At 26.5% G+C, this 144179-nt stretch overlaps 6 protein-coding genes across 8 annotated transcripts; 2 read left to right on the plus strand and 4 right to left on the minus strand.

The window, feature by feature from the left end:
- The first annotated feature begins 20233 nt into the window (after window positions 1-20233).
- LOC112598740 (polycystin-2-like) lies at window positions 20234-30040 on the plus strand. The gene is made up of 12 exons (XM_025345324.1): window positions 20234-20310; window positions 20460-20576; window positions 22490-22614; window positions 23038-23262; window positions 23815-24043; window positions 24435-24680; window positions 25851-25940; window positions 26535-26687; window positions 27491-27714; window positions 28628-28755; window positions 29446-29494; window positions 29553-30040. Exons 1-12 carry the CDS (start codon window positions 20293-20295, stop codon window positions 29695-29697), a joined length of 1749 nt encoding a protein of 582 aa, XP_025201109.1. The 5' UTR covers window positions 20234-20292; the 3' UTR covers window positions 29698-30040.
- A 10-nt stretch (window positions 30041-30050) lies between these two features.
- Window positions 30051-47858, minus strand: LOC112598741 (alanine--glyoxylate aminotransferase 2-like). The gene is made up of 8 exons (XM_025345325.1): window positions 47651-47858; window positions 46810-46928; window positions 41727-41961; window positions 35534-35627; window positions 34783-34997; window positions 33892-34117; window positions 31005-31252; window positions 30051-30335 (listed from the first exon to the last, which is right to left on the minus strand). Exons 1-8 carry the CDS (start codon window positions 47707-47709, stop codon window positions 30179-30181), a joined length of 1353 nt encoding a protein of 450 aa, XP_025201110.1. The 5' UTR covers window positions 47710-47858; the 3' UTR covers window positions 30051-30178.
- Window positions 47859-49737: 1879 nt separating this feature from the next.
- Window positions 49738-68601, minus strand: LOC112599110 (sorting nexin-27). Its single transcript, XM_025345859.1, has 11 exons — window positions 68548-68601; window positions 54458-54693; window positions 54216-54318; window positions 52648-52776; window positions 51972-52105; window positions 51787-51916; window positions 51546-51723; window positions 51172-51425; window positions 50901-51050; window positions 50017-50145; window positions 49738-49907 (listed from the first exon to the last, which is right to left on the minus strand). Exons 2-11 carry the CDS (start codon window positions 54670-54672, stop codon window positions 49842-49844), a joined length of 1488 nt encoding a protein of 495 aa, XP_025201644.1. The 5' UTR covers window positions 54673-54693; window positions 68548-68601; the 3' UTR covers window positions 49738-49841.
- A 5013-nt stretch (window positions 68602-73614) lies between these two features.
- Window positions 73615-81353, plus strand: LOC112598994 (protein pygopus-like). 3 transcript variants are annotated; one of them, XM_025345687.1, is made up of 7 exons: window positions 73615-74556; window positions 74637-74734; window positions 74834-74950; window positions 76243-76412; window positions 79184-80109; window positions 80192-80337; window positions 81032-81353. In XM_025345687.1, the coding sequence occupies exons 2-7, from the start codon at window positions 74697-74699 to the stop codon at window positions 81150-81152; spliced, it is 1518 nt and encodes a 505-aa protein (XP_025201472.1). In that variant the 5' UTR covers window positions 73615-74556; window positions 74637-74696; the 3' UTR covers window positions 81153-81353. The 3 variants fall into 3 exon arrangements, with proteins under 3 accessions (XP_025201472.1, XP_025201473.1, XP_025201471.1); XM_025345688.1 differs by having other exon boundaries at window positions 73615-74403; XM_025345686.1 differs by having other exon boundaries at window positions 73616-74323.
- Window positions 81354-83137: 1784 nt separating this feature from the next.
- Window positions 83138-84969, minus strand: LOC112598940 (syntaxin-18). Its single transcript, XM_025345608.1, has 2 exons — window positions 83969-84969; window positions 83138-83469 (listed from the first exon to the last, which is right to left on the minus strand). Exons 1-2 carry the CDS (start codon window positions 84707-84709, stop codon window positions 83218-83220), a joined length of 993 nt encoding a protein of 330 aa, XP_025201393.1. The 5' UTR covers window positions 84710-84969; the 3' UTR covers window positions 83138-83217.
- Window positions 84970-99564: 14595 nt separating this feature from the next.
- LOC112599024 lies at window positions 99565-101859 on the minus strand. The gene is made up of 2 exons (XM_025345726.1): window positions 99790-101859; window positions 99565-99722 (listed from the first exon to the last, which is right to left on the minus strand). Exons 1-2 carry the CDS (start codon window positions 101822-101824, stop codon window positions 99565-99567), a joined length of 2193 nt encoding a protein of 730 aa, XP_025201511.1. The 5' UTR covers window positions 101825-101859.
- Between the last annotated feature and the right edge of the window lie 42320 nt (window positions 101860-144179).

A 144179-nucleotide genomic window follows, 5' to 3' on the forward strand; every position in this document is an offset into this window, starting at 1 on the left:
TTTTTTATGAAAAAAATCAGTTAATCAGCTTGACCAATATATTGATACCTATATATTATAATTTATACTAAAAATACATGATTATTGCCGATTATACGTATTATTTAGATGTCGATCTGGCACTCTGGCTCTACAAATCTTATAATTCATTTTAAATTTAATATAACAAATCATAATATAGAATGTTATGCTTTTAAATATGAGTAAGTAATACATTATTTTTATAAAATGTATGATATATGTATATTGTGTAGGTATATGCAAAAGCAAATTTAGTGATTATTAAAAGAAAGAGGGGGATTGGATTTTACAAAAAAATTATCTTTTTACTTATTAAACTTTTAACTTAGCGTCAATGAACATAATTCCTATTTCTATAATTAGGTACTTCTATTGAATTCTATAACTATGGAGAGGCATATTTTATAAATTATAAATTCAAATGTGTATAATTTTAATACCGAATGAGAAATTTAATTCTCATTTAATTATTAATGCAAATTTAAAACTGCTAATAATGGATAAATAACTACAAATTAAATCAATACATTTTTTTATATTTGATAAGTCTATCAGTTATTGAATTCGCGTCCAAATCTAATACAATATATCCTTATTCCGTATATATATGTGAAAGCGTTGAATCAGATAAACATCTTCTCCAATTCCAAATCTTAGCCAAAATCATAACTGTATATAGTTAGGAATAATAACTTATGAAGAACCTCTTATTCAATTTTGAATTTAAAGAGTATCCATATATATAAAATATAGATATAGGTATATTTTTAAAGGGCTCAATAAAAAACCTAGCTTAACCTCTCTCCTCCTGATAAGTTCAAATTTACCTCTAAAAACCAACCTTATAATGTTTGAAATTATAATAAATATTCTGCTTATGTAAAACTTGATGACAGAAAAAAAAAACAAAGTAAGAATTAGGTATAGGTATAATATTATAATGTAGTTGGGACATACCAAAACAGTATTTTTTTAAATCAAAAAAAAAAATTGTATATCAAAGCTAAAATTATTTGGACATTAATTAACCAAATGAAATGGTTTTACGCATTTTATTAGCAATTTTAAAACAAACCTTAGTTTCAAATTAGTTTCGGGTAAACTTTAGACGCATTTAGAACAGAATTAATTCCCAAATAGACCAGCCTTTTAGGAAAATGTTCAACGATCTAAATATTTAACCTCCCTCTTTAACCTACCATAAATTTGTATTTATAGAACTTTCAGGTGAACCATTCAGGATACTCCCTAATATTGTTTATAGACCGGAAAATTATAATTTTATACATAAATTAACATATATACACACATTTATTTTAATTAAATATAATATTATTTTCGTTTCATACAATTCGCATAATATATCTAATATTAATACACGTAAAATATACCTTGATGTACCTACATGCCTCATATTATTACTCGAAAAATATATAGTCTCTCGTCTTACGTCAACTTCTGTAAAGTAATCTTGAAACAGTAATATCTAAAAAAAAATAGCAATTCACTTTGTTTATTATTGTACATTTATTAATCACTATAGCTTTAAATGGAGACAAAAATAGAAAGTTTTAGTTAATTGCCTTTCCGCCTCTTGTTGCGTTCATTAATATACTATGAGAGTAACTGCGTGGTGTGCACAATGCGTCGAAGGCGAGGGGCGCGAGTTGAATGAATATTACGTTTCACATTTTGTAGCTTCTCATAAAGGAATTAATGAGAGTTGTATTTGTCGTTCGTTCACAAAAAGGTCGTGGATGCCAACCATTGAACTATTAAAACCAGTAAATCCACAACCAGATGTACTTAATATGAGTTATTTATTACTATTATTATATTATTTTTTTACTTTCTTGATATAAGTATGTGTACAATCGACCCTTGAATATTTTTAGATTTTACGAGAAAAATAATGACTTCCAGAAACTGTGATTTAAGCGTTTTTCAAATATATCAGAACATTTACGACCATACATATTACTAATATTACTATACATTATTATATACATTGATACATTTTCAGAAAATAAAAAGCGAATAGTTAAATTATATATTTGTATATATAACTATTTGACTACCTATAACTCTATTAAGAAACAACCAATCTATGACTAAATTAGAAATACGAGACAAATTAGTGTTTCAAATTTAAAATATCTTGCCCTATTTTGAAAAAAAAATATATTTTTAACTTAATATTAAAAATTATTGATTAATAATATGTTATTGCAGTGTCGTTTAACCTATAAACCTCATACGTTGATTCTTTAGGTGAAAACACATCAAATAAACAAATATATCATAGTTTTAAAATTTAAAATTATAATTTTTTAAGAGTATATAATACAAAGAATTACACACTATAAGAAATTATTAAATAATGATTCTCATTAAAATTACATCTAATTATTTTCTATTAGACATTAGAGGTTTAAAATTAAGATTTGTTTAAAATTATTAAAATTATTAAAATTATTTTTTTTATAATAGATTATAAAAAAAAAAAAAATGATAGATGGTTCCTATTTTTAATAACTTTTTAATAATTAGAAAATAACATATTAACCAATCCAAAAAAATAAATGTTTATGTAATATATAAATTATACCTATAAATATTAAGTAGGTACCTACCTACATAAAAATGTTGTTTCTATACGTTTGTACGTTGGTAATTATAATCCTAACCTATTAGAGTAAATTTTGTACTTGTATTTTTTTTTTTTTTTTAAACTAATGACAATAAAATATGTAAATACAATAAAAGAAAAATACTACTGACAATATTTACTACGGATTCATCGACTTTTTGTTTATATATATATATATGGGTATTTAATTTCTGTTATCTTTATAGGGTTAATTGAGTATTAACCGTTTCGTTCCTACTGGATATTAGTATCTACGCAGATTCTTATTGAAAAAAAAAATATAGGTATATAATTAAAAGATATATTTTGAAATTTAGTCAATACGTATAAGTACGAGTATATGATATAATAATAACCACAGTTATAAAACCCAATAACCGTATCATTAGCTTAAACTAAAATATTTTAAAATATTTAATATATGTATATATAGTATAGTGATAATAATTTATTTTAATGTTATAACTACATAAACACTTAGGTATTTGCAATTTTACAATTATGTATAAATATATTATTTTTATTATAGTAGGTACTCTATAATATTGAAAATTATGTTTATATTTTAATGTTATTTCTAAGTAAATACATTTCCTACAAACATAATATAGCCATAAAGGAAAAAATGTTGCGTTAAGTATTTGAACAATTTAATATAGATACACTTTAACATAAAAAATATTTTATGATTTTATAGTACTAATCGATACCTTTAGTAAATACTTGTATTATTCATCTTTACATTATACATTAAGCTTCATCATCTTGAACAATTTGATCCAAATTTCGTGTAGAATTTTAAGAAGTAAATAAGTACCATTGTAAATAATTATTAAGCCATATAAAAACTATATACATTTGCTGGATGTAAAATATTAAAGCTCGTCACCTAATCGTATTTTTATTGATTTGACGTTTCCCTTATTTTGTACTCACTTGTGTTTCTGCGCTCTTTTGTGCAATGTACGCCTGCAGTATAATATGTCAATATCGATTATATTTTTTATCGCCAAAGAAAAAAATCATTTTAAAGTAATTAGTCATATAACTTTATTGTGTACGCCATGCGGCTGCAGTAATTTATTCATAGTCGTAAAGTAAAAAAAAAAAAATTAAAAAAATCATTGCCAAACAACATAGGGGTTAGCTCCCTCACGCCGCGGTATACGTGTACGCAAGGACAAAAGAAAATGTCATATGTTCCCTATTCCCGGGGACCTGTCACGAAGTTTGGGCGGGGGCAGACCTAAAAAATAATTTGTACAACACTTAATGGCTCATCGGTTTTGCATAATACACAACGACACCCCGATGTATAATATAATGGATTTGAAGAATATAGATACTATATATGTAAGCGAAAAGCGATAGTATATATAATAAACATATATATATATATGCATTATTCACTAATGATATATTTTATGTCTATAATAACTAATGAGGAGAACGCATTTCATATAAAATTGTATTATAAGACAATGTGTATGTGTGAATACATAGTTACATTATACATAAACTGTACACATTATAATTTTAACGTCAATACAGTACTGTGAAATTTAATCTTAAATATCATATTTTAATCGGAAATTTATATTTTTTATAAAGGAAACTCATAGGATTTTTTCGTGTAAAGAATTGCTAATTGTTTTTATAATTTATTATAGTACAAAAATCGCATCTACATAAAAGTGCAGCTTATAGGCAACATATGTAAGTATTATTGACACAAATTTTATTATGAAAGCCTCTACAGTGTAAGTCTACATGGTAAATTGTAAAGTGTCAAATAAACTTTATATTACATCAATATTTAAAATGTATTAACAAAAACAAAATCCAACATAAACACTATGATATCATGAATGCGCGATTTTATATCTACCTATTCAAATTATAAACACTACAACTACGTCAAAATTATTAAATCAACGATATAAAAATAGAAACAACCTTCATTATAATATAGTCTCTGTCTGAAATAAATGAGAAAATCCCAATTCATTCTGGCCGCTGACAAAAAGATTAACAATATTACAGAAAGTAAGGATAGTTATATATCCATACCTGATATACTACCTACTACCTATTCGGTTTTGCTTATTCATTTTTGTACCATTAATCACGTATTATCGGTCACTTTCTTAATATCTATATTCTATAGTGATAAAAGTATAAATCAATAAGCCCCCTAAAAATAATAAATATAATATTCATAAATACCTACCAAAATTAAAATGATAACATCTTAACCTAATGGTAAATTGGCCATAAATATCATTAAAATATTAGGTAAATTAAAGTTATAGTATCTATGTGGGCATGGCCAGTTTCCGCCAAAAAAAACTTTGGAAACCAATGGATTTAATTTTTAAGCAATATATGTTGTGGTTGATATATAAAATATCAAAATATCTGATATGCGATTGTTTAATATTATTTAAAAACTCTAGTTTAATTGTGCCTATATTCAACTAATGTATTATTATCATCTACTTGTATTAAAATTTATATTTTTAAAGCAGTATAATTATTACTTGTATTATAATTTGAGTTATCGAAATATTTAAATACAATAGATATGTGATATGAAATTGTATAATTGTAAACGTAGTTTTAGTTAAATGTTGTGCGTCATTACGGTAAAATACAGAACATGGAACTTACTCAAGGTTTTGCATTTTAATCGAATCTGGTGTCGGGTCTTGTGTTTCCTGTTATTTTGGTTGAATTGCTCATTAAAATAAGATATACAAATATGCAAAACTACAAAAGTCATTACATTCCTATAATCCTATCCTTAATAATAGTTATGTTGAAACTTAAAAGCAATATATGAGTAGTCGTTGGGTAATTTGGCTAAAATAATTTGAATTTTTGTTAACTTAAATAATAACACAGTAATATATTGAAAATTATTCAAAAATTTTTTTTTAGTTATTTATAAACAATTGTAAAAAAATTAAAAATATGTCATACGGCATAAAAATAATTTAAAAATAACTACACCAATTTGTTTATTACTTTTTTTATTTTAGTTGTTCGTCAAATATACCTTACTCCTAAATGTAGTGTTTTTCATTTTCACACTACTTTTCTTCGACCCTCTAAATATTACTATATATTAATGTGTTTACATTTAAGTTTTTAACTATTAAATCATGAAAAAAAACAAACGAAACTACAAGTATATGGTATAACTTGTTTTAACTAGACCATTGAAGTGCAATAACATCGCAGACCACTGCTCAAAATGTGTAGTTATACAGTATATCGTTATTACTATAAGTCACAAAACTGCTGTGTAATTAAATCGACGAAGCGACCAAAAAATGATGGATTAGATGGCAACGAAGTATCTGTTAAACGATGATATTATGATTAAAGTGTAATGTATATATAATATATATATGTATATTACATATACATTTACAGGCTATTTTACCAAGCATGCTCATCCATTATCAACTAAATCATTCACAGTAAAAAAGGGAGCTCTCGTTTAAAAAAGAAAACAAAAGTTTGTATCCCCACAAGACACACACTCTTTTTAAGTAGACAAGTACATAGTAAAAAAATCTTGAAAAACTGAAAATATGGTCTTTGGGTGTATTTAAAAATTCCAAAAGTCAGTATTTAAGTTAATTAAAAAATAGAGGTGAACATGCCTGATGAATCACTCTAAATATATATATATATATATGTGTATTATGATTAATAATAGGTAAGTAATAACATTATAATATTCTTTGATTATTTCTTTAACGATAAACAGCCAATAAATAGCATTAATGTTAAAATATACATACCTATTTTCTTCTATTAAATCCAATAGAGCTTACCTTGTCTATTACTCCAATCACTAAAAAACTCTACATTACACATGCAAGATCGTGCACTAAAAAATCAATCGGAGCTATGACCAGCCAGACCAAGGGTAGATTTAACAATTTTTTGCCCTATGCCCATTGAAATTTGCCACAAAATGAATTAACTTACCAATTTTTTTTTTTTTTATATTAAAACCTACTTAACTTTTATCTGTTCATATTTAATATATTATGTAAAATTAAAATAAATATTAAATTATATTTTAGTATATATTCTATAATATCAATATATGCTCACTAAAAACGTGTTTACACCACTGTCGTCACTCATCACTCAAAATAATTCACATGTTCATAATTCAATTATAAACAGATGAACTTGTATCAATACCACCCTAATAGATCAAACGTTTATATAGCGTATAGTATTGTATCTTAGTACCTATATATCATCTATATTCTATAAAAAAAATTAAATAAATTGCAATAAAACATAATTATTTTCGTCATCGACAACTTCTTGAGAAAAATAGTAATACTTTACTAAAAAATAAATTAATACAAACAAAATACACCGTTCAAAATTTTAAAATATTAAAATAAATCGAAAAATTTATGTAATTGTATTACATAAAAACAAAAGAAATATTTAACACAATTTTGTCACCCTGTGGGGCCGCATAATTCACACAGCCTTAAATCCGCTTCTGACTATGACTTTGAAGTGTTGACTATCTGCGCCCACATTACTTGTTAGCGTTTTCAAAAAAATTATAGTCATATTTTTAACATTCATGAACATAATTTTCATTTTGTATCTGTCTCTTGCACATTTTACTTAATTGCTGACAAGTTTTCTGTAATATATTGGAACAAACCTGAAAATGTGTGGTTGGTAACTAAGGAGATTTAAAGATTTAAAATTCACAAAAGAAAAGTATAGCGTTCATAGAACTGCAGAAGCCTCTTGGATAAATATCCTGATATTTTGGTGTACAAGGTTTTAATATATTTATTTATAGATACTATATTACAATTTGCAACATTGTGCTCCTCCAAATTAGATTCAAACAGGGAAAAGGCTTTGGGTTTCAATCGACGTGACTTATTTTTTTACAATTTTTTTCTCCTCAAGTATGCGCGTGTGCTCGAACGTCTTTATCCTGTCGTCCGCGTCATCGACTATCCCCAATATTAACCCAAATCGGGAACGTGATTTCCCGCGTATTCGCGTTAATCCCTCGTCGGCGACGTGTCCAAGCGCGCAAATACGCGCGCACCGCTGTTTATACATACAGCGAGGCGGTGGCTAATTGTAATTCTATTGGTAAACACTCGTTTCGTGTGGAAAACTCGCGATAGGGTAGTCAGCGTATATACATAAACATTATAACGATGTTATGTGCCAGTGTTTGTGTGTGTGCAAAGTACGCGGCAACGTGATCACACAACATATGTGACATGACGTATACAGGGTGTATGTACACGAAAACTGTTTTCAAAATATTTACGGTTGTTTTTGAAAACCAAAATCACATATTTCTGTATGTCCGCAATAGTATATCGTTGACTGGTTTTTGGTCAAAAGCTCACAAACTCCACGTAGGTATACCTTGTATATAAAAGCGGCCGGATTTATGAAATATACGATCGCGTATACTTGCTACGCGCGATGCTTTTCGACGGAACCGTTTTCATAGCTTGATTCCGTATGTTAAATTATTTATTAAATATTAAAAATTGAATAAATTTGTGTTTAAAATTTGTAAGTGATAAAAAGTAAGGAGTAGCAATTTCACCATAAAACCCATAAAGAGGTTTAAATTCTTTAATTTCTCTACAACCATATCTAACAAATTTAATTTAAGGAGATCAGCAATGAATGCATAGAAAATATCTAATAAAAAATTAACGAAACGATGGAGAAATCTATTTTCAACTCTTCTATCAAGCCAACATTATAAGCAGTATGCATAATACCCTAAGTAGTAAAATATGTGATAGTATTAATAATAATAAAAATCTAATAGTTAAAAGAATGATTAATATGCGTTTAATCTAAAAAGGTAATCATAAAAAGATGACAATATAATTAAAAATACAATCAAACTTCAATTAAAGTTTATAATTATTTGTTCATCAAATATACTCAATCATGTTCATAAAAAGTTAAATCATATACGTAATCAGGTTCTAAACCCGAATTAAGGGTCACGGATGAACAGGGTTTCGCGCTTCACATGTTAACGTTTTGAATGAAAGCAAAAGTGTCTGTAACGAAAAAAACAGTGAGATCAATAAAAAAAATAACAGAAGAATCATAAAACTTCCAAAATTATAACTTTTGCATATTTTTTCTATGCTTAAGTGGTTTGTGGAATCAATTTATACTTCGCAAATCCTTGTGCTAAAAGTAGCAAACATTACACATAGTAGATATACAAAAGTATATAACTATATAGCCATCGGTGTAAGGTATTCTGTAATTTTTGTAATCTACAACTCGAAGTGGTGAAGCCAACGCGAAGTTGGCACTATCGAGAGCAATGTTTTTGCACGAATTTTTTTTTTTTTTATGAAAATTCTAGTAAAATATTTGACGGAGGTTTGAACTATTTAAAGTCTGCTACTGTAACATAAATATATAGAGATTGTGCGCGCCCACGCACGTTCGGTAGACAGACTTGTTTATTATATTATAAATAATAAATTGTGCGAGAGGACTTCTGCAAACATGGTGATACATCCTGTATAACATATGACGAGTATAAATTATTATACAGTGTACTGCACCCATCGCCCTCGCACGCGTCCGTCCACCGTCAGTCGTTTTATTTTTTTTTTACTCTTTTCATCCATGGCGGTAGCGGTGGCATCATCCGCCGGTGGTATCCGGTTAGGTCACGTGTGCAGCTAGTACGTGCATGTGTGTCTATGTGTGTACGAATCGTGCGATGCGTATCGTATTATGTCATTACTATGCACGACATTGGCCGGTCGCGTGTCCGGAAAAAAAAAATAAACCAAAGAGAGAAAGAGACAACGACGATGTTTACGCGTCGTTTTTCCGCGTCGACGCGCACCGCGACTCCGTTATTAAGGGCGCACGTGTAGAGCTCATCTATATATTATGTGTGTGTGTGTAATGTGTACGTTGTATATGCGCATTATATACACTTATGTGGATATTAGATATTATTTGTGTATATATAGTGTTTTCTTCTTTGGAAATACTTTTTTATAAAATAAATCTCAAAATGTATTCCGTCGTGGCGATTGGTGGACACGTTTTCGACGTTCGATATTTCGATAATGTGAAAAAGTATGTTGAAGTTTACTGCGTTATTCGAAATGTTGAAACTAGTCTGCGGCATAATATATTGTTATACGATATACTGCCAGTAATCCAGATATTATATGGTATAATATAAAGTGATTTACCTAATAAATTCATAGCTAAATTTCCATCAGTTAAATGAAAATAATTGTTAAAATGTAATGGTGTAACGTAAAATTCATTGTAATGTAGCGTGAAGGTGAAGGTGTTCGAGATTCAACGATTGTGATGTATTGGTATATACACTATATACATCATCTAAAAATACATAAATTCATTTATTTCGTTACCTACTGTTTTTCTTGACCAGAGATCCTAAAATGTAATCAACACTTTTGCTGTTGTTTTTGCAGGTAAATGTGCAAATTACGGATTTTTAAAACAGAAATTCTAGTGTGAATATATTATATTATTTATAATATACTATTTGGTTCCCAATTTTTCAGTCAACCATTTATGTTAAGATTTTACAAGAAAATGTTTACATCTTACCAAAGGAAAATCGTTTACATCATTCTCATTTTACTGCGAAACAAACATATTTAATTTACTAGTAAAAAGTTTGGTTAAATTTCGCCTCATAATGAGATCAAATTATTATTATTATTGGTATAGGTTTAATATACATAGATAGAAACAATATTATATTAACTAAAATCAAACTAAATTCGGATTTATACGACCACTTTCAGTTGTAGATAAAAACAACACGTTCTTTTTTATAAAAAAAATCTATATCTCTAACATCACTTTCAAGTAATTAAGTTAAACGCGAGGTTTGCTATGAATAAATTTTCTCCAGTACGTCTAATTTCGTGAAGAGCTTGTCAAAAGTTTTCATTTTATAATAACTTTGACGGGAAAAAAATCGCGTTATTTACTATATAGTACATTATTATGTATGATATATATTTATAGGTACCTAAACTCGTTATTCATCTACCGTTGCACCCTCATCCGTTGAGTCGCGCGCGCACAACGACGATGACACTATAGTTTCGCATTGTGACCGAATTGCATTATTCATCAAATGTCCGTTTTTTGGCCGTGCGCAAAAAAAAAGTGGTAAAAAAGTATATATATATTAAAGGCAGACAGGTCGCTCAAAGGCAATAATTCATGAGCTGCTGCTGCTCCCGCGAACACAGTGTCAGAATAAACAAACAAAACACCGACGGCGGCACATCCTTCGCTATCCTTCTCCCTGCGACCGACGCAGATCTCTACTATATATATATAAAATTATGTTACGTATACTATTATTATTATAATAGTCATCGCTTCGTCGTCATATTTCGCCGGGGCGGGCTTATGCGCGATCGTCATTATACGAGCGGACCGTTGTTTTATATATATACGCGAGACCACCACCAAAGGTCCCTCGTCTCTCTATTGATATGGTAATATATAGCAAAATCCTCCCCCCGCGTACATTTATATATTATATGTTGTATTATGTGTGTGTGTGTGTGCATTATATTTATATATAGGTATATGATATACGCCGTTTTATAATGCAACATCAGGCTACACTATACGCGTATATAATGTGTATCTACTATACATGATATTATGTAAACTTATATATATATATATATATATATTACATTATTACAAACACGCCTACTCGATATACCGCGGTCACGCACATAATAAACAACGTATGGTAACTTGTGCTGTAAACAACACTGATGCGCAATTGTTTGAAATATTTTTTTGTACATTATATCGAATATAAAAAAGTGCCTACGTATTATTATTGCTGAGACTCTCAATGGCGATTATAAAATTAAAAGTGTGATATTTTTGTAAAAATGTCAACGCCAAAAGTCTTGAAGTAACACCTCAAAAAAAAAATATAACATAATATGTGAACAATTTTTGTTTTATGTAAATATAGAAAGATACCTGAAAATTAGAGATTACTACCTAAAATTTTCAAATAGACAGACATTTTAGCAGAATAATATACATATGTGCTTAAGAAACTCACAAATGTTTACGTATATATTGTTTATTCTATTAAGTATTTAGATTATGTTTTTGCAACTGAAAACCACTACGAATATATTTAAAATATATTTATACAAAATAATCCGACATTAGGTACTTTATTTATAAAAAAAATTAATATTGAGTTCATGTTTTTTTTTCTAACAATTAATCGTTAATCTGTACCTGCAGTAAACTCATTTCGTATGCATTTATTATATACGACTCATAAATAAACCATTAATAAACGTACTGAATTTTAATCACGTGTAATAATAACCATCATAAATGTGCATAAATTAGGTTAAGTTCCGATAATATTATCTAAAAATAATTAGTAAATAGAGGTTATGTGTTAAATTATTAAATTGAATTAAAAATTTGTATTTTTAAATAATTAATTTAATGTTTATTTTTTAATAACACTTAAAATACTTTAGAAACAACCGAAACTATTCTAACATACATAAGTATTAATAAATTAGCAATTTTTTTGTATAATTAAGTATTTATTATTTTTGAATAACGTTTTGATTTATCTTACTCATGTTACTTATAATAAAATTGAACATCTATAAACTATAACTATAATATTATTTTGAATTTTATCAATATATTTTAAATCAAAACTTTTTTTCAAATCTAATGATTTAAGGCTATATTTTTCATGCGATAATTTATCGATTAATTTTTTGCACAGTCTAAATATTATCCGAAACCATTATAGAACCAAATCAATTATTGTGCAAACGTCATCACAAAAGGGATGAAAATCCATTAAGCTCCCGGTATAACCCATTTGTTTTGTACTATTATTATTATTTCTAGTAACAACTATTTTGTAGATCGTCAGTGACTGAATCGATTAAATTCGACTTTGTCATAATCAAACGATCGTTATTAACAAAGCTCGTTTACATAATAATAGCTTAGTGTATATAGCAACCAAATGGCAGTTTACACTAAACAAAAAAAAGATAACCAACTTAAAAATTGAAAATTGATTTTTTAAATTCAGGAAGGATGTTTTTAATTATAACAAAAACTTTAATGTAAATTTACATAATTTTAACCATATACAAAATAAAAAAGTAGTCAAATGTTCGAAATTTATTTAATTATATTTTTCATAAAATGTTTTAAATATTAATGTAAATATTATTCCCAAGTTTTTATTAAGCAATAGATATTATACAATATTAAATAACCAAATAATAAATTTGTTTTAATATGAAAAAAATAATAAGCCATCACTAACTTTTTTTAAATAATAGTGTTATTTTTGAAAATAAACCAATAACCAAGAACTTCTATAGTAAACAATGTAAATATTTTTGATATTATTATGGAAGATAACCAAAACTAATTAATCTATTAAGAACATTAGTAAGATTAAGTATGCAATACTCATATTTTTGACTCTTAAATATTTTTCTTTTAATTGTGTATATTACACACCAAATTATAAACTCGTATAGTATAACGTAGAAGTAGTTATATTAAATGTTATTTTACATAGTTTTGCATTTTTATTAATTTAAATTTAACTGTGAATACATTTTATTATTTTTCATCACATTTTTTTTTCATAAAACTTTCATATTGTAGATAATTTTAATCTTAAATTTTAGATTTAAAATAATTTAATATTCATAATTTTCTCTTGAGTGAAAATTAAATTATATAGTATTATAAACAATTTTGTTATTGAAACTAAAAATTAAAATAATGATTGAAAATTAAAAATTATTATGTTAATATATTTATTAAAAATGATGAGTTATTTTTAATTTTTACTAAAAACCATATCGTATATTATAATTCGAATTAATAATAACTAGGTATCTAATGAATTAGCTAGGCGAATTTATTAATATCATATTTGATTTTTTAAAGTGATCCTTAAATATTCTTGGGTATATTTTCATGTATTTCTTAATGATTTAAAATTATATTCAACCTAATCCTAGTCTTATATTTCTCATCTATTACAAATATATGGAAGATAATAAATATTAAATAATACTCTGATATATCGAAATCTAATACATAACTATTTTAACAAAATGATATTGTTTTTACTTAAAACAATCCTATAAATATTTCGACAGCTCAATCTATTTTTGTATATAATTTTCCTTTAAACCATTTTTTTTTAGATGTTTTAAAATCAATAAAACTGATAGATTTATTCAACTATATATTATTTAGTGTATTGAATGATAAAACATCTTTTAAGTTTTAACAAATTAAAATAGTTAAAGCTTAACATAATAGTTGTACATGTTTACACCATACGATCATTAACTAAAAAGTAATGTTTTGTTTGAAATGTTCTACCAACGAAAAACGGCAGTCAGAATCAAATATATAAATATACATAATACCAATAAGGAATTTAGCGATTTAACTTATAGAATGTATAAATAACTTGTCAATATCAAACTAATACGGTTTTTAAAATTAAAAAAAAACTTCAAAGGTTAGGTTTGGTTAGATTAGATAAAATATCCTCTATAGTCTATAAGGTATTAAATTCTTCTATTATTGCTTTCAATTGAATTTCATAAATCATCAATCACACAATTCGTAAAACATACAGGAAATAACGAACTTATATGATATTATGAGCTTACTTAAATCTATTTAAATTTATGGTGACACTCATGTTCATATTTTTTTGTTAAATAGTTAAAAAAAAACTGATAGATTAGTGGCTAACCAATTCTTAAGTTTGAACTAATTAATTGCAATTATAGTGAATTTTCAAAAATGTTACAATTTTTTTTTATAATATAACGTTATAATTGAGCATAAACACGAATTTAAAACGTGTCACTTATTAACCAGCTACTCCGATGATTACATCAATATATCAATGACCTATATTTTGAAATACAATACTCTATGGCTAGATAAATACGCAAGAAACCAAGTAGGTAGAAACTTAATAATAATTTTATATTATAATAAATTATTACTGATAATCTTAATAAGACACGGTCACACTCGTCTGTGTAGTCTCTGTCTTACAACAAGTGTACAAAATAGACAATTTGCGTTCAGCGGGATAAATTTTTTGTTTCATTAATTCAAATATAAAAATGGATTCACCTAACATAAAATTTAAAGATAAATATGTACATATTATCTGTGTTCGTGCGTCAATTTAATACGATATTTCAATTTTTAAGCAAATTATGAGTGTAAAATTGTTGTTGATTTTTTACCGTAAAAAAATAATATTTATAAGACATACTCGTAAAAATTCATATTTTGAATAGGTGGATCCATCTGTATGATGATATACATGTAGTATACATATAATATTATACACACCGTGCTTGTAGCCGCAACGATAAATATCAAAAAGGTCGTCTCATCGGAATCGATAACGGGCAATTGACTTTTAACGAGAAATCGGAGCTCATAAATCGTGGAAGAGGGTCGTATAATAATATACATTGCAGATGCGATTATACACTGCAGTGCATACGCAACTAAATATATATTATTGTGTATACAGAGTAGACCGTTCTAAACGATACATTATTATATAGGTAGGCGTTTTCGCAATCGACTTCCTTTCACCCGGGGATCAGGACGAGGTTTCAGACGTGACTATGAAACTTGCATAGCGTATATACATTACGACGTATAACAAGCGCATAATATTATATTATACTTACATGTATCGCAAAAGAAACAAGCGAGATCGAAATGCAAAACTGGCCGTCGACGGGGTCTTATATAAACGCTCGTAATTATTGCTCATAATAATAATAATATGTATGTTAATGCGGCGGCCTGGCGGTCGTAAAACCGCGCGAGAAATGACAATGTATATATATTATTATTGTTATTATTATTATTATTATTATTATTATAACGCGGGTATATGGGGTGTTTCTCTATTGTCACCAAGGGTCCAAAAGGCATAAATAATGGCTAGAACTCCCGCACCCCACCACGCTCCACCCGCAGCAAACCCGTCCCGAAAAGTCTATTAGGACTCGGATGTGTGCGTGCACCAAGGGGACCAGAATATATGAATTATAGATCTTATTAAATCGGTAACGACCTTTTTCCCCGCCACCGTTTCACTGGTGTCCGAGAGACGAGCCCGTTGGCGTATGTTGTGGTTAAACAAACAAATAGCTTATATTATTATTATGTAGGTCCCAGGAAAAATGTGAAAAAAAAAAATACTGGTATAATGTAAACATTAAACATCTGATTATACGATACGTCGCGAGCGACGGCAGCGTGACAACAATACGCGGGGTCCGGATAAACTGTACGTTATAATATTGTTATTATTATATTTTCGACGGTGATTATTCAGCGATATGTGTATACGCATATCATCGTTATTATATTATTATTCCGATTTTTTTTGTATCGATGTCCTTACAATAATATCGTATCATGTCGGCCAGTAGTTCGTTCACGGCAATCGACGATCCGGGACAACCGTCAGATCCGATCGTACGACCCAAAGGTAGGTGGTATATATTGTGTTACCAGTACCCCGGTCGGATTCGGTACCTAGATATAATTTCGACTGTTAAAAGTTACGATTTAAATAACAAGTACCTATACAGTTATAAGTTACAACAGTCAATTAACTTCTATAATATAACGTACTAACTCTTAAAATCCGTCCAAATAGCATCCTTAACACAGGGTTTTTGGTTTAATCATCATGATGAACTTTACACAATGCACATGTCACATTTTTTAATTATTTCATTTCTTGTATTAGACTTATTAGTTAAGATATAATAAAAATTATGAATTCTTGTTAACATTTCAAAAAAAAAAAATTAAAATAGAAACGCATTATTTTTATGGGCTAGTTTAATTAGTACACATACATAAAACCTACCATAAGGCATCATTGAAAAATATTTATACAACTAATGTTATTTATTATATTGTATAGGTAGTTTGAAATCGGGAAAAAAAATATTCTAACAGTATTTATCTATCAATCAACTATTATCATTTATTATATTATACTATTTATATAAATAAATATATTTTTATTCAACTGTAAATTTCAATTCTACAAAATCATTGCTATGTTAAACATATGTGAAATATTTCACACACACACCAAAAAAAAGTATTTCGTTTTATACACATAATCTTTACCTTGTTAAATTATACATTTGAGTACGTGAAATATTTAATTTATTTGTGAATAATAACATATATTCAATAACACGCGTTGTCCGCACGACTTTTTATAATAATTTTATTGCCTATTAAAATACATAAATATCAGAGTTATAAAAATATACTATCGCAATTGGTGATAATTATTAAAGTTTAACTACATAAGAAATGAAAATATAATGGTTTGTAAATAACTTTATCATCACATCATTAATAAAAATTAATGTATATTACAATATTTTTGTATATTAATGTACATTTCACATTCACATTGAAACTGTATTTTATTTATACGTCAAATAAAAAGCTGGCAAAAATATGCAATATTTAACCAATTTTATTTGGTAGGTATGTAATTTTTGAAAAAAATATTACAATATACCATGGTTATATAATTATCATAAATTTCTAAACAAGAACTCGTGTATATTATAATATTATATTTACGACTTCGTGGTGACACAATTCACTCTAGTTTACAGCTCTAATTTAATAAACACAGTGTATTATTACTGTTTATTTGTTTTTTTTTTTTAAACTACCTACACGGCTTTTGTATTTCATTATAAATCTAAAGTTATGGAAATTAATAACTCTGTCACTTTCGTAAGTTACTTATTTTATTATTAATTTATGAATATTAGTTGAAGAGTTACATTTTAATTGATCGTATACATTTCATTAAATAATAAATAAAATGCATACCTAAATTATTTAAATTAGATTTAAAAATAATAAAAAAAGTTTTTCTTAACAATAAATATAAAAAATACATTCAAAGATTTTTTTTATGCAAGGGTAACTTTTTTCTCAATGAGTAATAAATATTATACCGACATTTGAGTGAATATAGCAACATTATATAAGTTACTTTTTTTTTTACTTAACTTTAGCTACTTAAATCAAAAATATAATTAAACCTTATATCTCAGAATAAATACCTAACTTTTACTCCAATTAAATTTAAATAAAAAATAAAAAGCTATAATATAGTAAAATTATGAATTAAGTATATAAACTATTTTTAAATTAAATTATATTTATTTGAAACCATTCGTCATTCCTTATTTAAATTAAATATTTGTATTATTTATTTATTTTATGTATTTTTCCGCTTGTTCGACAGTAATACATGCTACATGTACATTATACATAATAGAAATAACGCTATATGCTTCAAAAAGGTAGCAAACAGAGTATTATATAGCACTCATCTATGTCCCGCATATTAATGTAATTTTTGATTTATGACTTATGAAGGACTTCGATTTATCTTTAATTTACTTTTGGTGTTAAAGATTACACGTTTAATGGGAAAACTTGGCTTTTTAATTTTACGACGTTCAAATGTTTATCTGCACTAACTCTTCTAATATATTATCCACCGATAAGAATAAACTTATTTAAATAATACAAGTACACAATATACAGAAGTTACTTTGTCTGTTTGCACATCATTTCGTATAATACCACCAAATCTACAAAGTTATAAATTCTTTATTAGAGTAAATATTATATATTATATAATATCTCACATAAAATTGTTTCAGTTAAAAAATATTGATTTAGACAACATTTATTAATCATGTTTATTCTTTACGAAATTTTCGAATTGTTAACAACAATAAAAAAAAGTAAAAATATAATTTACATTCAAAAATGTTATTTTGTAACGACTTAAAATATTATGAAAACAATTTTTTTTTACTGTAAAAATTTATTGATTTTGAATGAGTTTAAAATTTTTAAAGATCAATAAAATTAATAAATTACATTTCATTATTAAAATTTTTATAACTGTAGGTATAGACTGTTGGAAAATGCGATAAATATACACATGTATAAATCAAAACCTTTTAAATTTAAACCCTTATAATCTGTTTATATTTAAGATAAAAATATATTAACTTAAAAATATTTTTTCATAAATGTAATTCAAATTCAAACTCAAGGGTGAATTAAAATTTCCATTAACATTTTTTTTTACTGCACAAACACCAAAATAAGAAGTTAAACGGTAATGTAATAATAATTAATACGTTCTTTATACAGTGAAAAAACACGAATCAAATTCAGTCATGCATTCAAAATATTTATCATGCTACCTTTATCTTTATACACACTATATAGCATAAAATATTAAAATAATTAGAAGTAGAGTTATGACTTGCGACAATAATCCGGCACAACTCTCTACTATCTATAAGTACACTTTCCAGCTCGCTTGACTTTTAAGACAAGTCAAATTTGAATACAGACGTGTGTCATGCAAACATAATATTCCTAATATAATTTAATTAAACAGTGGATGGGGAGAGTTCTCAGTGGAATTAGACCTGCTCACTGAGACTCTATATTATTATAAGATATAATAGTTATAATAATAATATCTCATATTATGATATATTCAAATGAATGTCTATCCCGTCAAGATGCTTATTGATATAAGTAACAACCATCATATTACAATGTAATACATCAGAAATAATTATATAACTATATACTATAAACTATATTATAACTATTCAAGATTATACATTTACACACATTTTAATTAGCAAATTTAGAACGAAAATAAATTATGATATATCGAATCTAACGCGCATTTCGATTTGCAGTCATATGGAAGACCCGCCAAATCGCTCTGGATCAAAACGATCGTGAATTGTACATCAAACTTACAATCAAAGAACTAGTAATTTACGCTGTGTTTTTTGTAATTTTCTTCACATGTAAGCATAGATCGAGAGCCGCATATAAATAATACTACAAAAAACTCACCTATGGTCGATAGTTGTAGATATATGTATTATAAGACAGTAGCGTATTTGAGCGAGCGTTCAATTATGGATCATCCCTCTTCTGCAGAAGATTTCGTCCTTAAGGTTGTTTTTTTTTTATGTTTAATAATTAAATTTTTAAATTTTCGAATTACCACTTAATTAAATAAAAAATAATATAATTGTTAAAAAAAAAGAAATTTTCAAAAAGTTATTCGAAAAAATTATTAACCCACTACTACCTCCTCCTCACATCACACACACGCACACAACACGATGGAGCTTCAGATACGTCACTGCAGTGTTTATTTATCAATAATAATAACAGTAAATTATTATTAACAATTGATACACCGCGATACAGCATGTTCCAGTCTGTACTCATACGAGACGTTCGTGATCAACAAGGAAATATCGTCGTTATTCATGGAACCTACTTTCTCGACGTACTCGGACGACGATTACGACGTGTCCATCAAATTCAACGACATCATCACTATGTCGCACTTTTGGCAGGTATAACACGTAATCTCAATCCACTCATCGAGAAAACCCCAAACTGCCAAGTGCAGTGTTATACCCAACACCACGTCATTATATATTATATTTGTGCGGTACATACTGACGAAAACATACCTATAATACGACATTTCATTTTTGTACAGTACTTTCACAGCGTGTTGTGCGACAAATTGTATGAAATTCCCACAGGCGTCGAAAAGGAAAACGGTACCGAGTTACTGTACGAAAACAAATTTCTGTTCAGACCCAGAGTGAGACAGGTATTTTAATATTTAACGTTCCTAAATTATTATAATTTATATAAGTATATTGTACAGCGTTGGGAAGTAACTTAACTTACTTAACACAAGTTATAAGTTAGTGTAAAAAAAATAACTTTTTAAGTAGTTTTATGGCAATTTAATTACATTTTATAAGTAATTTCAGCTACTTTTTGCAATAAAATTACTTAATTACTCATTATTTATTCATTTTTTTTTTTAATACATTTTAAGAATTAATTGATAATAAAATGTAAATATATCATATAAATAGAATTTTATGACAGTGTATACATTGTTTTCATTATTATTTGACAAAAAAAAAAAAATATTACTTTTGGAATGGAATCCCAAAAAAAAATTGTATTAGAGCAAAATTAATGTCTGTTAATAATACCATATTATTGATTGTCATCATTACATAATTATTGAATTATTGACAATAATTATTAAGCTCCAATTATGATATTTTTGAAAAAAATAAATAAAAAGTAATGCAACTTGACCAAATAAAAAAAAGTAATTTAATAATTTTGAATTTAATTACAATTTTGAAAGGTAATTCGTAACTTAATTTAATTACCACAATAAAAGATAACTACCCCAACACATAATATGGCACGGGTGCATACACGACTGCCACGACGTTCGTCGCACCTATAAGTAAGGTATTTTTACCATAGGTACCTTCCTGTTTTTCTTCTATAACATTTACACAATAAACACGCGCGGTTAACAATTATCATTTATTATTACAAGCACATGAATCTCATCAGAAGCACATATGTGTATATAAATATATGTATTTACCGCGATGTATCGTGTACAGCAATGAGTATACAGAATGATTCACCAAGCATGCTCACCCCCATTTTTTCATCTGATTATGAATTAGTTCAAGTTTTAATTTTTGAAATTTTTAAATATATACTTAAAGACTATATTTTCAAATTCTTGAGATTCTTTGCACTACTTCAGTGTCTTGTGATAATATCAAACTCATTTTGTTACTGTAGGTTATTTAGTGGATAATTTTTTTTTTTTTTAATTTTGATGTAGGTACCTAATTTAAAATTCAAACGATTAATTTTTAATTTATTAAAATGCTTAAACAAAGAATAAATACTCTTAAAATAAATACTGATAATTTAATATAAATTAATAAAATTTTCGAATAACCATATTATCTACGCTCATTATTGTGAATTTATTATCCTTAATGCACAAACTTAAATAACTCAAAAAGTACTTAGGTTGTTATTTGACAAACAGAAGCCTACATCTCCGCGAGACACAAAATATCTTAAGATATCGAAAATATGGTCTTTGAATATATTTAAAAAATTAAAAAATCGTGTTTTGAATAACTGTGTTATTGAAGATGATAAACGGTGTAAGAATTTTGGACACTCTGTATAATATAATAAGTGGTACGGCGCGTTGGTAGATACCTATGTCTATTTCCAAAACAAAAAAAAAGTATCTACATCCATTATTATCTAACACGGTATTACGCATGGTCTTAAGGAGTACCTATGTTATAAGCCCGTCGGGATTTATGGACGCACGCGTCGGTGCGTATAGAGGATTAGGTACGCGGTAGGTCCTACGCAAGATTCCCATTATATAAATATACGACTGCTCACATCTCGCGTTATATGACCGTACCGGCGGCGTCTCATTTAGTGTTTGTTTTTCGATGACTTCTCAACAATATTATCACGTCGTAGTTACCTAAAACCATACCCATAATTGTGGCTGCTTGTATTATACGCGATGATCGGTCGTTGTTTCTTATTAAAAAAAAAAATAATAATTTAAAACGGTACTACGAACCGAACCAATATAACTGTACGCAGAAATATATCCGAAAAATAAAACAATAGGTAAAAATATTTGTTGTATTACTATAGGTCAGGGTCGAAGAAGGACACTGTGCAATCAGAAACCAATTCAAAGGATTGTTCCAGGACTGCTATGTACCATACGACATTAAATATGAAGACAAAACGAGTTTTGGACCAAAAAAAGGAACACAGTAAGTTGTATCGTCTACTACTACTATTGATTCATTGATATTAAAATATCCTGTGGAGAATTATTTCGGAAAGTTTTATGCTCTGATCGCTTGTTAGCTTAACTTTTTGATATTCCTTAGTTCTTCGTTTTTTTGCGGGAAAAAGTTTTAGAAAAAAAAGAATAAAAATTTTGAATAGTTTTCTCCTTTTAAAAATACTAAAATAATTTACTTGATCCTGTTATGATGGATAATAAAAGTTGAATAATTTCCCTGTATCTGCAATTATAAGTTAAACGATGGTAAATTTTATGAGTACAGCAGACGTGGCTCTCCGATCACATCTCGATATTATTTAGAATAACAAAATTGTAAAACATAAATAAGTACTTATACTTAAATGAATGATACTGATTGACTACATCATTTAATTTTTGCGTATAGATGGGTTTATTCTGACGGCTCGAAGACTCAAGGCGTGTTCTACCAAGGCGAAATTGCGTCCTACGGAACCGGCGGGTTTTATTTCGATTTTCCAAAAAACAAAATTGATGCGAAAACGATAATCAGTGACCTCGAACACGACACGTGGTTGAATCGCGGCACCAGAGTCGTTTTCGTGGATTTCGCTATTTACAACTGCAACATAAACGTGGTTTGTGCTGTCAAGTACGGACTTATTTTTAATTTATTTCCCGCCCACCTATACGTGTAGAACAGAACAAAACGTGTATACGCGCATCAGGTATTAGTTATTACCGTACTGTAATTTATAATTACTGTATATACGTTCATATATACTTAACCTGTGGTCGTTGAGCATTTTTATACGGCCCATTAGTCCATTTACATGGCAATAATTGACTCAACATAAAAAGCACACTAATTTAAAAATTATATTCAATTACCATAATAGGTGCAATAAAATATTAAATGTTAAACAATTACATAGGTATTTATTTTTATCATTTCAGGACCCCTTACCCTTTACGTACACGGTACACCCTAATTACCATTTGTCGATATCTGCGTAACGTAATACAAATATGTATATGTAGCCCAAATATAAAAAAAGCTACAGCTATACATTGCACTATTGACCCGCTGCACTATCCACCATTGTCCAAGTCATTCCACTCGATAAACCTCTGTTATATTAATATTATTGATGTGTTATTCGGTTGTCATTAATTCAATTTTAACGTTCCGACGTACCCACAGACTAGTGTTTGAATTTCCGGCGTCCGGCGGTATCGTTTCATCGTCTTCATTTCGGACCGTCAAACTTTACAGATACGCTGTGGCCGATTCGGTGTCGACGTTGATCGGCATGCTTGCCGTCGTCGGGTTCATCGTTTATTTCACGGTGGAAGAAATATTTGAAATTATGTACTTTAGAATGGATTATGCCTCTATATTCTGGAACTACGTCGATTTCAGCATCGTGGCCGTAAGTCTTTACATTTTTTCCATAAACAGGTGATTGATTATATTTATATTTAACGTAGCTACGCGCTATACTATTATTAATATATATATTTGTATCTCATCGTACTTGAAACAAACCATTAACTTGTGAGTGCAAAAAACAAAACAAAAAATGTATTCGAAACATGGGTGTACGAAAACAATACACGGCTAGTACACCCTTCAAATGACAAAGTATCTTGAATAAATTACGTCATATTCATACATAATTATTAAATATAGCCGTGTTTTTTTTTTTTTTACTTTGTAATAAAAGTTGCCATCATCTTTATTTTTTTGTTTATCATTAATTATATTATATTTTGTACAAACAATAATAATTAAAACATGATAATTGTAAAACGCTGCTCCAGTTAGGATGGTGGGCCATCGAAGTGGCGTCGATGATCATATACAAGGAGAGGTCTTCATCGGGCAGCAGTCCGGAGAACGCGATCGCGAAAACCGTAAGAAATCGTATGTCAGTAGAATACCTGATAGCAAGGCATGAAATCCTTGTACAACTGACAGCTTATTTGTTCTTCCTTGTGTGTGTTAAAGTCATTAAGTACACTGACCTGAACAGGTCGATGACCATCGTATACTTAAGCGTGGGCAGGGTAAATAATATTACATTTTAAATTATCGTATTATTACATATCATACAAATAACCAGCGATCGATTTAATATCATATTCAGTGGAATATCTCATTTAGTGGGGCCAAGAGGGGTTGTCTATAACCAACAGGTTATTTCATTCTGTTATAGTATAATATTTCTCATATCTAATGTACATATGTCCAATGAGATTAACCCTTCAACTTTATTCATACACTTCATAAATTATGCCTCAAGTTTACAAATAAATACACATAAAAGTGAAAATTCTTAATTACTATAAATATAATGATGCCGTTAATTCGGTGATTGATGTATGAAATAAATCAATATTACATAGAAAATTACCAACTGACATTAGTTTATTAGTAAGAGAGTACATTTTATATATATTAGAAAGCATGTTAAGGATAGATAACAGGTTTATTTCTAAAATTAAAAGAATTAATTTTTTTTTAAATTTAAACATTTAATAAATTCAGGACAAATAATAATATGACTATGAACTAATTTAAATAAAAATTTTAAGTCCAGTAATCCTATTGTTTAATGATATTATTTTAAAATAACAATTTAAATCATCATATCCTATAGAGGAATTCTTTGAAAACTACGTTTATACCATAAATATCTTCAAAAATTGTTTTGAATAGATGTTAAACATTAATTTTTTAGTCTCACAGAATACTATCTATATGCTAAATTAAGGATAAATGTTCAAATTTAGACCGAACAAGAGAATAGTATAACATTTTTAAACCTGAATCATCGTTAAAATCTGTACACATACGTTTCATTAAACCTCATTTCATAAATTATTTGTTTTTTTAATAATCAACATGATTTTTAAATGAAAGTTTAGAATCAAAATTAACTCCCAAGTCATTAACGATGTAAGGTATCACTGTATCAGTGTATCACTTTTTTATTCCATTACTTTTTATTTTTTGGTTTCGAATTTTGAAAAATTTCATTATGAACAATCTTGATCTCAAACATTTTTAGGTTGCTTATTTAACTCAATAATCGATTAATAAATCCACCACCACCACTAGTTATAAGTTATCTACAATACAGATCTGTTATAAATTATTCAAACGCTACTAAAAAGTATAATAATATTCACATTAAATGTAGTTTATAATACAATAAATTGTTGTTTTCATTTCAGTGCCTCAAAATCGTCGCGGGATACCTGGTGATGATGGTTTTTGTTGTGAGCTCATTCGCAACTCTCGGTTATTTTGCATATGGATCACAGGTAATTAGGACCCGGTTAGGATTCTAAGCAAATATACTTTTTTTCTATATCTCATGTTACTTATTTGTGTAACAAGTTTCAGTAGTATGGCTTCCAACCTGATAATCCTTATTACTATCATAAAAATACAAATTATAAGTGTTAAAAAATGATTATATATCTAAGTATTTTTTATATAAATTAAATGATAAACAAGAAAATAACTGCATCCAAGTTGGGTCCAAAAGTAATTACAGTTTTAAATTTATCTGAATTGCGTCTGTACATATAAAATTAAATGTATTCGAATTAGGACCGTATAAAATAATAATTATTTATCTTATCGTATTATTATGCATAATACAAGAGTTACTGTCTTAAATTTAAGGTTAAGTAACGTTTATAAAAATAAAATCAGTTATTATCTAAAATGTTTTTTTTTTACTAATAAGGATATTACAATATTTAAATGACGTTAACAAACTCATAAATTTATACCTTCTCAAATTCACATAATATTTATATATATATATATATAATATACATAATTAAATACATAGACACTGTCATTTATTTCTTTGTTTTTTCTCTAATATACTCTCACTTATTAAACAGGTAAAAGGATTCTCGACCATGTATGATTCTGTTCTTTCGTCGCTCAGAATACTGATGAGAGACTTCGACTACCAGACACTCCAAGACGCAGATGCTTGGTTCACCACATTTTTCTTCGTATTTTTCACGTGTGTGGTGGTATTCGTTCTCTTGGTAATTATATAATTATTATAAATACGTACACACTATATTTTATACCTTTTTCAGGATAATGCTCTCTCCCCTGCGAGTCTACAATTAATTAAAACATCGAAATACGTACTAATAATTTATAAAAATATATCAATCAAATTAACATCATTAAAAATTCAATAAAAAAAATAAAAATGTTAAAAAATTAAAAAACTATAAAAACATTTTAGGATCTAAAAATATTGATATACTCGTATAATAAAAATATATTATATATTGTTTTTATGATATAAAAACAAGCATTATTAATTCTTCACGATAGATTTCTTTCATGTCACTTTGAAAATCTTAGAATTTTGAATCATCTGATGGATGTACATACCTCCGCATCATTCTTCTTTCAACTGTTTTTCATCCATAAGGAGAACAACATTATACCACATTTTTATTTTGTAATAAACCATAAACATTCAATATGTTTAGTACTGGTCCCGGTTTGTTGATTTACAAAATTTTCACTAAGACTATCAGTTTTTTGAACAAATTCAATTATTCAATTGGTAGTTAATTCAAAGTTAATAATACTTTTCATTTATCAGTTTTGGATGGCAGTCTTTACATTAGTTCTATACTTATTTTTTTCTATTAAATCGTTACCAGCGTGGTATACCTGATCACGTGGTTGTTGTAGTTAAAAAAACATTTTCGCTCATCACACCCGTACCTATACCAGTTATACGATTATCCTTGTGTGTTAAATAATAATATCACTCCGTGTCTGTTTACGCAGTGATATTATTATTTCACTCGCTCTTGTTTTCCAGACGATGCTTGTGGCGATCGTGTTTCACGCGTATTTCGACGTGGACGTCGAACAGTCATTGGAAGGCCGACAACTGTACGTGAGTGACAAGATATCGGCGTTCGTAGACCGCGTGCTCGCCAAGATAGGTTTCGATAAATGGGCGGCACAACGTCGCTTTGACCGGCTGAAAGACGAACTGGATCGCCGTATTACCTATCAGAACGTTTACAAGACACTGAAACGGTAGAATATGGTATTATGATGTGTATATAGGAATAAGGTGTGTGTTTATGTGGATTTAAAAGGGTAGACAAAGTAGGCATTTGTACAAGTCTTATTACTCGTACTTTCAACCCCCTACTATGCATATGGGGCATATTCGTGATATTACTAAGCGGTTCTCTTAAATCCCAACTATATTTTACCGGGTACCTAATCTATTTAACATAATACAATCATTAATTAAAAAAAAAAAATTTAATACATATACGTCATAATTTTAACTCTTTTTATCGTTATTAATTTTTAAATTTTTTAAACGTATGTTAAATTTTTCATTCCAAAGCAGAATATTTTTTTTTGAGTATTTCGATAAATGAAAATCGAATTTTGGACTAGTATAGTTAATGAGTTATAACTTATGATTTATTAGCATTTAAAGTTTTGATGAGCAGAGTGGATTGGACATGGGGTACCCCGCAAATGTTGATCCACTACTCTATTTGTAAAAATGTTAAATACTATTATAACCAATATACCATATATCCAAAACATGATTTTCATGGATCAAAATACTCCGAATAATATTTTGCTTCAGAACATAAAATTAAATCAATGTATGATGACATTTAAAAGAACAAAAAAACTTTAAAAAAAAGAAACGATAAAAACAGTGAATTTTTTTTATTTTTGATGACTTACAATAATGTTATATCAATATTTTTAAAAACATTACTTTTTTCTAAAAAAATTATAACAGTTAGTGTCGCAAGTTGAATGGATCACCATGTATAACTATATTAACTATGCTTGACTACCAGCTATACCACGCTATACCTAAGAATAATGACAACTAATTTCAAAGATCAATTGCATAGATGATTAATTAACGCTATAAGCTATAACGTAAAATGTTTAACCTAACCTTGTTTTGCAGCTGTGGTTTTACGGACTCTGAAGTAGAAAATACTCTCACTAGATACGGGATCGAACCACAAAAGACAGTACACGAAGACGAAGCTAGACAGATGTTCCGGGACGTATTGAAAAACGTACCAGAATCAAGTACACATTTTATTATTATTATTTTATTTTTTAAACTGTATTTTCGATCATAACAGTCTATTGCCATTTTTTTGATAATAGGTAACTACTATGCCTATTACTGGCTATTACTAATAGTTCACTTTTTTATATGTTAACAACACTTGACGTTTTGGCCGGTTTTCTGTCTAAATTAAGTTTATAATCAGTCCATCTTGGCACTCAGAAACCGTTACGATTTTTAAAAAAAAACTTTGTTCGAAAACAACTTAGTGTATTATATTGAAAAAATAATATTTTTAAAACCATATATATTTTTTTTAATTGTAACAGTTGGTAAATGCGAAAATGAACTGAACAGATTAAGCATACGTATTTATTAGAATATATATTAAATTAAGATTTATCATTTTAAACAAAATAATGGTTTACATTCTATTTCCCGAGAAAAGTTAACGCCATGTTACACAAAAAACTTTTAATTTTAAAATTAATAACTTCAACAACTTAAAGTAGTTTACAAATTACCCATCTATTACTTGAAACTGATGAAATGATTTTGCTTTGTTTTTCAACTTCTATAAATAACTATGGTTGTATTCGAAAATCGCACACTATTATTAAGTCGAGTTATCCATCTAGTACTTAATAAATTATATACGGTTTTTTATAAAATATATATTTAAAAATAATATATGAATTGGTTTTTAGATAATAAAGATCCCGAAGATAAGACTTTTGATGAATCAGATACCAAATGGCAAGTACATTATCTAAATTATTTTTACCGAGCTGTTTTATAAATAATAAGGTTTCAGGTTGATCAAGAGAGTAGATCTACTTGAAAATGCATTAGACGACGTTCATAAGAAATGCGATATTGTCATAGCACGTCTCGATGCAATACGAATTCAATTACCATCCAATTATGCAGAACAAAATCTGAGAGATAACCCTTCTTAAATTTGCAATTATTATAAGAACTTTTTCTTTGCAATAAATGTTAGCATACTGTTTCCTTAAAATACCTACTTTATTGTAACAAAAAAAGTCTAAGAAACGTTAATAATTAAATCAATTATTATGTATTTGTACGGTTCAGGGCTTATCAATGTCAACTAACGAATCGTGCAATTTTTTTCGAAATTACATAAAATTATCCCGCATTGACTTGTCAACTAATAAACCAATTAAAACAAATTACACAAACAAACATCAATAAACGTACTTCTATACATATAAACAATAATCAGTTTTAAAATTAAAAATTAAAATCAGTATTTAAATTCTCGTCATATTATATTTGTAGTTATACACGTCATATATATGTACATATTTATAAATAAGCATAAGATACCCTAGCTATCTAAAAAATAAAATTATTACAAATTCATCGAACTACGTAAACATTAAGCAAATAGCAATAAAAAATAAATCACAGCCTTTAAAACCGCTGTGTCCTGATTTCTGATATCATTGCCTCAAGTGGCTTAAGTAATTGGTCGGCATTGGCTCTGGTGAACACCATTGGTGGTTTAAGTTTGATGACATTTGAATCAGGTCCATCACAGCTAATCAATACTCTTTCAACGCTTTTCATTCTGAAACACGATTTGTGCGTTAAAAAATTATGTTCTACTAAATATTTCAAGAACCGTTTGACAAAAAACTATGGTTTTAATTAATATTATGTTCCCGTAATATTTTATCATATCACACGTATATAAAATCTTTAGGACGGCATGTGCTCTTTATTTTCACAGCAAAAACATTTCACTACCTAAGATATATGTGTATTTTACTCACTTCACCGTTCACCGGTAATGTATACTTGGAAAAATGCATAGGTACTTGTTAAAAATACTTTAAATATTTTGAATATCTACCAACTTATATCTACTTTATAAGTTTCCAATGGATATTTTAAAATTAATATGAAAAATTATTTAAATAAAATTCCCAATGAGCTTTTAAATACAAATACAACATAAATACATTTAATTATTTAAATAATATTTTAAAATATACATATTAGTCTACGAGGTGAAAGTTTTTCAGGACTGGAATTTGACTCTGTGAATTATGTTTATATAGATTATAAATAGGTTTGTACAATGATTATTATTATGAGTAATTTAGCTACGTTTATAATTTTGTTTAAAATTCGTGAATTCAAACAAGACCATAATATTTCCTAACAAAAAAATAAATAATATCAAAGCTCCGGGGGTGACCTACTCACAATAAACAACATTAGCTGCTCTTATTACCTGTCAACGATCTCTCGGGTTTCTGCCGTGGCCGGAGCCTTAGTTTTCGGATCCTTTATCAGTTCAATACCAACGAACAGTCCGAAACCGCGGACATCACCGATCACGTCCGGAAACTTCCGTTGCATATTTTTGAGTTTAGATAACAGATACCCGCCCACGTCTTTGGCATTTTCCATCAAATTTTCGTCGTCAATGGCTTTCATGACAGCGATTGCTATGGCGCACGATACAGGATTCCCACCATACTAAAAACCACACAAGTATTTTTTTACCCTTAACTTAGAATAGATTAGCAGAGCTATATAAATAATCTGTTATTGATATATACATGAACATTTTATTAAAAAAATACATAATAATAAAATAATAGGATTATTCAATTAATATGTTTTTATAAATAATAAGTAATGAATTATTGTATATAAACGTGTTGATACGATTATCGTGAATCTGAAATTAATACGGATTATATACTATCTAACTTTTGATATCGTATATAATATTTTATCAGGAATTGAGCCACAATTAACCTTTTTTCAAAGAGGTATACGGTAATTAGGTCACTTCTATTTTACATGTATAATAGGTAGACCCAATGATTGGACCACTATTTTCAACAATTTTTATTATTGTATCCGGTAATCGGGCCACTATTAAATTTTAAATTAAAATAAAATAATATTTAATTTAATACGTCACATATAAATTACTACAATATCTAACATTTCAGTACACACAAAACTTTATTCGAAGCGACCGCATGCATTATCAAAAGGTAATAAAGTATCCAATATTAAATGATATAGAATTAGTAAAGGCCGCCACCAAATAAAATGGATAAAAATAGCCAAAAGCGTAATTCACAAAAATTGTAAAACATCATGATCGTTAAGTTTATTGCCAACTATACTATCCACATTTAGTATTATATTATAATTCAGTTAATTAACGACACTTTTAGATTATATTTTTGACACTTACATTTGTGACAATGTTATTTTCCCTCTGCATATATGAGAGTTACGGTTTGAATCTATAATTCGAACTACAAATGCCGTTTGAATTTAAAAAATTATTTTTATAAGTCACATCCAACTATTCATAATTTTTTAAATATTTTATTGGGAGTTTAATCGAAAGTTTATATTAAAACTAAAATAACGTAAGAACAATAAAAACCAAAAAATGAACTTTAATTCAAAAAAATTGTATTCTCATTGAAATTAAAAATACGAAGAAGGAAAAAACCGAGATTTGAATTTGTAAAATCTGTGTTATATTACTCATATTATTTAAAATAAATAATTGTATTTTTATGTATTAGGAAAAAAATATTTACAATTATTTGATAGATTTTATGTACCTTATTTTATATAAAATTAGTAAAATCTGAATGGTATTATTTAAAAACATTGTATTTTTATGTATTAAAAAAAAAATTAGTTAATAAAGTTATATACTCGTATATTCCTGTATTATACATTTGTGATCCAATCTCCGGGTAGTAAAAAGTAAATAAATAATTTTTTTCGGGTAGATAAAAAGTTTCCCAATTACCGACCGCTCCTATATACTTATAGTATAGACATTTTAAAAACTAGTCAATATACAATGCGTTGTAGGTACACAACGTTAAAATTATCATTAATGGTCCGCGGAAATTTTGTACAATGACCAATATCTAGCAAATAATAAACTAGTAAAATATGAAATAATATTTTTAATTGTAAATGGTTATTGAAACATAACTAAAACTAACAAAAAAGTTATTAATTATAAAAAATATTATAATAATATTTAAATAACATTTTATTTCGCACATATCATGAAATTTCATCAATGGATAGATTCTTCATTTTAATCTAAATAACTATCTACTCTCACATCACTTTCGTTTGTTATAAAAATGTGCACTTACAGGTTATTAAATGCTGTTATGATTAATAAAAAAAAAACATATTTTTTCAAAAAATGAGATATTTTATTATTATTTATTGAAACATAGATAACTTCCATGCTACTTTGAGATACAAAGTTGTCTAATAGCTTAACGCTTCATTTATAATGCTTAGAAATTCTTCATTTCATATATAAATACATAATAATCAATATTTAACTAAAATTTCTTCAAACAAGAGATTTCACATCAGATTACGCAGAATATGTTATTAACTACTATCTTAGTAATATGTGTTTTAGTTTTTTTCATCATTTTATGAGTAAAAAAAAATAAAAATAATATCAAATACAATATGTAGATAACTTAAACAAAAGTAACTAACCAGCAATTTATATTTTGAAAATTCAGAAGTATTAAGATCGTGAAAATAAAGATATCTATACTAGAATTATTATCGAGGATATAATTATAATCATCTAAAATATAAGACATTTAACACAAATTCATTAAGTTTCAAAAGTTTTTAAATGTTTGCATGACTCAAAAAAAAAAAACTGATACACAAATACCAAAAATACCTAAAATATATTGTATAAATATATTTTTAAAAATCCATATTTCCCATGGAAAATAGGTCATTCTTTAATAAATTTTCATTCAAAATTTAATTGGTCATTTATAATTTCCAAAAACACCCAGATAATACATAAAATTGTCAGATATTCTACAATTGACCTACAGTAACACATACCTATAGAGATGCTAACAAACTCATGTACCAACTAAATATTGTGGACGTTTCATTAAAAAACACTAATATAAGTAAGATTTTTATTTTTAAAATTCAGCTTTTCACTGAACAATGTTGACCAATAAATAATCGTTAAAATTATAGGATTTCTGTAAACTTAACATGAATTCAATAAAAGTTGATTGTTACTCAATTCACAACTTATACCCAAACAAATACGCATTTTTACTCACCGTATTGAAATATGCAATGCCAGTAGCTTCAAAGCTACGGGCTACTGCTTCTGTAGTGATAACGGCTGCAACTGGATGTCCATTGCCCATGGGCTTGCCCATAGTCACGATATCGGGTATAATGTCCGCTCCGTCGATCTGGAACGCCCAATAATGCGAACCCGATCGACCAAATCCTACTTGAACTTCATCAGCAATGCACACACCGCCGGCTTCTCTTACATATCTAAAATCAAAATTTATACTCTTTAATTACACTGCCCATTGATCCCTTAAGTAACATTATAAAGTATTTACATTCCCACATATAGTTTAATTTAAAATGTCATTTTATCAAACACGATTAAAAAAAAAAAACTGATATCGCCAAACGATGAATTTTTTAATTTAACTTTAAGGAGGTCTTTAATCAACATTAGATATTTTTAGTAATCACAGTTACATTACATTATTTTAATACATTTTAATATTGTTAAATAATATTCTATTGGCATAGTGTATATACAACTTATGGTTCACTATTGAAATCAAAATATTCTACAATTATAAGAAATCATGATAATGCTAACTATGTGTCTATTTGATAGTGCATACACAATGACAATTAATTGACAAATTACTACATTTAACCTTGGATTCATATAAAAACATTAAAATCATTTTAAATGATTATAATATTATCCAAGTTTTAATTAACTCAATATGTTTTAAATATTTAATAGTATCATGTTAGTCTATATTATACGTAAACAAAAAAATAAAAATATTATTGTTATTTATGTTTTGTCTTTGATTATGTTAATAATAAATTAATATAATCAAAACCAATAACGTGTAACTATTTAATATTTATATTGTCTTTCAAACCCTATTTAGATTAAAATCGCTTACTTGTAAACATTTCGTAGATAATTATGTGGTAATATAATTTGGCCACCACAACTTTGTAAGCTTTCTGCTATAAAAGCACATACTTTTTGACCACGTTGTTCGATCACATTTTGATCAATAATCTTTTTAACTTCCAATGCATACAACTTTCCTATATCCTCATCGGGATGATCGTCAGCTCTAATTTTACCTCTATATACATCCGGAACAGGAGCCTATAAAATAATAAAAATATATCGATTAAAAATATGTATAAATGTGTGTATGTTTATATATTATATACAATACAAACTTTAAAATCATTTTAGTGGTTAATGGTTAGATCAAAATTATATGAATGACTTTGAATTAAAATTCTACATTTTATATTGTTGTTTCATATTGTTATTTTTGAACATTTTTCAATGATTAAAATTTAAACTGTTAAGAAAGAAAATTTCAAGGTATTTTTTAAATTTTAATCAGGCTAACACAGGCGAATAACCTTAAATACAAAATGTAAGATTTTTTTTAATTAAAACTGTTAATATTATATTTAAAAAAAAAGTCAAAAAACTATACAAACAAATTTTACTATATAATAAAAGGGCAAAGCTTAATAAAAGATAATTAAAATATTTGTTTTAAATAAATATTAATATACATTCTTTCTTCGTAGATAATAAATCTAAAACTAACTAAAAAGACGTCAAAATCATTTATCATAATTTATAAGTAATATTATGGAATGTTTTATTTTTTAAATACATACTATGTGCACGTAATCTGGTTTTTTTGGTGCTCCTGGCAAATTTAGTTTATATGGTGAAATATCAATTAGTGAATTCAAATGACCATGGTACGCACTAAAACATATTTAAATATTTTATTTAAGTCTAAGATATAACTGTATACGTATTTTGTAAAATAAATAGTTTTTTATTCATCAAACTTCCAATTTTCTAACCATATAAACTCAATAGTTAACAATTTACATAAATAATGTATTTGTATTTAATATGTATAATGTATATGCATAATTATAATAAATTAGGGACAGATTATACCTCGTTTATTATGTCATCATGAACTTTGAAGCCATAAATCAATACAGGTACAAGACAGATTTTATTAGAGCAATGATTTTTAATCATATTAAAGTAATGAACTAAACATCCATAAACATATGTATAGAGTGATTTATTTGATAGCAAACACTAAATTATACCAAAAAATATTAACTTTAAAAAAAAAAAAAACATTAATGTTTTCAATGTTCTGAAGCCGCTTATTTTTTCTAAAAATTATTATAATTATTAAAATTTAAAACCAAAACCTAACCTTTAAACAAATAGTTAATTAGTCCTTAAAAATCAGATAAAAAACAGAGTAATTAATCACACATTTTAAGAATCTTGTGCTTTTAAACTTTAATTACTTTAACTCGTTTAAAATTAATATTTCATTTAATTAAATATTAAAAATAATATTCTGCTTTAAAATACGAAATTAAAATTTTTGATGTAATTCAAATAGTAAAAACTCGAAAATTATAACCATGGCTGGGATTTTAATACCTTAAAAAGATGCAAAAAATAAAAACTATATTAAAATTATTAAAATATGAACTATAAATATGAGTTAAAAATTATTGTTTTCTTATAATTTAAAAAAAAATATTTAATAGAATCACATTATTCTTACAACAATGGATTTTTTTTTTAGTAGACGTTTTAAATTTTAAAATACTAAATTACGTTCTGTTCAAAACTTAACTATAAAAAAGTTCTAAAACTTAATAAAACACCCTAAAAAATCTTTTTATATATCAATAAATTAATCAACTATACATAAAAAAAATAATTCACTTATGAAGCTATAATCTTTTAAAAAACTAGAAATATAACATTTTATTAAAACTCCAACCATAATTACAAAATATAACACAATAAAGAATTTATAAAACCAAATACAGTTTAGTAATGTCTTTGAATTATATAAAAAATAAATATCAAACAATGTTATTATCTGTTGAGTTAATGAATGTTTACTATTAAAAGAATAACCCAGTGACCAGTATATTATAATTAATATAAAATATAAAATTGTAGTTTAATTGACTAATATCAGTGATTATTATAATGTGTCTACAACCGCAATTTTGGTGACTGAAAACTGAACCGTATTATAAATCAAAGTTTAATTACTACACAGATAAACACTGAAAAAATAAGACATAAACAATCTTATCTGTGCGAAGTATTATCGTATGTAACTATATTATAAGGACATGACTTCTGTTGTTGAATACTATTTGTGAGCCATAATATTCCTATAAAACTGCAACTAAGAGTCAAATCTTGATTACTATATTACAACTTATATCAAAGAAAACAACAACACATAATATACCATTAAACACATCAAGACTCAACAATTTTTTTAATTATATACATTTAATTCATTAAACTCATTACGATATATTTTTTCGATAATAATGATTAATTATACGTAATTTATCATATCAATAGATTAGTAGCTAGATATTATAATTTTAACCTTTCACACCTTAAACATAAAAAATAGGTAATATTGTTATACATAGAATAGTCCTATCACTCTTATTTTTATGCATACAAAGATAGCATACCTAAATACAATGTTTGCAGTAATGTAATTTAAATACTCACATCGAACTTAATCAGTATAGCACAATAAAATATGATGAACTGTGTAATATTTAAAAAAAAATTAATTTGTACTATTAAATAAAATATTGTTTAACAATAATAAAATTTATCAGATGATATGTTTTTCTATTTATTATTGATTTGTTGAACCTCATAAAAAATTAAAACTAAAATCAGAAATAAGTTTATATGGTAATTTTTATATTAAACAATTAACAATAAGAATAAAATTAAATAAAACTATTCACTAGTAAAAAACTAAATTATAATAATAGTATAACATTCAATATACCTACCAATTTAATTATTTGTAAAAGTTTAATATTTCTACAGGTAAATATTATTTTACTTAATTCATATACCTAGTTAAATTCTCAATCGAAGTACTACACAGAATTAGGCAAAAGATTATCAAAGGACAAAGGTAAAATTATTTTATTGAATCAAATATAAATATATCCTATAAATAAAATAGACGAATCATAATATTATCATAGAACGATTTTACTTTTAATAATAAATTTTCATTATCTCAACCAATCTTATTTTTATATTGTTTGAATTAGGTTACTCACTTAAAAAAAATAACTATCTAGTGGAAATTTTGTCATTTATTAAATGATAAACTACAAGATGCTTTACCGAACATTTGGATCGCTTTTAAAATCATGATGACAATTCTAGTAACGACTGCAAGCTGAGAGAGAAGTTTTAATAAGTTAAGGTTAATAAAAACGTACTTAAGATTTACAATGACAAAATAATGTTATAACAATTCTTCATTAATTAGTATTGAAAATGATATAGTTACTAAATTATATTTTAAGAAATAATACAAATTTTACAGATTTTAAATCAAAGGAAAAATTTTAAAAATAATGATACATTCATTGAAAATTGTATAAAGCAATAAAAATGTTTATAGTACTCTATATGATTAACTAACATGATAGACATTAACATAAAATAAATATTATAAAAACATGTACCTACCTACCTACCTATTATAATAACTATATAGTAAATTATTGTATTAAATAAATAATTATAACATATTTATTGATATTTGTGGACAAATTATTGAAACCTACACTTTATACATATATAAATATAAGTAATTTTAAACAAAAAATGTTAAATAAAATTAAATATTTAATATAATAATATGTAAAGAATATTTTGAAAGGCACTTTTTTAAACACTTGTTTAAATTTTCCAACGACGCCATAATATCTCAGGCCGACCCTAATAAGGTAATTTATCTATTACTTATCAGCTGTCATGTGGATAACATTTTTGAACAATTTATATTCCACCAGAATTTACAACAAAAAAAAGTTTTAAAAACTAATTAATTTCAAAATGTTATCAATAATGTCTTCATTTAATACCTCATTTTACGAAATTTTAATCTTATAACCGAATTTTAGATTCTGAACGGAGTGATGAATGTATTGATTTTACAATGATGTGTGTGTTTTTTTTTTGTGTGTCTGTGTACAGCATAAGTAGTCGAAATAATGCTTCAATTCCAAACTTCGGGGGTGGTTTCCGATGGCAAAGTGAATATCCTTGGTGCATTATATAGAAGTAAAAAGTAAACATTTTCCAACAGTCTTCAAAAAAATTGAGAAAAACAAAAAAAAAAAATGACGAAAAAATGGGAATTTTTACATATAACCAGTTTTCGACTAAATCGATTTTTTTATATGATTGTAATTCATAAACTAATCACTATAAATACTTGAAATGTTGACCTAATGTTTATGTTAGTGTTATCTATATACAGTTTAATTTTCAAAAAATTTGACATTTTTTGAGTTATTTATAAACTACTGAAATTATTGATTTTTATGAGAATTTTTTTTTGAAATGTCTATAAAAAAATGTTGGATGACCAAAAAATTTTGAAAATTTAATACAAGTTTTCTTATGAGTTGTTCTTATTGTAACTAAAAAAAAATTAAAAATCGTTAGTCATAATTTTTTTTTATAAACGTTTATAGTTCAAATATTTACGAAATCTATCGAAAACGCGAAAATTTGTAAGTAATTTTGAAGCTGAAAAATCATAAAATTGTTTGTATTTATAACTAAGGATTAAAAATACTACACTATGTTTTCCCTAAGTTTTCCTTCAAGTAGCTTTAGTAAAAACTCGAAGCATCATTATAGGAAAAATTTTAAGTGCGTTTGAATTTTAAATTTTACGAAATAGCGTAACAATAACGATTTATCTTCAAACGATTTTAAATATTTGTTGATATTCAAAAAGTATAAGTCGTAGATACTTGAAAATTTTACCAGTTATTTAAATTGGCATTTTCTTTGCGTGATTTAATTTTCAAAATATTTTGACTTTTTTTGAGCAATTTATAAACAACTGAAATTTTCAATTTTTCTGAAAATTTTTTTTTGAAGTGTCGATAAAATTTTTTTGGCCCAATCAAAATACTTGAAAATTTAATAAAAATTTCCTCATAAGTTATTCTTATAGTGATCAAAAATTTTAAGAATACATAGGCACAATTTTTTTTTATTAGCATTTGAAGTTCAAATATTGACAAAAATTCGTCCAAACCATAAATATTTGCAAACTATTTTGTAGGTAGGTATAATTCATAAAAATTTTTTTATAAGTAGCTAAGAGTTAAAATTTAATACAAAATTTTCCATAAATTTAGCTTACAATAATTATAAAAGAATTAAATTTTAGTGTATTCAAGCGATTAAAACATAAACCACGGAAATTTAAAAATTTTAAATTTTCACTTTAATTGTACCACAGATTATAATATATATATAATAATCCTACAGTAAAATAATAAAATGTATATACCTATATGTATTATACGAGATGATTATTGTGGTTACGAAATGTTTTCATATATATTAGAGAATATCTATGAATGTTGACAAATCATCTCCGTTCAGAATCGTTTTTCGTATACAAATACAATGATACCTATCATTGCATTCAAATTTAATCTATCCTAGTCCGAGGTTCACCCCCACCCCCTAATGTACAGCAGAGTGGTACCCACTTGCCACTTTTTTTTAATTTATTTGGTTACGTGGTTACGTCCGGACCGTTCCAGACCATTTTCGGAGCTATTGAATTGGCTCCCTAACTCAGGTAATCATCATTTTTACGTATTTAATTGGCTCCTAAGATTTATGCATTGAGTTGGCTCCCTACACATATATTTTATAAATCCATTGGTTATCAAAATTGTTTGAAAATAAATTCAACTATACGTACGTCTATACGTTAAAAATATAAAAGTTGAAAAAGTACACGACTGTAATATTTTAGTGACACAGTGTCGGTTATAGTCTTGAAATTATCAATTCATTAATCCGATAACGGTCACAACTATTGACGTATTTATACAACCTATATAGGTATAATACAGTATTTCACTGATATCATTAAATGCAGTAATTGCAGTATTCGCAGTTCGTATCCGTCGCAGTTCGTTGCAATTTTTTGTAATTCGTACCTATACATAGAATATAAAATTAATTTGGTTGAAATAATGACAAGTGAAAAGGAAGAATTAATTTTAATAGCTAATAAATTTAAATTCAGCTACCATAAGCTTCTCCAAAATGGATTTAAACGATTCAAATGTACTAAACGAGGATGCAAAGCTTATTTGAGAATTAGTAACCAAGAAAATGTTGTATGGGAATCGTCTAATCTTAACCACAACTTTTATATTTTGAGAACCACTTTTTAAAAATTATATTGGGAGCCAATTCAATATTGCCTGTCTCGGGAGCCAATTCAATGGTCACCAAGACTTACGGATATAAAATTTAGTCTCTTCTTAGACTCGAAATCGTGGTCTTATAAGCAGTGTCAACAGAACAAACACAGAATTCACATCAAATGGCCTACTATTCTACAGTTTATTATGACCGTATAAGTACACACAATTTCAATAGTAATGTTATCTATAGAATAAAAGTTAGATATATTTTTAACAGTTAATTCGTGTTCTTTAATGAATTTTTATTTGATAATTTGGTTTAATTATTTTTATTATACGTAGTTTTCATAATCTTTAATCACCAATAAAAAAAATGTGCTAATAATAAATAATCAATTATAGATATGTATTTTAATTTTGTGGTAGTTAACCTGCTATACAAATGCCTAAATATTATGTCCACTTATAAACAACGGAGGCAATGAGACGTGAACTTTTATAATTATTAATTGTAAATTATATCATAAAGCATTACAACAAATACTTATTAGGTACTTACTGATCCAGAGTGATTATGTCAGTGTTTCCGGAGTGTTGCCGAGCCAATCTCAATGCCAAGTCATTTGCTTCGGAACCAGAATTGACGAAAAAACAAACTGATAATTGTTCTGGCATTTTCGATACAAGCTTCTTCGCACACAACACCAGATTATCATGCAGAAACCTGCTGTTGACATTCAACTGTTGCATTTGCTCCACACCCGCTCTCACCACGTCTGGATGACAGTGACCAACTGTAAATAAAACATAATAGACGTTAGACATAACTACGAATATGAACTTTTTTTACGGAAAATTGTGTTAAAATGGCCACACGTAACAATTGCACAATGCCTCGCCATGCAAGGCGGCTCACTTCACTTAAGAACCACAAAAATTATTCTCTTTTGTACGTATTTTTTACCAGATCAAAAACTTAAAAGAAAATTATTTATTTTTGTATGAAAAACAATTAAAAATAAATTTTTATTTCCAAATAAAAAATTTCGAACAACTTTATTTATATAGACTATTCTAATTTATTTTTTCAAATAAAATTCATAAAAAAACACAGCACCTCCCTAGGTATTTGGTTTTACCAACATCTAAAATCTTAAGAAAAGTTTCTATGTCTCATAGAACTAGCTACAGTCTACACCAGAGTGTGAGTTTGTTTATTCAAAACAATACAAAAATTAAGATTAAAAATTAAACATCATACTATAAATATAATATTATTATACATAACATTATTTACAAACTATACATAAATGTAAATACAAATTTGTATTATAGTTTTAGAGAGTTAATGTGTCATTTACCAAAAAATATTAATACAAAAGTTATATCTACTATACGCACATTTGGGCTGACAAATATTATTGCCAATAAAACACTTATATGTATATATAACCCTTTAAATCATATAATAATACGTAGCAAAACATTAATTGTTAATTCTAATTTACAAATCATATTATAATAAATGTTTTGGCTTTTTCTTTACTATCATAATATAACGATCGTTATCAGTTTAAACATAAGTTGAATTTGGCAAATCCAAACAGTACCAAATTATATACCTACCCAATATGTGTTTACTAATGGCATGAATACTATTCCTGCAATCTTTAGTTCGCATAAAGGTATATCATAGGTAGGTACTTTAGGTAAAGATTAAAGTATTCTAAACGTAAATACAAATAATATCTATGATACATAAATATTAAGAATAATTGTATAATTCATAATCTTTTAATGTTCTTTATCGTAGCTCGATAATATTAGGTACAAATAAATTATAATAATGAACAATAACACTTTTATTCAGATAAGGAAACAATAAACATTGAAGTATAATATAGATATTAATAATTATCAGAATTAAAAATTAATATAGGTATTTATCGGATTTCCTTCTAGCACTCTTCAGTATTTAAATTTTCAGATATATCATAATGTGGTGTTTTAATTTTTAATACGTCAAACTTTAGGAATCTATTGAAGGTACTCCATTTTTTAAACCTAATTAGTAAAGCTCGAATGTTTATAACTATGCATATTTTTTAGAGTAACCAAAATTATACCCGAGTACGATATATATTTGATTCGTAAAGTCTAGATTACAAACTTATTTTGAATAATTGACATGTTTGAGCATATAAATGCATATATTTTATAAATTATAAGCATAATATTAAAAATTTTCCATTTAATTTTAATCATCGTTGTTAATTATGTTTAAAAGTAAGACCCGAAAAAAATTTGGAAATTAAATATTTATTTACAACACAAGATTACGACGAGATCATGGCACATTTAATATTGAATATTGTTTTTGATGATTTTCATTTATTCGTTGTTTGCTGCAGTTCACATTTTGTATGCTCCATTTAAAAAATTTTTCTAATTCGCATTTAAAAAAATATATGCCTTTTGTTAGTATATACTAACAAAAAGCCAAAAAATGTGTAGTTTTGTGAAAGAGTTTAAGGAATATTTAGTTCTAATGATAAAATATTATTTTGCAAATCCAATGAAGTTAAAATATCTACAACTAAACAGTTTTTAGTAACACAACACAACTTCAAAGCATGAGCATACATTAAATCAAAGAAAAAGACGCCAACATTAAATAATCCTAATACTTAAAGTGCCTTACCTATGAAAAATTTAACTTAAATAGGTACTCGTAGATCGAAAACTAATTAATACTTTTTTTCATATTTAATAGTTGTGTATTTTTTAATAGAGTACTTAATTTTAAATACACATCCAATAAAGTATATAATTTTTTATGAATTAATATTAACCCTTTTTTGAAAAAATTTGATCAAGAAAATAAATATGTTTAATATATTTTATCGCATATAAATACATATTTTGATATTTTTTAATGCGTGTTTTAATAAAATTTCGGTCATTAACATCCAAGCTCTATTAATTAGAATAAAATTAAAAATTTAAAAATTTTTATGATTTTGATGATTTCGTCAAAATTTAAACATCAAACACTTCTAAAAAATAATCTATGTATTTTCTATACATTTTATTTGCATAAGAAAAACCTTTAAAGAACCGTTTCTAAGTTGTATAAATGAAAAATATGTACACATCAACATAATATAGGTATCAAGAAAAACTAACAAAATTTAAATAAAACACATAACTGTAAAATCAATACACTAATTGCTTCAATCTAAAATAATACAATTCAAAAAAACGATTTTTATAAAATTAAAATGGCAAAATTATTAATAAAAGTAATTTGCCAATGACGTCATGAACATACTTTTATAAAGCAATTGCCTTAAATACTTTTAAATAGGTAAGTAATTTTGTTGAAGTGTAAAAATATTTTTATACTTAACTATCATTATATTTAATAAATAATATTTTTATTTTTATTTAATGTGATAAATAACCATTATACAATAGATATATTTTAATTTAAGCGTCAGCACATAGGTAATAAAATGTATGCTATGTTGTTGTATGTGTAATGTAATAGGGAAACTATAGGTAAATTATATTACATTTTATATTGTGTATTTGTGTGCAAAGGGTATTTATTAGTGGAAATCCAGCGTTTTCAAAACAAAGTCAATAATTTAACAGACAATTATAACCTACGTCAGAATTGTAAGAACCAAAGATACAATACTTTAGAAACGATATGACTATACTATTTAGCTGTAGTATAAGGAAGTTTTCGTGCATTATATTATTATTTAATATAGATACTTATGCAAGATAAATATATAATGCACATTCACAAATTAACACACAGCGATAAATAATATTGTTTTCTTTGAACTTTGAATTAATTAATAGGTAGGTACATATTATATAATTTAGATAAAATCGTAAACACAATAATCGTTGGTAAGATAATATAAAAAAAATCCCTATAAAACTGTAACATTGAAACTTTATAAGTACCTACGGTCTACGTGACTAGATATATTTTAAACATTGACGTAGTAACTTTTGTTTGATTCACTATATGCAAAGATTTTTAGGTCATACAACTAAAAATACTGGTGAAAGGTCCTTAAAAGTTACACGTGTTGTCTATAATATAAATCTAAAATATAGGCAAGTATAGAATTGGTCATAATAACTTTTATGATAATTCAAGTATTTGAATTTCCGATATAAACCTTTAAAAGTTTACAGAGTTTACCTACCTATTTCTTCCACTATGGCAGTTATTGAAAAGTTATACAAAGTTTAACATATCAAATCACCTTAAACTATGATTATAATTAAAATTATTTACACCTACTTATTTAATTTTAGTTGAATTTATCAATAATTTCTTAGTTAAATATCATATTTTAATATACCTAGCCTATAAATAATAAATCTAAAATATAGAAATCTTTATAGCAATTTACAGCTATAGTAAATAATATAGTACCTACAAACATTAATAATTCATTACGGGTTATAGTAAATTTTAAATTATAAATTATAATAAATATATTTTATGTGTATTAATATACCTATATTGTATATAAGGTATAGGATATAGGTACCGAATATAGACAACAGAAATAGTCAAAAAATGTTAAACTTGTATGCAAATATTAACTAAGACATATACCTACTGCATGATAGTTTGTAAAATTATAAAATGTAAGTATTACATTTATATTGGATTCTTTCATTTTTAAGATTTATAAACTATGATCTGTGGCCTGGTTTAATGCGATGGTTGGCCTCTGTCAGTATAGTGTCCTCAGCTCAAGCATCGGCCGGTGTCGCTAACACTCTCAGATGGATGACCACCCGGTTTCTTACCAACAAATCCATGGCACACACAGACACACGCGCAGAACCGGCCTTAGAGTGAAGCGAGGCCTGAGGGAAATTTTTTTAGTTAAGGCCTATAGTAAAGACCTTTTTGTAAAGTATAAAATAATGTACAATTTCATTAACACGAGGCCCGGAATGTCATACAAAAGCATGAGGTAGAAGCAGGGGACCCGCTGACCTCTACCTAAGACTAACTCTACACACACGTAAATAATAACCCCATAAATCCTACACAATCTAAAAACCTACCGTACCTTCACAAAGCCAGCTAATAATTTTAGTTGCTGGGCTCAAGATCAATTAAAAAAAAAAAAATTATGATCATTTCCATTCGATAAAAATTAAGACAACATTCAATTCAGACACGTAAAAATGAGCGTTGTCCAATAATAAGTAGACATAGAAAATACACAATATAAGAATAATAAAGCATGCGTGTGACGCTTCCTTCTGATAAAAAAACTTTTCAAATTACAAAACCAATAATTTCTCAACCGGAATCTATAATGTCTGCGATAATATGATAAAATTTTCCAATCAATATTTGCACAAAAAAAATTAATAAAGACATTGCACCTGCAAAGGTTTACTTAAGAGAATGAACGTGAGCTTGTACCCCATTTCCCATTCAGTTTATTTTATACGTAATTAATTAAACAATTAATAATTATCTACGAATTATTCTATTATTTTAATGCAAATATTTTGTTAGTATCCACTTCATTCATTTATCATAAATATGATTGTGGCCTAAATTCTACTAATGCTTATTAAAGTCATACCATGGATAACGTTATTGATGCAATCCAAATATTCTTTTCCATCTTGATCGTACAAATATTGTGCATGACCACGAACGATTTTCAAAGGGCTCTTCTTATAATACAATTCGCAAGATTTCCTAAAAAAAATATATTTATAAACAAACTTATTTATATGTATAAGAAACAAAGAATATTTTTGTATCAATCAAAAATTAATTAGATTGATAAATTTAAAAAAAAACTCGTACGATTTTATTATTTTATTATAATTGGTGTACATGTCTATATTTATTTTGTTAATTTAAATCAAGTAAAAATTATAAAGTTGATGAAAACCTAATCCAAAATAAATATTTCAAAAAATGTATTTTAAAATTTTTTCACTTTTAGGAAATATATTCATTAATTTTTATTAATATGAAGGTTCTAGTAATTCAAAAATTCAAAAAAATTCACTTAACGGATTATTATTTATTCCCTACTTGACGTATACAGGTTTATAATACATTTGATGTTGTAACAAGTTTAAAAGAAGAAATATTTAATTAAAAAATAACTTAATCAAACAAAATCTTATTATTTATTAGCCGAAAATTTTAAATTAACCTATGAAGACATAGTTACAAGACAGTCAAGAATTCTTGAGGTTTAGCTTAAAAAACCACAGAAAAAATAACGATAGTTGTAACTTGTTACCAACGTATTAACTTTTAAATACACAAATTAAATTTTAATAATTTCGAATACCCGGTAGGTATGCGCACGACGGTCATATGATGTTAAAAAATACGACAAAAACATTGGACAATTGTCAAAAAAAAAAAACAAATTAACTCTACATTTTAAAAATAGCACTTACCCGATATATTTATTACGTAGATCGATAGTTTCGGCAAGTGTGAAGTTTTTATTTTCCATTGTCAATTTATTCAATAGAATATTCCTAAGTATTAAGAATTTATCTAGTTAAACTGATTAATACCAATAATGCATACAGCTCTGTCCACAAGCGTTTTAATACTGCACGTTGATAAATTAACTACATACTCATAGATCTATGAAATGGTAACTGAGTGGATGACCTTCAAAACAAGTTATCATACACAACAATAATATATGTATAACTACATAATAATATTAATCTATTGTAAATGGTAATATTGAATATTTATTTTATTATGTATTTAAAAAAATATATATGTTGTTTAATATTACAACCTTCGTGGTTATATAGACTCAATAATAGTAATAATAATAACCATAATTGTAAAAAAAAAATTCTAGAACATATATAATACTGAGTGGCTGACAAAGTTATGAAAAATAAAATAATCAAAAGTCAAATGGAGTATAAGTTTTCAAAAACATCACTTTCAAAAAAATATATTTTATTAAGTTTCATGTACCTAGTTACATATGTATAACTCATCATAATTAGTAATTACTGACAACAGCAGGGCATTAACGGAATATTTATGTTAACTTACTACTCCACTTAACTATTAAAAAAATAGGGCATATTTGTACAGCTTAATTTAGATCATAACACCTACTTGATGATCACTTGTTAACTTAAATCTTCAATTTACATAAAATAATTCATGGTTACAATAAAGAAAATTGAAAAATAATTTATGATAATAGTGTCATACTTCATAACAAATCTTGATATAAAATTAAATTATTATACAGTGTTAAATAAAATATATAATATTGCAGATACAATTTTATCATTATGGTATATAAAACAAAAAAATATATATTTCAAAACAAGATTACACAATGATTAAATAATGTAAACATATTCATATGATCACTTGTTAAACACTCAGTATAATACAATTAATGGAATAAAAGTTATTATGTGCCTATTACAAAATAATTTTTTAAAAAAATGTCTTTCAATCATTACAAAGTATAACATAACATATTGCAATAATAATATAAAATAATATAATAAATAATTATTAAAACAAAGTATTATTGTTTAAAAAGTTTTAAGATATAAACAATTGAAAATAAAACCGAAGCTTTATGAATGGCCTAAATTACAATCCTGGCACTATAATTGTATTTGATGGAAAAAAATATAATATAATTATATTCATATTATACATAAGCTATTGAATATGTATAATGTAAATAAAACGTATGTCAATAAGACAATTAATCAGAATACAATTTTATATAAATACAATACAAAGAAATAAAAGTAGATCGAAAGAAGAATCACAGGAAAACTAGTAAGGAATACATTTAAATGGTGGAAAATATGATTCCATACATTAAAACTCTAATCATGCTTGGGAATGTTTAACAAGAACTAGATTTTACAAATATTCAACAAATTATTAGTTAAAAACAAATCTTTTAATTTGTTACATTATAATTAATTTAAATGATTTTATAATTCTTAATTTTCTCTAATTTATTATGATAATTTGTTTTTATTTAATAATTATAAAAACTAATTTCAAATGAAAATGTATTTTAGCTTTAGATTTAAGATTTTTTTTAATCAGATTACATATTATATTCTATTTAATAAAATAAAACTTCAACATTTTCCCACTTACAAATTATAATGAAATAAAATCATACTAAATGGTAAAACAAAATTAAAAGTAAATTTAAATTGAACATAGTAAAAAAATAAATTTCAAGATTTTAATCTTAAAAATATACTTCATAATAAATTGTTTTTTTTTTTTTAGATAATTACTATTATTTTTTTTAAAGGGGAAATTAATTAGTTAATAAATAGAAACCTAAACAATAGACTTTAATGAGATTCAAAATAATAAACAATTTAAAAAGTGCCTATTGTTACTATCACATTTTCTTTATTCTTTGTTTAAAGTTGAACTTGAAATAATTGAGGATCATAAAATGGAAAATAGAATATTATTCATCAATCAAAGCTTATACCAAAAAAATAAATATATATATATTGCAATAATACTATTTAGGTATTTTATTTCATATAATCATAAAATATCATTAAATATTTCATACACACGCAAGATGTATACTACTTTGAATTTATTGTTTTATGGTGTTTTAATTTTCCATGATTCCTCTTGTATTCGATTAAAGCAGTCTGCTAGGAATGTAAACTGTATATATAAACAGTGCATATAAAATTAGATATAAATAAATTAGTATGATATAACAATAATATAAAAAAAAAAATATTTTGTTATTCACAAAATATAAAATACTCACATAAGGAGTATGTAATTTAACACTTTTAGGGCTTTTTTCTTCACGTTGAAACTGAAAACTAAATAATCCATTAGTTTCATCAACCTCCCAGCATTTGATAGTTTTCCATGTAAATTCAACAATTTGATTCTGTAACAAGCAATGACTAATGTACTTGCTAGTATTATTTTAATTATTGTTCTATTTAATATTTATTTTAGTTACTTAATTATAAATATTGAAAAAATATAATTGTATACTTTAAAATAAATAATATCAAGATTTTGACTAAAAATATAAATTATTTTAAATGTTCACAAACATGCTAAATTTTGTAGCTAAATGCAACCATTTTAATATCTCCCACTAGTTATTCTCAGTCAAGATATTCTTAATTCTATATTACTATACACTTACATTTTTTTAAATGTATGTATCAAATTATCAAAATGTAAAATAAGAATGCCAATCAATACCCAAAATATACTTTTTATTACACGATATTTTCTATTTTAACTTTAATTTTGGTATAATTATAGGAGTCACCAACTGAATTAATATTTAAATTACTATATTTTTATAATACTTGTTTTTAATTTATAAAATTAAAAATGTATAAACAAAATACAGCAATGTATTACTAATAAACAACCTATTTATTAAAATTATCCAGCACTTAAATTAAAATATTTTACTAAAAGAGAATATGTATATTTTGAGATTAAACAATATGTTTAGCAATTTAATATATTTTAGTAATGCAATTCTATTATTTTTTTTTTTTATATTATACTTTATTTATTCAATGAAACATTATTTCTCATTAATAAAATATTTAAGCATATTTGTATACATTTTTTTCATAAATATCTATTCTATGGTAATTATCAATTAATTAATATTACCTCAAGAGTACCATCTTCAGTACATGCTATAAGTCTAAGACCTAAATAACCAACAGCTGCCATTACATGACCAGTCTTTCGAGAGTCGCACGGACAATGTGGAAATATTACTTCGCCATAACCAGGTAATTCTTTAGCCATTTTTAAATACTATAAAAATACACATTTAAATTTTTACTTAATATTTCACATTACAACAAAAACTTTATAAATTAACTCAAAAAATATCATCTAGCATTAATTGATAAAATAAAATAATAAAAATAATTACATCTAATTTTTTGGAAGAATCTTGCAAAGCTTTTAATTCATATAAACGGTCTCCTACAATGATATGATTACGATCAACTTCGTCTATAGTACTCCAAAAAATAAATGTAGCAGCTAAATTATCTGATTCTATAAGTCGAATTTCAATGGCAGGGTTAAATAGCCATCGTTTTATACATAAACAACTAGCACTAGCTGTACGGTAGTTTTGAACATAAAGTTGATGAGCAACTTCATTTGGTTGAATTTTTCTTTCTAATAAAATATAATGAATTAGTGTTACAAGTAAATTATGTATAAAACACAAATTTTGAATGTTTTGAAATAATGATAAAAATATATTATGTGATTGCATTAAAACATTTTGATACTCACCAAAGTTATACTCAACAATTTCAAATAGGTAAAAATAATCTGCTACATTTTCAGCCATTTGTATTTTATCGACAACACTGTTGTAAACACTATCAGCTGTTGCATTTTTTTTAGTTCTAATAACTACTATTTCTCGGTCAGGTAAAATTATTTTTAAATCCACTATGGAGTCAATATTCTGTAAACAAAAATTAAATGAAAATATTAAATATATTAAAGTCTAACAGATTAATATAATTACCTGTATGTTGCCGGAATCAGCTAGAAAATCTTGCATAATTTCACACTCAGCTATCACACGAACAGCACATACTTTTTCCAAATATAACTCTAAACCTCTTCTTCTTGAATCAAGTTGTTGTTCACTTAACCTATTTAAAAAAAATGCATTATTTATTGTATATAAGTGTTTTATTTAGAACTTACGTAAATGGCCACTTTCCTGGAAGCTTAGGAAAACTATATCCAATAAACTCTCTTTTGAGGTTAGCATGTAAATTAGCAAATTCACTGTATCGTTTTGAACATAAGTGACGACCAGCCATGTATATATTAAACACCTAAATAGTAGTTATGTTAGTAAAAATTTTTTTACTTTTTTTCCAAATGACTACAATTAAAATGGATAAAATAAATGTTAAATATGGTTTAATCAAAATGAAAAAAAAAATGTAAGTAAAAGATTTTGATACAAAACAATATAACTATATCAAGAGAAAACTAATTATATTTCAAATTCAAAACTATTTTTTATATTTTTAAGAAACTTAGAACACTAATAAATCATATTTTACAAAATATACATTTTGGATATTTAGGTGAATAAAAAAATTTGTTTTTAAAATTAAAATTTGCTTAATAAAAATAACTCAATTTTATTTTAAAAAATACATGATAATATGAAATCTTAATATTTTCTTTTTGAGTGCCAAATATTTTATAATTCTGATATAAAATTCCACTTTTTGATTTATTTTTACGTTTTAAAGACGTGAAAGTATGATAATTAATGAATAACATAATAATTAGTCTTAATCATTACTCATTAACCATTAAGATACATGATATATTATAAAAAGTTAAAAGCATATTAATATCTTACCACATATTTGTCTCCATCTTTATCAACTGTGTGATAATCTGGGACAGATATTGGTAATGATCTTTTATCGCTGTAATCTATATAATTGTAAGTAGACTGATCTTCACTTGGTTCAAGTCTTTCAGCTTCCTAAAATATAATAACATACATTCAATACATAATATTTATTAAAGTAATATAAAATGTATACAAAAATGTTTTATTTTTTTAAGTCATATTTCTACCTTTAAAAATTCTTCTTTATTACTATAAATTTAGTTTACAAGAAACAAAAACACCTTAACTTAATTTCTAAGCTATTTTAAATCAAGCTTTAATTATGACTATCAATATTTTATAAAAGTAGATTGATATTATATAAAATCTTTTATTTTTATTTTTTTATTAAAACGCAATAAATAATATAAAATCACTACTCAACATTTTGGCTGAAGTTTTGTGAATCTATTACACTCATGTCATATCTAAAATGGAAACAAAAAGATGTGACAACCACAACACTAGTAACCAAAATAAGTGATGATTAAGATTATCATTAAAGTATATTAGTTAATGACTGAAAAAAGTCACATACCACCGTGTTCTTTATTATGAGCTACTATGCACAACATTTTTAAAAATCTTCCAGTTTTATATATTTTTAATTTTCTTACAGTTTTAAGCAGTTATTAAGAATCTACTTTACACAAATTATTGTTTTAATTTATTATTTTTTAACAATTACTTATCTAAATAAGAATGTTTAATTCTGATAAATTGTTTACCTAGATTATAAGATAAAGATACAAACTTAGGACACCAATATTTAAAAGTAAAACTAATGTTGATGTATCTGCAAGAGAATATTTTAGTATTAAACCACCATATATTTTTTCAATTTAAAAATACACAATATACTTAATATTAAAATATACATTCAGAATAATTCACTGAACTCTACTATTTAAATATTAAATAATCTATCATCAAATTTAAAAGTAAAACTATTTTCTAGGTCATACCAGGTTTTATTTTACATTTTAAATACAACAGCAATTTTAAACTATATAAGTTTTTAAAAAATTTAAAATGCTTATAACTTGTTTCAAAACTAAAATATTATAAAAAGCCTAAGTGGGGCTCTAGATAATATACTTACCTTTAAATTTAATTTTAAGTCAAATCACTATAATTTTAAAAATAAAAGTAAAATTTATAATTCTAAACAAAAAATTTGGTATGTTATATATTGAAAACAGACATAATGAAGATTTAATGTAATCAGGTCATAACTGATTGTTTGAAAAAAATCAGTAAAAATTTAACTATTACTATTTATTGATTATAGAATACTAACTTTGCATTAATTTATTTTTTAATAATAAGTTATAAATATTGTATTTATACAGCTGTTCTATAATTAAATTCTGTTAACCAATATTAAATTCAAGAAAAACTTGAAGTCAAAATTTCTATCTGTTATTGACCATAAAATTTTATCAATAATTTTAAAAAACAGCTTAGCATATTTCAAATGTGTTTGGTTAATATCTATCTAAGAACATAATATAATAAAAATATTAACATACTTGAGGTGTGACAGAAATTACAGTCAATGTCAACACATCACCGCCCGATTTAATCAGATCCACGACTTGTTTATGTGTTGATCCTTCAACATTCACATTGTTTCTAAGCACCAAATACAACATTATGAAGTTTTAATATTTTTTACACCTCAAATTAATATTAATAGGAATTCAAATTTCATAAATGATTTAATGGCTCAAAAAAATACGAAAAGAAACACCCAAAATAGCTTAAGCCTTACACTTCGAGGATCCTGTCTCCTTTTCGAATCCCTGCGTCATACGCTGCTCCTCCTTCAAGTACAGCACTGACATGCTGTAAAGGAGCGTAGAGTTGACCATTTATACTTTTAAGTTGACCACCTTCGCTAACTTGACCACGAACATTAAATCCGAAGCCGGTGACGCTCTTCGTTATCGTGACTTCACGGGGGCCCGTCGGTACTTTCGACGACATTGTCCATTAACACTCCATTACCTAAATGAGCAATAAAATCATGTGATCATCGACGGGTAAAGACGAAATTAGTGTTCATTTATTTTAAAAATCACTGATGGGTCACGAACATTATCATCCGACATTCCGATAACACAGTCACTATCAATAATATCAGTACAATATAAATTGTAAATATTACGAATTAAATTTATCAACAAGAGAGACATCTACATTATTTAAAAATATTTTATTTATTCATTGGTTTGTTCGTACGATAATAATTAGAACAATGATTTATTTATCTTCAAATTGGTCGAAAGTTCGAAACACTTGAAACTATATCATAAATTTTGTATTAAAATATTGTATTATCAAATAATAAAGCTTACTTATACGAAAAATGTAAACAATTATTATGTAAATGGAGGGAAATTTTAAAATAACTAAACGACAAAATAATCGTTGGTACTTTATGTCTTATTATTGTTTTAAAATTAAAATATATTATACCTAGGATAACCAGATTAAGTTTTAAGAAGTCCGGGACATTAAAATTATAAATTATATTAATAAATGGAAAATAATTTTGCAACTGCTCTTCAAAATTATGATATTTAAAGCGGCATAGGTAGTCACTACATAAAAAAATGAAGTAAAATTACGACACTTTCAAGTGCAAATTACGTGCGAGACAATCCGTAGATTTCATATACACTACGACTTGCATTGTCGACAAATAAATGGTTACTGATGACTGATGTAGTGAATAGTGTGATATGTGTATAAACTATAATCACAAACTAATGAACTACACATTATAATTTTATATTAAATACATATTAAATATTATCTTTCGTCATCTTAATTCTTGAAATTAAAAAATCATGATATGGTTTTCCCGACTGTAAAATTAATGTAATCAGAAGCCAAAGACAGTAGGCTGACTAAATTTAGAAAGCGTCATACGTGCCAACCGCCAACGTTCGTTATCAAATATTATTTTAATAACTAATATTTATTATTTATGATTAGGCTTTGCTTAAAATAAAACCGATAACCAAGTAATAGAATTATGAAAACAACTTCAAATTCTGGGACGTTACTACTTACTATACAATAGTTCAAACTTCAAAACCAATGCAAATTGGTGTCCAAGAAACTTTGTCCGAAACACGAAGACATAAGCCGGTAACGTCTCGGGAAATCCGGGACGAATAACCACCCTTATATCATACCTAATTAACCTACTAATTAATAAATTTTTTAAATATATTTAATTATTTGTATTCTAATTTTACACAATTTCGACCATTAATTAATTAACTAGCATTAAAATAGGATAAAATAAGAATTTTACAATACAAATATAGGTTAACACTTATCATCGTAAACAACTCAGGACTTAATATTACGTTGTATCAATTTAGTAACTAAAATACCAAACTATTTTATGTTAAATACCTATTGATCAGAAGGGTGTTAATAATACTGTAATATCATACACCTAACTGTGTACTGTGTAGTAATTTCGGTAAATTATAATTGTTTACAATATTTTACAATTTTATTTTCACTGTTAAAAAAAATATACAAAATATAAATCGGTGAAAATCGTATTAAATATAATTATTAATATTAGCCCGTATCGCTTTTGTCATAGACCGTTTTACCCTGCGCCAAATAATAAATATTTTTAATATTTAACTATTTCAAAATAAAAATAGCAAACAGTAAATACGTCAGAATGGTGAACGTCACGACAAGTCACGATCAAAATTAAAAACCAGTAATACCTGGCTACCTGCACGTCCTGCACCAACTGCACCCCGTTCCATCATAGTTACAGGCGTTACGGCGGTTGGAATGAAATACGAATTTAATATTTATTAGTATTGTTGGCTCTTATCGCCATCTACCGAGAATTATATGTACGTCGCCGTAAAACCGCCCAGTGAGTACTGAGCACTGAGCACTGAGCAGTACGTAATGTTTATAATCAATGGTAAAACAATATTAACAATATCATAACATTAATATGTATGTTGACCACTCGTAACGCTAGTAGTACAGTTGAATGGCGTCAACTGTCTTCTATAATAAATTATGACCTGTGCAATTGTAAAGAACAACGAACGTGACCACTACTATTTGCGGTAACCAGATCGCGCCACCGCGTATATTTTTGTATTTTATTTTAAAATTTCCTGTTTTTGTAGTTTCATAATATATATTTACCATTTAAAATAAATATGATTTATTTCTATTTATTTATTTAGAATATTATACGAGCAATAATTATAAATTTAAAATAATGCAAATCGTTAAATATTTTACCAGTGTATCAAGTGTCAAGTTGTGGTACCCATATAAAAGTATACGTTTTAAAATATAAAACCTATTGGTTAAATATTTTTTTTCTAAACATTAAGCTTAGGGAATAGCTTAGTATATTCTGATATTTCTAATACTCTGTTCAATGTTATGTTTTGTTTAAAGACATTTTTTATTGTTACCCACCTATCTAAGTATAGATTCAACAAAGTATATAGTTTCTGAGTTGTTAAACGTCATGTACTTGTGTATGCTTAGCCACTATAAAGGAAGTAAGGATATAAGTGATATAACAGGTATGTTTAAAAAACAGAAGTAGTTTGGTTAATAAGTCAAGTAAAATAAAATAATAATAATAATAAAAAAAAAAAACATTAAATATTGGTAATACATGTAATCTTATCTGAGTATTTAAATTTAACTATGTATGTAGATAGGTACCAAGTATATTATTAGTTATTAATTATTACTTTCCAAATAACCTATCAAATGTTGTTGATTAATATTTTAAAATCTAACCAGAATTATTTTGCAATGAGACACTCATTAAATGTAACTTGGTATTTACCTATTTGAAAATATGATATATTCAAAAATTTTAAAAATCAATTTAATAAATTTAAAATTAAAGAATGGAATAGGGATGGCAATATTTGATGAATGACTATTATAAGTAGGTACATATACATAAATATATACCTACCTAATGGTGGCTAACACAATAATACTTATAATTATGTAAGAGATGATGCATGACGACTATGTACCTACCTTTTATGACTATTATGAGATATGAAATAACAAACAAATAAACAATACAAACCATTTAAGATTTATAATCAATAATTTATCTATAAGTATTGACAGTATTGTAAATAATATAACATTTTAATTATTAATCATATTTATTTTTCTTTATTGATTTAGCTATAGTTTTTACAGTAATAACTTAGATAGTTAACTAATGAAACCAAACAATAAATAAAAAAATAGTATTAAAATTTTAATGAAATCTACAATGATTATAAGCTATTAAACTACTGCAACAGGTACTGCTTAACAATCTCAAATACTTTGATTAATTTTGTACTTAAACTAGTTTACCTAGGTATTGATTTCGATAATGTGAGGAATAAAAAATAGCTACAAATTATAGGATAATACAAGAATGATTTCAAATTTGGGTATCACTATTAAACATAAGGTCAGATTTAGAATTTTTATGTCCCTAAGCTCATCTAGTGTATAGCCGTATAGGTGAAAATAATGCAAATTTGTTATTGAAAGTTTCTTTTTTTTTAAGTGTATGATGTATAGTGAGAGCTCTGGTGCAGTTTAATATGTAGCCTGTGTGCAAATCCCTCCCTGATTAAATATGATACAATAAAAACGTTTTATCAAATTAATTAAAAAATGAAGATATGATTACATATTTAGAACTGAAGACAGGGCAATTTCTTAATATAGACACTAGTTATTTATTACTAAATATAGTTAATTAATATAATTATTATTAGGTATTAGAAATATTGTATCATATCTACCTAAAATTTGTATAATTTAAATAATCCCAAAATATAAGGTCTAGTATTCTAGTTAGTAGTTGCAGCTAATATTACGTTTATAATTTAAAAAAATGCACAATTAAGTGTCTTATTACTTATGTTTATAAACTATCTATAGGACAGATTAGAGATGTACATTTTAAAACCCAAATCTGAAATCGAGTTTATCTAATACTCCTAATCAGTAAATAAACAAATAACTATATACGGCCTACAATTATCTAATTTTTTTTTTAATATTATACCTACATTAAAATTTAGACCGCATCTTCTCACTTATTTTTAAATAGTTATTATTTATTAGGCATATTGAGCGAGTAGAAAAATTGCCGACGCCCATTGTCTCTGATTCAGACCTCGATCACAGATGAGCATCTTTCACTAACTCGCAGGTTGCGATTGTCTAGAGCAGGGGTCGGCAACCCGCGGCCCGCAGAGCAATTTTTGATGGCCCGCACAAAGGTGGTTAATTTTTATGTTTTACTTTTGTTCAATAACATTTTTCATATAATTTTCAATATTATATAATTCTTTTTCCTTTATAAATAAAATCTAATCTAACCGTTTCATAATAGCAATACAATTATAAGTATTATATCATAATATGTCATTTTTTTTTTTTAATGTGGCCCTTGATGAACAATTGAAAAAAAAAATGGCCCGTGTGGTTAAAAAGGTTGCCGACCCCTGGTCTAGAGTGTTAAGAGAGTAGAATCACTGTCATTTCTCTGTAATGGAGGTAACCACTTCGGAATAAAAATACTAAGAGTTCCTCAGTATATAACAATCCAAACATCCAACAAACCGTTGTTCAACTAACCTTACAGTATTACTTCAAAAATTGAACGCTGCAGAGCAGGTTCTCAGTACAAATCGATACTATACCTAATAATACTAATCTAATATTATATTTAATATGTAGTTTTATTTTTGTCAAGTTTCTTTATTTAATACTTTATTTTCTTCTTTAAATGCCCATCTCTGTAATTTTATGAACCATGGCATCTTGCCATTTACAATACCCTATTTTTATTTCTTTGCATATTATACTATATTATGGTTTTTTTTTTAATTTTATATTGGCAATACATATATTGAAGAAATGCCAAGTTTGTTTTAAGCGTTTCAATTATAAATTAAAACTATAGAACCTAAAATATTATTGCTGTTAATAGTGTTATTACTATTACTATTATGTATTAGATTTTAATCATAGTACGTAATTATACATTAATATTAATACACTAAGCTTGAAAATCATTAGTTTATTACATAACGATTAACAATGTTAAAATGTATAATACAATAATACGGGTGTCAAGTATAAACCTAGTATAATTTAGTCTTATGAATGATAAATATTAGATTTAGTAATTAGTAAACGACAGCGATAAAAATCGCGAAAATTAATAAATTATTTTATAGTTAGAAATTCAAAAAAATGTTTTCATACCTAAAATTTGAAAATTTAATATAAGGTTCTTTTTATGTATTTCAATCTATTATTTAAAGTTAGAAGTTTTACGAAATTCATCAAAATGCAAATTTCAAATTATTTTGTAGCTAAAAATTCATAAAAAAATTTTTTTTGTATCTTAGTTCTGAAAATTTAATACAAGATTTTTCATAAGTGTTTTCATACTGAAATCATAAAATCTAAATAATGTGTAAGATAATTATTTTTTATAAACATTTTAAGTTCCAGTCAAGACGATATTACCTACTTATTTAAACGATAAATAACAACATGTTAATTATTTTGTTAAAATTTACAAATATCAGTCGTGAAAACTTAAAATTTATGTATTTTATATTATGAATTTTATTACAAGCAATGACATTTTTAATTTATTTTAAATGAATATCTACTATCTATATAATATATAAGTACTATGCATTTATTTTTACTGTTTCGTGTTATTTACAAAAATATGTTGAGTTAAATAAGTTTAATAATATATTTAATCTGGTATAGATTTTTTATGATAATAACTAAATATTAATAATAATTAATATTATGATAATGTTATGAATGTAATATTTTGAGAAAAAATTATATTATTCTACTATAAAAATGAAAGTCAAATAAGTAACTTTAATAGCTATATTTAATAAAAAATATCACTTGGTGATACAGGCTGACATAATTTCCACTCTGAATCGTTTTTTATATACAATGGTGTATTGATAAATGATGTATTATAGAATTCAAAATTAACACACACAAATAATGATTCATTCGTCACCTATATTGTACAGTAGAGCGGTATATCACTTGCGTACCTCATATTTTTTATGTATTTTTTATTTTAAAATTCCTAAATTAAACAATTATTTTATGATAAAAAATCTGAAGATTTTACATGACGTATTTATCAAATGTTGATTTTAAGCTTTTACTTCTTGAAAACTTCATTGTATTCAAATAATTTTCGGTGACACATTCGAAACATTAAATATTTCACTTTATATAATATATAGGTAACATATAAAATATATAATAATAATAAGTACTAAGTAATATAAATATAACGTGATCTATCACATACTTAATACTAAACATTACAATGATTGTAATAGACTGTAATGTTCATATTCAACAATATTTATTATATCTAACCATTAAACGGATATACTCAATTTATATTAATTTAATTTATTTGTTTGTCAATAAATTGTTTCTTGTTCAAATAATCATATTATAATTCACAATAAAAATTATTTTCGTGAATGATGTGAATAGGTACTTTACAAATAACATAATATAATTATTGTGCTTAGCATTTTAAAACACAAATGTATTTTCATGAACACTCCATTAATATATTTATCCCACATCCCTAGTTTTAATTATAAAATGTATTGAAATTGTGTTGTAAAAAATAATACTTATAATACATTTACTAAACGCAGATCGTTGTGTAGATATTAACAAAATATTCTGAATAGTGGATAAATTTTTGATTCATTGATCTCAAATTCCCAGAGCAATCATATTGAATTATTTAAAGCCTTCTAAATATATTATTTTTAGTTTTTACATTTAATCGCTTTTTGTAGATTTTTAATGTGTCTTATAAGGAAATAAAGAAAAATTAAAATAACCTTATTTAAGTATAGCTATATATGAAAGTCTGAATTCATTATCACCAATATTTCAATAGATTGATGAGCTACAAAATTCGGATCATTTTTTTTGCTTTCTCACGATTTATAATTTATACATAGGTATGACTATTAACTACATGTACCGACAACATAAAATTTAAGATGAAACTACTAAAATAAAACAAATAAAAAGTTTTTAATAATGCAATTGTTGCAATTTATTAATAACATATATAGTTTACATATAATATATATTAAAATATTTCATACTATATGGCGTAATTACGAGATGGCAAATATAAGCATTTACCTTATAGGTATACATTTATTAGAGACATCTAATTATTGTTACCCCTCACATATTTTACTTTACAAATTTTTTAATTTTCTGTAATTTAACTAGTATCTACTAACAATATATATATATATATATTATAGCATTAGTCTCACATAGTTGCATGATTAAAAATATCATTTATAATCATATTTATTGTATATGGTTGAATTTTATGAGCAGTTCGATAAGTTTTCTACTTTTTGGTTTGTAAATTTAATTTTGTATTAAACTATAAGCATTTTCTCTTAAAGAAAAAAAATTCCCAACAAAATATAATATACAATATAACACTTTGAATGTACTATAATATTTAATATAGTATGCGGTGACCGTTAGTCTTGGATAAGTTAAAATGCTATTTTTTTACATGGCTTTTTTTTCATAAATAAGCTATTAAGGATTTTGCTTTTATAATTATTTTATATTAAGCTATTAAGTTTTAAATTAAATCCTACTTACTAGCTCAAAAGAAAGTATTAAAGAGACTTGCTAAGTTAAAATAATATAACATGTCGAGTTCTATCACTGGATAGTCTCACTTCAGATAATTTTTCATTCTTATAAATTATAATGTTATCATATTTGCTTTTTGTGCCGATCTAGTACAAATTTTAAATATTTTCATAAAATAAAAAAAAAGAAGTTTTAGATTGTATGTTTGTGTTATGATAAGTATTATTCTGTTATGGAATTTTTACATCTATGATCTGCTTAAAATATAAATCAAGTTTTTTCTTCTTTTTTGAACGTCGTTGTTGAAAATGCATTAATTTTTTTCCATCCATTTCTCCACAATTACACTTTTGTTGAACACATTTTCATCCAAAAATTATATATTTCGATCATTATTCATTGGAAAAATTTTAAAAACCTAACATCTCTTAAGATATCAGTAATTAATAAATTAATAAGGTTGGTATAGCAGATGTTTGATATACCTATCATATCAAGTATCATTGAATACAACAATATAAATATTATTTACAGCAAATAAAAATAATAGTAATAATAATTATAACAATTATAATGATAATTGGCGAAGGCATTATACTAACAGTTAAAAATATTAATTACCATAAACGGCATAAACAGTAGATATGTATATAATAATATAATATATAATTATAATCTCGATGGTGACCATAAACAATTTGGTGTTAATAAATCGGCTGAATAATGATAATTAATTACTGATAAGGTATTGGTAAGATTTGTTTACGCACTTTTAAAATTTATTATCTATTCATTGATAGTACCTATTCAGTATTTAATAATATTACTTAGTCATAACTCTTAATCATAAACGTAATATCAACATTATCAACAATAATGTATCATATAATAACAATGCACAATATTAACATTACAAGTTATAACTTATAAATATAATTTATTGTTAATTTGAAAATATTATTTCAAAACAAAACATTACATACAGGTTCTCAAAAACAACATGGGCAATCTTCGTTTAAATTTTTTTGTATTTAAATGTTTACTATTTTTCTGTTATTTTTCGACTAAGTATAGATAATAAGGAAGAGCTTGTCACTACGACTAAATTATTGTATAATGATTGTCACTAGTTATTGCTTACTGAATTAATAATAAATTAAAACATGCGTAATCAAATCGAATGAGCAAATAGGAAAGTTGCAGACTGCAGATATTATAAAAATTGTAATTAATTAAGAAAATCACTGATTTGGTAACAAATAAATATCATTATTTCAGCCAAATAAGAATAACAAGATCGACATGACGACATATTTCTATGATTGAATTTGGCAATGGAATCGCAGACATATATTCCATTGATAATTATTGATAGGTAGGTGCTTTGAAATGAAGCTGAACAATAAGCTATAAAACGAATGAAACGTCATATTATTGTAAATTAGTCTGACGTTGTCACAACCATAGGCATTTTTGATTAGCAAAAATGCATTTTATAAAATAAACTTACCGAGGTTAGATAATATATTGTATATTTATTGATGTAAAAAAATAATTTAAACTGTGTATAGTAATCATCACTCATTCATATGTAGCGTATTATAATTTTATAATCTTATTTTATTTATTATTTAACATTTAAATCTGTATTACTGATTACTGTTAGTTATTTTATAAACATTTGATATCAAATAGGTAAGTTACTTGACAACAATTTGATAACTCACAATGTTTTTATTTTTGATTAAAACACCGTTCTCACGGCAACACTGTAATTTGTAAATGTAAACGCATTTTCGAAACCCCTTTTGGCTTTTTGTATAAGTATTTACTACTTTGAAAGTTTCGACTTTTAAGTATTAAATGTTTATGCCATGGGTTCGACTACCGAACAGCAGGCTACTGTTCGATAATAAGTGGTTTAAAATAACTTAATAAATTGATTTATTTTCAAATAGTATAGTACTATAAAGTATATCGTCATAGACACTGAATAGTCTCTGTAAATTGTAATAGACATTAAATTTTACTAAATATTAAATATAAATTATCAATGGCCTATAATAAGTAAAATAACAGAAGCACTGTGTACTTCCCACTGGGTAAAAAGTGGTCATGGAGAATAATGTACCTATGTCAATTATTGTCAATAGACGGTTAACATTTTAAAAATGATGCAGCTTTATCAAATGGTATGATATTAATTTTATTATTATTTTAAATATGATAAATAGGGAATCAGGATTATATTATTACCTAGACCCTGGTCTCCAATTTAGCAAAGTTTATCCTATAAATCTACGTATAACACAGAAAGTTAATTTAAAATATGAACTAGTTCATAACTCATAAGCACGGTATTGAATTAAATATTCGATTCAATAATTTTCTCTGAATTAACATGTTTTGATAAAGATAATTTATTAATTTTTATTATGTACTAGTTAATTAGTTTTAGATACTAAATAGAGCGATGAATATATTGATTTTCTATTTTTCATTATTATGGCTCGAATTTGAAGGAAAATGCCTTTCTTTTATAATAATAGAAGACAAATTTTTATATAAGAAAAGACCTAATCTAACCGTTCAGAATGTGTTTCATTTATTTTCTAAGATAATAAATGAAGTTCGCATTCGTCAATTGTCGTTAAGTCGATTTCACATTTATTTCATACAGTTTTTTCTGCAATATACCAAAAGTTAAACTAAGTTCTTAGTTAAAAAACTATATTACAAAATTCGACGAAATTATATTTTCAACTAATAGATTAATTTTATACTGTAAAATTTGGAACGTTAAAGTATTAAGTGAAAACAATTTCCATTTACTGCAATATTTAAATCAGAAGGAATAAGTATAAAAATGGGTTAGCAAAAATTAACGAATTGTGTAATGCTTTAGTGGCGGCAAATACCCCTATACATAAATTAAACAATGGTATTTTTAGATCTTTTTTATCGAAATATTACATGCGATATGCGAATCAATGTTACGAAAAGCCGAAAAAGGTTTTTGAGTACTTTGATAAATGTTATGAAGAGTTTTTGTTAAACATTCGTGATGAAAAAAAAATTTTTTTTATTTTTTATATAAAATATAGGTTTATAATGACAAAAACACAGTTTCAGGACACTGCTAAATGGATAATGTAATAGTTGAAATTCTCCAAGAAAATAAAGTCCTGGAAATTTGTATCTTTTTCACACAGATTAATAATATTTGACGCAGCACTTTATATGTATAAAGAAAATGGGTACAATTCAAACTTTGTATCCGAATATTACACATTTATCTTTCAATGGTAACACCAATATCTTTTCTATCGCTTTTTCTTTTAGATTATTATTTAATTTTTTCCGGACGATGTCTTGTTCGCTAGGTTTATTATGATAATGATTATTAAAATGTTCAGTATCAATAACATTATATGAGTTAAGACCGAATTTTGCATAAAACGCATGTTGCTATTTTCAACATCATATAGTTATACAAACACACACTATCATTAAAATCATTATTTTTTTATAATGTTTTTTGTCTATTGGTGCGTAGAATTAATTTGTGTCCAAGTGGTATACCATTTTATGCTCTCAGCCTAAACGGCTAAGTAGGTAAATGCTTTTAAAATGTATATACATAAATTTTTACAAATTTATGGTAGTTAATTTATTTTTAATGCTAACTTGTAAAATTTAACATAAACCCATTACACTTTTTAATTTTTAATATTGCACGTTCTTATTTTTTATTGTTTATATTGCCTTCATATCCTAGTTCTAGTCATCACCTTTGGGATTGTAAAAATATTTTGATTTTCAAAATGGGAAGATTTCTGGTAATAAAGTGGACCTAATTAGTACTTTTTTTTGCAATCAGCAAAAACAAACAAAAAATTAAGGAAAAACGCAAATTTTTAATAAAATTAACTTTGTTTTTTGGTGCAACTTATAAACAAATTACTATAAATACTTGAAATTTTCACCAAATTTTTATATTAAAATTTTCTATTTACAACAAAAAATATCATTTTAACTATTTTAAGCTATTTATAAGCATTAGAAATTTTCTATTTATTCCATGCACGTTCGCTATATCCTTCTATTAGTTGCGCCTAGTGCCAATATTGTCAAAAAGAGATAGCCAATTAATGTATGGCTGAAACTTTATATTTAATAGAAATATAGAACTTTAAGTGTGTGTGAATTTTGTTTCACGATGTTATTCTCTGATATCAATCTATTCCTTTATAGGTCTATAGTAAAAATGATTCAATTTATTGTATCGTTAAGGATGGTTTCCAGTAAAAAATGGGATATCATTGATATTTTAAAGGTCTTCAATAAAAAAAATAACTATATTTATTTTCAAAAACTGAAATTTTATGCAAAACCAGATTTCGATAAAATTGATTTTTTTTTTTTTTGATTTTACTATAATTAAAAAATTGAATAAATATTAAGATTTAATTTTCCATTAAATATTTACATTTGTATTTTATAAACATGATTACATGTTAAAATTATTTTATCTTTTTTGAATAATACTTGGGCATTTGAAATATTCGCCTTTTTCAACTTATGCGTAAGAAAACTATTGCTTGTAGGTAAAAAAAAAAATTGAAAATTTTACTATAGCAGATTTCTTTAGAGCTTATAAAATTATGTTTAATATGACACACTTGTAATTTGTGTAATATAAAAAATAACGAGTATAAGTACTGATTCACCTCCAAAATAGAGAAAATAAAAAATCGAATTCAAAATATTTAATACAAAACAGCGAAAATAATTTAATTGAAAAAATAAATAGCAAATAAAAAATAATGGAAAATATAAAAAAATATTAAAATGATGACAACAATTATTATTTTTGTCATATATATGTTTATTTTTATTAATATTTTATAGGCAATTATGAAAAAATAATAAAATATTAATAAACTAATATGTCAAATAATAGGCAATTCATTTTAAAATTTAAATTATCATTTTTTACTATACGAAATTTTAAAGTGTATAATAAATTATTTTATATTTTTTATCTTTTCATCCAATCATCAAAAATGGTAAAATATTTTTTATTATCGTTTATCAGTAAACTTTATCACAGAAATTGGTTATCTTTATTCAATACAAAAAAACTATTTTATTTTATTTTTATTAATCAAAATAAAAATCTATCCATGGCTATGGTCACTGTACGTGATATTGATATAAACATTTTTGTATTACAAAGTTACAGCGAAAAATTTACATTTTTAAATAATTATAGTGTGTATAAAAGAGAGGAAAATTTAAATATTAAATAATCAAAACTATAATATAGTTAAGATGATAATGTTTAAATGTTTAAATTAGAACTTGGAAGTTAGAAGTTAGAACACATTTATCTTTTTGCTAGTGGCTGAAAAATAAATTAAAAACAAACAAGTTTAAAGATAATATGGTGACAAAAACAATTATTCTTATGGATCTATAATTATTTTATAAATAACAAATATACATTAGTTTAAAAAAATAAGAAAATAAGGGAACTTTACCTCATTTAATTTACCTCCAATTACGCCACTGCGGCACTGCATAGCGCACACAACTATATCTCATAAAATGTATATATATACAACATCCAAACTGGATACTTATAAAAATTCTATACATGTCCTATTATAGTTGAACCATAGTATAAAATCTATAAATACGGTTTATTCCTAAGACATTTATTTCATACACTGAAATTATTTGCATATAATATAAACATTGAGCAAATCGTATACCATTTAAAATAATTATTTGAAGGACATTTTAGAATTGAATTTCTGTTTCATTAAATAAAACATTGAAATTTTGAATAATATGAATATATTATTATTTTATATAGGTATATTATATAATATCGCTTTATCATTTACTAAGCTAAAAAATGTATAGATAAAAATATTTATAGATAGATTATTAAGTAAAACTTAAACTTAAATGTAATATTTATAAATTTATGAGTGCATCTTTATTCTTAAATGTAAAATCAAGGTAAAAGTATAAAAAGTTTTTTTTTATTTTGAATTCTAATTTACTATAAAAAAAGAATTTTTGACTCACGTTTGTGGACGTAAATTTATTGCGATGAACCGGATCTTATTAAGTATCTGTCATGAACATTAAAGATAAATATACATAAATTATACATTTATACATAATAAATAAAACATGGGCTTCACTGGTATCAGTATATTACACTATCAACTGTCTATACTCGTAGTGTCCATCAGTGTCCCCACTGATACTTTTAAGTACTTAAAACGTAAATATTAATTGAGGAACCAATTTGTCTCCCTTCACAAATCACAGACATATTTTACTGTCCTCCTAAAGGTTAAAAGTATAATTCTTCACCGCTTAACTTAAAAATGTTATACTAAAATTTAAGTTTTTTTGGGCGTAGGTATGATCGTTTCAAAGAAATATGTACAAACAATTTTATTATTCAATTTTTTTCTTATTAGTTATTATAATAATTTTATAACATATATAATTTATACTTACCTACGACTTATCTGCTTAATAACCAAATAAGTTGTTTCAATAAAAATATTCTCTATTTGTTCTGTATTTAGGTATATATTATGCTTATATAAATGATAAATTTATTAGGTATATACTATAATTATTATATAAACATTAAATAAAGAAATTTGTAAAGGTTTTCCCATTTTACAATATATATTTGTAAAGCTTCCTACCACATGTAGACCGTGGATCACGTACAATATGCAGATCATAATATAATAAGTAACATTTTACTACATATAAGTTATAATACTTATAACCATTGATTATGAATATTATAGTATTATTTATAAACAATGATGCAATATATTTATGTATGAATATCTGCAATGATCATAATATGGTTAAATATACATATAGACTATACATAAACTTATTATGTATACTGTACAGTTTACGAATATTTCACTTGAGTGAGCTTAAATAAGCTTAAGTAAACTTTTTTATTCATTAATCAAATTTGACGTAACACGTTAAGTACGTGGCGTGGTAAGTACATATACGCTATACATAACGATTTTATGATATGAATAAATTACTTACTATAATATTTATAAAATTGCTTTAAAATTCAGTTAAAGAAAATAGATTAGGTATACATATAATCTGTTGTATTTCAACTTATTTGTAATAAGAATATTTGTATCGACATGCAGAGAGAGGAGTATTAAGAAAGTTATTTAAAATTTAAAAAAAATTACTATGGATAATTATATACCTGAAAATTACCATCTATATATTAAAATATACATATATGTATTCAAAAATTTGTCATGCCTATAAATAATTGAAAAACACTTAAAATATTTTGAAAATTTTATTATAAATGAAAATTATAATAATTTAAATACTTAGTTAAAATTTCAAGTATCCTTGTTATTATTATTATTTTTTTTAAATATAATGAAATATAAAAAATTGTTTGAAGATAAATAATTATTTTACTGATGATTATCCAATGTCGTAAAAATTTGAACTTGAAATGCTCATAAAAATAATATGACTTTCTAGTACAATTTTGTTCTATACATACAGGTTGAAATACTCATTAAGAATCTTGTATTAAATTTTCAAATTTTAGGTTCAAAAAAACATTTTTTATAAATATCTAATTATACAAATAATTTATACACTTTTGAGATTTCAATTTATTTTATAAAAACCCTAAGTTTAAAAATATATAAAAATCAATTATTGTAACTATAGATTTTTGATATATTTTAATTGAGAAATAATAAATATATTATAAGGAGCTTTGTATTAAATTTTCAAGCATTTCAACCCAAAAAATAATTTGCTTAAAAATATTTGACGGTTATAGAAGATAGTTGAAATAACATTTTTACCGTTAATAGAATTAAAACAATTTGATGAAAATGTCAAGTATCTACAAAAATCTATTTTTGAGTTATACCAAAAAACAAACAAAATAAATTTTGTTGAAAATTGGATTTGCGTGAAAATTCTCGTTTTTTCTTATTTTTGTTTATTTTTCTTGATTATAAAAATAAGTACTAAACATTTTTAATTTCTATCATTAACTAGTAACTACCAACTAGATCCAATTTTCTACCAAAAACCACTCCCATTATTGAAAACCGAAGTATTTTTACTAAAAGGTAATGTCAGATAAAATAAATAAATAAATAAATAAAAACACACATTATTATAAAATCAATACATGCGTATATTTGTTGCTTTGCTTAGAATTTAAAATAGGTATTCTTTATATTATATACCCTATATCTTAACCTATTGGCTAGTGATTAGTTACATAATTTAGATTACAATTTAAAACTGTAATAAATAATTATTATGTTAATAAAGTATAATTTATAGGTATATACTATAATTTTATAATCTATTAATAATAACTCAAATCGCCAATAATTAAAGGATTTATATATTTTTATATCTAAATCGCGTATATCATTTATTGTATATTTGTGCCGGATTTAATGCAATGTTGTGCATATTATAAGATAACAGGTATTACACTATGCCCTTTAAAATTTGAATAAATTATTCAACATTCACAAATAAACTGTTTACGACTTCTTACTAAATCTAATAACCTCGAAATCTTGACGAATCATATTTATAAAAAATAAAATTTTGATAAATTTAAATTTAATATTAAAACACTGTATGAATTCAATTAACTATTCAGAATGTATAAATTATATATATAATGCTTAGGGTACATATTAAAATGAACTGTGTTACATAAAATGAATGAATGATATTTTTACCAGGTAATTTTGACTTTTGAGTAAATAGGAAATTTTACTTGAACTTATCGTATTAATAGACTTTAATTAAAAGGACAATAATGGATAAAATAGTTTAAATACTCAACAATGTTTTTTTCTTTAGAGAATAAAATTATGTTTGTTGATCTTCACGATTATACTACCATTAATAAATTATGTATAAGTATATTAATAATATTTAACTATCTAAAATAATATAGTATTCAAAAATAAACTGTAAATATAGTTCGTATAGGTATGTAGTAAAGTTTCGTTGTAAATTAATTGAAACATCTGAAATGAATGATGAATAATTATGATATTTACACGTAAGTTATAGCACCAAACTGAGAATATCTTTAATTGCGATGGTTGCTTGTAGTAAAAAAAAATTTCATAAATACCAGACGGCTTGTAAAACCTTTTTGTAGTTTTGAAAACACGTGGTGGTCAGGTGTTGGGACATAATGAAGGTATTTTTTGTACCCGAGCCGATTGTACAGTTTTGAGTACCCGTGGAATTGTCACCCGCACTTTCACCTTCGAAATATTTTATGTAATATACCGCCGTCTACCACCAAGTGACAGTTCTAAAACCAGCTATAAACATTTAAATTATTATTTTTAATTAATCTACACCACCGTTTTTTGTGGTTTATTTAGGTACGCTTTCAAAGATTCAACAAATTTTCAATAAGTATTTCTGTATAAATACTATTATGTATATTAATACAAATATTAATATATTAAGTTGTGTGATGTGTAGATTTACATTTATGAAAAATATGCAACAATAAAATACATAATACACAAATTATGTTAAATAAACGATGCTTGTGTTTATAATTTTTCTAAATTAAATAATACCGTTGAATTAAATATACTTCGTCGATATATATTATTGATGATTCATATTATAATTAAATCTAAAATAAAAATTTTAACAGAAAAAAATCTATGGAATTCCGACGTTTTTAGTTTTTAAAATTATTTTCAATTTCAATATACCAGTGGCGTGTAAGTATTCACGTTTTAATATATTTTCAAGTTGACCGTCATCGAATAACCTGTTTTATTGTTTTTTTTTCGACAATAATTTTTTGATCTAAATTATTATGAGGGTAGTGGGGGTAAAGGGACCATTGCTGATTTGCTGAAAAACCATTAAACTGAACAAAAATAAATTAAAACTCGTGTATACTGCAACGGACATAAAACCTTATCGTCTTGGGTGTACAGTATGCACCTGTACGGCTATATGTGTATTATATATATATATATAATACACGTGCTCCTGAGACGGCGAACCTCGCGGGTCGGGGTAGTTTTTATTCGGTTACAGGTACATAGGTACTGTAAACACTATGCACTAACACACACAACTATAATAAAACATTATAACCTATATAATGGCGTGGGAAGGAGCCGAGTCTGGGAGCATTGCCGCCACAGAAAGGAAAGAGGATTAGGAGGGAGGTATTCACGGCGAGGTACACGAAATCCCATTTATTTAGAATTTTTGTGGTTGGCTGGGTTAGGATTTTGGGTGGTGATGCAGGAGTAATATATAGTAATAATCGGTGGGCGATAGTAGAAAAATGTTCGTTTCTCGGGCCCTGAGTCTGAAAATATTTAAGTTCGCGACCGCCACTGCTGGAGAATAATAATATAAACCCACACCCGATATCACTGCCATACACCACTTGGAACACACAATATATTTTAATATTATTATGAATATTACTGCAGCGGTGTTGAGCACAAAAACGAATATCATTATAATTCTACAAAAAAAAAAAAAAAAGAACAGCCGTCGGGCAATCTGGTCGTGTGGCTGTGGCCTGCTACAGTGCTACGACCTACGACGACGGAGAGTCGATGGCTGTGCGGACGACGCGGGAACGGTGGGGAGAAAAGGCGCTCTGCCGCCGCCGATTGAGAGATCAATACACCCTGGGCGCGGCGGCGGGGCGAGTGGGCTACACGCACCAACAACTACTATACTACCTATACTACAACGACTGGTGTGACCGCGAGCCGGTCTTCGACCGAGGTAACCGCGGTCCCGTGCAACGTCACGGATGTTACAAGCGTCCCGCACTTGCAACGTCACCGACATCGTGTCGGCCGATTGATGTTTTCGTTCGGCATTCCTGTCTGCCACTGTCCTTGTCCAACTACTAAATATAGCGCGTACGCGGATCCGTGCTTGCCGCCGTATCTCGTCCGTACAATGCACGCGTATTATCGTTTCATCTCCGTCTGATCACCCCCGGCCACCACCGCCGCCGCCACCATGTTTCGTGTGTATTATTGTTTTGGTTTTTTTTTCTCAAACATTTTTTCCACATTATTATTATAACTATTATTATTATTTTTATTATTATCATTATTTCTATTATTATTATTATTATTATGTCGCCTCCCACCAAACCGCTCGCTCATCATCGCAACTGAAGACGACGACGGCGTTTTACGTTTTTCGCGATTTACGAAATCCTTACTATCAACGTTTTCGGACGCACAGAATCCGGCCGCCGCCACTGCCGTATTATTATTATTAATATCGTCTTCTTCGCGGTCGAACAACACGTCCGGCACGGCCATTGTGGCTGTCGAGTACTCACCGTTCGCCTTTTTTATTACATTTTCATTTTGTTTTTTTTTTTACTCCTCGTCGCCGAGTATATCCGTGCGTGCATGTGTGCGACAGTATACGTGAGTGTGTGTGCGTGTTCGTGCGCGCGCGTCGTCTTGCACACACATAATATGTATATATACAATTTATAATACATATGTGTATAAATAATAATAGTTTATATACATAGAGAGAGATACGTGTATGTGTAGTGTGTACGGTGTATATGTATTATAATAATAATAATTTACGTATCGTACGTTTATACGCTTTATATACAACATTAATACATTCGAAACGTAAACGGAAATAATTGCCGGCCGATGGCTGCGTAGGCAGAACAGCGAGTGTCAGCAGCAGCATACTTCGATCCTCAGCCAGTGTAAAAAGAAGAACTGAGTCGTCCGTCAAAATTTCCGTGAGTTATGTAAATGTAGAAATACGATCTCGCAAAAGGCAGGTTCTTTTTACACCTACGTTTCCGTACTCATTTGTGGCGTAGGTATTCAAGTTTTGTTAATTTTTGTAATTAAATCGCCCAATCTATCCGAGTTCTCACTCCGATGGACACAATTTGAAAATAGATGATTGATTATATTTTATATCTGTGTGGCTATGTACTTGCACAATTATCATGTCGCGAGATATTGTGTAAGTATATGTTTTGCATCGGTTGGTTTTGACTATTACTAATTACTATTTGGTTGATTTTTATTTTATTTTATATTCAGGTTTTTAGACTGCAGTCATCGCTGTGATGCATTCAATACTCTGAGTTCGATCTATTAGCAATGAGCCACAACATGGGTGGCATGGCCCCTTACGTCACGTAAGTTGCTCTTTATTATTGAACATCTGTTCGTCTACTCTCGACTCTTGTGCATCTGTGTACAAACTTGTAATATTCATGTTGGTATGTTTCATATAGGTTACCAAGAGGCCGTAATCAAATGGCGTATTATAACCAATGTCAAGACATGCCGCCTCATATGCAAAGAGGCCATTGTTATCCAGACGATTTCAATAAAATGGGTGGACCCTGCTCGTATGTATTGTTTTTTTTATTTTATGAAAAACAGTTAAAAATATTATTTTGTGTATTGTTAATTTTTATTATCCTGTACAATAGACAACAGTATATTATAATCAAAATGTATATGCTAGTACTTAAAATAATAAAATTAACTTATAAATAAATTATTTTAATCACACTTATTTTCTTTTAATACTATTCTATAATCCTTAATAATTTTGCTATCATTTATAGGTATATTCAATTAAAAATGTTTTAACATTAATTAATTACCCTATTGCTTCCCAAAATACAACTCTTGTATATTAATATTACTATTCTATTAGTTATATTTATATCATATAATTTAATAAAAATACCTTCGGTATACCTAATTTAGAAATAAACCCTATAACTAATAAGTTACTGTTAATAAAATATTATTATCAATCATAATAATATAATATTATATAATTATTTACTATAAAATGCCTGGATAAATGTAATATCAAATTATTAAATACACATTAAATTATATTTACATTTAATTTTTTATTTAAATTTTGTTTAATTTTTTTTCTTAACTAGGTATTTTGGAATAAAGATACCTAATTACTAATTTTTAAATTACTATTATTTTATCATATTTATTTAAATTGATAACAAGTGTTAAAAATTACATCATTTTTTGTGGAAGCTTTATAAAGTAAATTTACTATCAAAATTGAAATATTTATAAAATGTTATAAGGTACTTGCAATTATAAATTTAAAATTTAAACTATTAAACTGATTGGTAATAAAAAAAATAGGTATTAAAAATTGTTTAATATGTGCTATTATTTATTTTAAATTTTTTAAGTTTGTTCTATTAGTTAAATATAAACAACTTTAAAATAAATTATAAATGGTGTTATCTCATCTTGCCTCATCTAATCAAAAGTTATAGTGTTTAACATAAAAAATTATTTATTCTTATTTCATTAAAAATTCTCCAAAACTAAAAAACAAAAAACTTTTGTCAATTATAATTTAAAATGTTTTTAAATTTTTAATAAAATCTGCCCATTATTATATATGTTTTAAGTGTCTTCTATTGTTAAAAGTTAAGACAAGTAAAATTTCATTCGGTACTGAATAATACATTAAAAGCTAGTACCTTGTGAGTTGTAATCAATCATATAAATTTCCATATTTTATATCAATAATCTAATTATGTATATAAAGGAAATAAAAACATATTCATTTAATCAGTATCTAGTAGAAAAGTAAATATTTGAACTGTTTTAAAATTGTAATCTATATTTATCTATTTTAATTTTTTAGTATGTTGCCTATGGGCAATGAGTTTAAATCACCAATGATGACTCCAGATCCACCTCCACCTCCTCCAGCTAAAAAGAAGCGACGTACTTCTAATGCTGCTACTGTGACAAATCATGCACCTCAACCACCACCACCATCACCTCAAGATTTACTTCCACCACCTTTAACTGGTAAAATAGAATAAACATATTTTAGCAATATTTAAATTATAGTGAGAGTTACAATATTTATTCCCCCCAACATTAGGTATTTATTATGCTGACTTTCAACTAATGAACAAAAACAATATTTTTTTCAATAAGGGTAATTTTTTTATGGATGTTTGAAGAGAAATTTACGTATGGAAACTAGACATGGAACATATGGGAAAAATATGTAAGGAGTGAAGGCATATACACATGTAATTTACCTAATACACTCATTAGAATATATTCCCATTAGACTCATACCTTTACATACTTCATATTAGACATTTAAACCAAAAAAAAAAAAAAAAAAATGAATTATAACGTTAGGTAGAATTAATTTATAATGATATAATAAAAGAAATATATACACCTTAAACATAAGCGTGTGCAGCCTCTAGTTTTAGGGGCAGCAAGAGATTAATTTGGCTCATTCTTCGAATTCACTATTAAAACCAGCCCATAGTTTTACTTTTTTTTACTATTTGATATCAAAATTAAAATTGTATTGGTTATTTTTAAAAATGTGTACAGTAAGGCACTAAGCCACTAAGGGTATCTTTTTCACAAGTGTTGTGACCTATTGATGTATGATGCACTAGACAATAACATTAAAAACCTATTTTTTTCAGATTTCTTGATCATAAATATTAATATTCACAATTTAAAATTATGGCTATTTTTTTATAGTAGACAGACCTATTAGTTTTATACTAGTAAATTTTATAATCATAAAATATTAATCTATACTTTACTAAATAAAATAAATTTTTTTTATAATTTTCTTATCTATGATGTATATCATTTTTGAAAATATGATTTTACCGAAGCTCATTATCCAAAATTTACTGGCTGCAGTAGCCTCAAAGAGAGTCTAGGAGCAGCATATGCTATCTCTGCTAACCTGTGTGCACGCCTATGGCCTTAAAATATACATAGAATTCTTTTATCTTTTTGAAAAGCTATTTAATTGATATCATATATGTATTCCCAGATCCCTTTCCTTATAATTTGTTTCATGCAATAAATGTTTTGTTAAATCAATAAATCTACTAAGAATAATATACTTACAAAATCATGATTGTAATTAATCCCTCCATACAATTTCGATTGAACATAAAGAAACGTATATTATTCCCAATTTTTTAAAGTTTTGTATAGTATTTTACGTTTATGAATAATCAAATAATATTTAATACAATCTCAATTAAAAATGAATCATATAAATCTTTATTACTTAATACTTATTTAGTATAATATTTTTATTCCAAACAAATAATAAAAAAATTTAAAAATCTTCTCAAAAATAATTATTAAGTTAAAACTGTAAATAATAGTTAATTTTATTATTGATAAAATCAATTAAAAATAATTTATCTACAAGGTGTAAATCTATATTAAATAATATTCTTGGATTAAGATATAAGACTGGTAATAAATTAATGTAGTAGAATGTTTGTGATTTGTGAATAGTTTATAAAATATCTTACACTTCAAGGCATTCAATTTAAATAATTTTATTTACAAATTTTTGTTAATGTAACAATAGTTTTCTATCATTTTTCTCAATTTTTTTTTTTATTGTTTACCTGTTAATCAGAATTTTCTTGCTATTTTAGATCTTAAGAATTTATTTTGTGATTTATATAGTAGTATTTATGAGTATATGAGAAAATCTCACCTGTTCTACGATATTGTTAAGTTTATTTTCTTATTGGGTTTTGAATTGATAACTTTTTAAATATTTATTAAACGATTAAAAATTTAAAAATAAAACTGTACTGCTGTATATCAGATAAAAGTATTAATTTATATGTGACATGGTCACATAGTTTAGTAGGTCACTTATAATTGTTAATTAATTGTACATTGTAGTTATGTAACAAATAAATATCAAAAATTTATCTAATTTATCAAGAACATATCAATAAGCATACATGTGATTATAGATATATCACAATTATAATTTAATAAAGTTTTACTGTATGAAAACCTGTTTTAACTGTAGATAACAATGTTCAACTAATATTATACCATCAAGAATATGCATTAATATATGAAATATGCTATTATATTCTTATAATAATGAATAATAAATCTTAGATTTCTATACATATTTAAAGAAATAAAAAATCTTCATACCATATTAAAATCAAAGGTTTAAACCCAGTTACAACAATTCTAATTATTTATTTTTAATGCAAAAAAATACATGAATTAAACTTAAGTGCTTCTACCTGTAATAAAGATTCATAATTTTATCTCAAAAATAAATAAAAAATTATATCAAAATTCTATATATTTTTAATTTCTTTTATTAGCAATTTAAAATACCACAGTTATTAAAATGTATTACTTATTAGTATACCACTGATAAATTGGAAATATCCAAAAAATAACTTAAATTAAAATTTAAATATTATTAAATGTTGTTTAATGGTAACAATGTATACATATTACATTTAGTAGTTATTAGTATATTGTATTTTAGGTACTTCTTGAAATACTGTAAACGAAATTGTTCACCTCTAGATATCTTATTTATGTTTAAAGTAAAATGGAAAACTATTACGCTTACTCAATAACTAATTTATGTCGATGTTTGAGTATCCTGTACTTAAGTGAATTATTAAGCTATTATCATCCTATTTCCTATTGTTTATTTTAGTAAATTTAAATAACACATTGTAGATAATAATATATTATAAATTATTATATTAAATTCATATCAATAACATGGATATTAATTTTTTTAGGTTATGGAGATACTATAGTTGCTTCAAACCCTTTTGATGACACGCCGCCACCACAAGTAATGAACACAAATCATATGAACAGACAAATGATGAATTCTCGACCCATGATGTCTGGTAGTCCTTGCCACCAAATGGGTGGTTCACCTATGAATTGTGGTCCACCTATGGGAAGCCCAATGGGTGGACCGTGTGGTAGTAGTCCACATAGAAACCCAATGGTATGTGGACCCCCTATGATGAGTTGTGGTGCTCCAGGCAATAGTCCACATGCCTTATCTATGAATCGAAGTCCTTCTGCCATGGGTAGTCCACATATGGTGCCAAATATGCGTGGCAACAGCCCTATGGAATGTGCTGCCATGGTAAAACCGTCTTTAAATTGTGCTTCGCCTATGGGTAGTCCCATACCTCAAAATACCAATATGAACATTCATCCACCAATGTCTAGTCCCATGACAATGGGTCCTTCACCACTTAACGGTCATCCTAACTCAGGCCCTGGCGGCAGTCCCATGATGATGGGTCGAGGAGGCCCTTCACCTTTAACAAATAGTCCAATGTCAATGAATATGCCAGTAAGTTCAGCAGACATGAATGATATGAGTCCACATATGTCAGTAGACAATAATGGATGTCCAGTACGTGGTCCTCCATGTCCAGGGTCCAACAACATGACATCTGTTTCCATGGCTTGTAGGCAACCAATGTCAAATCAGCAGTGCAATAGTATGCCTGGACCTAGTAATATGATGAACTGTCCAAGAGGTATGCCCTGTCCCCAGATGATGCGGGGTCCACCTCAACCTTCTGAACAACATAGACTTATGTCCCCTATGATGCATCATTCACAAATACCCAATAGTCAACAACCAGGTGGATATGGGCCTGGACCTAATTCTAAACCAATGCCAGTGTCAGCTGGAAAGGTACAATAAAATATAACAATTATTTAAAAAATTTAGTTGTTTAGAATCTGGTGCATAATAATTTTTAATGTTAAACTTTCAGATATACCCTCATGATCAACCAATGGTGTTTAATCCACAAAATCCAAATGCCCCACCAATTTATCCTTGTGGTAACTGTCATAAAGAAGTGCATGATAATGATCAAGCAGTTCTATGTGAATCTGGTTGTAATTTTTGGTTTCATAGGTAATTATTAAATATATTTATTATAATTCTATGCAACAGTTATGTACAACAAGATTTTGTTAACTAAAAATATTTATTTTAATATATTGATATTGTTTTTAATATTAAATTATAAACAATATTGATCCCATGATATTGAAAAAAAATGTTTTTGAACAGATTTTTTAGACTTATAATTGCTCTTTATTATAATTACAACTTTCAGAAGGTTTTGATTTTAATTCTTAAAAATGTGTCTAAATAACATTTAATGAATTAGATTTTTTAAATATGGCATTTTTGTAATTTTGTCTCTAGATTAAAATCAATTTAACTATACATCTTATTAGGTATTCACACACAACATTAAACTTGTATTTTATTCAATATTGTACCATGTCCATTTACCTTATAACCAAAATGTTTTAATAAACTATTACAACCTCCTAGTAATGTTAGTATTTTAAAATCATTTATAATTTAAGTAATTAAGAAAATTAATAATATGGTTATACTGGTTATGAAAAACAACTTGTTGAAAATTATAGAAACAAAACCAAGTTATAAAAATTTTGTTATAACTTATTATGCTATACATTCATTTATGCGCTATGTAAAATGTATTGATTTTATTGTGTTTCACTCTTATTGTTTAGGTATTTATATACTAAATTAAATCGTTTATATGATATTAATGTAATGTAAATATTTTCAGGGTTTGTACAGGTTTGATGGAACCTGCATTCCAGCTACTTACAGCCGAAGTATACGCTGAGTGGGTGTGTGACAAATGTTTACAAACAAAAAATATACCTTTGGTAAAATACAAACCCTAACGAATACATTTAACATCTCTCAACCCTAAATGACTTTAGCTTTCATGCACTGAATGTTACAATATTTACTGTGCTTCAAACCATCAGTGGATTAAGTACTTAATCTCAGTTATGAGCATTAACACAATTTCAAATATTTATTATTCATGTATGGGTTATAATTTATATGAAATCAATCAAAAATAATTATTTTTGAGTTATTGTCAGTCTTATAATTTTTGTTTTATATTTATGTGTATATTTATTTATACATGTGTGCATAATATATATTACATATATTTTTTTATTGAGTTACGACTGAGGTTCAAAATGATAATGTGTAGCGTTTAAAAATTCCTCCTTTGTACTCATCAGTATTTCAACTACTTGCATACATTGAGCGTTTTGCCATTTGATTTTTGTTTGGCATTTAAAAATCTAAAGTTCCTTCGAATATACAACAAATTGGGCCTTTTCCTTTTCAATCTACTAATGCATTGTCTTATTGCAACTTTTTTCTTCTTTATTATTTTACTTTTATTACTTTTTTCACAACTGAATTGTTTTTATATAATGCAGAATGCTCTTAATTATGTCATGATTTATTATATATTTGTGTATATCTATTGTCATTGATTATAAATACTAGTGTTTATAATCAATGATATAATAAAGAAACATTTTTTTTTTTTTTTTTTTAGAAAATAATTTAACACAATCAATATGTTTGTATATAGTTAGTTCAATTAAAAAATATATTAAAAATCGAAAAACTTATGAACTTGAGATTGTAAGTTCTAAGTGTTACATGTAACTAAATAAAGTAAAATTAAAAATTTGTATTAATTTTTGCATTTTTATAATTCACGCTATTTTGCAAATTGTTCAATGAAATCTAGAGTAAATAGCAAAACAAATGGTTTGTCTTTTTTTTTTTTGATTATTTCATCAAGTTCTAAGTGACCATTTATTATTATATTTCAATGAATTATATTGAGTGGTGTATTTTGAAAAAGTTGAAGTATAATTTTATACTATTATATTGTTTTCAATCACATTTTATGACTAGTTAAATCATAATTAATGTAATAAAACAATCAGTATTTATCAATACATTAAAACCAAAATTTAATAATATCAGAATAATATGTTCTAAGTCTAAAATCAGATCTCAATCATAATCAATAGCAATTACTCTTGGATGAGATAGAAACGGACTTAATATTTTTATCTACTTAAAATAAACAAATATTTTTTTCAAGATCAAAAAAGGGTTTAATACTAGTCATTGCTGTATCAGAAAGTGTATGTAGCCTTTGTTAGCTCATAAATATGCAATCCATCTATTTTCCGAATTGCCTGTTGACACAATCCATATCTGAAGATTGGTATTAATAAAATATTTTACAATATAAATTATAATTCATGTAGCTAGTGTTTTTAATGTTTGCTTAGGATTGATACATTGAAATAACTTAGTTAAATATTGTTTAGTTTTTAGCGTTTGATAAATATTTTGAAGAAGCTGAAAATATACATTAAATAAAACTATGGTCATATTATACCATCAACATAAACTTTCTTGTTATGCATAAATGTATAATACACATCTATTGAATAATTTACATTTAAATAAATCAAAATTATATAACACAGGAGTTTCACTATTTACAAAATATTGAATTCTTTAAATATCTTCCTTTTTATCTAACACTTGCTTTTTTATTATTATACATTTATTCCTTTTTTTCTTTTATGTAGTATAAATTGTTTTTTAAAAATAATTTCATGATATATGATATAAAATATTTGTATACAAATTGAGTCATTGGTTGTAATTTATAATAATATATTTTATTTACTTCAATTAAATTAAAACAAAATCATAAATGTTTCATGAGAAATCAAAACAGCAGTAAATGAATAAATAATATCAATATATTAAACTTAATAAATTATTAATCAAAGTTATATAAAATAATCACAATAAGTTCACCTCTTCCAAAACAAATTATTACTTGTTCTACAATACCAATATTTTGAACATATTAGTAATTTTTGGTTTTGGTAAAATATTTCATCACATTTAATCATTGTACCAATCTAAAAATAGTAAGGTAAATGAAAGTACTAATATAAAAAATAATATATATACTCTAAGACCAGCATTGGTTTGTATAGCTGATCTGATTTCAGTATTAGCATCAACAATGTTCTCAGTGGTATTCACTGCAATTGTGTCAATTCTCTCAAGATCCTGATCTTGTTCCAGTATTTTTTCAGTAAACAATTCTTGCAATTCAGCAATTCGTACAGCCTTAGACTCTATATTTCTTACCTAAAAAAAAGACAGCAAATGAAATAATCTAATTCCTTAATATCCCTTTAATGATAGTGTTAATTTTTGTTTTGATATGTTTTACAACTAGTCTGCACAAATGTGTGTGTAAATCTATACTACATTCAGTTCTGCCTGATAAATTGATTTTAGAAGAAGGTATCTCAACACATGTACACAAATATGTGGTTAGTTTCATAAAATTATGTAAACTAAATTAATTTAATTAGCACGTATAAACCTTAACCATACGAGTATATGACTGTGTACATCAATCCTTATCTATACAAAAAAAAAACAATTTGTTTGAAATTTATTTTATAACTATTTCAATTTGTTTCCTTTGCATCTAGGTTCATAGGAGGTTAACAGAAAACCTATACATTTTTATAGATTTGTTTTAAAACTGATCAATGTATGATTATATATTCGTTTTTAAGCACACATAGTTAATTTATACAAATGCATAGATTTTTCGTGAAAGGGGTATAGTACTTACTTCATTTGATAATTGATTTAATTCGTTGTACATTTCTATATTTTCGGCTTCAAACATTTGCAATTCTTCTGGTGATAATTCATCATCTTGTTGAGCGGCATATTGTCGATCAGCTGCTTCATAATCAACAAAGTTTGCGTTATTGGTTTCTTTTGGGGGTTCAAAACCGTGAGTCAAGTTGCTCAACTTTGAAACATTTTCATACTCTAGACACCTTTGCGCTCGTGTTGCTTTAATCTCGGCAAACAATTTGGTGACAGATTTTTGCCGCCATTCAACATAACGTATGATCTGCCGTCTATGATCATCGATTTGACTACCATCACCGGTCAAACTCTTTTTTAGCAGGACCAACTGTTGACTGCATGTTTTGATAATATGCTGAGCACCGATGTCGATTTTGTCACGGTCTGCGTCCGTTAACGAAGTTTGCTGGTTAAAAGCCTGGACATCGATATAGTCCTTAAAGTGACGGTTCAAAAAGTCTGTCAACTTGATTAGATCGTTGACAATTTCTTTGGCCCTACGAGAAAATTCGTCTCTACGTGGTTTACGCTGCTTCAGAATATCCACTTGTGGCGGTGCTGGGGACCCGAATGCTCTGTTTCTCGTTTTGATGGTTTTAACGTATGCTTTGAATACGGCGGTTTTATCCATTTTAACTACAGAATCATTATAAAATATGGTTACACTAAAAAAGTATGACGACGAGTTTTTTTTTTGAAAATTCCCCGCTATCATAATTTATTATAGTGCTATCTTAAATTATGTTGTCGTGTGATTATCGGCGTGATAGCAAATAGCGATATCTAATGTCGTGGATTTAAAAAGTATTAGTAACCATGGTTGTGGTCGTAACTCATATACTTGCAAGTAGTGATGTGGAATATCCCGCCATTTTTTCTTTCAAATCTCATGGACGTAATACTACAAAATACCCAAGTATATTTCATAGAACTTAATACCTTATACTCAGTCGTAGGTCTATGGTATATTTAGTATAATTATTATAGTCCATGATCAGTTTTATTAGTTATTTTATTCCAGTTGTAAATGAAAAAATAATTACTCGATGTACTCTATTTTTCTTTGCTTATAATTTTTCATATCGATTAACTATGTTCGTATCGATATATTTTGTAAAAGACAATTACTGCAGAATATACTTCGATCACTCCAATCTCAGCCATTCTTTATCTTCTTTATTTAACACTACTAGATTTAATGTATATATCTAGTAGATATTTGTTGTATCGTTTTTAAAATCATAATAAACCCGTAGTTATCCATCAAAATAAATTAAATCAAATTCAATTTTATATTATGAAATAGAATATTATAATTAAACTACATAATTGATTCGGTGATGTCAATATTTGATTATAATATATAACGTATAAGCCATTGTCGTACGGTAACAGGATATTATATTTATTAAGTATGTGTATTATTCTCTGCCACTTAACCCATATAAAATGTAGTGGTATAGAAAATGTTGATTCGTGTTTTCAAAGTGAAGTGTTTATAATTTATTTATTTATTTGTGCGTTGTTAATGGCTTGCAAAATACAAATAGTGAAACAGATAATGTATGGTTTTCTACTTAAAAATATTTGAAATAAGTTTATTCCAAGGTTAGGTAAGTAATAAGTATATTTGTTATTTTATATAATTTTATTATTTATAGTAGGTACTTATTATTATTCTGTGTTTAAACTTCAAATGCAAAAAAAAAAAAACAATTAAATGCAATTCTAGATAGGTACCTATATTATATTTTTAATCGAATTTTGTCTTTGTCGACAATCGATAATACAATTATAAGCAACAATCTAAAAACAATTTCTTCGAAAATAATAACCAAACTATTATCAACGTATCAAAAAATATTAATAACCTATGAAATGTTAATCAAACGAATAGCATCGGTAAAATGTATCCAAAGTTTAAAATCATTTGTAATGATTTATGAGAAATATGAAAAATTTCTGTGATATCCTCATTCCTCAATATATCATAATTGTATGTTAGAGGCTTTTTAATAAAAAAATCCCTAATATACCATAATTATTATACACTAGTGTAACTTAAACAAGTTTCGATCCAACTTCATTATTTTTTATAAGTTAAAATATATTTACTATTTAGATTCGAATTAATTACTTATAAATAAGTGATACTCAATTGTTTATCAATATCATTCCAATATATGAATATAGATTTTAACATAGTATATTTTTGGTAGGCTTTCTTTGTACTTACAAACAATTGAATTCCTAGTAAAATAAGTTTTTTATGCTGTATTGTACTATTATATCTTCAACAATATTTATTTAAAAATTTTAATACGCATTTGTTATGATTCTATTAAAAAAAAAAAAAACTATGGCAAATTGTCTTAAAATAATATAAAGTATAACACAATGTTAACTTGTATAACCATAATAAACGAATTATGTTACCAGTAAATCATAGGTTGTTAAGATAACCGATAAGTATTTGCTTAATTAAATTATTTAAAACATTGTTCTGTCATGATGACCAAGTATGGTAAAATTTGTTTTAAAATGAAAAAAAAACTTTTCTTTAATGGAAGTGTTTAGTATATTTCTAAGTCCGACGAATATAAATTAATAATTGTATTCACGTGCTAACAACCTATACAGGATGTAACTTTGCGGTCACCCTTGCTGCACACATGACCATATGTTCCTGATGTGTCATTTTGATTGGTAATTTTCAACGGTTTTTATTTTCCGGTATCCTACATATGTGTATGAAAATTGCCTACAATAAACGCCTAAATCCTATCAGTTATTAATATTATATCGGTTAACAATGAAATAGCATATTCTATAATCGAGGTTACAAAACACATTAATAAAAAATGATCACAGATAAGAAATTTAATTACATATTATAACACATAATATTTAGCATTATAGTTAATAAGTTAATTATTATTTATATGGGATTAAATATTTGCATTAAAATTAATATTAAAAATTAAAATATATTCATGAAAAAACTATTCAATATAATTTAATTTATTTATTGGATCTTAGTTATTTTGTATTGTACACTATAAAAATTAATAATCACTTAATTCTAAAATCATAAATTTGATTAAAAATTTAATTTGAAAAGAAAACCATAATTAAAAAAAAAAATAAACTACTTAAATGATTTTGAAAAAACTACCAGTTGATTATTTTAATATGTTATAAATATTTTTGAAATCTAAATATTATTTAATTTAAAGTAAGCCGAAAAGGATAAAGAGGTTAGATGTTGCCAATTAAACTCTATATTTTGTATTTATTTACTTTTTTTTAAAGTAATTTTACAGTTATTACTTATTATTAATGTATGGTATTATATTGATACATATTTTGTGAATAACAAATACATTATTTAACAGTGCCTATAATTTATATGGTTAGCTTATTCCACAATGTCTATATTTTTTATGTTATTATTTTTTTATCTCGTGTTTTTTAAATAAAATATTCAAAAAGTTTTATCATAGTATATAATATACTAGTATAAGTTCTATGGTTATTATTTATTATAGTTTCATAAAATATTCATAAAACATCAAAATAGATACAATTATATAATAATATATTGTTGTAAATAGTTAAATAAAAAACTTACAGCATAAAGATATTTTATAAATACAATTATTCAATTCTACAAAAAATACTAATTACTATTCTAATTACTTTTACATTTTCGTGATTAGGTGGTTCGATATATTCGTTGTATTCTATAGAATTTATTGCTTAAATATGTACCTTTATTGTATATCATGGGCTGAGTAGTTAAATATATAATAATAATACTGGTTGCGTAAATATAGTATCTATTTATGTAAAAATACCTAACCAACCATCATGATATTCAGCATTTTGAAAAAATGATTACTTATTAGTATAAATTAATTTTGATATGTTAAAAACTCAATGCATAATTAACTCGAGAATAATTTTTAGTATAAAAATAATCTAAAGAAGGATAATTGGAAAAATATATTATATTAAATAGAAAAATAATAAATAAGAATTTTTAACATCCAAATTCTGTGAAAAAGCCTAATCAGTTTTCTATTTATTTATTAAAAAAATAAAAATTAAGTAAAAATTAAACATTTAGGAAATAGTAAAACATTTTATTTTATACTTAAATCATTGTTATTATTTCAAAATTTATTTTTAAAATCATTATGACTAGTTAATTCTTTACAATTAAACCGATCAATTCAATTATGTTTTCATTAATTTATATTCAACTATATTTTTTTTAAGTTACCTTTGTCGTTTGAATATAGTTGTAGACACGGGAGTTTTTTTGCCTTGCATTTTATACTGTTATATAAAACTAGAGTCCACATGTTCATGTTTAAGTTCTAACAACTTATTTTGATTAATTTAAAAATTATGCTTCGATGCGTCAATGCTAAATGTCTATTATATTTATAATTAATAGGTACCATGCAAAAAAATTAGAGAAAAAAAATCATAGTATTTTCACTATAAAAGTAAAATGATATTCTGATGTCAGTATTATATGCAATAATAACATAATGCATTTAAAATAATTGTAAGATGTCTCACGATACTAACAAAATCTGTTTAGTCGTCTCCCATAATTCCACACACGGGAAAGAACACCCTTACTGGGAATCATGAGAAATGTGTGTGATGGTATTCGACGGAAACAGGGCAGCCAGGATGGCCGGTGAATGTCCGGATGTGGTTTCCGTATGACACGCGATATTGTTTTCCGGCGTTCATATCTGTGTATCGGTGAAAAATCGGTCAGACCTGTTTCTTTAGTTGAATTCGTTTTTGTTTAAATACAATTTTTTTTTTATACAAAATCTTATCATAGTTTACGTTTAAGACGAATAAAACTTAAGTCTTATTCAAATACTAATTTACAGTAGACAGTATATCTTACATATTAATGTAAAATCTCCACGAAAAGTCAATTCATCTAAAACTATTTAGAATTTATAGCTGATTAAATCGAAGTACAATAACTTTAATTGTGTGTAAAAATCAACAGTTGGCAACCCCGAGGGTTGTTTTAACGGTATATAGGCGTATGGCAACTGCCTTAAAGGTTGAGCATGTGTTTAGTTCGACTTGGTGGTAGGTACCATTATTATAACAGAAAAATATATAATATTGAGAGAATGAAAATATTTATGTTTTCAATTATTAATTTACTAATTTTATTATTGCTGGTCAAGCTATAATCAATATTTTTTTTTTTTATTAGAATGAAAATCATTTATAGCTTACACTTGACACTTACTTTTGTACATAAAATTGTGAAAACTTTACATCATATTGAAACATAGAAATAAATGCTTATATTTAAATACCACGAAAAATGAAGCACATTCTATTAAACTCACAGAATAAACTAATTGAATAGCAAATAGTAAATATTTATAGCTATATTCAATTTATTTGATCTTATCGAAAATTTTAATTACTAATTAAGACAAAATATAATAGGATATTTAAATTGACATAACTATAGATTTCGTTTAAGATATTATTATATTCAAATTGTTTCTTGAGTTTATTTAATGTTATAAATAATTTGTTTTTATTTCATTTTGTAAAAAAAAAAAGTTACGTAAAAACCAAAACCATCATATCTGAAATTTTTAATAAGCATAGTATATTATTATTATATTTAAATTTATTCTGATATTTTTTAAAGTTATATTGTTAATTTTATTTATTACTTACGGTTCATAAACGTTGTGTACATCGTATGAAGTTACTATTGTACACATATGACAGTGTACACATGTGCCTCAAACCACACAAAAGTGTCTAAACATTTTGCATTTCGTGTGACGCGTTTATTCGCACGCTTTGTGGGTGGCGGTTTCAAAAATCGTTACGCACTGACCGGGGAAATCATTTTGAACGCTCCACTGTCGATAAAGCATTTGTATACGTTTAAAGGTGGAAATTACGATTAATGTTATGTATATAATAATATTAAATAAAAACCGTAGTGAATTTAACTTCGATTTCTGGCCTTTCAATGTGTTTACTGTATAGATGTATATACACGGAAGTACAATGGATGAAGAATACCTGTGTAGTTCACATATTTCATTCCTAAATAAATATATGCGTTTTACCTGTAAATCGGCTCCGCGCCAAGGTACCTTTATATACTAAATATATATATATATATTCAATTTATACCTCCCACTGCACATACATCGTCGTATGTGAATGCCAACAATGCCGCAAACCAGTTTAATGTGCATCTGCCTTACGTAGATCAACATCCAAATTGTCCCTGTATGTTATTGTACAACATTGATATTACATTATATGCCAGTAATGCTGTCAGTAATAGGCAATGGCTAAGTATTTTTTGTAAATTACAATATTTTTTTTTAATTTATACATATATCAATAGTTATAAATTGTAGTATGAAACAACATTTTTATATAGACTATTATTTTTATTTTTAAAAATATCTTGATAAATACGAGTAAGAGTATTTATTACTATTATCATGTTTGGAAGAAAATCTGTAAAAAAAATTGTATCTACTTTTTGAAATTTCCGTCATTTAGTTTTCGTATAAACCAATTTTTTTTGTATAATTTTAGTTTATATCAAAGTTATCAAAAATATTGCTTCAAACATTTTTTCTCTCACGTTGTCCTTAAAATTCATTACTAAGGACTAAAAATATGCCGGTTTAGAAACTTATTCTAGTCCTAATAAATCAACCAACCGGTTGGCACTACTAGAGTGCTTATCTATCTCTCATTGCTGCTATTTTAATCATATTATAAAAATTGATTATTAAACAAAACCTTGTGTAGATTTTAATAATATCTTAAATAATAATAAAAAAAAAAACAAATACACAAGTTAGTCATTGAACACATTTTGATATTGATTTGATTTATTTATCGAAAATAAGACGTTCATATAGCTTGATTATTATATTTATACACTTACGTGTAAAAACTATTTTTTGACCATTTCATTCAAAAAAAAGATATAAAAACATATTATTTTATTATAATATTGAAAAAATTAAAAAATTGAATTTGTACCTAGACTTATTAGTTATTAGTGTTATTACATGCTGTACCATTAGAATATTAGAATATAATTATGTTTTTACTGTTAGATGGTATTTTAAGATAAAATACTCAATAGTAAAATAAATCATTTCATGGAAAGATGTTTTTGATCGTTATTTCTTTACTTATTTAACGAGTACATTTTTAAAATACTTATTTTCTTTGTGTCCTAACTCGTAAGTTAATTTATACTATTAGTTTTTATGTACGTCCACGGAAAAAATTACTGGTTGCCTTAATTCAAATTGCGATTACTTCAATCAAAAATACAGGTAACACATGTTATAACTCGACAATTAATTGTAGTTGCTAAATTTAAACAGGTAAATAGTTTAGTTGGTTAAATTAAATGAATATGGGATATGTGACTATACAATCTAAATAAATCAACCATAATTATTATTAAATAATAACACTTTAAAAACAATCCAAAATTATTCGTCACCGATTTATCAAAAGGTTCCATAATTTTTTAAATTTTGGTTTATTTACATAAATATTTGAAAAAACGTCCTTAACATCATGTCTAGATAATGCCCAATTTTTTCAAAAATCATTTTTGTTATGAATAATAATAATTGTCGATTTAAATTGCTATAAGACTTTAATGATCTGATAATTATGTATACATTCTTGTTATCAATTTTATCGTAATATTCGTAATGGTTCAATACTAATTGCATTACCTGCTACACGCCTATACAAATATAAAATTGTTAATATACATTTGCGCATATATTTTATGGTTTTAATTTAAATAATTTTATTATTGGTTATGTTTATTCAATCTATTTGACATTTGCATAAACAATGCGGACTGCAGTCTGCAGAGTTCAGATTATTGTTTTAACCGATTACAGTTATGTATAAAATCAATTTGTTGACTGTAGTTACTAGCTAACTAGCTATGACTATTTTACGGTAATTAAATAAAACGCTATTTAGTAATTACATAATTATAATGTAAAAACACTTATCACTTATCAGTAGTCAATACAATTTAAGTGTGCTAGTTTCAATATTATTTCTGTTCTAAGTTGTTTATTTATTATTATAATATGCTAAAATTTTGCATATCACAAAAAGTACAACATAACCATTGATAATCAAATTGAACTTTATTCAAATACAGCTTTGGCAAGAATTATTTGCACTTAATATAATTTACCTATAGCTAACTTTTACAAAAAAGATAAATTACAATATAAGTTATAACATGTATTATGGTATTATACTATATAGATTAAATAATTTATTTTGTATAACTTCAATCAATAGTTATTATTTACTGTAAAAAAAATGTTTTATTTCATAATTAGATCGATATTTCAATATTCAACGTTTGAGGTATTGTAAGTAAACAGCCGTATGTAATATTTTATTGTTCATTTATTCATGTTATTGCTTTTGTCATCTGAGTCCATACTAAGTGTCATAGGAACTATACTCTGTTATTAAATACGTTTATGATTCATCATAGTGTTACGGTCTTAAATCGATAGGCGATGGGCTCCTACTAAAATATTCCCCTCTAATATATTAATATTTCTAAGTTCATTATTCAATAGTTGGATATTTGAACTTTACTTTGAAATTAAAACAGTAACGTTATTTCATATTTTTTTTAATTTTCATATTTTTGTGTAGACCACAAATTCTATTAGAAATCTATCTATTTTTTAAGATAATTTGAAATTTAAAATAACCATATTATTAAATTTAAAATACGCAAATATTTACCTTGTGCGATCCAAATAACGTCACTAAATTAAAAATAACAATACTATGATCTTTCTATGTATTATAAATAATAATAAATACAAAATAAATTTATTAGTATTTTCTTTGCTGCATCTATACACCGCATTGTATATAAAATATGAATTCGTTTACAAATTTATAAGGTGAAATACCTGACATGCTCATTGCTCATACCCTATTTATTTTTATTTTTATAATGAATTTATTAACATTCTAATTTTTGGAATTTTTAAATATCTTATATACTTTTAAATTCTTGAGATTTGTTGTATTACTTAAAAAGTACCTCATAGTTATTCAAATTTCTGTTTTTCTATTAAGAATCCTCTTTTTTATAGTTAAATTATTTAGTAGATTATTTTTTTGAAAATTTTGATGTACTCGATTCAAAATTTGAACTAATAGTTTTTCAATTATTAAAATATTTATACTAACAATAATAATAACTCTTAAAACGTGTTTCGCACGTACAAGTCTCCAGTAAGACTCGAATTAAATGATACGTCCTATCAAATATACCTTATTTGGAGTGTGCAATTGAATAACGTCAATAAATTAATCAAACATTTAGATCCTAACAAAAGTTAGATAATGTAATAGAAATATTAATTAATATGTAAGGCGTATCAGTAAGATATGACAATATTAATTCATTTTTTTAAATAACATATTTTGATATTTTAATGCGTGCTCTATAAGGGTATAAAATTCATGTATACGGTTCAGTATTATACATTTTGATAACGTACCATAGAATAAATGAGATGTATTAATTTAATTTGGTCGCGTGTTTCTAGACATGTATACATTTTCAATCATCAATTTAGTTTACTGTAAGATATTATTATAAGGAGACATTCGGAGAAAATATCGAATTTTATCAATTTAGTACTTATTATTCAATATAATATTGTAAATATTTTATGTAATTTATTGGAAGCGCTTTAAAATATATTACAGACAATGATAGATTATTAATCTCAAATAGCCCATAATGATATAACGTTACAATAATGTCTTGGTGACCATCGAATCGACTACGGGTGGCAGATGTATTCTGTAGTCGGCGCGGACTTCGCGCCTATAGGCCCATCGCATCATACATTATATATATTATATATATATATATACATATTCATAACAGTATATAATCATCGTGTAAAACCACGTTGTCTGAGCTTGAATTCGGGGTCGAACGTTTACCTATTATACCTACGTATTAATAATCTATATATTATAATGTGATAAAGTATTGTGCCGCTGTCTACGTCCTTGGGTGCTTATATTATACGATAATATTATGTCCTTAACGGCACGAAGCATCTTGCAAGCTGCATACGCACCCGCCGTCGGTCTTCTCGGTTGGAACAGCTGCTTTCCTCTCCTCAGTGTCTCTCGCCATCACCACCCACCCCACACAAGAATCCCGTTGTTCCTCGCGCAGGTACACGTACACACACACATGATTTCTTCTTCTTCTTATTATTATTACTATCGTTATTATCATTATACATATTATAATCCTTAAGCATATTTCCTGCGAGGGTCGTCTCGTCGCGGACGCGCACACGCATAAAAACCAATCGTCTTAGGATACGACCCGAGCCGGGTGTTTGTGTGTATGTATGTATGCCGACTACCGACTATACGACTACGTTATATAGCTTAGACGAGGGGCGCGTGCCCGACACACGTATAATATATACAAGCGCGCGCGCGCACGCGTGTTCGTATCATATCCATAAGACGGTTTCAGCCGGCCGAGCACGAGACAATCGCGCGTCTCCGTAATATATTATATTATATTAACCGTCGACGTCTTTTATTTTTTTTTTTCGGGTACACGCCCTTTGTCAGGGCTCCTCGCCCTTTGCGCGACGATATTGTCTTTTTCTTCCCTTCTTATTCTTCTACTTATTTTTTTGCAGCTCAGCCGTCGTCCTCCTCACAATGTAATAACATACAATGCATTATACAATAATAATAATAATAATATACATGTGCATATAATAATAGGCAATAGCGTGTCTTTTTCGCTTTCCTCCGCGGTCTTTGTCGTCATCATATATTATTATAGTTAACAATTTTTTCTTCCTTTAAACTCAACGTCGAATTTTTTATACTATATTATTGTAAGCGAGCTCACGCGCGCCCATTACCTCCTCCCTCCTCATAGCCATCACACACCCCCGAAAAGACTACTCGTTTGCAACAATCAGCGCGGACGCTGCACGCGCTGCAGCTGTTCGCAGGTGTGCGGCCACGACGACAATAATATTATATAATATTATAATGTAAAAAATCTACCATGCGACGCGAAAATCTCAGGAATGCGCGAGCGTCGTAGTCCATCACCTGCATGTTCCGAAAAAACGCTCACCACTTTGGCGGAATTTGTTATCCCTCGTTGTCTTGTGTCAGTCTCTTGTATACATCGGTCTATACAAACTATTTTTTATCGGATAAATTATTGAAGGAAAACGTTCTTAATTAATAATATAAAATTTTCAAAAATATGTCTATTAAATTAAAATGTTCATAATTTAATGACACATTTTTCATATTGTGTCAATTAAAAACGAGTAGCATACATTTATACGGTATCATTTATCACATTAATCTGTGAGATACTGAGTACGAGTTCGAAATAGTTCTAATTAAAAAAAATAACAACGCATATTTTAGTAAAATGTTCATTTAAGGATTATTTTGATTAAAAAAAAAAATGTGTTATGGTATGAAAAAGTTCTATGTTACTAGACCAGTAAAGTGTAAAATTTTTATTGGTTTTAGGATGAAAACAATCTATATGATTATGTATGTGTATATAATTATATTTGGATGTATTTAGTATTTTATCATTTGGTTTTATCATTAGAAATTTTTCCAGTTCTTCAAAGTTATAGTTTTCACGAGTTTTTTGTATAATTTTCTTTTATTTTATTACAGGTTTAAACCTTAACTACCTAGTGCATTTAATGACCATTTGTATTTTACACCCAGTTCTACTTTCATGTTTTATACTAAATCGTAGAATTTTAAATCTTCAATTTGCTTTGTTGTTGAAAAAAAGACTAACTTTTTGTTCTCAATCCGACGTTTAACTAGGTGTTAACTTATATACATTTACAATAATAGCGTTATACTTTACAGCCGTTTCACGATCTTAATCACACTCCATTACAAAATATAAGTTATAAATTAAAATATTAGGTACATTCCTTATTATATTAATATTCCTTTGTGTCTGCGCAGTGTGCACGTCTAAATAGTACCTACACACTATACGCACCTCGGTCTAGTTTTGACCGCCGCAGAATCGTATGCTCTGAATATTATATTATATGACGTTTATACGCACAATAACATCTGGACGATTGGTCGAATTTACTTAACATAAATTACATGCTTAGTTATATATTTTTCTTCTTACAATTTTTTTCACAAACATCTGTATTCTATTACACGCTCGACGAATAATGACAGATAGTGTCAAACGCATTCGACTGTGTACTGCAGTGTATACATTAAACTTTTCTACTATATTATATAGTATATATTACTTATATGATAATAGCGCATGTCGTATGCAAGCATTTGTTCGTGTTTGTGAGTATGCCAGTATATCCTGTATTCGTTCTGTATGCGTTTTTGCATGGGAATATAGATTTAATAGTTACAGGAGCTAGTCAAAGAAAAATGAAGTTCAAAATAAGCTATGGGGCAATACCTCTCACCCCCTTCCACCATCATAAGAGTTAATAGAGTTTAGTAGTCACAAGGATTCTTATAAAATGGAAGTTGAATATAGATATCATAAACACCTTTACTACGCCTATTTTTGTACATATGAATATAAAATAGGTATTATGTTTTCATCCACTGTATAAGATCTATGACATATGGTGATTTATTTTGACCAAAATTAACTTTAAATCTATAGATCCATAATATTATCAAACCATAATAATATTATTATTAATACATATATTGTTTATTTATACTTTTCCATCGAGACTGCTGCTATCATGTTTTTATGAAATACTAATCATTTGACTATGTATTAGAAACGAATGAATCATTTAATACATAAATAGTTAGATACACGTAGGTAAATATTAATTGATTTACTTATTTTGTTAACATAAATTTCTTTATTTTAAATCAATTTTTTTTAAATGCTTTCCAAAATGTGTAAGAAAATATAATAGTATTTTCAAAGAAAACATGGAATAATTAATTTATTATATTATGAAGATAAATATTTGGTAAATCGCAATCCTGGAAAATTTGTTATTAATTTTCAATAAAAATTTTTAGTTTTATTTACTATTTGGTCGGTCTTTGAGAAAATTTCTTTGTGCACATTTGCCAAGACACTTTTAATACGTATAAATATATAATTTTAGATTTTGAGTAGAACTATGAATACATTACGAATGTATTGATTTTACAATAATGTGTTATTTTTTCAAAGTATTTTATCATAAACTTCTATAGAAACATTTTTGATATAAAATTGGATCTAGATTGTACTTTAAAAGGGCCTAATATTTTTTACAATAATTAAAAAAAAAAATAAAATCCAAGTTATGAAATTTTAGTTTCTACCATTTGGTAACCATGGCTACTAAAAGGTTATTTTAATAATAATGTGTTTATAATACATAAAAATTTAAGTATTAATGTAAAAAATTATACATGAATTATTAACTAGTAATATTGTATGAAATAATATCATCATTATTATTACTATATTTATTTTTAATATAAATATAAATATAAAATAAAATATCTTTAGAAAACCACTAAGTACACATGTAGTAATACATACAAAACATTATAATAATACTTAAGAGTATAATACATAATATATATATATATGGTAGTTTAGTGCCGCGTTACTATTGTCAAAACTATACCAAACACGGATTGTATAATAAACTAATAACTGTTTTTTTTTTCTGAGGGGTCGTGTTCAAACGAGTGTGAAGCATAATTTTCTTAATCATATAAGCATTACCTCACAACGGAATTTCATCGATAGAAGAGATGAGGTTTCATTACACAAGGGTTGATTGGGACTTGATTACCCGCATTAACATTGGATTATATTTCAAAATGAACTCCGTCGGCGGCAGCGGCGCCGCAGATAGTTTGTACGACGCGGTCGCGACGTACGCATCTCAGCGTACATATAACTGCCCTTCGGCCATAATCTTATAATATTATTATTTATTACACATAGGTATTATTATTAAACCACTTAGACTACATGACACACCGTTGTAGTATATATAACCACTATAGAAGGTATAAACAATAATAACAGTATTATTATTACACGTTAATACGTTACTAACTACTTGGGCACGCGTCAAGACAATAATTATTGTTGGACAATAATACCTAAAGGTATATATACGTTTGATCAGGTTTTAAGCTATTGCTTATATTGTAATATTATATACCGGTATGTATAATCCGCTATGTTATGTAGGTACGCGTGCGTCGAATTGAATTAAAAAATTATTTTTCTCTTTGGATTTAGAATTCTTTATAAGTATACCATATATAATATAATATACTACATACATAAAATTTAATTGATATATGACGAAACGACCACTTGTTGAGCAGGTGACCACGTTGTTTTTTTTCGTACAAGGCGTCGGTATTTAAAAGCTGTTCCAACTGTCGAGGCCACCTGTCGATCGCCCGTGTTAGCCACCTGTCCCCTAGTTTTTGTCAGTAGACTCGTGCCACTCTACCATCAAAGTAAAAACCGTCAGCTGCTGCGTCTGTATACGCATGTAGGTTTTTTCGTCTCATAACAATTATACCACAGACGCCACTGAAACCGGCGTTTATATTAATGATCCCAAAATATATATTAGTCGCATCAAGATCTGTTTGATCTGATGCTCTGTCTATAATATACGGGTTATCGTTTATTACGTTTCGTTAAATATAAGATACATTGTTGCTGTAATAATTGTGTATACAAAAAGTACTTTCTGAAAGTCAAAATTGTCAAAATTGTCAAATATGATAATATTATGAACATCTTTATGGATTTTATACATTATTAAAATATCATTTGTTATTACTTATTACTTATTATTTATGTGAGTACCTATACATTTCAATGCTAATTCAGTAAACTTAAAACTATCCATTATTTTATTTGACTAAAATATTATATGATAAAAGAAACGTCATTTACACATCTTTAAATCAAATAATCAATAATTCAATATTTTTATATGCCAGGTATATTGTATATGTTTGTAATTATTTATAATACAATGTACGTAGTTTTTGTATTTAAACGTACATTGTGTTTTATGTAGGTATACTGATAAATCTAGTATTTGCTAAGAATTTTATATCGTATGTAGAGATTTATCATTGAATTTAAATTTAACACATATTACTGCAGTGACTTATTCAATGACAAAGTACCTACAGTGTATACTCAACACCTATCGTAGAGCATAGAGGTTACCCTACTTTTCATTTTTTTTTTTAATTATTACAAATTAAATTCATATAATCTATCCACATTATTTCAGGAGGTTAGTCCCTCGAGCCTTCTTCTTACTCCACTAATGAAAGTATACAAAAAATTCAACAAAAAGAAAACTATAATATGATAAACTTATTTATATTTTTTTATTTATTTTTCAACATTTAACATGCTGCATCTTGATTATTTAATCTATCGCGAACAAATTTTGGTAACGGTTTTGCTTTGAAAACTGGCAAGGTATCCGGGCGATCTGCTTGTTTTAATTTTGGAGCCCATCCCTTTGGTGCACCACTCGGCCGACTTCTGCGTAGAAAATTTCCTGCAATATGATTTAGAAAAATTTATAAAAAGTTGACATAAAAGTATCTATAATTGTTGTAAATTACTTTTATTTTCTGCAGAAGGATTACAAGCTTGTTGAGGACAATCATCCATTTTTTGGTTACTTGTCGTAGGTGGTCTTCTGCTAACATTAAGTTTTGGTGCTTGTGGTTGTCTAACATTAGGTGGCCTTTGGTTTGGTGGCTTTGGACAAACTTGTCTTGGACACAATTGTTGTACTGAACTAGGTTGTCTTGTACAAGATTGTTGCACTGGACTAGGTTGTTGTGAAGTTGATCGATAAGAATCTTTATCAGGTATGGCAGGCATTTTTCTGTCTTTATAAAAATATGATTCCCAAGTATTTCTTGTAATAAGTTTGACGTGTTCTATAAGCATATCATTCTTGAGTCTTGGATCACCCAATTCGTAGTGTATATGATAAAAAGTAGACATTATATCATCTAACATATTTATACCATAATCTCGTTGTGTTTTCGAAATATATTCTAATTGATTATGTACGCTTTCATAAAATGGGAGTAAACGAACGAAATCCTTGTCATGAAAAGCATTATCATTCCATTCACAATCATTGAATGGTTTGATAATTTTTGGTGGATTTTTATAGATAGCTTGCAAGATCATCTTAGCACTTGGACTATCTGTACATGGAGGATCTACTTCTATTGGGTTCGATGCAAAATTCAAATAATGTTGTGTTAATATATTAAAAGCTTCTGTTTTTGTTTGAAGGTCTTTTTTTGCTAATGATAAATTAGTAAATGCATTGGCTACTAAACTTGATTTACATACTATCTGCTGTATATTTTTTAAACTCTCGACAGAATCTGAATCACTACATTCTTGGTCATTGTCTATTATAGAACATTGTAGAGCATTTGTTCTAAGTTCTGGTTCAACTGGTGTTTTTGGCATACGTTGAAGTTTATTTCGTGGTGGAGATGGTGTGTTTGCAGTTATTCTGTAATATTCATGTTGAGTTATATCAGTTCTAGAATTATGAGGCACATATGTAGGACCAGCACTGCAGCCAGGTTCAGAATGCGGGAAATAAAAGTCATTTCCGGCAGGTTGACGTTTGCATTCCAAAGTACAATTTTTTATTTTTTTCATAGTATCTTCAAAACCAATACCACAATTTTTACTTGTGGGCTCATCAAGTTGTTTCAACTGACATTGAGTCCCAGATATTTTCCCATAGCGTTGTTTTGAATTTAATTTAAATGTATATTTATTTTGGTCTACAGTACTTGAAAACATTTTTTTTGAAGCTTTTGGTTTAAAATTATGTGTATATGGCCAATCAGAACCAGCGCATTGGTGTTCGAAATCCATATCTGGAGGACTAATATCGTATAAACTCTGGTATGTATCAGAACCACAGATGTCTCCAAAATTTACATGTTCTCTCGGATTTATCTGAGTTCTCTGCGTGCTTTGATTTTGTCTGCGAGGTTTTGAGCTCTGTTCAACACAGTTTTTATTATTGGATAATTGATTTACAGGACATTGTAGTTCATTAACTTGTGAGTTGCAATTTTCAGTTTGTGTTTGACATGGACTACAATAACTACTAAAATCTATGAGATTATTATTTTTAACACATTCACGTAACGATACCCATTCTTCAATTTTCGACCCGGGGACGTAAAGCCAAAATTCATTCCACAACTGTTGGGTTTTCACAGTCTTAGCTCTCCAATTAATTGTTTTCATAACGTCTACAGGATGTTTATTTGGATGAAACAAATGATAAAAAGTTTTACATACTTCTCGAGCTACTATTCTAGCATATGGATTATTAGTGTCTTTAATTAGTCTAACAAATGGATTAAGTATTCGTACAGCATCACGAAGCTCTTTGGGATCATATCTTGGTTCTTGATCCGTATATGGGCAATTTTCATCTTCGTTTGTTTGTGACTCAATATTATCAGCACATTCTTCTTGTATAGGTTCAATAATTCTACAACTGGTTGTTTGTGGGCGTTCACATCTATTAGATTCCGAACTTTTTCTTCTAGTCATTGGTTGTTTTCGCGTGCATGAATTTTTTGAAGATGGCCTTTGACTCATATTTAATGAAATATATGTAGTGCAGTATTAAAGTTACTAATATAATAAAAGTCTAGATATGTTTGTCTCAAAATGGAAATTTAATTAAAAATTATTGTTATTTAAACTCAGTAAAATTAATATATTATTTAATTTAATCAAAAATATTCCTTAGTAACTAATATAATTGATAATAATTTAATAAAAATAATTCCCAAAGTGTAAAGTAAAGTATTGTATTGTATTGTATAACATACAATATCATCATTATATTATTATGATATTAAAAGCAAATGTAAAATTACAATTAATTTATTTAGATCAAATTAAAAAAAAAAAAAATTGGTTTACTATGTTGCTAATTTGTATTTTTAATCAAATTAATTATTTACCGTTGATGAAATATTTTTATTTAACGATTACTTGTTCAATATTTTCATAATAAATGTAATTTATTCTGAGGCGGTAGACATTAATGCATCATACGAAATCCTACTTATAATAGAGATAATATATTATAATTTATAATTTATAACAAGCGCAGATTCAGAAGATAGACTAGATGGGCCTGTGCCTATACCAAACATTTTCAAATACAATGATTTTGATTTTTTATATTCTATTTAAATGTTATTGTATACCTGACGCCTATATTATCTTTCATGGTTAAATTTATTAGCCCATCCAAAAAAAAAATTCAAAATTAGCAATTAATATTCGATTTGATTTGTTTCAGAATATAGCATATAGTATTTAGGCTTATTACTCACATTTGGTAGGCCAATTAAATTTATAAACATATAAATTGATGTTAAAAATAAAGAAGTTAAGTAATATTTTAAACTGCCCCGGCCCACGTGTTGAAACCATTAAGTGAATCTTTGTAATATTATAAGTTTAAGAAACGTCTGGACACAATTGTCGAAGTGTGTATACATATTATACAGTAAACGGCAATGTGGAAAACGTTTAATTAAAACTTCATGGGTTGATAATTTATTGGGAACTTTAAAAATAATTCGAAACTAAACTACTTTGGTCGGCTTTTTTTTTTTTTTTAATCGTTCTCGAGTATTAAAGTATAATGATAATATAAGTTATAACTTATAACCAAGCTCAGCATGCTTACTTACATATTATAATACATTATATTGATTCAGATCGGTCATAGAAAACTTTTTAATTTGTATTACAACCGCGGAAGTGAAAACGTTCGTCTACGTTCACCACCTGTTTAAATGGCCTCTGGAATCATAGTAATTATACAACAACAATAATTAATAAGTAATAACGATAATACCAAACTAAATACGTATCGCTTAATATTACGAAAAAAATAGAACGTAAAAAAAAATATGTGTTAAAAAAAATAAAAAATAAATAAATAACAAAAATGCATATAATAATGAGACATACAACGACGGGGTAAAAGAAAAAATTAATAACCGTGTACAAAAAAAAAAAAAAACATCCTCAATAACCTGACGTGTTTTTACGTTGTAGATTAATGGCTGCGGCGTCAAGACAATAATGCGCGGCGGATATAGTTGCGTGCTTCGGTTAATGGAATCGTGAACGTTTGGCGTGTACATAGTACGCTGTACAACAACAAAAACAACAACAATAACAATAACAACGACTTTGACTACGACTACGAAGGCTATACGGTTGGGAGCAGATGTGTCGTGTATACGCGTATATAATATACCAGGTAGGTACCCTTAATATAATATATTATCTAACCCATATAATATAAATGTGTATGAACTACGAAACGAACATACGGAATGAGATGCCCGGCGGCGAAGACAGTGTTATACAGACGATATTATTATTATTATTATTATTATTATATTATTATTATTTGCCAAAGAAACGCGGGACACAATAGCTGACGGGGTATCGCTTCCACGTTCGTATAAAGTAGGTACATATTATATTATTATTATTATTATTATTATTATTTTTGGTCTTCGTCTTCGTGTCGTCGTAATCGTCGTCGAACCGTGTGCGAGGCGCGGACGGCTGCAGCACGGACGCGCAGTGTTTAGCTACAACTCTGGCAGCTGCGTCGTCGATGGAACACGGCGGCGGCGGCGGTTGCGATCAATGGACGACGCGAAGGAACGACCATACACCATCACACGTCCCTCGGGGGGCCTCCGCGTACAAAATAATATTCTCTTAGAAAGGAATACGCCGCCACAATCGGTCCTCGTTTCCTTCTTATTGACGAGACGGCTGCTGACTATATATCTATATATACATATAACATATATGTAATTTATTTGATATATATATAATATAATAGCACTGGGTTACCGGGCTCAGTTTTTCTCAAAGTATACATTTTTTTTTTTTTTTTTTTGAATAAAAATTATTTATAGTATTTATTATAGTTTAAATAGTCTATAATATTTAATATTTCTTTCCACGACTATATTGTGGTAAAATCACTCAAAGACTGCATTTTCTTTTTGCTCGTTCACAAGCAACACATACAACATTTGGCATGTAAAAACTAAAGTTTATAAAACTACAACAATATACTAAAATGTTTGACATTGAACCTTATTAACTGTAATTTAATTATTGACATATTTAATACAGTCAATTATGTGTTGACGCTGGCGTAACGACTAACAAACCGGTTTTAGATATTATTTCAATTTTCCGATTATAAAATATTCTTTAAAATTATCAAATAATATCAATATTTTAGATTTTCGTAGATTTCAAAATGTTGAACAATAATTTATTATTAGGTGGTATGAATTTTCCAGGAGATGGGACCTTGACCATTTGAATTCCTTTTATAAAAAATCCCAGTAGTTAGGGAATTGTGGGGATGTTTTTAAGAAAAATGTACAAATCCACGATATGTAATATTATTGCTTAGGTTAATAGTATAGGATTAAATTATTTATACATAAATGTATATGTAATATAAATAATAAATCCAATGATTTACCAGGATTTTTAGCTTGTACATGTATTATTTGAGACTTGAGTAAAAAGTTACTTATTTGTGACACTTGACCGGGAGTTATTTATTATCTGGTTTTTTTTTATGAAATACTTGTAAAAAAATAATGATAAATAATAATCAAAATTGATTATTATCTCCTTATATTTTATCAATTTTGAGAGATATTTCTGCTGATATTACGACTTATTTATATAGCTAAAACATTTTTATTTCGACTTATTAAAAATAAAAATCTAACCAAATTATTTCTTGTCAGTTAGTGCTATTTTTTTAGGTACTTATAAATCGATAGTCGTTACAAATACAAAATACTACATTTTGACGACGACATTGTTAGATAAAAATATATTCTATTTATCAAAAATAGTATAGTACACTAAAATTACATTTACCTGGTCATTATATATTATTTTTGATCCGTGTAGAATAATTTTAAATAACCTAGAAAATCTTTATGTACAAAAAATTAAGCCATGCTAAACTCACGACACAATTGATGAACAAGAGCTACGAGATTAACTGATAAAGAGAGTATTATACAGAGTTCATGTGAAGACAACACAATAAAATGTCAAATTACATCTTTTCAAATATCTGTTAGATAGACCATCTTGGGTTACAGCGCGTTGTATTGTCAGTATGGTCGGCAGTTTTAAACGATTTATTCATGTCTAAAAGGTATGTATTTCTCACGAATTTAGACCATAGTCTATAGATATTGTAATTTCAGATGGATAGCTTGATTATTGTATTTCACCTGTAACTTGAAAGTGAGATTTTAAGAATTTGAATTTGATCGCTTTCAGTAATCGAGTAAATCTGTTATATAAGCTATGTATAAACATAATATACAATATATAGCAACTGCTTTAATAAAAACTGTTAAAATAGGATTGAAACTATGTTCAATTTTATAATTAGGTACAACAAATTACGATTAAAAAATATGTTAACTATATTTTATGTTTAGTAATTTTTATTTGTTTTGCAACGAATTTCGAATCTTTGAAATTAGGTCTCTGGAGTATGAAAATTCACTATTACGTAGAATATACGTACATTTAAATTGGTTTCTCAAATAATACACTCAATTAATCAAAGATTACAGAGTGAAATTTGTTAATGATAATTTATTATATATGTTATCAAAATATCTTCAAGCGTATGGCTAAACTAAACTGCATTAAATTGAATAATCTATCGTCTTCAGAGTTGTAAATAGAAAAGGCTTTGCGAGATTGGTCCAGGCCAGGGGTACAAAAGCCAAAATTTAATATATCTATATGTTATTCTTAATATAAATAATATATATATTATTTTGAATATGAAAAAAGTAGTTATACTGTATATTAATATAAATCATAAATGTAGGGAAATTTGTATGAAAATGATGTAAAATTGGTTTTAAATAGATAAAATAAGACATAGCAATTACTTTACTTTTGTTTCTTTTCTGTGTTTAATTTGAATAATTTTCATTGAGTATAGTACACTTAAGCAATTTCGCAGTAGGTATCTGTGTCACTAAAAATAGAGTTCAGTCTGCTATTGGTATAAACTTTACAAGTAGGTACTAATATAAATAATACAGTTGTCAATAATTGGTTGCATTTAATATTTTGTTAATATTTAATAAATATTCACTAAATCCTGCATGTTTTAAATATGAATTCCAGTTACTTGAATAGTTTTAAACATTATAAAATGTTTAGTTATCATATTTTTTCATAGAAAAAAATAATCAAAAATTATTAACAATACAATTATCAATAATTTAACATAATCTCAGTACTCAAACGATGCTAATACAAATTTAAATCTATCATATGTGTTATGTATTTTTAGTTAAACGTTTATATTATTACTAAAGCGCGGATTTTTATGCACTTAAAAGTATCGAAATATGGCATATAATATGCAGTAAAAATAATGAAAATATGCAGTCAAAATTATGAAAATATGCAAAAATATACAAGAATTTTTTATTTATTTAAAATTTACAATAAAACTTATAATAATTAATTACTTAAATACTTAATAATAAATAATTTCTAAACTTAATTTATTTTTAAAATTGTATTTATTATTAAAATTAATAATCATATGCATTTCAAGTTTTTCTTCTGTGAAGTTGTATCATTTATCGATTAACATATTTTTAAAGACTGAGAACGAACGTTTGACGTCAAACGAAGTTATTGGGGCATATTTGAAGCAACTTAGTATTGTCGGATCTTGATAAAGATCTTCAAGATGAACGTTTTCACTTAATAACAATGAATTAATTTTTCGTAGAATTTTCAGACCTTCATTTTTATTGGAAAGCTCGTTTAATTTTGTTGTAAGTGTTACACCTTTCAATCCAGGAATAGAATGCATTTTTTCTTTCGTTTCGTCAATTATTGAAAAGCTTAGATATAAAGTCATATTTCGAGTTTCCAGTTTTTTTTATGACTATTTTTATCACTAAAAATGCCAAATGAATAGATATAAATTTTAAATCATTCTACTTGACAAAATATTATCCTATACATTTTTTTAAATTTTCGCTTCAATATGCAATAAATTTTGAATTTTGTCAAAATATGCAAAAATATGCAATAACCTTCAAATATGCAGAAATATGCAAAAAAAAATTTCACCATTAGCTTCAAATTATGATAATTCGTGGAGATAACTGACAAAAATCCAAAAATATTAAAAGGAAAAAAATATGCAATGGCATAGAAATCCGCGCTCTAATTATTACACATAAATTTATAGCAAATTATAAAAACAAATAATTATTCCATCAATTAATTATGTTAATTTGAATTGTATATAAATTATGTCGTGACACATCAACATTTGTTACTTCATATAATATATTTTTCAAAGTTAATTCCTTACAACAGGAACTCTCTAAAATAACCATTATCAATAACTGCTTTCCATGTAATTATTTTGCACCTGTTATATACTAAACTTGACTACGTAGGTACTACCGTTATTACTTTATTAGCCATCTAGTTTTTAAAATAGCTTTCATAAAAAATAATAAATATAATGCCTATAATATTATAATACGAATTTTAAAATATTACCTCCGATTACTAATTAAAAGAGAAATTTAAATGTAAAATTATTATGTACTCGTATATTGTATTCTACTTTGTAAATTTTTGTATTATATTTTATATGAATTTTGTAGAACCGTATAAACAGATTTAATTATGATAGAGGTAGTAGTCGTCTTAGCACACTTACAGAGGCTAGACTGAGTCAAGAAAATAATAATAAATAATTGCGAAAATATTTATCGCCTAGTTCCGTCAAGGATCTTCTATAAACTTGTACGATTGTATCATCGCATCGTATGCATATACCGCAGGCCGGGGGACCATCAACCTATAAAGTCCACGATATTCTCTGTGAATCAATTTTTATTAAAATATTTTTCATATTTCTATTCTCAATTGCTCTATTTTCTCAAGTTTTTCCTTTCATTTTTCACGTCCACGAGTACGTATTGCATATAGCGATGAGATTCTGGAATGAATCATCTCTTATGATCTCAATCTATAACCAACGTTGAACCGTTTTTACGTTATAATAATATTATAGTATTATGCATCTATGTAGTGACGAAATGAATCGTCTTTAAGATCACCTCTAGGCTTTGATCCTACGGGTGACGACACATGTCGGTCGCGTCAAGATAGGATGCATATTATAGTTATCTATATCATTCACGCTTCACTGCAGATTCTTCGTAGGAATGGACATTTTTTTCATCTCTATGTCCGTCAATTAGAAATCAAAATAAACTATAATTAGTTATAACTCGGTAAATAAATTGTGGTTGAAATGATTCTATCCAATGATAAATTACAGATGATTGGGATTTAAGACTTTTTATGAATCATACGTAGTTACTAGCTGCCATTATAGTTCCACAATTGTAATAATAATAACTGCTGTATTATAATTTCAGACATTATACCCTGATTCATTTTGAGTACAAAAAGTAAGAAAATACCAATAAAACGCAACTCATAAATGTTATAGGTTGAAATATAACAAATGAAAATTATTTTATGAGAATACCTAGTATTGACGTTACGTATAAAATCTTTCATATTTTATTTTTTCTTCTTAACTTCTCAAGTATCTGATGCAAAATATTTTTTGAAAACTTTAATGATTGGAAATTTGGAACTCATATCTCTCGTTTGACTGTAAACAAAAATTGAAAAAGAGAAATAGAGAAATTAATATAAAATTGGATTCCAACGAGAACTTTGAAAATTCGATAAAAAATTGTTAGTGTCTCAGTAATTTATATTTAGTTAAGTTTATGTTGTTAAAGAAAAATTTTGTAAAAGCTGAAATAATAGGGCTATCCTTCCCGAAAGTTAAAAAAAATTAAATAAATGTTCATGAAACAGTTCTTGAGATATATGCAGATATGTTAGACATTTAATGTATTTACATGATTATAAATTGAAAGTATTAAAGTATATTAAAATGTAATAATCTCGTACTTACTTGATTTTATTTAAAACTTATAAGTATGGACATAATTGGTTATTACTTATTATTATTATTATTAGATTATAATTCTAGTACTCGTAGTTATTATTTACACACTAAACTCATAAAAATGGACACTCGGCCATTTTATTTACATATTTTTATGGCAAATCAAAAAAAAAAATCCAATACCTACATTATTTAAATTAAAATTTTTTCCATTTTTTGAACTATTATCAGTATAAAATCTTGACCAATTATTTAGTATAGTATAATAATTTATATCATATTTTATATTTTTGTATTTGTATGTTGTGTATAATGTAAATGATTTAAAAGTACACTAGGGCACACGAAGAAAACGATATAAATGTATCTGAAATTCTGAACATTTAATAACAATGAGTTGTGAATGCCAGTGCACAATGCTGGATGTACATAGTTAAGTATAATAGTAAGTGCTCTTTATTCCTCTTTTTCTCTATCTTACACACATATTCATGTATTATGTATACAGATTTTCATCCCTGTGGTTTTCGGTGATATTATGTATATAATATGTCTAGACAATATTTGCGTTTTATTTTAACATATATATCCGTCATAAACATAGGTAGTGAATTTTAATGTAATATATCGTTTTATTGTTGGATGTGTTATTATCATTATTCCGTAGATAATTTACTTACGTTATTTAGATATAAGCTGTGTAGTTAATTGTAAGATAAAATAGATCGCAATACGAAAGTATATGCGCTTCAAAATATTTTACTGAGTAATATGAAAATTCAAAATTAACTTCATTAGGAATACCTACTAAAAAAATTATAAGTTGATAAGTGATAACATAGATATGAAAGTGTTAATTTAATTTGATTTTTAAACTATAGTATGTTAATTTAATAAGTTGCAATGAACTTAACTTTTAACTTATTAACTTATTGATGCCTAGCCTTGTGTAATAGTTACAATTTAATAAAATTTTGAATTTCAGTAGCAATGGAATTTGTGGAATTTCTAAATAGTATAATCATAAGCTAGCCTAACAAATTATTACACAATAATAAACATTATACCGTATAGTTTTTAAGTAAACATTTTAATAACTTTAAGATTGTGATGTTGCAGTAAAATTGCCCAATTCCTAGCACTGCTAAGTTCTAAAACAAAAAACCTATTTTCTGATAATCAATTTTTTTACAAATTTTATGGTTAGGTTTTTATGATAACAAATTATTTCATAATACTTTTTTAAAGTGTATCGCACTTATTTTTAAGCGATTTAGATATTACTTTAATAAACAATTGTTGAAAATTATTAAAATCGAAATATCTAAAAGTATAAAATACGTTTATCAAATAAAAATTTATAATAACATAAAATTTGAGATTATATTTTCGAAAATTACTAATTAGTTAAATATAAGAAACATTAAAATAGTATAAATACTTAAATTTAATAATTAAATTTTGAATTAAAATTTGAATTATTCAAATTTTGCTTGAAATTTCCTTTTTATTGGTTTAGAAAATGTAAATTTAATTTAGATTTTTTTAGACTATGCATAGAATTATTGAAATAATAATTTATTTGGAATTGGATTTGAAAGTTTTCTATAAATGTATAAACCAAATACTAATCTAGTTAAGATTAGTTAGTAAGTAGCTTATATTTTTTTGTGAAAAATATTAAGTAGACACATATATCATTTTAATAGTTGTAAACGTCTAATGGAAGTAATTTTACTAAAAATATAATTAATTACTACATTAACCTTTATTTTTCATTTTTAGACCGTAAAGTAATTTCATACAAGTAAACTGTATTCATTATTTTTTTCCCTCATATTCTTATAACCTTATGATGACAACTATTTAACCCCTTATAATTAAACCCAATATAAGAAAAATATCGTTTATATTATACTTTATATACATATAAAGATAAAAAAATAGTAAACACTTTAATAATATGCTCTCGTGTCCGTTTGTCTGTCACTATTTTTGTTAAAATGTCTATTAATATCAATTTAATATGTTTCATACAAACTTTGGCTAAACATAGCTAGGTACTCTTAAATTCCTAAATAATAATAATTTTGTCATAAAACGAAGTATTGACCATAATGAAATATGTTAATCGTTCATAATTTATGGAACACATTATATACTGAATATTGATATATATATATATTATATTATTATTCCATAATTCATTATCAGATATTCAGATCATTCAAGTTATATACATATACTTCGACAGAAAATTTCATTTACCCAATTGCGCCATAATATGTTGTATATAAGTAAAAGTTTTTGGCACTAAATACATTTTGAGTAATTTTAGTCATTATTGCTGTGTCATCGAATAGAAAAAAATACAATATTATTTAATAGTAGATAAAATTGAAACCATATTTTTAGAAGTTAAAATATACTTTGAATATTATAGAATAAATTAGTTAAAAGTGAATAGGTAATAGGCAGATTTTATCAAATAGGTACGTCTCCTAAGCTTAATTTATCAGCAAACGCCATTAATTTATTGTACATTACAATATGTTAACATTTTTTTTTTTTTTTAAGTATATGCTGCTTGAATATTATTTTTCTGTTCGCGTTTCATGTAATGATTAATTAGTCATTAAAATATTTACATTTTACAGATATTAGATAGATATATTTATAGTTATACACATTATAATACGGATAGTAATTAATTTAATAGTATTAACTTTATATATTTTTAGAAATTTTATTATTTTCCAAAGTTCAAGAACTGCTGTACGGTGTTATTAGAGCTGTAATTATTTGAATGGAATATTTTGTGACTCTTCCTCCTCCTCCCTTAATATATTTTTAGACTCAATAGGTAAAAATTATTTATTACATTCCCCTTCAACAAAAAAATTAAAATATTCAAAGTGACGCCTCTGACTACAAATATTCAGTGAATAACAATCAATTACGATATTAATTTAATATGCGCAAGTACATAATATGGCGTAGTATTATTATTTACTTTGCTCTGTACTCTATACGTACAAAGTCATGATTGTCCTGGTCATATTTTAATAGCTTATAGCAAAGTTCATTGTTTTATAAACGACTTAACCATAAAACTACCCCCGTCATCGATGAACACATTACAGTCGTCTAGCATATGGTAAATGCATTTTATAGTAGTGAAACTGAACATTTGATAACATTATTATTAAAATCATTACTATGTACACGATGGCGTAATGTCTATGTACAATGTAACCAGTAAGCACAAATTGTCTGTGAACTGCACTGTGACCAAACAGTTGTAAATTTTAAACCACCCCCATAAATTGCCGCGTGAAAACGAACAAATTTGTTTTATTATTTTCGGCCTTTCAGGGTATTGCGGGCCATAGAAGAAACTAAGCGACATTTTTAGTATATTGCGTAAGCCAAACTAAAAGCAAGCTCAATAAACTATATTATAATACAACCCAAGACAATAAATAACAATATTTTCCATCTGTGCCAAAAGAGAAAAAACCAATAACAAATAACTCTGGAAATGTTTAACAATAATAGTAATGATTATATTGTTATTGTATATAATATTATTATAAATTATAATTGGCAAAAGCGTGTGCGTCCTTATTTTTATTCCAAAACGTACATCTAAAACGTTTTTTGATGTTCATGGATAATGTGGCATTGTGACATAATAATATATTATGGTACCTACCTTGGTGATTTTGATAATTACTTATTTACACGATATAAGTAGCCTTTAACGGAGTACGGACAATTTAACATTATTAATTATAATTAATTATTATACATCATATTAATAAAATATAAATAATAAACATACACTATATTATACAAGAAACGTGATATATTTGGCTTAAATATTTTTAAGCCTTGCAATATAAACCAATAAAAAACTATAGCAAGAACGTAATTTTTTTTTAGTTACATCATTTGGAAATTGTGGTAAGTATCTTTGCTTTTCATTAATTATAGTCTATAGATACCTACTTATTATTACGTGTTTATTAATATTTGTAATTTTTTTTCTTTAGTTCAAAAAATTTGTAACACTAACCTATTAAATGAAATGTATTATGTATGGTTAAAATTATTCAATTTTTAATGATTTTTTTCACTTTCTCAAAATATTAAATAACTGCACACATTACACAACATCCAATTTAATATACATGCTCACTCTGTTCCTATATTTATTTTTCAAATGACAATATTTTCCAAGAACAGATTTCAGTAAAATATTCAAATTATTAATGTCAATAAAATTATTATACCATAATTTACTAAGATCAAAATATTTATTATTTAAAACAACGCCCGCGGATATAATAAGATATTAATAAAATATTAATATTATAAATTATAATCCATTATACTCGAGACCTAGTAGTCGGCACGACATGATCAATAAACGTGTTATTGTCCGAAGCTATTACCCTGATTCTCAAAAATCATTAGGTCTAAATTAATCAAATTACGTAAGCATAATTTATTTTTTATAATAATGTAAATTATAAAAATAACGCGATGATAGAATTTTTTTCAGGCTCGACTCTCGTTTCATCCAATAACCGACAACTGTCCAAGCATTGTTATTTACATTTTTCTTTTAAGGTTTGTAAATCAATTATTATTTATTTATGATTTTATTATAATCAAAATGTAGTAAATTTATATAATTACCTACCATATGAATTTTTACACATAATTTAATTAGAAAACAAAAAGATTGGCTAATCCGGTGTAGTAGTCATGTAGGTAATTCGTTAGTAATAAATAAATGGAAACCAAAAAGCTAAAAATTGCTTATAATTGACTTTTTAAATTGTAAGTTTTCTTTCCGAGATTCTAAATAACAAGCTTATATTACTACAAATTACAATACTTCGCAGTATTTATATCAGGCGTAGTTGTTAACTGAGAAATGTACAGTGTACACCCACGTCCACGTGGCGTGAAATGTCATTAAAAACAAACACCGGATTGCAAATAAATTGTTCGTACACGTCGAGTAAACATTATGTCATTATACGCTACTCGGTATGCATGTTATGTAAAACATGCAGAATTATAGTATTTTTATTATTTATTTATTTTTTTAAGACAGTTCGCTCTGTACAATATTATCATTTGTGTTTTTAAACAGCCAAATAAATGACGATTTGATTCGACATTTTTTTGTGTTTTTTTTTTCTGTTAAATATTTTTCAGCTTCATATTTTAACAAGATTTAAACGATATGTATCTGATAGAAATTCGATTAAAAATAATTTAAGAAACAAAACATTTTCTAAACGATTTTTTTCAAATTTCAGCCGTCTACAACTTTCAATATCATTAACAATAATTTATTTGTTTAACTAAAATAGACAAAAAATCAATTTGCAAATATAAATTATATGCTTAAATTTAACCTGACAGGTTAATAAATAAAATAGATAAAAAAAAAAGAAATATACGTGGTATGAGGAAAAGAAAAACACAATAAATATATGTAATAATAAATATAGTTATAATTTATTACTGAACTATTAACTAACAAAATAGTGTATCGACGTATCGTAATACAGTTAATATAAGTTATGCCTGGTTATCATAATTATTATTGAATTAAAAAAGTAATTAAAACCAGAAAATTATTGTATAGGAACATAGCTCTAATAATTAAGTCTAGATAGTAATTTGTTTTTTGAGAAATTATAATTGTAATATGGAAATGGTGAAACGTAAGAAATCGAGGAAGATCTTGATGATGGAGAGGGATTTTAAATTGGATAACATGATCTAAATCCTAATAAAAACGGATAATTAATGTGTTCATTGATAAGATTGTATAGGAATCGTACTCGTATAGTATTTTTCGGTTATCGAAACTACCTATACGATTTTTTAGTTAACTCAATTCTGTTTTTGTGATTTCCACAGACTTAAAACACTGCTTTATAATATTTTAAATTTTTAAGAAAATTTCATGATGTATAAATGCAAGACAGATTAATAAAAATGGTTTGTTTAACTAAACTTAATGCGTAAAGCATATGTCAAAAAATAAATAAATTTTTTTCAGAATATTGTACATACATTTTCAAAATATTTATTACTTAAATATAATTTGTTTCTTGTATTTTTTCGTTACATTAATATGCTTAATACTCTACGGAAAAATCGAATCAATTTTCTATGAATGATAAATCTTAAATTTTTGACGTGAAAATGAAGAATTGGTTTATTGTCAGTCGTGTACTACAGTTTTTATAATTTTATATGTTTTACGTTTAAGGTTTGATGGACAGATATATATATGTTATTTTGTCTTGTATATTCAAAGTTGTTTTAAAACAATATAACGCGGTATAACGACAATGATTGTCGCAATACAGAATTGAAATTACTGGAAAATTGCAGGGACCCGTATTTCATCTTATTACTACCCTAATGAAACACTCTAGTTGAGTTTCCTTGGAGATAAGACTTGAAAAGAAACATACTTCTAAAATAATGTCGTGAACTTACTAATAATGTCATTTAAACTGTGTACATAAAATTAACACTATAGTACTTGTTAGTGGTTTTTCACAATGTTCACACAGTTTAGCCGAAAAATAAAAGAAAATGTTTGATGTTTTATGTGCTCATCTCCATCTTTAAGGAGCTTTTGACTGTAAACATCAAATTAAATGATAGTAATGAACATTTATTTTTTTTAATAGGAAAATTAGAATCGTGATATTTAATATTTTTTATTTTTTTTTTATTATTAGCATTATTAGTTTCCAGTAAAAAACTTTTAGAACTTAACAATTTTATTATTACGATAATTTAATCAAAATATTAAATTATAAATCTAGCAATTACACATAATATAGCCGTTAAGCTACTTAGTGTGTATATATTATACATAACTGAGAAAGAAAAAGAAAAATAACAATGATAATAAAAAAAATCGTCATTTAAATTATAAAGAGTTATATACATAGGTTAGAAGTTGGCAATTAGATTTAGATAATAATTGTGGGATATTAATTTTGAGTTTATTTATAATTATATAAGAAAAGAAAATAGAGGGTTTAATAAAATACTTGTTTTGGTCAGGAAACTGGAAAATGTATCGGAAATACTGTTTATAGGTTGAGCTGCAGCTATGTTAACAATGTTAGCATACAGTGAATTCGAATTTCGGTGATGTGATGACGAGTACGATACTCTTGTGTTTGAGGTTTTGCCTTGTTTAGTCTTTTTTTCATTCAATCAATTTTTTGAGAAATGGCCATCCTTTATAAAGGAAGCTGTGTGATTGCAGGAGCATAGAACACATTTACCGGGGAGACTACAGTCTTTAGTGCAATGCACCGTGTGATGATCGCCACATTTTATATACCAGAACGGGTGACAACTGATAATAGTAATTGCGAATATGACCATAATATGCTTGATAATTGAAGCGGATCGTTAAATTTGAAGCGTGGTTTTTCAATAATCACAATGGAGACAATGTAGTGGGGTAGAGTAGAGATTTCTTGATATTGTCATTAAGCGCCAGTTTGACGTAAAAAAGTGGTAGTGATCTTTGATTTTTTTTTATTATTAACCACACGTAAAACCGTAAGCCCTATAGTTTCACTAGAGCATTTGAGATATCAATATTTTATTATATTATTATTTATTTTTGTTTTATCAATTGAACATAAATTGTATTACCTATAAATTATTATATTATAGTTTATTATTCATTCATGTATTGCTAGGTGTCATTATTCACCATATAATGTTATTAAGTGAAGTTTTGAAAAATAAAAAATTTTATTAGTAAAGTAATTATCATTTATCACTATTCTTGGGTATTTAACAACATTTTACACTGTTATGTAGTTTTACTAATATAAATATAAGTGTACATTAACTTATAAATAATAGTTTATTAGTAATTATTTATCTATATCATATTAAGGAATTATAATTAAACACAAGTGAATCTAATAACCTATTGTTCAACCTATTGGATGGTGCAGTAAACTTGTACCTACTCAATTAAAATTAAATGTTATTTTTATTTTTATACTTTATTCAATTAATAATTTACTCAATGTAATTTATATTAATTATTAATTACATATTATGAATAAAAAATTTAAATATGAATACACATCTATATCGATTTGATTATCAGATTAAAATTTGCGGGTAAACCTAAAAATGAGCGTTTATGTAACTTATAATTTCATCATTTTATGGTTCTATACAAAAGTGTTTTATATTTAATGATTTATTTAAAGATAAATTATTATTTGTTGTAAATGTCTAGTCATAAATTAGCAGTTTATAATATGGTATCAGTATTAAATATTCAAATGACCAATAACTAATAAGTAATGGGTACACGAATATGAAATTATTAGTTTTTACACATTATTTTATTCTTTTCATGATTTTTTATTACTTACCTACTTGTATTAAGTCTAATACTATAATTTTGATTTTACAATTAAATTACTAAATAATATATTTATTTTTTTATTATACATTTTTATATTAATTTGAATTGAAAATTATTTTTATAAATTGTCACACATGTGAATAATATCTATTTGTATATAGCCATGTAGGTATATAATTTTATAGTAGTAAACTCGAATAAATAGTGACACAATCGTTGTGAATAAAATAAAATAAAATTTATTATTATTAATCTAGTTTTTAATTACTTAGGCTGTAGAGCTTATATTTTTTTTTTAACAATTTAAGAGTATATATCATAAATATTCCATAATTAACATTCGCTCACCTATTTATTATGGATTATATTTTATATTGCAGACTTAAGCGATAGCAACAGGAAAAATTTGACATGTATATATAAAATAATAATTACTTTGGAATTAGGAAGATTTCAATCACATAGTTATTACAAAAAATAATAGTTAATATGCATTGTAAATTTGCATTTATTTACTAAGGGACGGAATCACGGGATAAGAGTAGGACGTTAACTGTTATAGTCAAGAAGATATAAATCTAAGTCCGTAATGCAATATACATTAATCAATGACTAATGTAATACATTTATAAACATTTATTTTTTACATACAATTGTAGGTACCTTGTTAGTAATTAAAAACCTATATAATTCGTAAAACTACGTACTATGTAACATCGATTCGTACTCTGTATCATCGTAGTCCGTGGGTACTGTAATAAACTGAAGAGTATTAAATGAATCGTTCGGTGCAGTAACGTGAAAGTTCAGTGATAATTAAATTTACTAAGGTATTTACTATTTACACAATCGTCAATCAAATTATTTTCCCGCTTAATTTTTTGTTAAATTTTAAACCTGTGCGCTCGTATTACATTTATGTTATGTAATATTAAATATATATATAAATATATTAATATTTATAAGTAAAGTTTACCTGATTTATCTAGATTCTAGGGGATATCCCGGTTGTGATTCAGTGAAATTCATACAGGAAATGAAACGATGCGTACACGAATGAATCAAAAGCTATTAATAAAATTATATCATTATCGATTCTATTGGATATATATTATAAACTAAAATAATACCTATTAATACGTCGGTGAATTTGTTCAGTTAATTTACGTACTTACGTTTATTTGACATGTAGCTTTAAAAATAGCTATCGTGATTTAAAAACTGCATTTCTGGTAAGACTTTTTTTACAGGAAAAAAGACTGTTGTACACGTCTTGTACAGTTGTACTTAACATATTGCAAGACAGTTTCTTGTATCCACATAGGTAATAAAAAATACGTTATTGCTAAATTAGTGCAAATGAGGAGGTGCCAAGAAAACTTGTACACCCTCCAAGAAAAAAAAAAATCAAAAATTTTTTCAATTTTTTTTTTTTGTATCTTAATTGTTTTGTAGTAAAATATATTACTAATAATTTGTTAAATGTATTTTAAGAAATATGCCTATAGTATACTATTGTGTTTCCAGCGATGATTCACCAATTTATCAATATTGAGTACATATGCATATTGCGAATAATTTAAAAAGTCAACAAATTTTAAACAAATAATTTAACTTACTCTCGAGAAAAAATTATATTAAATAGTTGTAAAAATTGTATTTTATTTTAATTGTTCTATTAATATTAATTTAATTGAACTGTAAGCAATAAATTTAGATTTGAAAATAATATGTTATCGTTGTAATTCGTAAGGTATAGAAAAACGGGTGGAGGAGAAAACAAAAGCTACACGAGTCTGTGAACTCTTCACAATTTGTGCGCATCCCTAAAACATATTGGTCTAGTCGCACCGTTGCAGAGTAGGTACTGTAATAATAAATTGCAGTGGAGCATTATGGATATTCCTGCGTTTGACACTCGTGGACGACAGTTTACGCGATGATAATGTTTGGGATTTAAGACTGTGCACTTCAATACAATTAATAATTATTATCACATCGCAACTATTTTGACGATTTCGTCGAAAGAACCCATCGGATCGATCGGCGCAGTTCACACGATTAAAAGAAGCAGTAAATTCTCACCCGGTCGTCGTTTTCGGTGCGAACCAAGAGAAAACAATAATAACAACAAACATTCAAAATTCGCAAACAAAGCCGTCGCCGAGTGTACGTCCAATCGATTGACGGGCGGCACACATGTTATGGATTCTCATGTATCACGTGCGTCGCGTCGTCTCGTCGATGTTCATGATACGGACTCGATGACGTTTTCTCATGGCGAATTTTCAATATTCTCGCGCGAACGGTTCACCTGCGGACGTGATCTTTTTCGCGCGACTTAGGACTCGTATAAATGGGTACAAAATTAAGTAATTCCTATATCATGAGCGCAGAACGCATCATTCGTCCTCGTCGATGTCGCCGTCGTCTTCCGTCTCGCGGGACACCTGCGCGACACTTATACATAAACATAATGTACAATATCCGTGTGTACAGGTACCTACATATAATAATACGAAAGCGCGTGGGAATCGTATCGTCGTCGAGTAACACTGACGCGATGAGAAGATGGGCCGTTTTCTCACGTCGTACACACACACACACACACACTACACACGATAAATAGATACAATATAATAATAATAATAATATAATGTGTATCGCACAGGTAAAGGGTAGCGGATACCTATAGGCATATAATAATATTATGCGTATAATAATATACGGTCGTGTGATTTTTTTTCGGTCAGACATGACGGGGAAAACAGCGGCTGCGGCGTGTTTTTCGGTGGCCCGCGTGTGTACGTATATGATGTATAACATATATATGTGATATATTATATTATTATATATACATAATATAGGTTCCCGCGAGCCGGTAGCACGTCGCATTATATTTGTGCGTGTGTGTGTGTGTGTGTGTGTGTGTGTACGGTCGCTGCTGCCGTGCACAGGTAATACAACGAACTGCCACCCGGCATATGTATAACATAAATCCGATCGATATCCGGGCGGTGCGCCGTCAGCATCCGGCGGCGGTGGAGCCCCATAGACGACCAGACGGCGGCCGACCCTTCTCTGCCGGGGCAATGTTCTCATACATTATTATACGCGCTTACACACACACATTCACATTACGATACGGCCCGACGAGAGATTTTACCTTCTTATTTTCTTTGCTCTCTTCCCCATTCACGCGATGATATACGCGCGTGAGCGCTTTCTGTGTATTTTGTTATACGGCTGCAGGTACAATACGCACGTTATACACCACGTATATACCTTCTGGTCTTACCCTCGACTTTTGATATGTAAATCGACAACCTCGGACCCATCGAAAGGCGAAAGGTTGTTCCGACGGTTTTGATCGAACCCTGAGAAAATTTTGGACTGACCGACTGACCCGGGCGTCCGCAACGTAATATATTACGTATGGAAAACTCAAATTTCACGTATATATCGATGTCACTCTGTTATAATAATAATGGTACGCGCGGGTGATCATGCTTAGTTTTTAAAAAATTACTGTTTAATTGTTTGATTAAAAATATCTCATATTATTTTGACATTTAACTTGTTTTTCAAAACTAAAATAAGGATGTTTTATACAAAAATTAAATGTATGGTGAATTTAATGCGAAATCAGATATTTCAGATTAAATTAGGTCAGGCTGAAATAATTCAATACAAATCGTCTAGAATATCCAAGTAAAGGGTTCATCATCAAAATCAATATTTGTTGATGATTATTTTATATACTATGATTAAAATAGTTATTTATGTTTTTTTTTCCACGCCATGTGTAATAAGGATTTTTTTGTGGTAAAAGCACTTTTAAACATTTTATGCATAAAACCTGATGTTTGTAAGTCTACATGAACATATACTTAAATATTTGACTCTAAACCTTCCGAGCTATCATATATAATATTGGTCCAAAGGGAAATTAATGTCTTTGTACATGGTATACACACCAAGTTGATCTTTGTTAAAGTTTACTGTACGAGTATTCTCGGAATGTGTACCTCTTTTACCGAATTTAAAATAACATTATATATAGTATAAATATACTTATATACACGAAACGGGCATTATATTAAAAATAAAAAAAATAATACTTTCAGATTTTCATACATTTTTCAAAATTTTAAGCTTAACTAAAAAGCAAAAACCAGAATTTTCTCGGAGAAATTCAATCAATGAATACTTTTAATCAAAAAACCTTTGCTACGAAATCCGTGGAACCATTTTTATGAAAAATTTATACAGACATACACAATTATTGTTCAGTTATCATTTTAAAATAATATACAATGTACTATGATATAATATGATTTTCACGATGTATACAAAATATAATAATACAACATCGACTGGTTGCCGAAAAAATAACGAAGTACCAAAATCATTTTCCCAGGATTTATATTGTTTTCAATGTAGTACTGTCGTGGTGATTTCCCCTAGCGAGTGTAACTTATATTTATGTATAGGTATAGTATACAGTATTCATACGCAATATAAAACATGATTTTCTGTACATCAATACGCATTTCTTGTTGCACAAAATATTTTAATGTTTTTATTTGTACTACAACTGTAGACACGGATTTGTTATGGATATGAACAAATGTAATTTACCCCAATAGCCAATAACATTACTAGTGACTATATGATTTTATCGAGGTAGAAAGATTCGTATTTCAGGTGTCGACCGTTGTCATTTAATATTTGTGATTATTGTGTTACTTCCACACCTTCATCGATAGTTATTTACAAAAACTTATTTACTTAGAATACTGTTAAATAAAACCTATTGTATTTTTCAATTATTTAGTTATCAGGTTATTAAAAAATGTAATTTAATGGTACTTTATATGTTTTTTTATTGAGTGTGAACAGAATAATAATTTATTTCTCAATTACCTTTACATACCCTATAATATACTTGAAGTGTTTACTTGACCTTTATTTTAAAAAAGGTTAGTAGTTCGATTAAATTAAATTTGGATAAAAATCAAATGCTAAATTTGTTGAATATTTTCTTTAAATATTTATTTCTCTAAATCATTTTTACTGTATTCGTTATCCCTTATAAGCCATATAAGGTAACAGCGTAATGCATATTTATCAATTATTATCAAACGTAGGATTAGAAATATTATTTTATTATTATTTATTATATTTACAAACTAAACACTAGATAGTTATTTGATAATTATGATACATTTGTGATTACCAAAATGTTATACATATTATATAACGTGATATTAGATCAAAACAATTAGGGTGATAGTTTGATAAATCATACAAACGTATTGGTTACTACAAGTATATGAAAATACTAAGTAAGTATTAGGACGTTGTTATGTATTATCGTAACAAATAATTCTAAAAGATTAAGAATGAGGATAAAAATAATTGCGAATAATAAACCTTGAAATTTAGGCACATTCATTTAATTTCAGTATTATAAATGATTCATCAATTAACATTTACTTTTTATTAATTACCAAAATATTTCGAATCAAAAAAGTTTATCTACTTTTTAAATGTTTCATAACCGTTTTTTTTCTGTCTAATTTTAAACGTAATTTTAGAGCAACTTAATTGAATTAATAGTATTCAAGTTCCTGTTGAACAGCATTCATTATCCTGTTGATTATAAATACTATTTTAATTTATAATAATCCATTTATATCTATAAACAATTTTACAATAAAAATTAATACAATTATTGAAGTCATTAGTTACAACACTATTTCACTTATCAATTATCAATTTACTGTATATTAATATTATATTTAACTATCTGTAATTTATTGTGCATATTACACATCAATTGTAATTAAAACAATAATAAAAACTAACTAATTACAATTTTTTTTTTACTAAAATAGTAAAAAAATATTTTTAGTAACCTAACCTATAGTATTATTCTCAACATTTAAATCAATTTAGACCAGAAACAACTGTTATACTACTATCAATCATTTTTTGTTTTTGATTATTTTTTGACAAAGTTAACCAATTCTTTAATTGTACTGAATTTTCATTATTCTTTAACCTTAATAATTCTTTCAATAATTTTAGCTTTTAGATGGTAATATTAAATACATTAATAAAGGTAAAAATGCTTTATTGCAATTCATAAAAAAAAACACAATACGCATTATTATTGGCTCTTGTAAGTCGTTGAAAACATTTTTAATAATATTTTAGAACAAATTCAGTAAATATTTTTAACTTTTTTATCAAATTATAAAATAAGTAAATAAATAAAAAAAAATACATACATTTAAGTAACAGTTTAATGTAATAGAAATGAGAAAACTTAAAAGAATTTAATGGGTGGAATTAATAAGTATCATATATTTTTTCACACTATTTAATATATTTTAAATAACTATTAATTGATTATTAAAAAACAAAAAAAAAATATATATATATTTATATATATGAAATCAGCATTTGTGTATTTTTGTTTTAAGAAAAACACTGTTTAAGCGTAATTAAAATAAATTATCCTAGAAAAATTAATAAAATGTGTCGTAGAACACTAACTTTAATAAATAAGATATTATAGTTACATGTAATGGTGTGTATTATAACATTATATAATAAAACGGAACCGTGGGGAATCATTTAGATTTTTCATAAATACAAGTAGGATAATCATTTCGGGGGACATCGTATTACAAAGAGTTTAAAACTATTAAAGAAATGAAATTGTGCATTATTGACACCTTGAGTAATAATTTATTGACAGGTGTGATTGTGTGAATGTTTTCGTATGCTTCGGCAGTTCCAATGAATGTTGCCAATTGTACGCATTATAATAATATGTATTATATAAATTATGTTTTTGTATTTAAAATGATGAGATTTATTCGTTTCCTAATGGAATTCAATCGGAGACGTAAGCATTCAGCATCAAATTCTTTTGAAGTACAATCAATAACATATTTTTGCAATACTGAGAAATGTTATTTATGATCGTTTTTATTTTTTCACTATACGAGTACATTGCTGAGTATATATGGTATAGTTGGTGCACACTCCCATATAAAGCGATTATTTTAACGTTAATAATATACTTATTATTTTGATAGCTATGTAGGAATCTTTTTTTTTTTTTACAAGATTTGTAATCTTTATAAAACATTTTTTTTTGTTATTATAATTTTATCATTATTTATGGTTATTATTCTAATTTTTTAAATGAACAACCATATTTAATTTCTTTTCTTTTCCCGCAGTAAAATAGTTTTCGGAGTATTTCGATGAATACAAATTTAATTTCGAACTACCTAATAGTTAATAGATTACAAGTATTAAAAGTATAAATTAAAAATTAAAAATGTATGTTGTTAAACGAAAAAAACGTAAAAATTATAAATAATAATATATTTTTTAAAGTTGTATTGTAACGATTTCAAACTTTTATACTAACAAATATTTTCAAAAACGTTGATTAGTAGATACAAGAAATAATGATTAACTTTACAATCTTATATTTAAAAAAACCACCTTGTACATATTATTGGCATAAGTAGACAAGTGACAAGTGACATTGTTTTTCATTTTCGAATTGGATTAAATACCCAATGGGTAATTCCGATAAATCAACTCAAGTATGAAAATAATAAATTATTACAGCTGATTACACCCAGACTCGTGCTACGGAAGAAAAAAAAATTTATAAAAGAATTATTTCATCAAATAACCGGTTTGGCGTATACTACACGTCTTGAGGGAATGACGGATTCATTGTTTGCGATTTCGGTGAAAATAGGGAAACGTTTGCGACATATTTGAGAGCTGACATGTGCTACAGCCCCTGTGTGTACATTCGTACGTACCTATATATATATATATATATATGTATTATATGTATACATATAAACTTGTGCAAGTATACCGCTGCCTGCTAGCAGTGCTAGCGGCCATATTTACGTGTAGGTAGTGAATTAGAAAACACGATTTACACAGCTATACAATATAATTGTATTTCAATGCCATGGAATTCGATCAAAATGAATATAGCGCAAATGAATGGACTCTTTACGTCTTATTGTTTTTGTTTATTTACCTATTTATGACAACTTTTCCCCGACATACTTTGCATAAATTAAATTTATTATTATTTCCTTCTGTAGACATTATTTGGTTTCGTTTGGCACTCAATATAAATACAACACTTGTTTGAATTAATTGTGTACGAGTTCTGCAGCGTGAATTCCAAACGATCGGGTGTAAATCACTGTCATCAGATTCTTCACACCTTAGCCATTTTATTTTCGAATGATTTGTAATGTCACTTTATTATACGATAAAATGTGGTGCATGGGAATTTATCAGATAAGTGTTTATCGGCGTAGATAAATCAAATTAAAATAGATATGAGGAAATTATATTTCGTTCTATAATACTAAAGCTATGCTGTTGTACGAGGGTTGCGATGTTCGCATAGGAAAATTGTCTTGAAAGAGTGCAATTTTTTTTATTTGCTACAACAATAAAAAATTTATGGCATATGTATATATTTTTTATAGAATATAATAGTGCGATATGATGATATAATTTATACTTATGTCGATTTGAAAAATTAAATTATTTGAACTTTGCTATTTATTAATGTCACACAATTGTAATATTATTATTAATTGCACTATTTAACTTTATTCATTAATTTAACTTAATTTATAGTTGTAAACATCCAAGTAGGTATATCGTATTATATAACCTATAGCACTCGAATTAAAAATTGGAAATAGAATTGAACAGAAACAATAATAAACTTTACAATTTTATTATACTAAAAAAATTAAATCTGATTAAAAATGTCATTATGAAATAGATTTCTTGTATTATAGTTACTTAATATCATAGGTTATATGATAATATATTTTTATTTTATGATCTTTTGTAATATTTTTATTATTACTATACTATTATTATTTATTTTCTTTAAATTTGTCCTTTAAATGCTAGATTCCTAGTGGTCGTTAAAAATAATTACAGCTTTGCTATACAGTAGAAGTCTAGTGTATTTTTTTATTGAGTAAGCACTGTAACAGCGTTAAATTTGAATCAATGATGAATAATTCTGACCATTGACAGCCTAACTTTTTGCTAACTAAGGTTATTAAAAAATTGTCTTAGTAATATTAAAATTTTCGTATTTTTTTTTCCTGATAATTTTAAAAATATTAAGAATTTTAAATTTGTATTTTCCAAAAGTACCAACTAGACTCGATTCGCTACCAGAAATCTTTTTCAAAGTTGACAATCTAAGCATTTTTTCTTCTAGAAAAAACATATTTAGGGAAGTCAATAAAAAAAAAAATAATAACACGCATCATTGTAAAATCAATACATTCATTACTCCGCTTAAAATTTAAAGAAAAAATTAGACGTACTAATAGCATTTCAAATGCATGATAATACCCAAAATAAATAGAATCTACAACATTTATTTTGAAAATTTCATTGAAGGTGTGTAACATAATAATTAGTAACAATATTTAATAGTTTTAATACTACATTTTTTGTAATTAATAAAAATAATGAGTTCATATTTATTCTTAATAAAAATAAAAATTCATGAAATGAGAAATAAAATAAAATTTTTTGCTTTAACTAATATGAAATATGTTCAAGTCAAGTATAATTAAGTGAAATGGATAACTTACTAAAACACTTAACTTATTGAACATTTTTACTATCCAATATATATATTTTTTTTTTATGAGAATTAGAATAATTTAAGCAATATTTTTTCATGTTAATATTTTATGTATCAACTAAATGTAATTAGTAATATTATGTAGATTTTAATAGTGCTATAGTTTAATACTTAATTGCTTAGGACTCTTAGGTACTAAAAAGTATGTGAGAAAATATGCAAATGGTAGTATTTCCGGTCTATTAGTGGCTAATGGACCTTATGTATTACATTGTTGGCTATGTAGTATCGTTTATCGGATTAGGAAAACTCACTATTTACAATATAAATACTCTACGACCGCAAAATAATTTAAGTGTCTTGTTTAAGCATATTTTTTTATTTCCAAAGGAAATTATTATTCATTTTAATTCTATAGCATTGAAGTTAACAATTAAAATTTTTTGATTAATTTTATTTTAGTGATTTTTAAACAACAGCTAAGCTATTTTAAAGCTAAAAGTAAATGATATTTCATAAAAATAATATTAGTTTAATCACAGGTGAATCCAAGAACTATGTCTACATAGTGGCAGTGCTGCGAGACTCTTATAAACTTTTGAGAACCAAAACAAAAAAAGCTAAAAAAGTTACACAAACACGTCTCAATTAAAGAGAATATATTTTAAGCTTTGCCCAGTATCTTAAAGGATTGACACAGGTACTTTATGTAAATTAATACGATTAAAATATGCTTCATAAATGAAAACACGGACATTGACCCTATCAACAACTCTACCGAATTCATTGTCATATTACAAATTTATTTAAATAGTAATTATTATTTATGATCATAATATTATGTAAATGAAACGTGTGGAAATTAAAATATTATTAATTTCTCATGCGTTCAATGGCTTAGCCGGCATTTTTATGACGGGTGTGCAATTGCACTGCATAGTATAGATAATATTCATGATACATAGATATTGTATTGTCAAACCGACACACGTCACAATGTCCGTCATCTAAAACGGGTAACCCACTGTACACAATACGAGTACGTCATTATGCATAGTATACATTATTAATTATGTCATAATAGATTAATAAATGTATAATGTGATGTTATGTCTGTATGATTATTAAACGAAATCTATATTAAAATGATTAAACGGTTTGTTTCAATTTACGTGTACTCGGCACTTGCGCATTCCAAAAAAAAAAAAAATGCCACGTTCCATATCACACTTTGCCGAAATGTACACATGAACGTAAAGTACACAAATTATTATTATACGTATATATATAAAAAGCATTTCCTAAAACTCGTCACAAAGGCATGTATATGTACACACATCATAATATTATAATGGTCGTTACGATAATAATGCACGTGGACGCTCATTGAAAATATGTGTAAATATGTGTACATGAGTGTATATGAGAGGGAGGGATAGAGGGGTTACGTTAATTTGCATGTTTGTGTATAACGTATCCTAGAGTAACGCTTCTCCTTATCGTTGAATAATTAAGTGCGTTCGATATTTCCAGTTTTGAGTTTCCTTCGTTTTCTCGTTCTACTGGACATGATTTTCTGACTACATGCGTAATTTATAATAGGTATTATTATAAATAATAAATATGATGTATATACTAGTATACTGGAGTAGATAGGCGTTAATATAATTCGCTATACCCGAAGCGGATGAACGTCTTTGGCATCAAGTTTACATTCATTTTATTGATAACGTCATTTTATTTTGTGTCAAACATTCTTTTAAAATATGTAGGGTATGTGTCTTGACGAGTCGATACATATATTATCCTTAGTATATATAATATACATATACGCATAAAAAAATGTCTAGGATATCGGGTCATCACAGTTCTTTGCACTCTGAGGATGTTTTTAGGAGATTCCTAGTAGATGTTATCCCATAAAAATGGTGAATAATGAGAGTGATACATGCGTTGCTTGGTGACACATGTTAAAATTGTACTGAAATAAATTCCAAATTATACCATCGAAAACGTGCGAAATATTTGCAAAGGTCGCCGTTAACAGAAATATAATAATAATAATAATATATTCCAAGTATGTATAGAATATATATGTAAATAATATCCTAAGGTCCTGATTAGAAAAACTATCGTTCGTGTAACAGATGAAAAATTTCTTTAGGTTTCATCATTATGGAATGAGTTATCTGCAAATTTATGTTGTAGTAATAGTAATATCAAATGAGTTGATTTAGTGCGATTTCATTTCATTTTATTATTACTATCAATTAAATATTTATTATTAGTTACGAGCATATGCGAAATTACCGAAAAATTAAGAAAAGAATGTTAACTTTATGCAAATATGAAATTTAGTCAGTGGTCAATGGCGAAAAACAGTATGTATTTTGTAACGAATTTTTATTTGACGGTTTGATTTATTTTTATTGCAATTTTGAAAGTCCTTAATATTAAATACACTCATATCGTTTTCCGAGCTATGAAATTATTTTAAATTTTCAAGAATAAACTAGTGCTCAAAAGAATAAATTGAATTAAAAATTTTGATATACATATTATTTGCGAGCACGTGTTTATCGGTATTGGTTATTTATATACTTTGTTTAAAAACTTTTATTTCTATGTCAAGATTAAAAGTCATTTAAATAAGAATTTTAATTACGTTCACAGTACGTGCTATAAAATAATAAAAAGCAGTAAAACCTAGTCGCAAAACCCTTCTCAATAATACCAGCACCACGTTTTGCGGAAAATGTCTGAGTACGTATAATTATAAAATATATAATTTGATGAATTAATTCTAATACTAGATCGTGTAGTGTAAAGATAAACTGTGGACGTTACGGTGGTTTTCGATTTTACGCGTTTTGCGTGTAGTACGATTTATCAAAAAGACTTGTCTACAATGACAACACATATGAGTAAAAAGCGTAATATATGAAATTTTTTTTAAAAGTATGGGGGTTGATGAATGCACGCATATAGGTGTATAAATTAAAATATTACATAATGGGCTATGAGGATCGTGGAAACCGCAGAGTGGAAAAAATTAACCGCAATATGACAACACGAACGTCAAAAGTAATTTTTGTCTTTCGATCCCTCGGGGAAGGTGGACGCGCGCGCACTAAGGTTATAGTAGGTATATACACTACACGCGAATTATTCCACCACTTCTGTGGGTAAACTTACTCTGTTTTATTATTATTATATATATATATATATGTATGTATGTGTATGTGTATGTCGACGAAAAGACCGAATCGTACGGGCGGGCCACGACGAGCGTGTTTGGACGCGGAAAATCGCACCCTCTTGCCAAAGCGTCGGCGGCGCTGTCGGCACTGCCGCCGGGAACCAACGAGGTGCGGTATAGGCTGCAGCAGACGGGCGCGGCGTACATATATATATATATACACACAGTGCACACGGTCATTATACATATATAGTGAAAAAGTTCACGTATATAAATAAATATATACATATATATATATATATGTATGTGCACCGGGTTCCGGGTAATACATATACATATATATATATAAACACGCGGGCGCGATGGATGCTGTCGGCGGAGAACGTCGAGCTCTCTCCATCACTCTTCGCCGGCGCAAAGTCGTTTACCCCGGAAATTCGGTCGGCGGCCGCTTCGCGCGGGGGAGGTGAAAAGCGCGCGCCCGCCGGTTCACGGGGCCCGGGTAGCCATGGCAACGCCCTCCGCGTATATATGTGTGTGTGTGTGTGTGTCTGTATAATACGTACAAGTCGGCGGTCGCTGCAGACTGTAATATATAATACCCCTCCGTCGCACCGATATTCGTTGCGCGATCCGCTCCCCATCAAACACACACCCGGAAAAACCCGACGCGCCGGTGTTTCTCCTCTCTTTTGCGGATACTATACAGTATAATGTGTGTGTGTGTGTAAGTAACTTTACCTATTATATATAGGTATACACTGCACATTATCCTTGTATTAGAGTTAATGCGTGTACGAAGGTATATAGTGTATGCAGGTGCATATACCGAGTGATCCATTTAGCGTAAGATACTCGCATGATTTCAAAAACTACGATTTAACGTTTTTGAAAATATTTCCTGTTTATAAAATACCCTCGTGGGTGGTTAAATACAATATTTTTTACTATTTTTTATCGTTTTGATTTTTAATTTTTTACTTTTTCCAAGACAACCGCATACATTTTAAATTCCTTGTTCTAAATTAGAGTTACTTTTGTAGTGCTTTGATACAAAAAAATCGAATTTTGGACGAATAGCTTATGATTTCTAAAATATATTTAACGTTCATCGAACGGAGAGGAATTGTATTACATTGGTATCTCGCAAAATTTTGGTCCATTACTTTGTTCATCTAAAATTTAGATACCTACAACTATAATAAGCTACTTGCCCAAAATTTAATATGTAAAAATTCAAATACATACTTCGAATAATATTCTATTTCGGAATATGAAATTAAAAATATTTATTGTGATACAAGGAACTAAAAACTATTAAAAAACGATAAAAAATAACAAAAACATAATTTTTTCCTAAAATTTTCTTTTGTTAAGACTAAAAATTATTCAAAAGAAATTTTCATAGACGTTATTTGAAATAATGAGTGTCTGTTATTAAATTGATCATTTCGTTTATGTATATTTATTATTTATATGAAATGTGACGGTTCGATTACTCAATGTTCTTTATAAAATGTTATACAATAAACGAGTATGTACACATTTTTCAATTTTAACTCGATACTTTGATTGGTGGATATATAGGTAGGTGGAAAGGGAGACTCAAAGTTCTGTTTTAAAAATAACTTATCACGAGTATCAATTGTTTTGTACTTCAACATGTCATATAATTATAATAAAGACATTTTTCCTTTAATTTTATCTAATTTTAAATACGTAGACATTAGATAATACTACGTATAATAAATAAATATCTATACGTGTGATTATACTTAACATAATATATCGTATTGTGGATAAATATTTTTTTAAGCCTCTCTAATTTTTTTATAATAATTTTTGTCATTAAAACTGTTATATACACCAAGTAAAACATCTACCAAAAATATTAGTAACAATACTTTCTGTAGTTGTTTTCCGATTCCAAGCGGTCTGAATAGTCTGATAGTATGACTATTTTTTTATAAAAAAATTATTTCGCCACTAGTTTAAGGTACATAACTTCATGTCTATTACGTATTTTATACTTTTTGCATAGATTTAATTATACTATTTGGTGCATTACACTCAAATAAACATCTATTAGAATTTTTCGGAAAATATTTTGTGAAAAACAAACAATACATTAACGGTTACTTTTTAATTTACCTCACTCGTTAGTCGTTAGTCGTCACAAATTTAATTTTTCTCAACGATTATTAACTGTGTTTAGACAAAAAAAACGTGGTTCCGTGTGTAACATATTTATAATATTTATATTCAATGAATTTATTTCTTTATACAGCCATCACAAAGTTCGTTATCAGAATATATTTTATCCTAATGACGAAATGTCCTATTTAACAATCGGAATATCGTCATCGCCGACAAAATAAAACGAAATATGCACATTTTACATCATGTTTTACGAATATATATATATATTATAATGGATAATACAGATATAATAGAACACTTGGGTATTATTCTCAATGTCTTATATATTTGATCAATGTGAGAATAATAATTTTAAAACCACCATCATTTACTTGCTCAAAGTATATACTTTATGTTCTATCAGAATCTTGTGGCCACTGTGGGTAATATAAATTAAATCAAATTATTATTAAAAAAAGAACATGTAAACACACGTTGTACAGTATAATTATATTATAGAAATTTTACATATCAAAAAATATCGGTAAAATTATTATTGTGATAGCAAACTTAATTTAAAGAATCTAAAACTTAATATTTTAAGTTTACCGTTTTTACAATTTATTTCTATTCAAAGTGTGCTATACACCACCGTTTTATATATATAATGAAGATATTAAAATTTAAACAACCTATTCAATTTACAGATAAAATCTTTGCTGTCGGTGCAGGCCGCTTTCGCTGACTTAGCAAGACCTCAATATGTAACAATAATATAACTACCTAATTTATCATTATCAGCAAAAAGTTATTTAACTTTATCCCGAGTAATCGGTCAGATGGTAAATTATACTGATTATTGTCATACAAACTACATAATATGTTTAATTTCATTTTGTTTTAATAGATTAATAACTACGTTGTGATAACATTAATTTGCAGGTCATTGTGCCCAATGTCCGGATAGTATAGACTTGTAATATATACCTTGACCACTAAAATCGGACATGCGCGATTTCCTGCTATATACGTACTAACCATAACTTATCGCGTATATTATACACGCAGAGTAATTTCAGATATAATATGATGTATAGGTCCATCCTACCGCCATTCCACTTGCACAGCATCACGCTGGGCCGCTATGTACAAAAATAATATGTTTGTCAGCTCAATTTTTATCATGTTTCACGTCCACCGTCACGACGTATTTGCAAATTAATATATATTTATGTGCTACTACAGAATACACTACAACGAGAAAATGGAGGATTTTAGTTTTTATGGGAACATATATATTATATATATATATATATATATATATATATATATATATATATACAATATCACGATGTATAAGAAAATCGTATTACATAATTTTTTTATTATTTACGTTCATAATAAATTTTATGCTAGCGTGTGTATACTTCATTTACATTGTATTATATTGAAAGTGTCACTTCATGTTCTTCAATTCTTCTGTGTTAGTTAATTGATAAAACAGAAAAACACGGTGGATCACCCAGGTATATATGTATAATAAATATATGGAAATATATCATATTATCCACTAATATTATAATACTTTTAACTTGGTCGTGTATAATTTGTTTACATATAGCAATCAAATATTTATACGTTATACTTATACATCTACCTAGTACTATAAATATTAAATAGAATATTATATATTCATTTTGTAAGTTTAAAATAAATATAATAATGTTGGTAAAGTTGTTGAGGTACGTAATTTGTAACACCTACTTATTATAAATCATTTAAAATAATCATTTCTAAATCATATATTTGTTTATATAGAATATATGTAGTTATAAAGTTTTTAATTTTTTTTTTTCAATACCAATATTTTAAATATATAGGGTGATAGCTGTACTTAGATTTATTTGTCATTTATCGTTATTATATTATTACGATCACTAATTTTGGACGCATTTTGAGTTTAGGTATATTATTATTACACGCGTGTACAATATACAATATACCTATGTATAGAATATTTAAGTACTTGTATATCCCGCAGAGTCGTTAAAGGGTGGAGTTGGGTACATAAAAATAAATTCGTACATAAAATTGATGGACATTGTATACGCGTAATGATAAATAAAAAGCAATGGGGAGTTTTCAACCCCTAAAAACACCTCTCTGGTTACACCATTGTTTAATACGAGATATTTTGACAACTTAAATGTTAAGTACAATATTATTAACTTTAACTTAACCTAATACCTATTTAAAGATTATCTTTTCAAGTTTTATATAATGACTTGAAATTCAGGTGTCATGTTTACAAATCGAGACTTGTAATGTCTTTAAGCCTTTACGGTGTATAATTCTCGAAAAAAACTGAGCAACAAATTTTTATTAAATTAAAAAAATTACAAATCATAAAAAAACGCTTTTATTACATATACTATTCAATTCATTTTTATTAATATTCTGATCAGCATGTTTTACAATACCTAAAAAATCTATAAATATTCAAAATAGGCACTAAATTTTATTGTAATCCTATATTTGTTTTTAATAGATACCTTTTTATATTTTTATAATTTGTTTTTTTTTTTTTTTATGAATTTTCACTAAAAATTTAACAATATTTTATTTGTTTTTAAATAACAAAATAGAATTAAATCATAGACGTATTTAAAATTATTTTCATATTAAAAAAAAAATCTTTGACGTTATTATGTATTCGATGTTTTTTTATCGATAACAAACGAACTGTTTCATAAATTAATGTAGTAAATAAATTTTCCGTTTTCCTTTAATACTATAGTTTGATGTAACATATATTCTAATCTATATACATATATACTACATAGAGTTAGTTGAATGTGTTACTTGCAATAAATTGCTATTGAATAGTGATTACTGGCTTTACATGATATTTTTGTTAAGTAGGTACTCCTTTTAGTTATGTAAAAGTAAAACACAAATTTTATTTAAAAAGATTATCAAATTAACTCAATTAATATTTGTATTATAAGATGTTTCGATATATCTGAAACAATAATAAAACAAGTTTCGGGATTTTAAAAAGCACCTTTTTACCAGCAGTATGTATGTATAGTATAGATTAAAAGACTGATTTGCAAATCTTATTTGGTTGAAATCTAAAATATTCACAAATATATTAAATAATAATTTATGAAATAATTTTTGATTTTATCTTTTTACTAATAAACTTATAACCTTGGGAGAGATCAAAATTTCTTTAATTTTTATTTGGCAATGATGTAATATTTTAAAATTATGAATTAATTTTATTATATGCATTCCATTTGTAAGTTAGGTACTTATTAATAATAACCATTGCAAGTCAATGCATTCTATAGGTATAAGCTTGTTATAAATTCAGCCTCTTCGGCACATTATTAATTAATATAATATATAATTATTAAAAGTTATAAAATTTGTGATATCTTGTGCAGGTAAGTAATTCGTTCGATTAAAATTATTGCTGTTTGAGATTTTCGTGTTGTCTTTTAACTTTGAAGTGTCATAGATATACTTGTGTACAGTATGAATACTCGATACACAGTTATGTATTGAATAAAGTTGTTTGAAGAATTTTTTTTTATTCAATTCTTATATATATATATATATATATATATAAGTGTAAACTTTGAATCACATAATTAATATACATGTATAATATGACTCGCATAAAAACAAACTTATAAAATAAAATAAAATACAATGCTATTCATTTAATAATTATTATTTTGTGTTAATTTTTTGTTTAATGTATAAAATTGTTAAGACCCTTTGTAAAATAAAAATAAAAACTCAAGTAACTTATTCTACCGTATAGAAGATTTCGAGTGTATCTCGTAATTGATTAGTTTATTGTAATAGGTGTTTAATATTTTAATTTAATAATCATTAATTACAAACTATAAATAGTGTGCCAGCATTTATTTCTAAAAATATTTTATGATTTATTTTTATTTTTATCTACTTATAAATGAATACAAACATACAATAGAAAGATATTAAAATAGTTATGCGGCATAACGCATAAATAGTTTGAAATTAAACTAAAAATTTTGAAAATATCATTGTGTGTACAGATAATAATAATACATGTATGATGATGAAAAATTTCTACTATTTCTAGTTCCTTCGTTAAATTGTCTTAAATTATAATAAAATAACTTGAATTATCAGAATAAATTATTTTATTCGTTAAAATATCTTATTTCATCAAGTATTGAACTTCAAAATATGTCAATAAAAAATCTATGTATTTTTAAACTGTTGAAAGAATATTCTATGAGGAACCTTGTATTAAATTGTCTATCTTTTTGAATGACAAAAATAAATTAGTTAGCATAAATGAAAAAAAAAACTCATAATATTTTATAAATTACATCATTTTTAGAAAATGAAATACGAAAATATTTTATGTAATTTTTAATTTTTAATAGTAAAAATCTCTTTAATTATTCCTTGAAAACTGGTAAATATTTCTCTAAATATTTTCATTTTTCTTTATACATTTTTTTTTTTTTTATTTTACCCAATTATTTTTAAAATTATCGAGTATTTTTCACTTTTGACACAATAAAATATGAACTGCAGATTCTTATAGATCCAATTTTTTATCAAAAATTACTCTTAAAGCTGAAGATGAAAACATTTCAACATGATGGAACGGTTGTTGAAGAAAATTAACTACCTACTGGCAATAACAATATATTTTATATATTTATAGGATTTAAGATTTCAAACGTTCGAAATCATATGCATATTATGTAATGCATCATGCATATAATGGTTTTGATAGTATTCCGACAACTATAAATAATGATGTCAATGGTGTAATATCAATGACACACAATAAACATTCTTTCGGTTTCGTATGTATATAATATAGTTGTCTGTATTAAAAGCAATAAAAACGGGTGTGTAATTTTGTGTAGTTTTCCGTTGAAATTTGTAAATGATCAAATTTTAATGTTGTATACGGTAGTGTATCGTTTGATTTTTGATTATATAAATACTGCGGTATATCGGATAAAATAGAATGTATTTTATACATACAGTTGTATAATTGTTGTTTGATATCTTCTAATTAGAGTTAACATTATCATTTTTGTTGTAGTTTTTGCCACTATTATCACGTCAGATCACGGCTCAGTACGTCCGAACATGAATCGAATAATTCAATTATTATGGTAAATCACATATATATATATATATTATCTACATGTATTAAAATAAATTATATACATATATTTGTATATTATTTATATTATAAGGTAATAAGACCTTCGACAAATAACAGACACCCCCTAATATTTATGTAAATCGATAGACGATAATATTCTTAATATGACGCAATCACGCACTTCCAAATGTTTTTAATTTCTTCTGCATTATAATTTTAGTGTTGATTTTTATGTTTTCAATATGAACTATAAAGACGAAACGTCATTCACGTTTAATTATGTGGTTATATAATTGCGTCACAACAAGCGTATTAAACGACTGTAGTATAAAATCGGCGTGTATATTGTCAATTAGGTACTACAAGTCTATACATAGTTGGTATACTATAGAGTACCTTACTTTATGCACACAAATACACAGTATAATATGTGCAAACCCTTTCGTCGGCCTCGGGGCTCGATCATGATGGAATTATTCAATTATATAGCGTAGAAGATGCGGTTAATATTGGACGTTTTGCAGTGCCGGCGTTTCTCTTTTGTTTAAACCCCTTTTCTCAAGTTGTTTTACGCATGACTGCTGACGCACAAAGCGCGAAAAACTCTCGAGTGAGTTCCGCGGCGGCGGCAAAAATACATTTAAAAACCCCGAAAAGGATATCGTGGGCCAAAAAGGCATAAAGATTATTTTACAGAATACACCCGTGGCCGGCGCCATTTATAGTACATGTTCAAGATCATTCATCAAATACGAACACCACACTTTTATCTTTTAAAATGATGCATTCATTCAAATTTTGATTTTTGAAATTACTATGTGCACTTAAAAATCATCCTTTCAAATATTATTTAATTAGATGATTATTTTGAAAATGTTAATGCATTTTAAACGAGTAGTTTCTGAGTAATTAAACTTTCTGTGGGTATTAACTATTAATAAAAAAAAAGTTTTTAATAATGACTTTACATAAAATATTACTTATTATTATAGATTATTATCCTTAATAATTAAGTTTAAATAATAACTCAATAAACACTGGTTAAAATTTCGATTTACATAATCAATATTTTCGAAAAATCACTTCTTTAATGATTTATAACACTAATGAGTGGTTTGTATTTAGAAAAAAATGTATATGCCAGAACATTCTTCAAAGTTTAAAGCAAACTAAGGATTTCAGTAACTACTTTTAGATACCTACCTATAAATATTCCAAAAATCAAAATTTTAATAAATGCATTATTAAAGGAATATTAAAAAATAAGCATGCTCAGCGAATATCTCTATATATTCATAATTTTACACTAATGTTTACTGGATGTATAATAGATACGTTAAAGTCACATTAATCGTGATGTCTGTACAGCTACGTGAATTGCTACTCACTTGACATTTTAATAGAATACACAAACGTGCATTGTAAACAGTAACAATTTTATTATCATCATATTATCAGTATAGGGGTTCCGTCATCAGGTGAATCGATCTTGTTTATATTTAATCGTATTTTCTCAATAAATCAAAGGTTAATTATTTTCAACATTGTTCCTAGTGTTTAAAAATGTGCATGTATTCATTTTTATGAATAGACTAATAATGAAAACATTATACATTTATACATAAGCATTTTGACAACCTATTAAGCTATAGCTGCAATTTGAATAATTTAATTATTGTATAAACTAGTTATTTAGTCTTGAAGAAGAATAAGACTATTCAATCGTGTGAAATTAATATTATAAATAATTTAATTAATTTAATTAACTATTACAATGGTTTTAAAATTTAATATTCTATAAACTTTCTTTAAATATAATTTATATGCTTTAATATTTTATACATATATTAAAATATTGTATTGTATTGTATTAGACATGTGAGCTTACATGCCCACACATGAACTTGTATAATAGGGCCCATAAACTTCTTGAATAAATAAATAAATAATATTAAACAACAATTTTCAAGTATTTCAAGTAGATATTTATTGAAATCCAAACCATTGAAATAAGTTCATAATATTCTATAACCTCAATCCAAATAAACAGTCATCCAAGATAATTTTTTCAGAAATAAACAAGTAAAAATCATATTATAATTTTAGTGATATTTTAAAAATATTTATTTTTAGTCTTAATGAGCGAATTATTGTTAAAAACTTGTATATTTTCACAAATTTATGTGTCAATGATTTTCACAATTTTCTCATTAATTAAACTATATTATATTGGAAAAGAAAAATTACCTTCATAATGGACCATATTTGTATGTATTTATTTCACTATATCTGTAATATGCAATGAACTGAAAAATAAAACTTAAAAGGTTTTTTAACTTTTAAAAGAAATACATATATACTGTAAACACAATTAAACCGAGAACTATTATTTGTTTCACTATAATATTGTATATATGGGTAAAAAAATAAAAGTTCTGTACTATGTGAGTGATAGTTTATAAACATGTCGCTAAGAACGTCTTCGAAGATCGAAAAAAATATAAAGTGAGTACTGGGTATGTAATTGCAATCAAGTTAAAAGTTACCAAGTAAACGCTTTTATAACGCAGGCGTAGGTATAAAAAAAACATCACTGAGAGTAGAATTAAAAGAGGGATGTATGCCACGTCGGCCCCTCAATAAACTGTCATTGCGTTATTTTTTTTATTCGGGTTTTCCCTTTCGCCCGGGTCGAACTTATCGGCTTGCTAAGCTTTCCGTGGTGGCAACCCCTGTTGCAATATATGTACACAGAGACATTGGCTTGGATAAATAACGATCCATTAGCTATGTATACATTTTGTGAGAGTTATATTAGTTTGTGGCGTAGTTGTTTCAGCTAAATGTATAGGGACGAGGATTATTAGGAATTATATTAGGGTCAGATAGTTGATAATAACGAATGTTTAATATAACAAATTCAGCTGAATACATGCAACTTGCTGATAACTAAAAACTTCTGCTTGGATTACCTCCATGAAATATAATTATTATTTCGTTTTTGTCGATATGTATATATGTGTAAAATGTACATTGTATAAAATATAATATTTTAAAATTTTGAACTACGTGGACGTAGGTGTAATAAACTTTTTCAAACGGTGAACCACCATCCCTGCAATTTTCATTCAAATAACTTATTTTTTTTGTATAAAATAGTTTACTATAAACCTCGTGTAGTCGTGTTATCATAAGCGATTTCCCATAGTTGGAACATAGACCTGTAAAGCTGTAGACTAAGTATATTATTTAACTTGTTTATAAGTCTATATGTAGGTTTCCACCAACAGCGTCGCATTTCCCCGGTATGAGCTAACCCTAATTTAAGAACCACTGATTATATATTGATTATTGTCTAATCAATAAAATTATTATATTTCTGACATGTACAAAATAAATATTGTCAATCATTTGTAATACACATGTACGAACTTTGTCGTATCTTTCATTGTCTTCGCTATAAAGAACAATAAAATAATATTTATACCTAATAACTTTACAGAAATAGATTTCTCACTTTAAACACGCATAATAACTAAAAAAATTGATACTGAATCGCATTACAGCAAACCATTTGATGCTGTATTTGCCTGTAGATTTATACTTACACATTTACAGAACGACTTCCCAACTATGAGAAACCCATTTATTTCATTGAATAAATTTAATTTTAAATTCCGATTTCCGAAGTTTTTAAAAATACACTTAAAATCATATTTTCGAATTTATCAGATTTTATTTACTACTTAGAGAATATTCTGTGGCAATGTATAGTTCTACTTTTCAAATAAAATCCTTTTTTTTTATATTAGAAATTATTGAGTGAATATTTAAAAAAAATGTATGTATCTAAATTAGAATATTAACGAATAAATTGTTAGTTATTAAAATGTTTATATTAAGGAAAATTTCCATTAAAAATTATTTTATAAAAATAAAAAAATAGATGTTATAGATCATTTTTATAAATTATAAATATTGATAGATTAATTATACATAATAATTTTTTCAAATCATCATAGCTCAATTATTATATCTTTCAAACCTATTCATAATTATGGACCTAAAAAAAAATTCTCGTTTGAATTTTGATTTTGATACGTCGAAATTTTTAAAATTTATCCATAAAAGGTTAGTTGTCATTTGAAAAACATAAGTTTATTTCTTTATGAAACTTTCCTTAAGTAGTACTTACAGAAAATCTCAAAAATTTAAAAATATAGTCATTAAGTATATTTTAAAAATTCAATAAACCAGGTTTTTAATACCGAATCGCATAATTGAAAAAGAAAAGGAGGTGAGTATACTTGGTGAATCACTTTGTTTATATTATATATTAAACTCTATAGCTAGATAATATAAAATAGAAGTGAATTTATCATCTTGTATGCAATATTTTGAATACAGCACAAATACATGTTATATATATATATATAGGTATATGTGACTTTTTGATTTATGCCGGGATACGCATGAATATTATAAATTCTTAATAAAGAACATGACACCCCCGGATATAACGTACAGTAGGTTAGATAGTACTGTACTAGATGATAAGTAGTTTATTACCTTTATACTACCATTTCGAATTTTCAAAGGGTGACAATGTACTGCTTCTCAGATTTAATTATATGTTTTTGGCATCAAAGTGGCTTTTGGTTTAGGAAGAATGGAAATTGGGAAGGTTAGCAAATCAAACAGAAGCTTTTGCATACGCAACACTTTCAGATAAAATATTAAAAACTAATACAGTGTGGGCGAACTATATCGTTCGTGTCATAGAAATTAACTGATATTAAAACTTATAAAATGATTAAAACGTACAAGAGTAAATTTAAAAAAAAAAATCCAAATCATGATGGTCAAAAGAGTAAAATTTGTTTTATTATTGTAATGTATATTATGGCGTTAATATTTTAAAATTTAGAAAACTGTACATTTTATTGTATTTATATAAATTATTATAATATATACACATTATGTAGTTGTTTTATTATACGAAACACAGTGCGGCAAAAAGTTACTTAGTTACTTAATTTCGTCTCTGTGTACTGCACATACAATACTTGAAGTCCCGAGGAAATCCAATAAAACGTCCGTGACTTAGTGGCGTAACTATGCAACAGCAGGGTACGACAATGCCCCGGGGCCCTGGACCCTCGTAAATAACAATTCGTATAAACAAAATTTTGAATTTTAAATTCAAATTAACGTTTTAAAATACACAACACACTGTTATAGAGACAAAGAAAGTGCAAAACATATAATTTTTCATAAAAAAGTATGGACCGAGCCGATTTTTTAAATTATTAGTTCAAATAATTGTAAACAACGAAATTAATATACTGTGTAGTGTAAAGTATATTATTTTGAATAAAATAATTAAAACTTAAATTAATTGTTATTGGAAATGTCTATACAGCGTATTAACATCGTCGTAATCGATATTGAGACATAAATATATATAGCTTTAAATAATTATTAAATTATAAGCTATAAACAACCATTAATGATTAGTTCGTGTGTATTGTATATAAATTGTTTACGTCGTATGACCATAATCATTATTATCGTGTAATGTTTGAGGATTCTACACCACATTACGATATCAATGTAATTATATGAGTACAAATACCTGCTGCAAAAATAATTATCAAAATATCTCCTTTTCTACTGGTTTCGACCTTTAAGATCATGCCGCTAAATACAAATCTTGCCACCTACTCTTGTCTTCTGTCTTTTCTCTCCGACTAACTTCTGGTTCTATTGTTCTGATGTCCTTCTTCATACAATCTTTCCATCCATATTAACTTTGGTTTCCCAAAAGATCTTTTCACATTACACGGTTTTGACCGCCATACAGTAAAACCTCCGACGGCGATTTTATTTTAGTGGCGCGAAGAAAAGTATAATATACTCTTTCACATTACACGGCGACGACATTTTTCCTTTGCTGAACCGTGTAGCAGCCGTTGACTGCTACTATAGTGTACGGCAGCCGGGCGGCGCGTAAGCTTAATGGTGTATATGACTAAATGTATGTTTTCACATTATATGATTTTATTCGTACGGTAGAGGAGCTCGAACTCTCCATACTGTAATTTACCTGCATGTCCTTCTTCAATCACTCGCTTCACTAGAGACTTGTTTCTACATGGCATGGCCTGTCTATATAACTCTTCTCTTAACAG

This window comes from Melanaphis sacchari, unplaced genomic scaffold (assembly GCF_002803265.2).
Source record: "Melanaphis sacchari strain LSU unplaced genomic scaffold, SCAv2.0 Contig4_pilon_pilon, whole genome shotgun sequence".
NCBI lineage: Eukaryota > Metazoa > Arthropoda > Insecta > Hemiptera > Aphididae > Melanaphis > Melanaphis sacchari.

Bases quoted from the DNA above. Each gene is read 5' to 3' on its own strand.
- LOC112598740 (XM_025345324.1), top strand. The intron at 25,941-26,534 runs GTAATTAGGACC...CTTATTAAACAG, and splicing joins ATTTTGCATATGGATCACAG to GTAAAAGGATTCTCGACCAT. The intron at 26,688-27,490 runs GTAATTATATAA...CTTGTTTTCCAG, and splicing joins TGGTGGTATTCGTTCTCTTG to ACGATGCTTGTGGCGATCGT.
- LOC112598940 (XM_025345608.1), bottom strand. From the start codon at position 84,709: ATGATAGCGGGGAATTTTCAAAAAAAAAACTCGTCGTCATACTTTTTT. The intron at 83,470-83,968 runs GTAAGTACTATA...TCTTTTTTTTAG, and splicing joins TAAATCAATTATCAAATGAA to GTAAGAAATATAGAGTCTAA.
- LOC112598741 (XM_025345325.1), bottom strand. From the start codon at position 47,709: ATGGAAAATAAAAACTTCACACTTGCCGAAACTATCGATCTACGTAAT. The intron at 46,929-47,650 runs GTAAGTGCTATT...TATTTTTTTTAG, and splicing joins CTACGTAATAAATATATCGG to GAAATCTTGCGAATTGTATT. The intron at 31,253-33,891 runs GTGAGTAAAAAT...TGTGGTTTTTAG, and splicing joins GCATTGCATATTTCAATACG to TATGGTGGGAATCCTGTATC.
- LOC112599110 (XM_025345859.1), bottom strand. From the start codon at position 54,672: ATGTCGTCGAAAGTACCGACGGGCCCCCGTGAAGTCACGATAACGAAG. The intron at 51,917-51,971 runs GTAAGTTCTAAA...TTTTTTAAATAG, and splicing joins CCAGGAAAGTGGCCATTTAC to GTTAAGTGAACAACAACTTG. The intron at 51,051-51,171 runs GTAATTATTTTT...GTATTTTTATAG, and splicing joins ATTCTTCCAAAAAATTAGAT to TATTTAAAAATGGCTAAAGA.
- LOC112598994 (XM_025345687.1), top strand. From the start codon at position 74,697: ATGAGCCACAACATGGGTGGCATGGCCCCTTACGTCAC. The intron at 74,951-76,242 runs GTATGTATTGTT...TTAATTTTTTAG, and splicing joins AAAATGGGTGGACCCTGCTC to TATGTTGCCTATGGGCAATG. The intron at 80,338-81,031 runs GTAATTATTAAA...AAATATTTTCAG, and splicing joins TGTAATTTTTGGTTTCATAG to GGTTTGTACAGGTTTGATGG.
- LOC112599024 (XM_025345726.1), bottom strand. From the start codon at position 101,824: ATGAGTCAAAGGCCATCTTCAAAAAATTCATGCACGCGAAAACAACCA. The intron at 99,723-99,789 runs GTAATTTACAAC...ATCATATTGCAG, and splicing joins TCCTTCTGCAGAAAATAAAA to GAAATTTTCTACGCAGAAGT.